Raw genomic sequence first — 144,179 nt, forward strand, 5'->3', positions numbered from 1 at the left:
TTAACACCAGTTGGACGGGTTACACATTATTTTATGGTGTGCAACTTTGTGCATCCAGCTTCTTGAGGAATCTTCATCACCAATAGGAACCAAGCATGCAAATTCACTGGCCAAGGAAAAAGAGCAATTGGTTCCGAGGTTTTAGCTGACAGTATGCAGTGATGTTGAGGACTGGCCAGTGGGGAGCCATGAGAGCTGATGTGAGCATGATTATCCAATTATTAAATTTCTATATCACTTAATATATTAAAAACAGCTGACTGAGAAGAGCATGTGGGGTTCTTCCTCAGAAGAAACCTGGGGGGACAGGCCACTGGTATAGAGATTTATACTTATAATTTATAATTAGGAACAGTCAGTGCTTTTTTTCTAAAAAAAAATGTTTAGGGATACTCTCATTTTGACTCAAGAAAACCACCATTTTATAGTTCAAATTGGGGGGAAATAAATACAGTAAATGGACAAAAGTACAAAAATCCACAAAATGTTTAGGGGTATGCATCCCCCTGCGTCCCCCCAGAAAAAAAGCACTGGGAATAGTACAAGCCGAACCTGCAGCAAAATGTTGCAGCGTGGAGGGCTTCTGTTCAGGATTCCAACTATCCAGACATGTTCTTTAGGATACACCATTAAATCTCCATCCCCTGGTTTCCTGTTAACCCTCCTCCCTAAATAAAGTGAGTTAGTGTTTGGTGACTACTGAGCATGCGGAGTCCTCCTTAGGATCCTCTGTGGGGGTCCCCTCCTTCATAAAAAATAATAAGTTTGTTGCAAACTTTGGGATTCCCCCAAATCTGCCAATAACTTGTGTATGGATGGTGCTGGTTTGGCTATACAAAGATCCACACTTGGAGAATGGGTTCACTCTTAGGATATAGGATAGCAGAAGGTAAAATCATTGTGCTATCTGAAAGTATGATGTCCGTATATGCGTGCGAATGAAGGCTAGGGGTGATTTTGTTTTCACTGTTCATCTAGGAGCACATGGGATAAGCAGGGAGTTGCACAGTAGTTTGGAGTGGTTTAATGTTTCAGAAGTATCCGTGGCCCACTTAGGGAAAATCAATACCCAGTGCCAACATTAGCCTGATATGGGAAGGGAGCAGGGGTCATTTCAGGCTGTGCTTATTTCAGCCTGTGAAATTTCACCTGCCAGTAAGATATAAATAGACACAATGAGGTCTTACTTTAGACAAATATATGCCACCTAGTGGTAAAAGTATCTTCCAGTGCCTCTTTTAAGCCTGAAGAGCAGGGAATGGGGAACCAGATGTTTTTGGCTTCAACTGCCACCATCTCTGACCACTGGCCATGCTGGTTGGAGCTGGAGTGCGAAAAGCGTTTGGGGGTGCACAGTGCCCCCATCTTTGACCTAGAGTATCTGCAACCACTTTACAGCAGAGGCAGGTGCTGATAAGAACGCACCTGTCCACTTTTTTCGGGTGGCATGGGCGAAATACCTGCAGTGGATCCGAATCGCATAGGATGAATTGCTTGATATTATTATGACATTCTCTTTCCCACCCACCCCCTTTTTGTATTGCGTGGCTTATTTGCACCAAGCTTCCCCCTGCCCCAAGGATGAGGTTTATTCTTCCAAGTTAAAACTGAAAACTGTGAAGAATCGTCAAGGATTACGGCGTGTTTACCGTTCCCCAAAGATAAACTTCAGCTAATTAAGATCTTTACACCAGTCCTCACAATAACAGGACACCAATTTAGACATCTATGTACAGCTTATTTATAAAAAGGTTCCACATCTGTGCTGCCTGCCATGCAAGGGAATCTTTTTCTCCATCAGGATTGCTGCTAACGGCCTAAGATTGTGTATTCATGTAGCAACGCAAATACAAGTGGCTTAATGTACAATCTCCAGCACATATATTATTTCCAGAACTCATTATGTAGGAAGCAGCCTTCGGAAGCTGAACAAAAACCAGGGAATAAGCAATGACATGGATTTTATAGCTTGTACTTTTCTTTTTAGCTCTGAACCCAGGTTCATGCTAATTGGATAAAGTACACTTTTGATGTTGAGAACGATGATAAACACTTTCCAAAACATTAATGAACTATACGATTTCCTTTAGAAGTGTGCTCTTATTTAAAGGTAAAGGTAAAGGTACCCCTGCCCGTATGGGCCAGTCTTGCCAGACTCTAGGGTTGTGCGCTCATCTCACTCTATAGGCCAGCGCTGTCCGCAGACACTTCCAGGTCATGTGGCCAGCGTGACAAGCTGCATCTGGCGAGCCAGCGCAGCACACGGAACGCCGTTTACCTTCCCGCCAGTAAGCGGTCCCTATTTATCTACTTGCACCCGGAGGTGCTTTCGAACTGCTAGGTTGGCAGGCGCTGGGACCGAACGACGGGAGCACACCCCACCGCGGGAATTCGAACCGCCGACCATGCGATTGGCAAGTCCTAGGCGCTGAGGTTTTACCCACAGCGCCACCCGCGTCCCTGTGCTCTTATTTAAGACTCAGCAATGTAGTCTGCTGCTTTGGCCAAGCAACGCCACTTGTCATGCAGGATCAACAAGGACTTCAGGCGAGAGCTTCCTATTCTGTGTGCTGAAGGCTCTTATGGCAACTCTCGATTGCAACATGGAGTCTTTAATATTTGCATATTTTCTTTTGAGTAGGCTAGGCAACTGCGGTGTGCAGATCTTGAACAGATATTTTAGCCACGTTTCTAATTTCCAAACAAAGTGACCCTGTCGTTCTGTTAAGCCTACACATACTATCACCGGCAACCCTACAATTCAATTGGGCCAAGTCCTTCCCATCAACTAGGAAAGAGCCTTCTACGTTGAGTGGCGGCTGATCCTTCAGGACAAATGGGGCAGTGACCCGTCAACCTCAACCAGGCCCCATTTGCTTGCTTCTTATAACCAGCCCAGGGCAAGGCATGGCCTGTTAGCTTCCTCCTCAGGGATACCCCTTATAGAACTCAGCAGGAAACAGAATTGTTAGAACCCAATACTAAGAACTTGTCAAGAATGTATAATTTGCTGCTGAAATGGAATACACAAGATGAAACAGTAAAATCAGCTATGATCAAATGGGCACAAGACATAGGTCATGACATTATGTTTGATGATTGGGAACAGTTATGGAACACAGGTGTTAAGTTTACGGCTTGTAATGTTTTGAGAGAAAACATAATGAAAATGATCTATAGGTGGTACATGACCCCAGTCAAACTTGCAAAAATTTATCATTTGCCCAATAATAAATGTTGGAAATGTAATGAGACGGAAGGTACCTTCTATCACCTTTGGTGGACCTGCCCGAGGATTAAGGCCTACTGGGAAATGATCTATAATGAAATTAAAAAGGTCCTCAAATGGACATTTCCTAAAAAACCAGAGGCTTTTCTCCTGGGCATGGTGGGCCAATTGGTGCCAAGGAAGGACAGAACTTTTTTCATGTATGCTACTACAGCGGCAAGAATTCTTCTGGCAAAGTATTGGAAGATGCAGCAGCTACCCACTCTGGAAGAATGGCAAGCGAAGGTGATTGACTATATGGGAATGGCAGAGATGACCAGCAGAATCCGTGACCAGGGGAGTGAGACAGTGGAAGAAGATTGGAAGAAATTTAAAATATATCTTAAAAACTGTTGTAAAATTGATGAGTGCTGAGATGTTATGGTGTTAAGAAACAGAGAATTGCAGCTGTAAATCATAAGTTTAAGGAAATTATAACGAAAATGAGTTAATTAATTAAATAGAGGGTTGCTGAGAAAGGGTAAATATAAGGATGCAGAAAAAGGGAGGTATGGGGAAGTCCGGGAAGTAAGGTGAAAGAAAATAAGTTTAAGAAATTATATATGTTTATTTGTTTGTATGTTTTGTTTTGTTTTATTGTTTGTTTTTATTATATGTTTGGAAAATTAATAAAAATTATTTAAAAAAAAAATATAGAACTCAGCAGGGAGGATAGCCTCTGTGTGTCATCGGCTCTGGTTCCCCATACTGCATACCTTCCAATTGTTCCTATTTGCCAGGGACATTCCCAGAATGACAGAAGCCATTCCGGCCTCTGATATGAACCCAGAATGTCCCAGGGACGAGCATACGCTGGCGTTTGCAGTGGTGCTGCTCTCTCGCACAAGACCAAGGCACCAAAAGACGCGCATCCCAATTTTGGTCAGAGTAATGTTGGAGGGTATGTTACTGTTGGTCTCCCTGACTTCTGTCCTACCAGTTCCAATTTATTATTATAAGCTGTCCCAGACTCTGCGTTCAGCATCTGATGCCCTTCTTTGAATGCCTCCTCCGGAGGGTGACAACAGAAGATTGGGCCTTCTCTGTAGTGGCTCCCCATTTGTGGAATGCTCTCCCCAGGGACGTTCGCCTGGTGCCTTCATTATATATTTTTATGATCCTCTTCAACCAGGCCTTGGGCCGATTAATATTCTGTGGGAAAGGGGTGTTCTTGTTTTGCTGGTTTGTTTTATTCTGTGAACTGCCCTGAGATCTTATGCTGAAGTGCGGTGTATAAATCTAATAAAGAAAGACGTAAAGATGTATTTATTTAATTTGTATAGTGCTGGATTGTTAAAAAACCCTCCAAGTGGAATGGTGCTTTTTCTGTTTTTACTGTGGTAGAAACTACAAGTTTAAGTGCTCAGGGGCAGAGTAACCTGTCTCCTGCCAGGTCAGCCTATTTAGTCCATCAAGCTCTGAACTGTACGTTGACTCGCTGCTGCTTTCCAGGGATCTCAAGCACAGCATCTTCCCCCATCCCTTGCTACCTGATCCCCAAAGCATGTGCTCTACTACCGAGCGAGGGTCCCTCCCCATAATTTCCAGCTCCGCGGCTAAAAATAAACAGGAATGGCATTCCCCAGTGCTGGATTAAACCCTGTAGAGGCCACTAGGCAGTCAAAATCTTGGGGGGGCCTCACACTGAACTAAGAAAGCTTGATTGCAATTTTCTTTCAAGACCAATATTATTTTGATCCATTGCCGCAGGCTCCCTAAAAGGCGTGGAACCTATACGCCTGTGCCTATTCTGCCTATCTGATAATCCAGCACTGCATTCCCCCTCCTGTGGCAGCGACCAGCTATGAAGACGCCCTTTAAAACACAACTTGGAAATAAAAACAAACGCAGAAAAACCAGCAGATGCTCAGCATTGTCGTTGTTGGAAGAAGGTTCGCATGGACAGCAACACGTTTAAAGGGCGATATTAAAAAAAAGAGAGAGAAAAGAACCCAAACACAACCATTCCCCTTAGGATCCACTGAGGTCGCATCCAGATGCTGAACAGCTGCCAGAGCTGATCATCCAGTGTCTACTTCAAAGCAGGCTAAGCAGGCAGGAAGGGACACAGCCTGGGGACTCTATCCTCACGAGACTGCAGGGTCCGATGGTATAAGTGACTTCGTTCTCACACACCCCTGGTGGCAAACAGATCTCCTTGGTGACGGTGGAGTAGTTGTACTCCTTCCCTCTGCAAGTCTTAAATTCTTCCTCATGCTCAGCCGACACTTTGACTTTCCCATCTTGTACCCTCACTGTAATGTCTTCCGGGTCGAAACCCTTAACGTCCATTAAAGCCAGCAGCTTTGGGCGGCTACATGCTGCCATCATCTTAGTGATCCTTCTTCGAATTCTGCAAAATAATAGCAACAGCAGTAGTAATAATGGTTACGATAATAACATAGGAAAGAAGAACGAGCCAAGGTGCTTCAAGCGGCCGGAATCCCGCACACAGGATGATGATGATGATGATAATAATAATAATAATAATAATAATAATAATAATAATAATAATAATAATACCACAGAGCCTAGGATTTGCCGATCAGAAGGTCAGCTGTTTGAATCCCCGCGACGGGGTGAGTTCCCGTTGCTCGGTCCCTGCTCCTGCCAACCTAGCAGTTTGAAAGCACGTCAAAGTGCAAGTAGATAAATAGGTACCGCTCCAGAGCAGTTTCCGTGCGCTGCTCTGGTTCGCCAGAAGTGGCTTAGTCATGCTGGCCACATGACCCGGAAGCTGTACGCCGGCTCCCTCGGCCAATAAAGCGAGATGAGCGCCGCAACCCCAGAGTCGGTTTCCCCAGCCACTCTGGGCAGCTTCCAACAAAGTATTAAAATACAAGTGGTATTAAAAGACAACAAAGTATTAAAATACAGGATGAGGCTAAATCTGTTGATAAATAGGCATGATTCGACGGTACATTGTGTCGGTGGATTGACATTATGTGACAGTGGAAACCAAATGGTTGCAATACAGTACATCAGCTTGTACCAGTTCACAGGAAATGCCACAGGGTTGAACTCATCTATATCCTTGTGTTGGTAGAACTGGACAGTGACAAATCTGTGATGTTTGCTGCAACATTAGACTCTAATCATTTGCCAGTGGCCTTCTCTCTCTCTCTCTCTCTCTCTCTCTCTCTCTCTCTCTGTGTGTGTGTGTGTGTGCAGTGTTAGAAACTAGCCAGGCGCCAGGTGCGTTTTGCAACTGGCATGGGTCCAATTGCGACTATGTGGAGATCTCTGGATGCCAGGTTGGCGGCTGACATCTCCATCTGGCTGGCCCCTCCAGCTTTCTTAAGCAAATAAGCTGAAGAGCTTATTTTTTGCATTTAGATCCCAGCTTTTTCTCCAAGGAGTGCATAGTTAATTCCGTACAACAACAACCCTGTGAGGTAGGTGAAGATGCCGTGACAGGCCCAAGGTCACCCAGTGAGCTTCATGACTGAGTGGGGATTTGAACCCTGATCTCCCAGGTCCTAATCCGACACTCTAACCGCTACACCACACTGGCTTCCTAGAGTACTTCTGCTATGGGACAGCTATATAAATGAAGGAGGTAAATAAATTTGGGGAAAGCAAAATGTCCCTTAGAGAGGGATCGGAAATATTTTCCTTGAAGCTTGCATTTGTTTTATTCTAGATTGTTTTATTGAATGTTTCAATGAAAACTGCTTTGAGACCTTTTTATTTTTTAAAAAAAATAAAGTGATATGGAAATAAAATGAAAAATAGTTACAAAAAAGAGGAGCCTAGACATTCCATTGTAGTGACTGTAACTAAGGCTGAAGGTGCCATTTGGCAATTAGCTTATATATAGGAGATAAATATATAAACACTATCTAATGCAGGACATTTTGTAAGCATACTAAAAAGCTTGCAATCTAGGGATAGTTAAAAGGAAGACACATAAAGAAATGTGGCTATGTAGAAAAGGAATACACAGTTGGAAACAAGTGCTGAAGGAAAGCCATCCTTCACAATTCACACTTCTCCAAATTTTGCAATGCCACTCTCCAGTCATGTGTACAAAAAATTAATATACTAGGGTAAAGTGTGCATTGAAATGCACGTATATGTGAAAATAACACACATAAATGCATAAAAATGTGTTCATTAGGAGAAATTCACACTAAAATGATGATAAATTTTCACGAGAACCTTTTTTTAAAAAAAAAATCACAAAGTGATTCGAATGTAAGATTGGGGGGAAAATAGAAACTTGCAGGTTTGCCATCCCTGCTCTTGAATGACATAGGATCCTGGGTATTTGATTTGATGGAGCAGCACTTATCAATGTCCCCTCCCTCACCCCTCAGATCAGCAGGGAAGGCCCTGCTTGTGGATCCACCAATGGACATCTCTTATTGTGAAGGGACCTGGAGTAGAGCCTTCTCTGCAGAGCTCCCTCTTCGTGGAGTCAAGAGCAGACACAACACAGATGGGGTTTTCCATCACCTGCTGGAAACACTTTCTTTCTCTAGCTGTCACAGGCTATGGTTAGACTGTTTTTGAGCTTGGGGGTTATCTTTTATTATAGAAGGGACTATGAGTGTCATCTAGTCCAACCTTCTGCAATGCAGGAATATTTTGCTTAATGTGGGGCTTGAAACCACGACCTTGATTTAAGAGTCTACTGCTCGACCAAATGAGCTATATTTTATTGCAGTCAGAAGTCTTTGTGCTAATGGAAATATTTTGCTGGATATTGCCCATGGATTTATTTATTATGGAAACTGTTCTGAAGTTACCTGGTGACTAAAAGTGGTATAAAGGTAAAGGGACCCCTGACCATTAGGTCCAGTCGTGACCGACTCTGGGATTGCGGCGCTCATCTCGCTTTATTGGCTGAGGGAGCCGGCGTACAGCTTCCGGGTCATGTGGCGAACCAGAGCAGCACATGGAAACGCCGTTTACCTTCCCGCCGGAGCGGTACCTATTTATCAACTTGCACTTTGATGTGCTTTCGAACTGCTAGGTTGGCAGGAGAAAAGTGGTATACAAGCACACAAAAGGAACCATGAACATGGCTCTTTTATTCCACTTACAATAGAAATCCAAACGCCACTTTCAGATTTGCTGAAACGTGAACATGCTCAATGATAAATGACGCAGTGGCAGGCCAGGTCATTACATATTTGTAGTGCACCCTTCTGCCAAGAATCTCATGACAACATACATGGCATTCCTTACCCTACCCTGTGAGGTAGGGTCATTCCTTGAATTTATTTGAGGAGTATGTATTTTGGCCACGCTCAGTTCTGTTATCTGACTAACTACTGGCTGTAAAACTTTAGTTTCCTGTGTGATGCTTATATGAGTCTCAAATTATATGCAGCCAGAGACCATCTTGGCTGTGAGTCCTGGAAGACCTGCCCCCTGCCTTGCTGGTTTTTCCCACCTGGCTTGGGAGGGTGGGGCCTTGACTGACTCCAACTACAAAAGTGGATGCTGCTGAACAAATTATTGGGCTGGGGGATTATTTAGTTGTTTTTTTGTTGGGGTTTCTTGTTGCTGTTATTGATATTAATTTTCTGCAATTGTTATTTTTAGACCTTGGTAAGATTTATGTGGAAATTGATAAACCTTGTTGTGTGCTTCTTGATATGTTTTATTTATTGTTTGACTGTTGTGATAGTAACAAGGCCTGCTGGATCAGACCAAAGGCCAACTAGTCTAGCATTCTGTTCCCACAGGGGCCAACCAGCTACACACAGGAAAAAATGCTATAAAAAAGTCAGAAATTAAATTGTTATAACAAAAAGGGGGGAGACCCTATGGAAAATGGCAAATAAAATATTTTTGCTCTCTAGCTCCACCTGGTGTTGCATGTTTATAACACATTCAAAGCACTGTTTTTTGACTGATGTAACTGAGTCCTAAAAGTTGCATTGAAGGGGAGATTATCCCATGCTTTGGGAAGAATTATCCCAGGGGCTTTGTACTGCAATTGGTCATTGCCAACATTTTAAAAACAAACAAATGAGAAACTTAAGGGATTTTCTGATAAATGGGTAAATCCAGATTAAGTGGGGGAGGGGGAATACCCCGCTGGCATTTTGATGCCAACTACGTTGTGCAGACACTGCAAAGGAAGTGCATGCGTGAGATCCCCAGATCCTCCAATGAATGCCCACCTAGAAGCACTCTGCAACCTCATGTAGCCATTGCTCACCCCTGGTGCGGATAAGCCAGTCGCAGGGTAGAGTGGACTCTGCTGGAGAAGGAGAGTGCCTGAGGCGAATAAAAAGATTGGGTTGTATTCAGCCAACGTTCACTCAGAGCAGAACCCCATGAATGGGCCCATTAGCGATGGCTACTAATTTTAATGCGTCTCCTCTTGATAAATGTTGATGGAGTACAAACGACTGCAACCTCACGCCTGGGAGAAAATACAACAGGGGGCCCCAAAATATTTTCAAACAGGACCAGACTTGATGAAGTGAACAACCACCAAAGTTGTTGAGCTGTTACCCCAGGAGACAAACTACCACGGGGGCCAGATTAAACCGACATGCCTGAAATAGTGTCTTTGTTGGTGTACGGTACTTCTCTTGAGAGGGCATTCCAAAGCTTTGGTGCCTCCACAGGCTTTAAAAGTACATACAGTGGTACCTCGGGTTAAGAACTTAATTTGTTCTGGAGGTCCATTCTTAACCTGAAACTGTTCTTAACCTGAGGTGCCACTTTAGCTAATGGGGCCTCCCGCTTCCGCCGCTGTGCAATTTCTGTTCTCATCCTGAAGCAAAGTTCTTAACCCGAAGTACACTTTCTGGGTTAGCGGAGTCTGTAACCTGAAGCGTCTGTAACCCGAGGTACCACTGTACCACTTCTAAGAGCACAAGAGGAGCTTGCTTGATCAGGCCAATGACCCATCTGGTCTCACAATGGCCAACCAGCTGCCGATGGGAAACCCACAAGCAGAATTCAAGCGCAGGAGCACCTCTCCCCTCCTGCGTTTTCCAGCAACTGATATTCAGGAGCAGTGTGGCCTTCAAGGGCAGTCAGAGCATAGCCATCATGACTGGTAGCCACAGATATCCTTATCCCCCATGAATTGGTCCAATCCTCTTTTAAAGCCGCCCAAATTGGTGGCAATCGCTGCATCTTGTGGGAGCAAATGCCACAGCTTAACTAAGCCACTCTGTGAAGAAGCAGTTCATCTCTTCTTTTTTTATTCTGAATCTTTAAAAAAAAAGGCGGGGGAGGGAGGGTGGCAGGGCTTGGCTCCATCCAAGTTGGTGACCTCCTAAATAACTTTTATGTTCTGAACCGCCCTGAGATCTATGGGTATAGGGTAGTATACAGATTTAACAAATAAGCAATAAAATAGCAACATGCAGAAGGACCCAGTTTAAAACAGACCTGGAAACTGCAAATGTGCTTCCTTTCCCTCTTTTGTAGGACATCTATTGCTGCAGCAGTCGAATTACATAATTAGATAAAGGTAAAGGGACCCCTGACTGTTAGGTCCAGTTGTGGGCGACTCTGGGGTTGTGGCGCTCATCTCACTTTACTGGCCGAGGGAGCTGGCGTTTGTCCGGAGACAGCTTTCGGGTCATGTGGCCACCATGACTAAGCTGCTTCTGGCGAACCAGAGCAGCGCACGGAAACACCGTTTACCTTCCCGCTGGAGTGGTACCTATTTATCTACTTGCGCTTTGACGTGCTTTTGAACTGCTAGGTTGGCAGGAGCAGGGACCGAGCAACAGGAGCTCACCCTGTTGTGGGGATTCGAACCGCCGACCTTCTCATCAGCAAGCCCTAGGCTCAGTGGTTTAGACCACAGTGCCACCCGCGTCCCTTTACAGAACTAGATACACAGGAACAAATGCACTCCCCATTGCTTCCACCCTGCTCCTTTTAACACCTTAACAATTAACACCTTAAATAATTACTCAAGCGACAAACTGGAGAAACCCGTTTACCTGGCCAGTTCTTGCTCAGCTTCTATCTTAGCCCTGATAGCTTTACGCTCCAAAGGTGTGAGGCAAGGCGGTCTACAGGGACGACAGCATAGTATGTCACACAGGCAGTGTGGGTAGGGGTGGAGAAGACAGCAGCAATGTGGGTGGAGACTTATATCACAAAGGCAGGTTGCCTGGACTTCGCAGGATTTAGGGCAGCAACTCATGTCCATAAGCCTTAAGCGCTTCTTTATTTCTCTGTCGGTTCGCCTTAAATCTCGCCTTACAGCTTCCAGGGCGTTGCAGAGGGTTGCCATGAGTAGGCATTAAACCATATTAACCGACGAGTACAGCCTTCAATAAAGGGCACTCGTCAGGGGAAAAAAAATTGGTCTTGCAAGCCCCGGCCAGAAGTTTGCATTAAGGAGCAAGCAACTGGTGTCCTGGCTGTATTCCAGCATGGCGTTTATGACATCATTGCTCTGCAAATATGTCACAGTCTAGCCATCGCCACGGGAACGGTAAACTGTAGTTGTGTCTCAGCTGCTGAATGTAAAATGCCAGCCCGATGAAGCATCAAGGTCATTCTTTCATGTACAATGAAGTCAGAAAGCTCCGAGTTTGTGGTATTTGTTAAAAGCCATCACAGACTTCTGTTAAAAGCCAACATTACAGACTTTCTCATTTCTCAGGGGGGTATTTTGTACTTTGGCCTCTTGGTAGGAAATGAGTGCGATGTGGGTGTCTTAATGGTGTTGTGATAGGAACTAAAGATTGGTTTGGGCGAAATACTTGGACGTTGTCCAATTGTCCTTATAAACACAGAAACATAAAACATATAGGCAGAAAGCAAATCAGGCCCATATCCTGAAAAGCCAAATCCACTGATGAATAATGTTTCACAACATTACTATTGGGGGCCAACTATTAAATTTAAACTCAAAATTTAGTTCAGGAACCATTTTATGTTCAGAATGTGGCCTCCTAAGAGATATCCCTCAAACTTTCTGAAGATCTAATTCTTGGGTAACAAGACTGTATACGTCTCCACCTCCTTCAGAAATAACACCAAGTTCCCTCAGATGGTTTTAGTTAAAATACACTGGGATTCAGTTTTCTGTGCCCACTGTCTCCTACTGCTTGTATTTACTCTGATATTATGAAATGGCCATTATGTCACAGGTTTCATGCGAGAAATATAAAAGGCTAAATTTTCAGACTTTTGCTTTGATCAGGATGCCCTGAACTATGGTTTCACAAAATTCTATGAATTGCCGAAGTAATTTAACATCCTGCTTTGTATCCAGTGGTAGTCCTACTCACAGTAGACCCAATAAAATGAATGACTACTACTAACTTGGGCCCATTAATTTCAATGGGTCTACTCTTGAGTAAAACTTAGTTGGGTACAACTCCCATCTTTAACAATGCTTTCAAGGGGTCCTTTAGGCAACTGTTGCGCAGGATGGTAAAAAGTACATCCTATCGCAGGGTTTAAAGCCCAAAAACCAATTGCAGAAGTTTTATACTACAATTCTAGGGTATATAAATTTTGTTCTAAGAAGTAAAAACAATGCCTTGACTAAATTTCACATGTACCCTCAGTGCCACCTTGTTCTCTGGATACTGTAGATCCACTTTTTGGTCTCCAAACGGGCCTCTGAGAAGCATATCCTCTTTTGCTGTGTGTGAGAGAGGAAAGGAAATGTAAGAGACCGAATCGGGTGGCACACAGAGAGAAGGAGCTATGTAATGCTGCAAACTCCACCATCTTTTGGTCCTGGCTCTGCCTGCTACCAAGCTGTAGTCCCCGACTTTTCAAATCACCTCTTGTTTAGGGATAGCACAGCTCTGTTTTGGGGGCAACAGCAGATACAACACCCACTTCTTGGTCTGCTAGTTTCTGTGGACTAGCAGCAATTCACACCAAGTACCGTATTTTTTGCTCTGTAAGACTCACTTTTTCCCTCCTAAAAAGTAAGGGGAAATGTGTGTGCGTCTTATGGAGCGGATGCAGGCTGCACAGCTATCCAAGAAGCCAGAACAGCAAGAGGGATTGCTGCTTTCACTACGCAGCGATCCCTCTTGCTGTTCTGGCTTCTGAGATTCAAGATATATTTTTTCTTGTTTTCCTCCTCCAAAAACTAGGTGCGTCTTGTGGTCTGGTGCGTCTTATAGAGTGAAAAATATGGTAGATTGCACACAACTGGAGCTCTGACTCTGAGCAGCAATCACACACCTTAATATTCCGTAGCTATCCTTTTCTTGTTGTTTAGTCGTTTAGTTGTGTCCGACTCTTCGTGACCCCATGGACCAGAGCACGCCAGGCACTCCTGTCTTCCACTGTCTCCTGCAGTTTGGTCAGACTCATGTTTGTAGCTTCAAGAACACTGTCCAACCATCTCGTCCTCTGTCGTCCCCTTCTTCTTGTGCCCTCCATCTTTCCCAACATCAGGGTCTTTTCCAAGGAGTCTTCTCTTCTCATGAGGTGGCCAAAATATTGGAGCCTCAGCTTCACGATCTGTCCTTCCAATGAGCTCTCAGGGCTGATTTCCTTAAGAATGGATACGTTTGATCTTCTTGCAGTCCATGGGACTCTCAAGAGTCTCCTCCAGCACCATAATTCAAAAGCATCAATTCTTCGGCGATCAGCCTTCTTTATGGTCCAGCTCTCACTTCCATACATCACTACTGGGAAAACCATAGCTTTAACTATATGGACCTTTGTTGGCAAAGTGATGTCTCTGCTTTTTAAGATGCTGTCTAGGTTTGCCATTGCCTTTCTCCCAAGGAGCAGGCATCTTTTAATTTTGTGACTGCTGTCACCATCTGCAGTGAACATGGAGCCCAAGAAAGTAAAATCTGTCACTGCTTCCATTTCTTCCCCTTCTAGGGCTGATTTCCTTAAGAATGGATACGTTTGATCTTCTTGCAGTCCATGGGACTCTCAAGAGTCTTCTCCAGCACCAGAATTCAAAAGCACCAATTCTTCGGCGATCAGCCTTCTTTATGGTCCAGCTCTCACTTCCATACATCACTACTGGGAAAACCATGGCTTTAACTATACAGACCTTTGTTGGCAAGGTGACATCTCTACTTCTCAAGATGCTGTCTAGGCCTGTCATTGCCCTTCTCCCAAGAAGCAGGCGTCTTTTAATTTCGTGACTGCTGCCACCATCTGCAGTGATCATGGAGCCCAATAAAGTAAAATCTGTCACTGCTTCCATTTCTTCCCCTTCTATTTGCCAGGAGGTGATGGGAGGTGATCCTTTTCTTACCTCTATCTAATACACAAGTTTCCTGACATTATGACACTTGTATCTGGGAGTACATATTAAGAGAGTAAGCATCCTAGCAAACAACTGAAATTGCTCTAGGGTCAACCCTTGGCCTGCCTTTGCTAGTGGGGCCACTTGTGGAGGTAGGGTAGGGTGGAAACCCTCCTCAGAAGATTTTAATGCATGGAAGGGAATATTGTTGCATTCAGCTGATTGCAGCAACAACAGAAATAACTGTCATTGTTGATTCTCATTACACTAGAACTCATTGACCCACCTTTAAGCAGGCACTAGTTGCGATTGGAACTGGCTCATTATTTCTTAACCAGCCTCCAGGTGGCAGCAGAGGGCAGCAAGAGGCAATATGAGCAAATTATAGAAGCAGGGGCCTCCTCTCTAGTTGCTTTTAATCAGGCTTCCTCAAACTCGGCCCTCCAGATGTTTTTGGCCTACAACTCCCATGATCCCTAGCTAGCAGGCCCAGTGGCCAGGGATGATGGGATGTCTCAAAATATCTGGAGGGCCGAGTTTGAGGAAGCCTGCTTTTAATATATCCCTGAAGGCTTGGTGGGTTGATCTGGATAGTTGCATTGGATCCCTTTCCAACTCTGTAATTCTTCATTCTCAGTATTTCTGCAAGTGAAGCTATGGGTGTGGGTTCCCCCGAGGCGGTACCTCTTAAGGCCTTTACAAAATCTTCCCTGCAGGGTGAGAACATTCTGAGAAACCCTCCTGCAACTGATATTACAGTGGTGCCTCGCAAGATGAAATTAATCCGTTCCGCGAGTCTCTTCGTCTTGCGGTTTTTTCGTCTTGCGAAGCACGGCTATTAGCGGCTTAGCGGCTATTAACGGATTAGCGGCTTTAAGAAAAAGGAAACAAACTCGCAAGAACTCGCAAGACGTTTCATCTTGCGAAGCAAGCCCATAGGGAAATTCATCTTGCGGAATGACTCAAAAAACGGAAAACTCTTTCGTCTAGCGAGTTTTTCGTCTTGCGAGGCATTCGTCTTGCGGGGCACCACTGTATAGGCAGAGTAGAGCCATCAGGGCTGATAGCGTTTGATAGCCCTCTTCCCTGAATTTGTCTAATCCTCTTTTAAAGCTGTCTAAATTGGTGGCCTCAATGCCTCATGTGGAAGCAAGTTCTGCAGTTTAACTATGCACTGTATGAAGGACTTTCTTTTATCCGAATCTTCCAACATTCAGCTTCGTTGATGTCCAAAAGTTATTGCGTTAAGAGAAACCATGGCACTCATTTTAACAGAAACTGAAATGGCCGAAATCTTATAGTTTAAATACCTTGTATTGTGTGTACTGTTTTTTCTTATAAGACTCTTAAATTTCAAACTTCATCTTAAGGCATTACCACGTTTCCTAGTTTCATTTCTTAAAACTCCAAACTTTTTTGAGAAAACAATGATAACAAAAAGCAATTCTTACACTATTTAAATAGTTATCTACTAGGTTTTTTTGCTCTCTAAGCAAAAAAAGCAGCATTAGTATTTGCTAATGGGGACAACAATAGGAGAGTGAAGTGACAGATTTGTCACTTACAAAGCCCTGCTGGCTTGTGCCATGGGCATGTTATCAAGGAGAGAAATGGCCAAAATTGGTGGTGTGCAGAACCTTTTCCACCAAACAAGCAAAATACTCAACTCATCCAAAAGCTGTCCTTATTTGCTTGATGTTCTCTTACAAAGATTAAAAACTGGGTGTACCCAGTGGCCTTGGTAAGCACCAATCAGGGTGTCTTAGGGGAGCATGGTGCCATGGACACCATGTTGGGGACCACAGCCATAGTGTCCCCCCTCGTTAGAGATCTTCATGACTCATCAGTCAGGAGGGCAGCAACACCTACAGACACAAGCTTACTCAGAGGTTTAAAGACTAAACACAGCCAGCACAACTCTACAGCCAGTTTGGCAGGTAAACAGCCAAGGCCAGCCAGAGGAATGCCAACTGTAACAGTCAGCAGCATGGTGTGAAGATACACGATGTGATATTATTGATGAAGCCGACCAGGCCCAGGGTGGGTGAGTGTGTGGATGGAGCACTGTGAGGGAATCCTACATATTCTTCCTTTATTTCCACCATGGGAAGAAAGATGGCATGTAAATGTAGCAAATAAAACCCTACAGCTTACTGGTCATCCTGGATAAGTGATGGGTTACGGGCTTACCAGGAAAAGGACGAAGTCCTAATTTAGTGCCACTGATTCCACACAGACAATAATGTTCAGAACAATGCCTATATCAGGAGTACAGTGGTACCTCGGGTTACAGACGTTTCAGGTTACAGAATCCGCTAACCCAGAAATAGTACCTCGGGTTAAGAACTTTGCTTCAGGGTGAGAACAGAAATCAAGAGGCGGCAGCGGGAGACCCCATTAGCTAAAGTGGTACCTCAGGTTTAGAACAGTTTCAGGTTAAGAACGGACCTCCGGAACGAATTAAGTACTTAACCCGAGGTACCACTGTATATCGGTTTATATGCATAAGAGGAAGCAGCAGCAAAAAGAACTACTGCAAACTTCCTGGTAGCATAGTAGGAAGCAGCAACGAAATAGGAAAAGACTTCCTGCCTGAGAGTCATAGATGTTGCAGTCACAAACTTCATTTTTTTGGAATCCTGATAGGTACATAGATGTTAAAAAGAAGCTGCAGCAAGGTTAAAGCTCAGGCCTTTGACCTCAGAAAGTTACACACAAATCATATAACCATATGTTAATAGTTCACGATGGGGCTTCTATACTCTAGCCCAGGGAAATGGAACCTCAGATCTGGAGACTTTCCAAGCCTCTATTTCTGGCTCTTAGGACTCTTCCCAGGTCACACCCTTCAGTGGCCCTGTTTTGCACCCTACTTGAGTGGTTTGGTGCCTTTGAGCTCTGAATAACGCTACTTGTTGCCTGAAGTGTGCATGTAACTATCCAATTGTAAGGTAAAGGACTATTGACAGTTAAGTCCAGCTGCAGACAACTCTGGGGTTGCGGAGCTCATCTTGCTTTACAGGCCAAGGGAGCTGGCGTTTGTCCACAGACAGCTTCCGGTTTATGTGGCCAGCATGACTAAGTTGCTTCTGGCACAATGGAACACCAAAACCAGAGGAGCGCATGGAAACACTGTTTTACCTTCCTACCATATTTGTCTACTTGCACTTTTTGGTGTGCTTTCAAACTGCTAGGTTGTCAGGGGCTAGCTCTTTTTCTCAGAATGTTCTCATCCTGCAGGAAAGATTTTGTAAGGCCTTAAGAGGTACTGCCTCGGGGGAACCCACACCCATAGCTTCACTTGCAGAAATACTGAGAATCAAGAACTACAGAGTTGGAAAGGGATCCAATGCAACTATCCAGATCAACCCACCAAGCCTTCAAGGATATATTAAAATCAGGCTTCCTCAAACTCGGCCCTCCAGATGGGGTTCAAATCCCCGCGACGGGGTGAGCTCTCGTTGCTCGGTCCTAGCCCCTGCCAACCTAGCAGTTTGAAAGCACGTCAAAATGCAAGTAAATACGTACTGCTCCGGTGGGAAGGTAAATGGTGTTTCCGTGTGCTGCTCTGATTTGCCAGAAGCGGCTTAGTGATGCTGGCCACATGACCCAGAAGCTCCCTCGGCCAAGAAAGCGAGATGAGTGCCGCAACCCCAGAGTCGGCCACGACTGGACCTAATGGTCAGGGGTCCCTTTACCTTTACAATGACCTGCCCGTGGGCCAGTTAAGTCTCACTCAGATAACTGACACTCTTTACCTCATGGAGAAAAAGAAGAGGGGTGGCGATACAACCAAACGAACAGCCAGTGAACATAATTAAAACCACTGTCTTCAAGTGTGGTAAAGTGTTGGCCTAGGATTGTGGAAGCGGGACCTTCAGATCCTCATACAGCCACAAAGCTTGTTGGGTGACTCACTACACAACTACCTCCAGGGTTGTTGTGAGGATAAAATGGGGACAGGGCAGAGGAAGGAAACCTGTTATTGGCATCTGTCTGTCTTGAGAAACAATGGATTGCACTTCCCTATCCGTCACGCACGGAGGGCCCGTTTCACACAAACCGCAGTAAGGGTTTCCCCGGGGCTTTCCCCAGGCAAAGCTGCAAGTGCGACGTTCACACGTTCGCGTGTTCCCTCCCCGCCACCCCAACATAAATTTTAGCAACTCCTACAGGCAGAGTCTGGCTGGCAAGTCAAGGGAAAGCCTATGGCGACCTGCCAGCCTTTCCCACTCGGGGGCTTTTTCCTTCGCCAGGCGGATTCCCCGTCCCCTCGCAGGGTATTATTCCCCGCCCTCCACGCTAGTCGCTCGGTCTGTTCCGGGGAAGGAGAAAGAGGACGCCTCTTTTATCTCCCGCTCTCCGGGAAGGCCCAGAAGCCGGGCGGCCAAGGCGGCAGCTGCGGCGGAACCGTCGGGAGAAGGCGGCGCTGACGCGCATCTCCGACGCGCATCGCCGCCTCCTCCTCCCCTCTCCGCACTGGAAGCGAAAGCGGCGCGCGCAGCCACGCGGCCCCCCTCTCCCCCACTCCGCGCCTGACGCAACGCACGCCGGCCGCCGGCCAACCCTCGCGAGCTTTACATCGCCCCCGCGGCCGCCCGCTGCTGAGCGGCGGCCTGCCATTGGCTGCGGGGCGGCGGCGGCCCCGCCCCGTCCGCTCTCTCCCCGGCGAGGCGCAAGGAGAGGGAGGGAAGAGAGGGGCCGCTGGAAGTTAAGATGGCGGCGCGTGTGAGAGCGGGGCGCTGACCGAACCCTTTCCCGCCGCCGCGAGCTCCCCGCTCCCGCGCACGCCGCTGACCAGCCTCTCGCTCTCCCCTCGCGCCGAGCGGAGGCTCCCGAGTGTGAACGAGACACCCAGCGGCACTCCGGAGGGGGCGCCAAGCCCTCCTGCCCTCCCTCTCCCCCCCCCCGCCCGCCGTCGCCCGTCCTTTCTCCTCCGCCTCCTCCTCCCCCCCCCCCCCGCACCCTCCATTTCCTCCTCGCGCGCCCGGCCCCTGCCCGCCTCCCTCGAGGGAGGGGGAGCGAAACATGACATCGATCCACTTCGTGGTGCACCCGCTCCCGGGCACCGAGGACCAGCTCAATGACCGGTGAGGAGGGCGAGCGCGCGAGGGGAGGCCACTCGGGGCCCCCCGGAGTGGGGGGGGGGAGACAGAGGAAGCAGAAGAGGGGGAGGAGCCCCCGTGCGTGAGGGGAGGAGCCCCGCGTGTTTGGTTGACGGGAGTGAAGGGTTGGAGGTGGAATGTGGCGTGGGGGGGCACTTCTTCACCCCCTCCCCGGGATTTTGTTTATTTCCCCCACTCCTTTTCACTTTACTCGTTGTGAGCGTCAACAAGGTTCTCCGCCTGGGTTGCTAGTGCAGGAGCCGCCTCGTGCATTTGGACGCTTATAATAAAACAAAAAATAACCGATAAATAAATAAGTGAAGCCGCGGGTGTCAGAATGAGAGGCACGGTCCCATGCATCCTTACCCAGGTGCAACGATCCCGTTGGATCCTGGGTTAAACGTGGGTATAGGATCCTGCTTGGAAACGTGTTGGTTTTGCTTTTGTCTCTGGATTTGCAAAAGGTGGGGTTGAGCAGACTCTCGGGTCTTCTCTCCCCGGCATTGAATAAAAACTTCGACTGACAGTGCGATTCCGCGTGGGGTTTCACGCTGTAAGCATCGTGTAACTTGGCCTCTTCTGATGGTGTGTATATTTTAACTCTGGCGCTACGGGAATCTTGACCGCAATGGAAATTTAGCTATTTCGAACGTTGCACACCATCAGATAAAATTCTGAAGGACTCTTCCATCTTATCTCGAAGAAGCTGCTAATCTTGTCTGTCTTAAGCGTAGAAAGCAAAGGAGCAAGACTAGGTTTTGAATTAAATATGCTTTTAAGGGGGAATTTGCAACTACAAATTAGTGATGGGAAAGAGATAGGTAAATCAGTATGTTTATTGTGGCTGGTGTTCATGCAGGGTAGATCTATGAAATAGGCTTGATTGCATTGGGGTTGACAATCTTGAAACTGCTAAATGTATATGATTGGGAGCATAATGGAAAGCCTAAATTGCAAGCAATTTGAGATTTCCAGTAATGTTTAACTTTCTGTATTACAACACAAAAATAATTTTGTTACAGTTAACATGTATATATATCTATTACTTCTTTTTAAAATAGCAACAGAGATAGTAGACATTTTTTTCTGTAATTGTACTCTCTGGGCCTTTATTAAATTTGATTATGGTCCAAGTCTATGCTGTTATTGTGCAGCACAATCTTAAGCATATTTATTCAGAAGTAATACCCCTGTGTTTTGGTGGGGCTTATTCCCAGATGAATGTGCATAGGATTGTATGCTTATCTAAGAAAGATGTCTGAAAAAGGTTTCAGTAGAAAATGAAAAGCTAAATATTTAGCAAGTAACGTACATCAGTGTGAGGATTACATCTTATTCAAACTATTACGGGCCTGCCTGTCTGGGTGTGGTTTCTTTCTCTTGAATGACCTGGTGACACATTTAACACTGCAGTGAGTGTCATGTGCTAAGAGAAATACCACCTCAGAGATTGGCTGCAGCCTCAGTAATGTCTATGAATTTGGCATGTTTCTGTCATAGAAGGGTGAAGATAGGACATTAATAGTGTGAGGCAAGTACACCAGCATCTTCATGTAACTTCTACAGCCATGTTCTAAATATGTTTGCCTAGAAATATATCCCACTGGGTCCCATGGTATTTGGTTTCTTCCCGGTGACACTGATTATGGGTGTAACTTTAGAATTGTAACCAAATTGTTCATGAAGTTGTGATAGTGAGGAATGCCAATTTTAGTGCAGACTTAAATGTACAAAACATGTTATAAAATGGCTGTTGGTAGCTGTAACTTCTTAGCAACAAATGATTATTTCATAAATTCATAAAATTATTTCATAAATATGGGGATTTGTTTTTGAATTGTTAGTTGGAAAAGCATAGATTTGGTTTCATTTATGCAAACACTTTTAAAGGACAACTTTATTACGGTTGTTCATTTTTACTGACGTAATAACAAATGCTCACAAGGATAGAACATGTTTGACTATTGCAGAGCTTTTTGGTCTGGTCTTATTGCAGAGAAGCTTAGGTTGGCATACATGATTCTTCCTCCCCTTTTTATTCTTGAGACAACCCTGTCAATTAGGTTAGGACAGGGGTCAGCAACCTTTTTCAGCTGTGGGCCGGTCCACTGTCCCTCAGACCATGTGGTGGGCCGGACTGTATTTTGAAAAAAAAAGAATGAACAAATTCCTATGCCCCACAAATAACCCAGAGATGCATTTTAAATAAAAGCACACATTCTACTCATGTAAAAACACGCTGATTCCCAGACTGTCCACGGGCCGGATTGAGAAGGCGATTGGGCCGCATCTGGCCCACGGGCCTTAGGTTGTCTACCCCTGGGTTAAGCTGTGCGGAAGTGTCTGGCTGAAGTTCACACTGTGAGCTTCATGACCAAGTGGGGATTTGACCTAGGGATTCCCTGGCCATTGTTAGACACCTGATAACTACTGCACCATGTATCTGCTTGCACTATCAAAATGGCTCCCACTAATTAATGATCACAATTTGACTGTTGCAAATATCAAGTTATTTTTGTGTACCTATTTCAATTCTGTGTGAATTGGTTTTATTTTTTTTTAATGTTGATCACATGAAACCAGAAGCAGATGAGTAATAAATATTAATTTTACCTTTTGGGTATATACTTTCTTCTCTGATGTAGAACGGTATTAATATCAAATACCCTTTTGAGTCGACATGCTTGGTGCCATAGCACTTGTGACTTGTAATCATGGTGACTTAAGAGAGGGGAAGCTCTTCTATATTTAAAAGGTGTTGAAAAGCCTCTCTACTCAGGAATTAGGGATTCAGAATGTCTCCCTTAGTGAGGGTAAGCAGGATTTTAGTTCTGATTCACAGGGCAGGAGATGGAATACAGTACAATTTAGGATTGGTAAACCAACATTTTGCTGCCTGTTACTATCCCGCTTTTGACCATGTAATTTTGTGTACAGCATTATAAAGGGATAAAATAAATTGGAACCACAAGTCCATAGGTTTCCTGTAACAGTGGTGTACTATCATGTTTTGTGACACTGCCTGGAGCAGCTGTTTATTTGTGTATATGCTGCTTCAGCGTTAGGATCTAACTGTTAAATCAGGCCATTCTTTACCGATTAAAAAGCGTGTGCCTTCAGTAGAAGATGGTTGAAATTAGAATCTAGATATGTTTTACTAAGCTTTGTTAATATGTAATGTGTATCAGTACAGTTTACTGTGTCTAGCAGACAGCCATTACACACATAAAAATAATAATAAGAAGAGTGCAACAAGAATACAAATATCTGCCGTTGTAATGTTTTCCTTCCCCTACCAGCCAACAAAAATGTGTGGCAGGGAAATTAAAAATGTCATGTTTATGAAAAATGGGCTAAGTATTATACATTAAGAGGGAGCGATGTCCAGCATGATCTGGGAAGGTGATTTTGGCAACAACTCTGTGTTTCCGCTTGTGTGTAGTGCCTTTGGAACTCTCCCTACCTTTCCAAAATTCCATTACACTATTTAAAATATCTTCAAGCTTAGCTAGAACAGGGTATTCTGCAGTTATCTAGATACTGTAGATTGGATCTGGACCGAGTTAGTTAAACTTAAGTCCCATTGAAATTAGAGAAGCTTAATTACTTGTTCCACTGATTTCAGTGAAATTAGCTATTTTTCTTTGGATTCAACCCTATATATTTTGTTGAAATCTTACATAGTTTGAGGTCTAAAAGTTTGGAGCTCGCATTGGGCTGTGGCTCCTAGAGACAGCACCCTGAGGACAAAACATTCACCAAACATTCTCAAACGGTTTTAAAGGAGCATAGCTGGGAACCTCTACTCTATGCTTTCAAGAAGCTATAACAGATAAGGATGCAGTCCACAGTGTTCATTAATTTCAGTGTTACTCTTGATTTCTGCTCCAGTTCAGTTGAAATGATTGGAGATTTTATGCTACAAATACCTGGCTTATTGATGTATTGTTCTGCTCCCCCAAGAGTTTTGAGATATATACTCTGGACAGTGTTAGCTTTAATTTACTCCCTTATTAACTCCCTGGCTCCAAATTTTGTTTGTTTACAAATTGACTTCATGAATGTGTTTAATAAAGATACACACACACACACACACTTCCTCTCAGTGGTCACCTAAAAAACCCCAAAATACAACTTTGAACCTGCCCAGTTTTCCACTTCATAATAGGACTCTAGATGACATTAATGAGCTTGAAACAATATATGATGTGGCTTTGGAGTATGCATGTGACACGTGGGTAAGTGGGACCAATCCCAGAATTTATGTAGTTTGTGCACATCAACCCTAATTTTTCAGAGTCCCCTGCAGTGAAGAAGCATTTCCTTCTTCCATGGAAAATGTCCATGGAATCATGCTGTGTCGAAGTGCGGTACAAAAATAAGCTTGCCTTTTTTGTAATGGGAACTGTAGAGGAAAACTTGTTTTGGTGATGCCCTTGAGAGGTGTGTGAAGTACCTTGGAAGTACAATCTTTAGCTTTCTTCCAACTGTGTGGGCTGTGAAGGGAGTCTCAGCAAGGATTGCCCCTGCAGTGGTGATCCCTGCCCCCTCTCCAGATTTGGAGAAAGCTTGGGACTTTCCACACTCACCAGCTAGAAAAATGCCAGCTGCTCAGAGTAAGAATATGACTAGGTGGAAAGAGCTTCATACATTAGAAAAGTATTGGTTCCCCCTTCCCTCCCCCCAGGCCATCAGCACATCACAAGTAGAAAGTGTGGGAAAGGAGGATAGTAAATTTGAACTTATTCACTCTGGCATTGTCATGGTCCTCCGTACACCAGTATTGGTTTAGTCATGCTGGCTACATGACCCAGAAAGCTGTCTGTGGTCAAGCGCCGGCTCCCTCGGCCTGAAAAGTGAGATGAGTGCAGCAATCCCATAGTCTCCTTTGACTGGACTTAACCGTCCAGGGGTCCTTTACCTTTTTTGCTTTTTTAAACAAGGCTACTCTTCTTCTTGGTGGTTTTATTTCCTAACCTTTAGTGAATCACAGTCTTCCCCTTCTCATCGTGAGATCACCTTGTTGGAAGCTTAGCAATTGTATTGTTGAAATGAACACAGAGAGAAATGTATTACCAGTGAAATGTATTTTTGATCTAATTGCAATTCATCTTAACCGCTCCACTTCTGATTTCCCTTCACTTCTTATGTAAGGCAGGTGTTTCAGAGTACAAGTACAGGAGCCTGTTTTGTGAGGGGGCTTACCCTATATGTGCACAGAACAGAAAGGGGGGGGGGGAAACAGTGACACAAAAACATGAAGCACAAATGTAATCCACATCGTGGAAAATACTAAAACACTTGCAGTCATTGCCTGTTGCAGCAGTGGCTAACTTTATTAGCCTGGAGTCTGGAATATGTCTAGCCAGACTGCTTGAGGCCCAGCCATGGCATAATAATATCCCTTCCCAAGTAGTTTGCACTGGGAGAGTTTGCCTTCTCAAACTAAATAACCTTGAAAATTGTCTTCACATTGCCTTAGGTGGCACGCTTGGTGTAAATGGCTTTCTTGGACTGGTAGTGTTGCCTCACGAGAGCAGTGCTGATGATGCAGATGCGTGTAGGGCAGCCTCGTAGCCAGCTTTCCTTGTTAGGTGGGGCAGCCACATTTCGAGGTGGGGTGTTTTGGAGGGGCATAGTGCTAGCCGATCCTGCTTCTTCACGGATGGAGAAGAGATGAGGGCCAGTTCAAAGGAAGGAAAAGGCAGTGAGAAAGCAGGTTAACTTACATAATTGGATATGTAAAGGTCATGTTAACAGAGCATTTAGTGTGAACACCAGGAATTAGATGACTGGCATATCTTTGGTTTGACCTGAGGGATAGCTCAGTCAGCATTAGACTCTTAATCTCAGGGTTGTGGGTTATTGGGCGAAAGATTCCTGCATTGCAGGGGGTTGGACTAGATCAGGCTTCCTCAAACTCGGCCCTCCAGATGTTTTTGATCTACAACTCCCATGATCCCTAGCTAGTAGGAGGACCAGTCGCCAGGGATGATGGGAGTTGTAGTCTCAAAACATCTGGAGGGCTGAGGCTGAGGAAGCCTGGACTAGATGGTCCTTGGAGTCTCTTCCCATTCTATGAAGGTCGGTGAAGGTCCTGTGTGAGTGCCTGGAGGCGGTTGGAGGATGGATGGCAGCTAACAGATTGAGGTTGAATCCTGACAAGACAGAAGTACTGTTTTGGGGGGACAGGGAGCGGGTGTGGGGGGGGGATTCCCTGGTCTTGAATGGGGTAACTGTGCCCCTGAAGGACCAGGTGCACAGCCTGGGAGTCATTTTGGACTCACAGCTGTCCATGGAGGCGCAGGTTAACTCTCCAGGGCAGCTGTCTACCAGCTCCACCTGGTACGCAGACTAAGACCCTACCTGCCCGTGAACTGTCTCGCCAGAGTGGTGCATGCTCTAGTTATCTCACGCTTGGACTACTGCAACGCGCTCTACGTGGGGCTACCTTTGAAGGTGACCCGGAAACTGCAATTAATCCAGAATGTGGCAGTTAGACTGGTGACTGGGAGTGGCCGCCGGGACCACATAACACCGGTTCTGAGAGATCTGCATTGGCTCCCAGTACGTTTCCGAGCACGATTCAGTGTTGGTGCTGACCTTTAAAGCCCTAAACAGCCTCGGTCCTGTATACCTGAAGGAGCGTCTCCACCCCCATCGTTCAGCCCGGACACTGAGATCCAGCGCCGAGGGCCTTCTGACGGTTCCCTCATTGCGAGAAGAGAGGCTACAGGGAACCAGACAGAGGGCCTTCTCGGTAGTGGCGCCTGCCCTGTGGAACGCCCTCCCATCAGATGTCAAAGAGATAAACAATTACCTGACATTCAGAAGACATCTTAAGGCAGCCCTGTTTAGGGAAGTTTTTAATATGTAACACTGTACTGTTTTTAACACTTGATTGGGAGCCGCCCAGAGTGGCTGGGGAAACTCAGCCAGATGGGCGGGGTATAAATAATAAATTATTATTATTATTATTATTATTATTATTATTATTAGATTCTAAGGATGTTATGGATACAGTGAACAAGGCTATGAAAAGGTGTAAAACAAAATAGAATAGTTTATGCTATAACTTAGAAAGTACAGTAAAAACTTGTGTGGAGTGGTGCTGACGACAAATGAACCGCCTTGAGATCTTATTAAGAAGAGTAGTATATTCATCTAATGAATAAAAAAATCAAATAAAAATATGCATAACCAGGCTCAAAAGCTTGACTTTGCCAATAGCTACAGTCTTCTTTCAGCTGATTCTTCATGAACTGAGCTACTTTGGGCATGGCAGTGAGCTTAGCTTTAATGCTGGATTAGGTGTCTCAGCTTTAGATTCCATATGAAAAACAAACTTTTCCATAGATCTTCCTTTCTGTTGGACGGTCAAGGATCTTTTGTTTACTGTTTGCTATATAAAGGACTAAAAGGCTAACATTGGAAGCTGATTGGAAACTAATTGTAGAAATCCATTGGATATTTTTTTTACTGGTTGCTGGGTTGATATTTCTTCCCAGAAACCTTGGAAAGGCCTCATACTGAGCTGCACGTACTGGGAAAATCAGAAATTAGGCCTCTTACAGCAAAACCAGCCAGCCAGCCAACTGTAGATTGCACAGCAGTGTTTTTATTCCTCTAGGCTTGTTTTCATCCTTTGCCTTCTAGCATCACAAGAAAAAGAAGAAAAAAATAACCATTATGATTTTGAGTATAGTGAGTTCTTTAAAGGACTGAAGAATTACTTGGGGTAGATGTATTTTAGCTCGCTTTAGGTTGCCTCATTATTTCACCTTTTTGCAATAAGCGCCCAGCCCTCCTCTGCTCATCATAATAACTGCAGAATAAACTAACCCTCACTTCTTACAACAAGCACTCAAACATTCTTCTTGATTGCTGGCTGGGTAGACAACACAACTAAAGCTGAAAAACAGAGCAAAGGAAAATCCAAGCAGTGGAATGTAACTTTAGCCCATAATACAAATTTAAATATTGATCTCTTTGAGTTAAATTACTGTAGGGGCTGTTTTTCTGCAGGATCACTTAATTAAAGGGTTATTGTGATCATGAAGAATCTACCCTCAGTCAGGGAAAGTCTTTGGGGGCTTTTCTAAATGTGGCTTTTGTTGTGTACTCATCCTGCTTTCTTCAGTGCGTTTTTCCAGAAGTCCTGTCTTAAATTGCTCCTGTCGTTAAAATGAGCTTTCATTCTTTAAATAGAGGCTGTCAATTGTTATGTCACAAATTTAAAATTTTTCTCTCTTTCAAAAACATATATCCTTGGAATGGAGTGGGAAAAAAGCGGAACTCTGGGTGATGGTACACTCATTTGCCCCACCCTGGCTAGAAGGCTGTTGTAAGACAACTGCTCATTTCCCAGTGGCAGGGCACTTGCTACTGAACAGGAAGACACGTTAGCAGTATGGTTGGCCCAAGTAGGTAAGGAGGGGCATACATAAAATGAGGCTGAATGCATTTGTGCACAGCTGTTCCAGCTGGGGCCAATGGGAATTGTAATCTAAAACAGTGTTTGCAATTCACCAGGTGCATTTTGCACCTGGCTATTGGCCATTTGCGACCAAGTGACGATGGCACCTGATGTCTCCACCATCTAGAGGCCCATGCCTGGGGATCCTTGGATCTTGGCTGTTTTCACACACTAGCAGCACATCCTATCCATTATATTTTATCTGCAGCATCAGAGTGAATTTCAGGAACCAAAAAGTTGTATTGAAAAATATGACTGTCAAGCTGCCTGGCCCCCAAATGACAACTAGGCACCCCATTTTAGTGACTGTAACCCTGGTTTAAGGTCATGTGGGTGTCCCAGCTCCTGCCAACCTACCAGTTCGAAAGCATACCAGCGCGAGTAGATGAATAGGTGCCACTACGGCAGGAAGATAAACAGTGTTTCCCTGCACTCTGGCACCAGTCACGGTGTCCCATTGTGCCAGAAGCGGTTTAGTCATGCTGGCCACATGACCTGGAAAGCTGTCTGCAGACCAACGCTGGCTCCCTTGAACTGAAAGCAGAGATGAGTGCTTTACCCCATAGTCGAATTCGGCTGGACTGAACTGTCCAGGAGTTCTTTACCTTTACCTTTTTACCTTAAGGAGCCATTTGGTGTTCAGCTTATATATCTGAGTTTCTAACACTCACCTGGAGGCTACCAAGTTGGCAAAGGCTGGTGTATCGTGTGATCAAACCAAAAGAAAGATGGGTACATTATACATGCTTTACCTCCTTGCAAATCGTGTGTTTCAAGGTGTGTTTGAAGTTACTTATGCAAGAAGACCAGTGCATAATGAAGAAAACAGAAAATATCCATGGTTCAGCTCTTATATTGTCTTGTTTATAAAATTCTTTGAATTTATATTGTGCTTTATAAAGTACAATACGACAGGCTCCCTTCTAAAACCACTCTAAGTTTATCACAGAAAGTGAGGGACGACGACGACAAAGTAAAAGTAAATGGGAAGAACATGCACTTGTTTCAGTTGTATGTACTTGAGTTTAGTAGTATGGCAGCTAAGGGATTTTGACAAAGAATTCATGCAAAAGGTGGACTTTGAGGAGGAATTTGAAGGAGGTCAGGTTGGCATCAGACAGATACCCGGCACTGCAAGAGGGCAGAGTTTGAGGCACAGGAGAACTACAGATAATGGAGTGCTAGAGCTAGAAGAGCAAAGAATATGTTGGCTAGGAGAGTGGCGACATAAAGGGGTGCTCGGCAACCCTTGTAGATGAGTCCATTTTTAAAGCTGCTAACCAAATGCTATTTATGCATTTGTGAAGGTCATGGTCTGAAGCCACATGAGGCCTCTACCTTGGTTTGCAACTGTTTTGGATTACAGCTGTTTTGGATTACAACTACATCAAACCTGGAAGTGTGTGTCCCTTTTTTTTGGATTACAACCCGTTTTTTGGGGAGGCCCCATTGGCGAAAGCGCGCCTTGGGTTACAAGCTGTTTTGGTTTACAACTGGACCTCCGGAACAGATTATGGTTGTAAACCAAGGTACCACAGTACCTTGCTGACGCTAAGCATATCTGGCTCTGTTCAGTACCTGGATGAGTGATTGCATTGGAATCGCATGTATTGGGTTGCATGACAGAAAATCAGTGGAATATAAATAGAAGAGAATTAGAACAATATTCATAACTGAACCTGTCTCTTGACGACTGGAAATCTCAGCTACTAATCTGGTTCTGGGGTTTCACTCACCATGAGCATTTGTTGTATCATTATAAATAGATATATTAATAGCCAAAGTAAATTTTGGTCAGAAATGTGTTTCTTTGACTGAAACTTATTAATGCTAAAAGATCCTTTGTTTTCTCTTGCAGGTTAAGGGAAGTTTCAGAGAAACTCAACAAATACAATTTAAACAGGTGAGATAGCGTTAAAGGCTATAACTTCAAAGGAAGAGTAACTTTAGGGCAACCTTCCCCAACTTTGGGTCCTCCAGAATATTGTTGGACTATGGCACCCATCATTCCTGGCCAGTGATAAGGAATGATGGGAACTGTAGTCCAACAAAATTGGAGGACTTGAGGTTGGATAAAGCTACTTAGTTGTTCAGTGTTCATATTCACCATTTCCAGAATTAGTAACTTTGTCTCTACATTAGTTTCGCTACTTGCCTAACTACATAAGTCTTGTTGCCCAAGTCAATGCAGAAAGGAAGAGCTCCTGATGTACTTGTGATGGTCAAAGTGCCATGTGGATGTGGTTTTGTATTTCATTGGTATCCAAATTAATTATTTGATCTTGGGTTTTTTTGTGTCTTGTTTTAAATGTCTGTTTTTCTGTTCTTAACTGTTTTTAATTATGTATAAATCACCTAAGACGGTTGTTTAGAAGGTGATTAGTAAATCAGTATTGGTGATGATGATAATAATAATTGGAGTTTAGCATTAAAAATGAGTTTAGCACTTAAATGAATTGAAGTGCATAGGCGGGTTAAAACTGGCTGCTGCTGTATATTTCACAGCTATTGTCAGAAAATAGAACTTGGGGAACACCGCTTCCTAAATATATGTATTGGAAAATACATTATTGAAATATAGTATAATGTTCCCTGGTGGCTTTTAACATTTTGTTCTTTTTTTGTCTTATGGCTGAAAATACATTGGGTTGCTGCAACTAATGTTCATCTTTAATCAGTTTCAGATGTTACAGCTATATTCATTATACATTCCATATGCCACTTGGTTTATTTCTCAGAGTTAAGGAGTCTTTAAAAATGTTACCCATGCTTGCTTTCTGTTTTCAGCCACCCCCCTTTGAATGTATTGGAGCAGGCCACTATTAAACAGTGTGTGGTGGGACCAAATCATGCTGCATTTCTCCTTGAGGTAATTTGTTCAAAATATGTTTGACAAAAATATTGTGCTGATACTTAATTCATATAGTTAAATATAGTTTTCCCAATCTCAATTAGACCAACTTGACCCACAGCTGAAAACTTTTAGTTTTTTACATAATTAAAGTTTAGTATTGTTTCAATATTGGACACTCTCTCTTTTAAATCTAGGATGGTAGAGTCTGCAGGATTGGCTTTTTAGTTCAGCCAGACAGATTGGAATTGGGTAAACCTGATAATAATGATGGGTAAGGACTACTTTTCTTGTGTATTTAAGAAGTATCTAACAAATTTCTCCTGGTATTTTGATTCTGAACCGCCAACGGAATTGAAAATGGAAACGGGAGGTGGGAGGTGGGAGAACCATATTTCGGGTGTCTTGCTTTAGCAAACTGGTAACGGCTGTACAGACCTTAGCAAAATTAAGGCCAGTCTAATGACTTATTTTATATTAAATGATGAGATCGGAATCTTACAATCCTAAATATAGGTGCCATAACGAGTTACTTCAGATCATTTATTTCAGTAATCGCTCAAGGTTGAGATTACATTTTTACATATTTACCACTTGCTAGGGTATGTTTTCTGGCTCTACATTGTTATTACTTGACTCAAAATTAATTTTTTGGGAACTATTATCAGATATGTTTAATGTTTGGTTTAAACAGGTTTTTGGGCATTACATTAACTCACGATTATATTAATTTATAATCTAATGCATATTCATTCATTTATATAGATACTTCACAATCTTACCATAATTCCTGACACTGAGTTGTTGTTGTTTTTTAGTAGGACATCATTTTGTCAACCACCAAATTCATTAGGCATGCTTCACATGCCTTTTCTTTTTTCATATTAGAGCATCACATACTGCAGCTAAGTATGGAAGATTCCCCAAGGGTGTTGCTTAAGCTGGTGTGTTACCAGACTAAGTCCCTGATAATTTAAACCTGGGATTCCAGGCTTTGTTCGTAACCCATTTGGGATTGTATTGTGACTGATCTACCATCTTTTACTTTCAGTTCAAAGTTGAGCAGTGGCTCAGGGGCAGGAAGGACATCCAGGCCAGGCAGAACTAGTGATTCCCCATGGTTTCTGTCTGGTTCTGAAACTCTGGGCAGACTGGCAGGCAACACCCTTGGGTAAGTTTTGATAGGGTTGAGGCTACCATCTGTTTGCACTTGGTTATGTGTGGCTACACATAACATTGTCTCCCGTATGTATAAGACCACCGAAATGCAGAAGTAGTTAGCTAGCTTTTTGGAAAAATGCTATTAAGCGGTTAAGTTTGGAATGTTAAATCTATAATTGCAAGCAATCTAATTTACTTTAACCGTAATAAAAACATGTCTGCTACTGTGGGTAGTCCTTTTAGATTCTCCCCCCCCCCCCCTGAATAACAATGACTTCATTTTAGGGGAACATAATTGACTCAAAATGTCGCATGAATCTGCTTTGTAGTACGGGACTAAAATTAAAAATACAAATTAAAACATTTGTAGGAAAAATATCTCCATGTGTGTCATGACCTGTATTCGGACATATTTGTTATTTATGTTGTTGAAGAAAGCTAGCATGATTTAGAAGTAAACAGAGGATTTCTAGTTAAACCTGCTGCATTTGTATCACATCAGCAACAATTGTTAGTATCTTCTCAAGAATAGTTCATTACTTCAATTTCAAGATATCTGAACAGCCTCACATTTGGAGTGTGCCAAGTGTATTTAGTTAATAAAACATTATATCAAAAGAAGCCCTATCTTCAGCCTAGAAAAAGAAAAAAAAGCATAAATAATATCCTACATTTCCACTAATACAAATATTTCAAAATAAATTACCTCTTATTATTGGTAAAGATATTTATATTGTGCCCTTTCTTCCAAAGGAGATATTTACTGGAAGGATTACTATTTCTGAAGCAATTTATAATTTTAACCAATATATGGCCATTAAGATGTGGTAGTATTTAAACATTTTACATAGAAAATGTCATATTTAATAGGGGGAGTTCTGTTTTAGTTATTTGTAGTGTAGCAGTCTGATTCTGTAACTCAGAACGTATGGCTCTTGGATATGAAAACATAAGCATATTGATCTTTTGCACATGTATGCAATGACTTCATTGTTAATAATTTCAGAAGTTGCCTGGAATGTAGAATAAAAATAAAAGCTGAAAGTAAAGAAGTTCATCTTAATGCAAACTAGCTTGTGAATTTATGTTCTTTGGAGTCTTTTAAAGAAATTGCATTTGCAAAACTGCTGTACAGAAAAGATGCCATTGTATCAAGCATGTACAGAAAAGATGCCATTGTATCAAGCTTCATTTTAAAAGGCTAGTGAATCACATGGCTAGTGTACTGTAGTCAACAGTTAAATTCAGATACATGATAGCTTGTAAAATAGCTCAAACACATAAATCTATTGCCGTTTTTAAAATTCCTCAGGAGTCGCTGGAGCTCGGGTGTCGGAGGAAGCGGAGGAGGATCCTCTGGTAGATCATCCGCTGGAGCTAGAGATTCCAGGAGGCAAACGCGAGTTATTCGAACAGGACGTGATAGAGGCTCTGGGCTCTTGGGTAGTCAGCCCCAGCCAGTGATTCCAGCGTCTGTTATTCCAGAAGAACTCATTTCACAGGTATGAATCTTTCTTGTGATGAAATATTTCAAATTTGTGGAAAATGAGTAACTGGGAGATGCTTGCTTATTTCTTTATTTCTTTATTTTGCAAGTTTCTTACATATGTGTGTGTATATATTGGAGGAAGATGGAATGCTTCTGTGCCCTTAGACGTTCACAATGTTTGGAAACATGAGAAAAGGCAGAGTATCTGCATCAGATTCATGTAAAGCTAAGGTTGACTGTGAGCACATTTTGGTTTGTGGTCCTGAAATATTTTGAGTCAGCCTTTGAAAAACACCTGGCCCAAATTTCAGTAAATAAAGAAATAAACACCACCCATAATGCAAGTCACTTATTGTTCGAACATTTGAAAAAAACATTTGTGTTGACTATTCTCTAAAGATTAGCAGGCAGACTACAGATTATTGAGAAGGAACAATTTCCGTTGACATGAGGGTTAGCAGTCATTTTAAAAGTAGGTTAGTTGGTTAGTATTTCTTTAGTATTGTGTGAAGATGATGGAGCTTGTTGTTCAGGCCTTTGAGGCTAGTTTAATTGGCCCTGGACTCCCAGGGATAATTGGTAATTGCTCTGAGATTACGTTCTGTTTCCTATAACGCCCATGGGTAAATTTCTTCAGACACTGCACACGTTTGTATTATTTTTACGCTTTCTTTCTATTGGTCTCTTCCTCCACCCCCACCTGGGCACCAGAACACTTTGATTTTATTCACATTAAGTTGTTAACTAATATTCTGTAATGGTAAATTCACATCTTCCTTGTAAATTGATAATCGCTTTTCTAATTTCTTAGTTTTAGAATATTTATAAGAGGCAGACTTTGTGCTATATGACACACGCTGGCTGACATATTCAATATAGCTAAGAAAAAGAGAAGCACAACAGTCCCTGAAAATCATTTTTATCTGGCAGGATATTTATCCTTGCCGTATCTGTACCAAGTTACTGAGATGACATACATCATCAAAAATAAACTACTATATAATCATACTTTAAAAAACCAAACAGCAAATATCCAAAATAAATAATGTGTCAGGTAAAAATATGTCAGATGAAATATCTCCAGCCTCTTAGACCAAAAGCCTCCCTGAACCACAGTTTCCCCCCCAAATGTTGCATAAGTTTTTATTCTGGGCACTGCTATGGTGAACTCACTTCCTTGCGCCCCAGCCAGCCTCACCTCTGAAGCTACATGAGCAGAAGGGCCTCCCTTGGCAATTTGAGCAAATGTTTCATGTGGTAGGAGATGATTCTTCCAAATTCTGGACCATGTTCTCACATTTGTTACCTGTCTAGCATGATATGAAAGTAAATAAACAGCTGCTGTTAGTATGCCCATTCTCCTGGCAAGGGGCTGCAAAGGTTTGGCTTGGCAGGGGTCAGAATCTCACTCCTTTCACCTACTTAGAGAGGAGTCCTGAATCATCCATATATATACACACTGTGTGCCATGAGCTTTGAGGCGAGGATGGCGTGAATCCATGTCTTTGCTGGAGGCTTGTTTCTGGAAGACTGGGTATAAAAAGTTATTATTAAGGATGTCCCCAAAAAGGAACATCGGTAGCCTCTTTAAAAGTAGCCTGTGGAGTGGAGCGAAGGAATGTTTAAGCAGCAAAGAATAGAAATAAACAAAAGGTCTTTATTTTTACAGATTTATAAACTGCTCCACAGCCAGAAGTTACTGAGACTTCACATTACTTACTAGCATTATCCAAAATCAGCCTGTTTACCTTTTCCAGTTAAACATGATATCTGCTTATATGGAGTATATTGTTGACTTCTACTACTCCAGAAATGTTTGTTTCTGTTGATGAAAATTACCTGGGGTGGTGTAACATGTTACATTGATTAAAATGCATTCTATTTTGTATAGGCACAAGTTGTTTTACAAGGAAAATCTAGGAGTGTAATTATCAGAGAGCTCCAGCGGACAAATCTTGATGTAAATCTTGCAGTCAACAACTTGCTGAGCCGTGATGATGAAGATGGGGATGATGGTGACGACACGGCGAGTGAATCTTACCTTCCTGGAGGTTTGTATTGGGCAATGTGTCCTTTTTTTTGCATCATTAAAAGCAATATTAAGTTATTCTGTCAAAGTGCAATAGACTTTCAGTTTGCAGTACTGGTAAAGAGTTAGCCTTATGTTCTTTGCCATGTACCCTATGGAGATACAGAAATATTGATTGCTCTTTGGTTCCAGTAAATAAGAGAGAAAGTAATAGGCAAGACAAAACTAAGGTTAACTTGTATGGAAGTGAATGTCTTGAGTTAATTTATTGGATTTGAAGCAACAGTTCAGAGGTCTGGTATAACGAAAGCTTGTACATACTTTGACCATCATCATTTATCTTGTTAAGAGGGTCTCCCCTCAAGCGTAAAGAGCTCTTACTGCTAAGACCTTCTGTTTTGTAACTATCAGGAGACAGTTATGCTAGAACAGCTGTACACTTAAAATGTACCAGTCTTGAGTAAGTTGGCATTTTATATAATTGATAGGCATTCCTATTTGGGGCATTATTTTCCATACCTCATATGCACTTTCACACAAAGCCTGTATATGTAGATCTCTAGACTGTGTTGCTCCTCAGATACTGGAGAACCAGGGTGCACAACTTGTCTAATACAAAGGGCCACAGTGGGAAGCTTATAAAGTGGGAAGACTGTAAGTGATTTGCATGTTTGTTTTGACAAGCGAAGAATTAGCAATTTTGTTTTAATATTGACAGCAGTTGACATTACTGTTGTGGTGAAAGGCTAGTGATTCATAATGTGTGATATGCCAGGGACAAGAATTAACCTGGGTGCTTGTTAGGCAAAGGGCCTATTTATACAATGTAACTTTCAGCCATGTGAAGCTCTCCTTGATAATGACTGGATACCAACCTGTGTGAACTGTTCCTGGTGGCTGTTTTTAGAAAGGTTTTTAAAAATTGTTGCATTGGTTGGTGTGCAAATTTTTGCCACGTTGGGCCTTTTTGAATGTGTAAAGGGAAGACTATAAATATATTCGGCTGAAATCCTAAAATAGGGAGAAAGTTCTGTTGATCATAATAGGGGCTTGCTTCTGAGTAAGGAGTCAAAAGTATGACTCTGTTAATGCATCCAGCTTTCATGTTTCTCATTCTATAACATGCTCTGCCTCTTGGCTTGTGCCTTGCCTTTGAGATAAGGAACTATGGCAGTCTCTAAACCTAGCTGCTAAACTTCATATCTTCCATAGATGACTATTTAAAATATTAATAAAATGCCCAAGCAAAATCTTCCCTATCTGCTCCTTTCTTTCAGCTAAAGTTTTTTTCATGTCTCCATATCTCATTCTTCTTGTCTTGAGCTTCTGTGACAGACAAAAGGAAGGGGGATGAGAGTAGCTCCTACATCCCCAACCCCTTTCAAAGGCTAGTGTTCTCTTAGACTATCTTTTGCGGGGCTTGGTTTGCTTGTGTGATTTCTTGTCGTTGGGAAGAACTGAGCAAGCTCAGTGGCAGATGAGTCACAGACAGGTAGACAAAGCACCCCTGTTTTTACTCATTGAAATACATATTTGAAAGCATGACTATTAAAAAACCTTTATTCCTACAAAGTGTGCTTACAGTTGTAATGCTCTTGTTGCTTTGAGACATTAAATATGAATTAGGTAAAATTTACTAAAACAAAACAATTTACACAGCGATACTTTTACCTCAGATAGACTTGACGGCACTTTTAGGTCAGGGAGGTTTATCACATTCCTTGTAAGGTTCAATAGATGCTCAGCAAGTCCCAATTTTGAGATAGAAGGTGATGGTGTTCTAGGTGCACATTGGGGCACGTGCATCTCCACCAAAAGGTAACTGCCAAAGTTGTCTCATGTTGATAAAATATGGACGTGAAACAGTCCTGAGGCTGCATGAAAAAGGGTCCTGCTTGGAGAGCAAAGCCTTGCTGTTTAAAGCTGGTCAGTACTTGCCCCCGTTTCCTGGTATTCTATATACATGGAATTTTCCAGAGTTCAACATTCTGGTTTCTTTGGTTATTTATCTTAACTTTGTGTTCTGATGGCCATTGTCACGGGAAAATACTTGGCTTCTGAGCTGCAGCAGTAGTTTTGGTGTGACTATTGGAATCTGTGTTGCAGCACTGAACAAAATTATTCAGCCAAGTTACTCCATTGTTTTTACAGGAGAGTTCAGCTCTACTGTTTATTTTTAATGTGACCTTCAAATTCTCAATCATCACTGTATCAGGAGGATTTCATATGAAATAAGCATCTGTTGAAGGCATTGAACAGTGCATTAGGAAGAGGTCAAGTGGTGGTGTGCCCTATTGGCTTTAGCTTTGTCTGGTAATTTTTTCAGAGGTAATAGTTCACAGACAGATAGTGAAATAGGTGTTGTTGTTTTAGCATGTTTATATTTTGGGCTTGTTTCAGTTACATATGTAGATTTATCCAGTTGGGTATTTGGTGATATCTGTGTAAGGAATGTTTTGTTTGGTACGTAGTACTGGCACCTCTTTTTGTTGTTGTTAAAAAGTGTGGCACTTAACTGTAATAGCTTCATTGTGAGTACCAGCACCTATTTTTCTAGACAAAAAGCACTGATTACTAGTAATTGAAAATTTCAACCCTTTTTTTTAAGAGCAAGGGTGGGGAAGCTGTGGCCCTCCAGATGTTGTTGGAGTGAAATTTCCATTGGCCATGTAGTCCCAACATCATTTGTAGGGGCACAGATTTGTAGAGCAAGGATTCCCAAATCATTGTCTGTGGACCACAAGTGGTCTGCAAGCTTCATTCAGGTACCCTGTGATATGTGAGTAAAAGCACAGTTACAAATCATATAGCATTGGGCACAGCACATTACAGTTGTTACAACAGGCAGAAAAATTATGAAGTGGTCTGCGAAGACCCTCAGCAACTTTCAAGTGGTTTTGGGGATTTTTTTTTGGGGGGGGGGGCAGACTACTGTTCTAGAGGATGCCATGTGCAGAGAAGCTGAAAGTAATTAGTGTTGAGGTTGTGATTCTTAGGATGGACGCTGAAAGGATTGCATAAACCTATGTTTCCTTGACTTAGTGGAGGGATCCCTGGGATGGTGCAAGGTACCAGTGAAGGACATTTTAGGCGAGGGAGGAAAGAAGCTGAAAACAATTTTGCATGTACAATTGGTATCAGATGTATAAAAACATCAGGGTTTCTCAAAGTGAAAGTTGCAGTCTCAATGGGATTACCTTAATAGAGAGATGTCCACGATGGGTGGACGCATTCAGTGCACCTAGATGAGTACCCATAGCAAGGCTTGTGGTTGGGAATGTCTAGGGAAAGCCTAGCTAATGTAAGAAGTGGGGTGTGATTTTATAGAGCTTGAAAAACACTGCCAGAAATATAAAAATATATCTGCTGTCAATGTGGACAGCATTTTCTGCTTTGTGTTGGAAAATAAATTTAATAGAATTTAACAGAAAGTCAGAAGGGCAGGTATTTTTTTTCCAGCACCTAAGGTAGGATCTTCATAATCTCAAGATAGAGTATTAAAAGATGGGGCACTGTCCTACCATTAAAATCAGTTACTTCGTGATATAAAACGTAGAGTTAGTTTGGGGGGGGCATGCTTATGATTTCTTGCAGAAGTTATCAGCAGACTCTATTCAAAATGACATTTTCCAGTTTAGGAAGTTATTGTCTTAGTAATAGGCAAACATGAGCTTTATTCGCTTTGGAGGAAGTCTTTTTATCTGCTTTCTTCTGGAACATAAACTTATTGAGCCTTGTTCTTTTTATATTGTTTAACCGCTTCCAGCTTTGAACCATGTCTGGATTAGTTTAGACCAAGCAGTTGATATAGCTAACATTGGTTTCTTAAATCAGGACATTTTGCTTGATCGCATATGTGAGCAGTAGGCAATACATCCGTACGCTAGGGAATCTGAAGAACAGAACATCAGTTTTTGTTGGTGGTTTTGTCTTGTTTGGTGATGGTCTTTCAAGATGATATTTCAAGTAGCTGATAATTCACCTCAGATCCTTGTCTCCTCTTATAGAGGATCTTATGTCTCTTCTGGATGCTGACATACATTCTGCTCACCCAAGTGTCATTATTGATGCTGATGCTATGTTTTCAGAAGATATTAGTTACTTTGGTTATCCATCCTTTCGGCGCTCATCACTTTCCAGGCTAAGCTCGTCCCGAGGTAATTTTGCACCTTTTTTTTCTTTGTAAATAAGTAGCATTGCTGTGCAGTACACTAGTTATAGCACATGCTGGTGATTTTTGTCTTTAGTTTTGTGTGTACAACCCTTTTCTGTTTTAAATCTAGATAAATAAAATTTCTTGCATTAAGCTGTAAAAACTGTATGATGTAAGTGTGTGAAATTAATTGCTAGCGGTATGTTTGAAAAGTTTGACAGGTGAAATGTGCATGAGGCTTTCAAAAAGCAATCTGCCTAAAGCCAATTTTAAAAAAACCATGCCTTCTTAGGGAGTACTTACTGAAAAACTCAATGTTTTTCTCATGCAACATTCCGAAAGGGAGTTCAATTGCTCAGTATCCATGATACACAGGGTATTTTGTGCCTTCCTGAGTCTGGAGGCATAACTCAATAGTATAGTTAGAAGTCCTACATCTGTTCCAGTAGGTAGCATTGAAAGCTCTTCCGCTGCTCCTTATGCACTGCTCTAAGAGTAAACATTTTCTTTGCAAAGCGTAGTGATAATGACATACTCAACAATAGGTCGGGCAAGCTGGAATTTAACTGCATTCTGAAATGGCTTGCAGTGCTCAAATTCCATGTCTGTTATTCATAACCCATTGCAATGACAGAATACTTTGCATGGCGTCAAGTTCTAAGCATGACTTGAAAAGCGTATGAAATGTAATACCAGATCTGATACTTAGTTATTCCTTCATCGCTTCTTAAAAATAACTATTCTGCGTATCCATAACATTTTGCTAATTGTTAATCCAACCTCTATCATGATCTTCATGGAGTATTGCTCTGCCCATTCCAATTTTTTTCTGTTAGATATTCCAGTGCCTGAATATCTAAGTGTTATCACAAGTTAGGATCAATAAAATGGTTGCTGTACGTATTAGGCATAATTTTAATTTTCTCGACCCGTTAGATTTATCCAATCTAGCGTCATAAAATTATTTATGCAGTTTCTGTAGGTGACGTAGAGGATTAGAACAAAATACCTTGTCATCATTCTTGAGACATGGTTCAGACATAACGTTGAAGCTAGGGTTTAGGTCAGGGGTCAGCAACCTAAGGCCTATGGGCCGGTAGTGGCCCATGGGGCTTGTCTAACTGGCCCATGGCGACCCCTGCCACTGCCCGCTCTTACCAGTGCGGCACGGGGACCAACTTCTGGATTGATAGCGCACAGGCGCTCCTCTGACCCAGAAGAGTGTGCGTGCACACACGCTCCTGCCCATCCACCGACGGATGGAGTGTAGACCGGCCCATCGTCCGGTAACCTTGCCAACCCCTGGTTTAGGTGTTGAGTGCAGGCTGCAGGATCACATGCATCCTCCTCCTACCTCTTCGAGTGCCCACACTTTGTCTTCAGTATCTACATTAAAAGAGAGACGAAACCATTAGGGTTCTTGGAATGAGTTTATTACATGCCTGGTTTCATCTTAACTTGGATTGGCAATGGCCGCATGTAATTCCAAAGCTGGAGGGAGGAAAGAAGAGGAATTTATGCAGAAGGTGGTGGGGAGAAGGTTTACACGATCTTCTTAGTCTACGCTTCATCTCTAAAAGCTGTTTTAAATGTGCTTAAGTTTGACCTATTTGGCCCATTTCCCCCCAGTGATCTTGGGGATGGGGACTGGGTGGACTTAGAACAGCCAGAGTTGCCTTTTGAGGGGGGGTGGCATATTGGATGCATTTTGGGGGGCAAGAGGGCTTACTTATACAATATGAGGTGTCTGAGGGTTCCCTTAATGTTTTTACTTTTTGTTTATTTTTAAAAATAAATAAATAAATAAATAAAATAAATAGGGCCCCCCCCCGTACACCCATCTCCTCCTCCTTTTCCCTAACCCAAAGGCATAGTTCTGGTGTAAACAATGGCAGTAAAATTCATACAAGCACAGAAGTGGAGAGAGACTGAAAATTACTGATATCAGTATGAAGGAAAACGTTATCACAACTACCTTTTTGTTCAAATGGAAGATTTTTTTACTGCTGTTTGAGGCAGTGAACACAGTCGCTCATCATGATTTAGTCATTCCTATTTAGCATTTTATAGGACCTATCAACAGACGGTCAATTGTAGCTCTGTTTCAAGCAGAAGGAAAACTTCTTTGTTTCTTGATTAACTTTTTTCTTTTGAAGCGTAAGGAACCCTCCACCACCTCATATCGTAGAGGGAGGCCTTTCTCAATTTGTTGAATTTGCCTTACTAGCCCCAAAAGTTGCAGAAAATGTCCCCCAAAACCTTTTCATGGGGCATGAACACTACCATTAGGGTGGGAGATGATTTTTGGCCCAGCATTAGTCCGAGTAGATGGGTCATGGGAGATAAAAAGCAAAGTTGTTAGGAATTGGGCTGTAGAGCAAGGGGGGGGGGGGAGAGAAGTAAGCTATGTGGAGATTAGTTTTGAAATAAAGGAAGAGAATTAAATGACAGATATCAGAAGGAAAAAGAGAGCAAGGAGGAAAGACGAGAGATTTGTTCTTAAAAAGTTTATCAGTACAAATGAAGACTCACATGTTAAATGCATAATGTGCATGTACGTATATTCAACCTCTGACTTTTCTTAAATCACTCCCTTTTTCCTTTCTAAGGTTATTTCTATGTTAAGATGAAAAAAATCCTTATTTTCCATGTATATTTGACTCTTGGATATTTAGCTTGATTACCTGACTTAAAATTTTAATTGTATGAGAGAACTGGAGAGTACTGCCTTTAGACAATTTTAGGCCAATTGGAGGGAAAGCATTTTGGTAAGGAACATTCTCCTTCAAAAATCTTTTTTTAGAACGTTGTCTGACTACAAAAATTTTCAGTTAAGCAGCTTTGCCACAAGCTTTTAAAAATCAAAGTGAGTCCTATATGTTTGTTTAAATGAAGGGGTTGGATTAGCAAATTTTACAGAAGTTTAAGATTGTTTTTTAACCTTTTCAAGTGGTGGTGGTGGTTGGGGAAAATTCTGAGACTCTCTAATAAACACTCCTTTTTGGTTAGCTTAAAAAGTCTCTAAAAGAGACATTGCCTTGTTTGGTGGCATCTATTTTTCTTGCTGTTCTTTGATAAGATCACCCACAATATACTCTTTGCATATGGTACTATAAAAATCTTAAATCACCTTTTATCTCATCCTAAGTAAACAGTGAGGTAATTTTTTTTCTTCTGTTAATTCATTTTTTGAGTAGCTTGAAACTTCAGATTTTGAACTTTTTTTCTAGTCTCATTCTTGCATTTCAAATTATTTTGGCAATACCAAAGTACATATGCTTGAAAGGGTTAATATTTTGAGTGTTGCATGTCATTTTTATATTTACACTTAAATGAAATCTATAAGTAGATTTTAACTGCTGTTAGTTGCATCCTGAAGGGTCTTTACTAGAGAGTGGCTTACTTTTATCCCACTGGTGTGACCCAATTGCATACCAGTTCTCCTTCTTCCCTTAGAGAGAGACTCTGAGCTGTTGCGTGAACGTGAGTCCGTTTTACGTTTGCGTGAAAGAAGGTGGCTTGATGGAGCCTCATTTGATAATGAAAGAGGCTCTACAAGCAAAGAAGGGGAGCCAAACCTTGACAAGAAGAACACACCTGTCCAAAGCCCGGTCTCTTTAGGAGAGGACTTGCAGTGGTGGCCGGATAAGGTATTTTGGTTGTATTTTATTTTTATTAAAAATGCAAAATTGGAATATCTTGTATTGTCTGTAAATGTGGATCTATCTCTTTTCTCCCCCTGTCACCTTCCTCATCAACTGCCCCTGCATGTAATTCCTACATTATGGACATGTTTACATTGAATGTGGATCATTCGTGTGCATGTCACTTCAGTTTTGATGTGTTGCTCAATCATAAACTCATTCACTTGGAAAATTAAGTATTATTGAATTTAATAGAAGGGAGTTGCCTTGAATGGAAGTGTGCACAGACCTCCTCCTGCCTTAAGTAGTTTATAGTTAGCATCCCTTTCACTTGGACAGAAAATTAATTGTGTCAACTGATATTTTTTGGGAGCCTGAACAAGTACTCTTCTGTCTTTATCAACGCGTTTGCCATCCTTTGAAGCAATGGGGTGATATTTTTTTAAGCTGATCCTTTGCGTTTCTTCTGTCTATTCTTTCCCTTTTCACCAGTTGGTTCACTTGTTTTCTGTCGCCTTGCGGATGAAAGAACTCATCTTCACACTGTTGCTGTTATTTTCCTCCTTCATTCGAGAAGTGTGATTATTTGTTAGTATCACCTGAAAATGATTCCTTTTGCTCTGAAGATAAAAAAGCAACTATGAACCTATTTCTCTTTTCCTCCCTGCCCTTCTAAGGGACAAATGTTGTGAAGAGTGGGTGGGTCATATGATATATATCTAGCTTAAAGAATTCTACTATTGCTAGTGGTCCTTTTTGAATGGACATGAGCTATTTTGTCTTTGAAACTACTTCCTATATTTGTGCCTTCCTTTCCCAGAAGACTGAAAGCCAGTCTGGACTCTTAATTAGTGTAGGCAAGTATCTGCTCCCCTTCATTATTTGCTTCCAATATTTTGGGGGTACGTACTGTGAAGTAGCCTTTTCTCAAAGCAGGAGATATAATTAAATGGGTATCTGAAGTGCAGTAGAGTCTTGAGAACAGTGAAGTCTACAGGAAGCTGCAGATTTCAGGCAGGGATCTTTTCAGTCCTACCTGGCAGGAGCTGAATTGGGGACCTCTCGCATGCAAGTCATGCACTCAGTTGCTGAGCTACATATGTTGTGAATTAACAGAATCTTATTCGATGCAGTGGACTTATTTTTTAACCTGAGATGCCCAGCACAGGAACATTAAGCTGTGGGCCTGTTTATTCCATTCTCATCTCTCTTGGATTTGTATTCTCCTGGGTTCAGTTTAAGACACGCGTCAAGCTTCCTGGCTTGCTTCTTCTTTGGAGAATCGAAGAATGAGGAGCTTGCTGTGACATGATATATAATGCCCCTCCCTAGAGCAAGGCAAGAGAAGTGGGACGAGAGAACTGACCACAACTTTATGTGATTTAAACATTTTTGGAGTACTTGCAGTTAAATGGCTGGGGAAGATGGAAGGGCAAGATGTAAAACATGTGTCCAAAGTTCAGTTGAGTCTTTTGGATTAACAGAATGCATCACTAATCCCTGATGATCAGGTAGAATTTGGATCAAAATGTCTTATGCTCCATTGAAAGGTCGCAGCATTTCACCACACCAATTCAAGTGGTTATCAGAAAGCTGTTAGGCTGAATGTAAAGGTAATTCAAAAATAGGCACTCAGTTTGTTTCCGTCACTATCAGTTTCCAGAAAGATTATCTGCCTCTTGATGCAAGCATAATATGTGTTCAAAACTGCATATCACCTGGTTTTCTTTTGCTGCTTCCATTGTTTATATTCTCTCCATAATTCAAGGAGAAATTCCAAATCTTGGAATTCCATGGTTTCATTCATCTTAACAAACGACCTCCTCAATTCATGCATAATAGTCCAGCAATTCCTATCATACCTAAGCTTGGTCTGTTTTCTTCTTCCTGAAAATCATGACTTACTCAGCAGCTTTGATTTTAATAATTCAGTGATTTGTTCAAAGCACAACAGCATTTCTTCAGCTTCTCCAGATGAGGTTTCTACAGATGACAACAAAACATTTCGTCATTTCTTTTGAATGAAGACTAATTCATATTCCGGTGGCCACCAAACCCTCCTTTGTGACACCTCTTCTATATTACTCCAAGGATTGGTTTCTGTATAGGACACTTCTCAGTCCTAATACAACTAGAAACTCTTCCACATGTATAGCCAGTGTTAGAGGAATGACCATATAATCCACTACACGTGTTCCTTTGTAAAACCTTTCTCATTTCTTCATCTACAGCCATTGAACCACTGAGTATACAGAAGTTAGCGTTTCCTGATAAATCTTTCAAGAGTCACTTGTGCTGTTTTGGTTTTAGAGCCCCTTAAATTTCATTTCTGAAATTACACAGAACCCACTAATGATACAGCCCGAACCCTAACAATGTCAGAAATAAAATACAATCTAAAATAATTATTTTTACCAAATATAAAACTATGTCTTATAACCTGTCAACTTCTCACAGACACCAAATGGTCTGAACAGTTCTTTTTCTTTGTGATGAACTTATAATATATGTGAGTGTTTAGCACTCATAATATTGAAGTTTTAAGCTTCACTTGTTTGCTTTTATAGGATGGGATGAAATTTATTTCTATTGGTGCTCTGTATTCTGAGCTTGTGGCAGTGAGCAGTAAAGGGGAGCTGTATCAGTGGAAATGGAGTGAATCTGAACCTTACAGAAATGCACAGGTATGTCTAGCTATGTTCTGTAAAATGTGGGAATCTCTTGTATACAAAAATGTAGTTGCTTAAAAAAAAAGTACAGAGCTTCCTGTGCATCTTTAAAAATTCTTATTACAAACTTTATTGAATGTTTAAATAAACAATTACCAAGCATAGTGTTGTCTTGCAGGACAAATACACATTCAGAAGTTAAGTCTTGTGTCCAGTCATCCACATGGTATCAAAGCAGATGTGGAAAATCTTTTACATTACAGTTTTTGCTTTGATTACACTTCAGTGTGAATAGTGAGGTCTCCGCGCCTAGTGCTGGATCTGGAAAGCCACTGCCAGTTCCTCTTCCTTAGCAGCTTCGCCATTTTAATTGAAGATTACAGTGGCTGGGAGAAAGTCAGTCAGGAAAGGTTTGCCTCCGGCTGTGCTTGAAATTGTGCATCTTTCCTCCTTCCCCTCAGCAGCAGCAGCAACCTGAGAGCTGGAGAGGAGCAGCCATAGCAAAGTGGTGGGGCTCTTTGATGTGTTGCTTGGCTTCCTTGTAACGTTCTGTCATATATGAATAGCGCCCATTTGCTTCTATGGCAAAAGGTATACCATTGCTCTTGGTATGGGGTAATGCCTGTTCCCTTGTTATGACTTGGGAGAGAGACAAAGACTAGGTCTCCCTCCCTGCCAAATGTTTGGTAGCCACAAGTGATATTTCAGTGGCGACATTTTAAAATATTGTCTGCTTCATTTTTGTTTCAAAGAATCCTTCTATACATCACCCACGTGCCGTGTCCCTGGGATTAACCAACGAGAAGATCGTCCTCCTTTCTGCAAACAGCATCAGAGCAACTGTTGCCACAGAAAACAATAAGGTACGAAACACTGAGGATAAAATTCAGTGCTTTTAATCTCCCCCTTGCATTGCCATTCTATAGAAAAATATTACAGCTGGCCTTGAGCAAATCATTTGCAGAGATTGGTTTTGTGAATAACCTTGAAGCAAGAACTTTTCATCACAAAAACAAGCCAGGGCATGCTAGAAAGAAGATGAAAGAATGTTTTGACTCTGTTTGCTGTTAAAATTGAGAAGACTTTGGCCTAGTAACAAAATTAAAGAAACTTTCCTTCTTTAGAAGAATAATCCATAAGAAAAAAATGAAGCTGCTGTAAAAGTAGAGAATGTGTAAAGCAGGGGTGGCTATCCTGTGACACTTCAGAAGTTGTTGAACTAGAGCTCCCATCATCCTAGACAGTTGGCCATACTGTCTGAGACCGACAGGAGTTATAGGCTGTCAAAATCTGGAGGGCAACAGGGTAGCCATCCCTGATATAAAGCAGGGTCTTGAGCTATTCTTGTCCATGTGTCTTAGAAAGCTTATTTTCCATAGAAATGTAGCACTTAAGGTTTCAGAAATAGGTTGGTCTCAAGTGACTAACAAGTAGTTAGTCCATTGTATTAAAAGTTGCTAATCCAAATATTCTAGCGTAATATTCTGAGATCAAGATTTCTAAATAAAGTCCAGGCACTCTGTGCTCTCTGCTGGATGCATATCGCGGCTCCACCTATGAAAGCTTCCTGTTCATTTCAAGGAAGTGAGGAGTGACTGTCTACAAAGTCTTGCAGACATGGGTACAGTGGGGGAGTTCTGTGATAATGTGAACTACTTCTGGCTTGATAGAATGGTTGTAGCAGGGCCAAGGCATGCTTAGAACAAAAAGGATTGAAGCAAAACTTCAAAGCACTATACTGGAAGTGGTTGCACCTGAATAATCTCAAGATTATATTCTCATTGTTTTGTATCGTGCCCTGCATGAATACAAAGGCATATTTGTGTTAAGATCCACTCCAGGGCTGTGCTCTATTCCTTTTAGGTAGCTACCTGGGTAGATGAAACCTTGAGTTCTGTAGCTTCTAAACTAGAACATACGGCACAGACGTACTCTGAACTTCAAGGAGAGCGGATAGTTTCCCTGCATTGCTGCGCTCTTTATACCTGTGCTCAGCTGGAGAATAACCTGTACTGGTGGTAAGTGTATATTTCAGTTCAGAGTCCAAATAATGGTTTTTTGCTCTTTGAAAACCAATAGAAGAGAAGTTGACATCGGCCTTGTTCACATGTCATGGTAAACAGCAGTTAATGGTTTACTAAGAATGTGCTGATCTTGCCCCCTGTGCTATTGCCTGACTAATGAATGGGAGAAACATACCATGGACTTGGCTATATTAGTCAAGAAACAGTGTTTTGAATGTGTTATAAACATGCAACACCAGATGGTGCCAGAGAGCAAAAAAAATTCTAAGCTATTTTCAATAGCGTTTTCCCCCTTTTGTTATAACGATTTAATGTCTGACTCATTCATAGCATTTCCCCCTGTGATTTCCCCATGATCTGTGGTTTTGCATTATGTTGAAACCAAAGAATATGGTTTGTTTGCTTCAGACTACAACCTGTGGTCAAGGTTTGTTCTTAGCTCCCTAAGCATTATTTGTTTGACTGAAACTAACCATTATCCCTAGTTTTGACATAAAACTAAGACAGTGATTGTGGCTCATACAGGAGCAAAGTGGGTAAGATTGGCATGTTAACCAAATAAACCAATAACTGGTTTACCATGGTGTGAACTGGGTCACTTAAGGTACATTGAATTTACCCAGCCTTGTTCATATGCATCTTTCTCTTTTTTTAATGGAACTGAATTTTCTCTTCTAGTTAGAATTCTTTAGGAGGTTACATTGCTTTGAAGAAAGGACTGTACTTGGATCAAAGAGAAACAAAGCATGCTCTTGTCCTTAAAGCATTGACGCAGAATTATTTTAATGAATTTTGTATTTAGGATGCTTTCAGAGTTAGAAGAGCTAATGCTTTATTACCGTAACAAACCTTCACAGCTTTACGACAATAGATATTCCACTGCATATGACATAAAATCTATAAACAAATGTTTCTACAAGGCTGATAACCCTATTGGAGTTGTCTAAGACACAACTGTGATTATTATAGTTGAGGCATTTCATCACAGGTGGTTAAGCATCTTCTGTAGGATCAGTCCAGTTTTGTGTTGGCAGTCAGTGGGTGAGTAGGTATTGTGTCCTTTGGGGGTTTCACTTGCGAAAATACGTTTAGAAGCAGGGGTGCAATATAGAAGTTCTAACTGCTTAATTTTACTTCCATTCCTTCATTGGGGCCTTATGTCTAAACTAGCACAAAAGCCAAGTTGCTTATTAATAGTGCTAGTTGATTTTTGTAAATAAGATTTTATGTGTGATAAGTGTGTCGGTTTGATGGTGCAGGGAGGATATTACTCTGAAACTGTCTAAACTCTTTTGTGCTTTTGCCAGGTTGTACAGATTTGTAATGGCTTAAAGCCTTTATCTATATATTGCTTTCCTAATTCTTCCAGACACTGATTAAAAAGATGACTTACAATTGACCATGAATGTATTCCGTATCAAGTTGTATCAAAATTTTAATAATATTATTTTGTTTCATAGTGCATATTGTATACATTGTTTGAAGAGGACTTTGTCTGGAAATGTAGCCTGAAAAATCTTTTAATAATTATTAAATTAAATCAGATTAGTAGTGGGTATAATAAACAATGCAGGAGAACCAATGTGTCCTTAAATGATTCAATCATTTAAGTGGCATTGGTCAGCAACGTAAGTTTCTTTTGGTTGATTATGAACAGTCCCACTGGCTGCACAGATCATAGCAGGAACCTTCTAGAAAGCTCTGAAAGATTAGGAGTGCTTTCCCCCTCCTGCCCCATGGATTGCCACATTCCACACGTTGGAAAAGAGGTGAAACCATTGCCCTCCCTCAGTTTCTTTCTGGCCACAAAATTTGAACCCTGAATATTGCTTGTTTTTTTGCTTTATCCTTTTTATGAAAACTGTTTCCCACCTTTCTCCCCGGTCAGTAAGGCTCTGCTTAACTAGGGTTGTGAATGTGGTAGGAAGATCTCAGTCAGATTTTCACAACTCCTGCTTTGCTTTCTTAGGCAGTAATCACAATTGTTGAAACTTTTAGTTGGCTCTGAATGCTTTATGCGTGATGTTGCTGTATTGTTTTATTGTATTGTATTCTTGGCATGTTAAGTTTTATATGCTGCCCTTGCTTGAGTTAGGATGAAGGGCACTTTAAAAATACTTCAATTAAGAAATCAATTCAAAAGCAAGTCTTTGGTCATGCTGTATACAATGGTTTGTTGGTAGAACTAAGTGGGGAGATGCTGCCTCTGCCTCCTTGGCCGATGTGTGGAACGCCGCTGTGTACGAGTGAGGGTTGGCAGCATCCCTGAGCTTTCAGTTTTTTCAGACTTTCTTGGAGGGACCTGTTCGGTTTACACAGACACATTTCCTATACATATGACTACATGGAACCTGTAAGCAGGAATAATGTTTTCGGGAGCTCAGCTTCTCAGATCTTATTTTATTTTATTAGCTCTGGAAATAAACATTTGAAAATGCACTTCTTTTTTCCTTTTAATCAATACCACATCACCTTGAAAATCACATTTATGGATAATAAAGATAACACAGCTCTCTTTTTTTATAACCTTATATTAGTATTTTTCCTCCTAGGGGTGTAGTTCCTTTTAGCCAAAGGAAGAAGATGCTGGAAAAGGCTAGAGCCAAAAATAAAAAGCCTAAGTCTAGTGCTGGTATCTCCTCAATGCCAAATATCACTGTTGGTACTCAGGTATGTAGAGGCTTACTGTGTGACATTTTAAAGCTTTGAGAAGAAACAAATCCACCATTAAGACCCTTTTTATGATGCAGTGACATGTGCAAATAGTCTGCAGATAGACTCTAACGTAAGTGCTCCCATAACCTGAAGTGACAGAGCTTAAACCACCTGTTCATACGCAGCTCTGTGCTGTGAACTAGCTGCAACCATATTAGGCTCTTGCCTTTCTCCTCTGCGTTGTCACTGTTGCTCCTAAAAAGTTTCCGATATGCTGGTGCGCCTGTAGTTGCCCTTTTGCCTTAACCTTTTCCTTCCCTTCAAACCAAGTGCCCTTATTAGGAAACTATGCGGTAGGAAACAAGGGTAGCCAATGTGGTTCCCTCCGGATACTGTTGGATTACAATTCCTATCAGTCCTAGCCAGCACAGCCAATTGATAGGATGATAGGAGTTGTAGTCCAGAAACACCTGGAAGGTGCACCCTATTGGCTACACCCATTCAGAGACTTTTGCAGCTAAGATAGAGATAATATTCCATATGCCACTACTAAAAAACCTGATAAAACTATATTAAGTACTTAACCTCTTCTAAGTGTTGTTTTGCTTACATAGTTTTGATTCTTCATTTGGCATGAATGGGACTTTAGGGTGAAGGGTGGGTAACAAACAAACAAATAAAAATAGTTGTTTACCTCCCTTGTTGATTGATTGCAGGTGTGTTTGAGAAATAATCCTCTCTATCATGCTGGAGCTGTTGCTTTTTCAATTAGCGCTGGGATTCCTAAAGTTGGCGTCTTAATGGAATCTGTTTGGAATATGAATGACAGCTGTAGGTTTCAGCTCCGGTCACCAGAGAGTTTAAAGAACATGGAGAAAGCTAGTAAAACAACTGAAGCAAAGTAAGTGTTCTAAACTTTTGACAGGGACACAGTAGATGGTGGCTGAAAAAGATCTTGAACTGGCATTAGGTTGTGGGTCTCTGTACTCCAGCTCCACACTGTTTCCATAAATGCAACAGACATGAGTGCAGTAAAGGTAAAGGGACCCTTGACCATTAGGTCCAGTCGTGGCAGACTCTGGGGTTGCGGTGCTCATCTCGCTTTACTGGTCGAAGGAGCCGGCGTACAGCTTCTGGGTCATGTGGCCAGCATGACTAAGCCGCTTCTGGTGAACCAGAGCAGCGCACGGAAACACCGTTTACCTTCCCGCTGGAGTGGTACCTATTTATCTACTTGCATTTTGATGTGCTTTTGAACTGCTAGGTTGGCAGGAGCAGAGACCGAGCAACGGGAGCTCACCCCATCGTGGTGATTTGAAGCGCCGACCTTCTGATCGGCAAGCCCTAGGCTCTGTGGTTTAACCCACATAGGGGGCTGTAAATATTGCTCTGAAGATTGTTTAACAAATACTTGAAAGAAGCAGGTCACACAAAGAATGTGCTTTGCATTGCCTTTTCATACTGGCAAACCACATACTTAAGAGTATGTTGATTTTCCCCCAATACAAATGAATGGTTTGAAAATGGCCATAAACAGTTCTTCTGTATATTGTAGCAGTATATGTTTGCTGTTATATTGCATCAGCAAAAACGTCTGTTGACTTAACAAACAATTCAGAAATTAGTATCTCTGTCCAAAGTGTTGACTAGTTTTCACATTGTATTAATGGAAAATAAATGTAACAAATGCCTTGTGTGTTTGTTTTTTTAAATCCTAGGCCTGAAAGCAAACAGGAACCTGTGAAAACTGAAATGGGTCCACCACCGTCTCCAGCTTCTACCTGTAGTGATGCTTCTTCAATAGCAAGCAGTGCATCAATGCCATATAGTAAGTCATATGGGGAGGTTTTGGGGTTTTTTGCCTTGTCGAAAACCACTGTGGTGCAATGTCTACCAATTATATTAATATATCCATATTTAATTCCTGAACCCCCACAATGAATAATGTAAGAAACAGTGTTCCATAGAGGAATACTTACAGGATAAAATTAGCAAAATACAATTTTAGTAGATGGCGCAAACTTCACAGAAGGCACTTCCTGTGAAAAGTGACATAAGTAGCCATGTGCTACTTTTTTAGACATAGAATTTGTGTGTCACAGACATGCTACAAAGGAGACTTTTAATTTATTCCTTTTTTCCTTAAGAGCGGCGGCGATCTACCCCTGCCCCAAAAGAAGAGGAGAAAGTGAATGAAGAACAGTGGTCTCTTAGGGAAGTTGTGTTTGTGGAAGACGTTAAGAATGTTCCTGTTGGGAAGGTTTGTATAAAATAAGCTTTCTTAGTTTCCTTTAATTTGCTGTGTACCAATCCTTTAAAAATGGGACGCGGGTGGCGCTGTGGGTAAAAGCCTCAGCGCCTAGGGCTTGCCGATCGAAAGGTCGGCGGTTCGAATCCCTGCGGCGGGGTGCGCTCCCGTTGTTCGGTCCCAGCGCCTGCCAACCTAGCAGTTCGAAAGCACTCCCGGGTGCAAGTAGATAAATAGGGACCGCTTACTAGCGGGAAGGTAAATGGCGTTTCCGTGTGCGGCTCTGGCTCGCCAGAGCAGCGATGTCACGCTGGCCACGTGACCCAGAAGTGTCTCCGGACAGCGCTGGCCCCCGGCCTCTTGAGTGAGATGGGCGCACAACCCCAGAGTCTGTCAAGACTGGCCCGTACGGGCAGGGGTACCTTTACCTTTACCTTTTAATCCTTTAAAAATGGATAGAAGAAAGCTGTTTTACAGCAAACCTAGCCATAGTGGTTTGAAATTGTATTGTTGGTGAAAATCTGGTTTTGTGTGGTGGCACTGTTTGCTTTTCTGGATGTTTTAAGTACAGTTTAAGATTCCCGAACCCCCATTTCACTTCAGAGAGTTTTAAATTCTGCTTCAACACTATGCAATATGTTCTCTTTTATAGGTACTGAAAGTGGATGGTGCTTATGTTGCTGTAAAATTTCCGGGGACATCTACTACTGCAAATTGTACAAACAGCTCTGGTTCGGATCCTGATCCATCTTCTCTTCTCCAAGATTGTCGGTTGCTCAGGATAGATGAGCTCCAGGTATGTTTGCAATGCCAGGACTTTGGCCCTTGAAGCTGTTATCTCTGCTGTGGCCACAGTTTCTAGAGTTTATGTTCACTTCCATCACTCCTTCTCAAAAAGGTGTCTGACTTTGAGAATATAAGAACCAGAGATATTAAAAGTAAAGTCTTCAGAAGTTGCATATTTTTTAGTTTAGAAAGACAGACATCTAAGGGGAGACATAAGTTAGATTTTAGAAATTACACACAGAGTAATTTTTCTTTTATAAGAATCTGGAGTCTGTGACATTAGGCAGTAGGTTTGGAACAGGCAAAAGAAAGAACTTCACGCAACACATAAATTACTTTAAATACATGGCTGGGATATAGTGCTGGTCATTTGCTTAGATGGCATTAAAAAGTGTAGACCAATTCATGGGTTGATCATTGTCTGCTAGCTATGACAGCTAGATGGAGCCCTCACATTAATAGATGGCATACTTATGCTTATCACATGCTGGGGAGAAAAAAAGAGGGGACGACTTTCACCATTATGCACGGCTAATGAGCTTGTTAGGCATCTGGTTGGCTGCTGTTGCAGAAGAATCCTAGTCTTTTCAAGCAAATTGTACATTTTTAAAGAGGGGGGAATTAAGTCAATTCTGTAGATTGCATTGGAAGTACAGAAATCTGCTTTTGTTACAGGTGGTAAAAACTGGTGGGACACCAAAAGTTCCAGATTGTTTTCAGAGGACTCCTAAAAAGTTATGTATTCCAGAAAAAACAGAAATCCTAGCTGTGAATGTAGATTCCAAAGGTAAGGATGAAGGGTTTTTTCCTTCTCATTTTATCTATTGCTTGCTTTAGAAAAAAGAAAGGTACTTATCCTATTAGAGAATTGTTAAACTGAGTCATCTTAATTTCATGAATCAATATTTGCTAGTTTAATGGCTTGAAATATTTTTGAAGGAAATAGTCTGTTGGTCAGTGTCCTTTTTTGCACTCTTTCAGGAGTACATGCCGTCCTGAAGACCGGGAACTGGGTTAGATATTGCATATTTGATCTTGCGACTGGAAAAGCAGAACAAGAAAACAATTTCCCCACTAGCAGCATTGCTTTCCTTGGGCAGAATGAGAGGAGTGTTGCTATTTTCACTGCTGGACAGGTTTGTTTCTTCTCAGCTTCATGCATTTTCAGTGTTTCCTACCACCCTAAAAGCACCTCTTTAATGTTGATAAATGATTCCATTAAACAAGAAATGTAGAAAAATAAATCTTCATGGCAGACTTAACTTGACTGTCAGTGCTCCTGATCCCTATCTGGTGAAGGAAGTGGTAAAGAAAAAGAAAAAGGTGGGTAGATCAATGTTATAGTGAGGGATAAGGCTTTGAAAGCTACTGACACAAGTTAATGGATGTTGGGAAGAATCCCTCCTCTTCTCACTTGCCTTGCAACCTAACCAGAATTTGAAGAGACACAACTCGCAAGTGTTTAATCCCCACACAAAGAAGAGAGGGACACAACCATGCATGCTTCTGATACTAGATATTGTAGTAATGTATATGTATTCCCCTATTCAAACTGCACTAAGAAAGCATTTGAACTCGGTCTTCTAGTCCATTCTGGATATTTGCAGGAGTGGTCGGTGAGGATGACAGGTACTACACCTGTTGTCTGACACAACCTGGAGGGACGCGGGTGGCGCTGTGGTCTAAACCACTGAGCGTCTTTGACTTGCCTGTCAGAAGGTCGGCCGTTCGAATCCCCACGACAGGGTGAGCTCCCATTGCTCTGTCCCAGCTTCTGCCAACCTAGCAGTCCGAAAGTATACCCGTGCAAGTAGATAAATAGGTACCACTGTGGTGGGAAGGTAAATGGCGTTTCCGTGCGCTCTGGTTTCCGTCACGGTGTTCTGTTGCGCCAGAAGCGGTTTAGTCATGCTGGCCACATGACCCAGAAAGCTGTCTATGGACAAACGCCGGCTCCCTCGGCCTGAAGCGAGATTAGTGACGCACCCCATAGTCGCCTTTGACTGGACTTAACTGTCCAGGGGTCCTTTACCTTTACCTTACCTTACCTGGAGGGAGAGGTATCAGGTGATGGGGACGTCAGCACTGTGTGGGCATATCAGCAGGAACACCAGACTGGCTTCATCAGTGCAGCTATGTTGATATGTCAGGTGATAGAGCTACAAATCAATAACGAATGAGAAAAATAATGACAATTTGAATTTTATAAAAATCTATTTTTTGTGCAGGAATCTCCAATCATTCTTCGAGATGGAAATGGCACTATATATCCAATGGCAAAAGATTGTATGGGTGGAATAAGAGACCCTGATTGGCTTGATCTTCCACCTATTAGCAGCCTGGGAATGGGAGTTCATTCCTTAACAAACCTTCCTGCCAATTCAACCATCAAAAAGAAAGCTGCTATCATTATAATGGCTGTTGAGGTAATTCATATATATATCTGCAGTACTCTCTCTTAGAGACATTATCCTGCACCACCTGGATTACTCAGTGTTTTCAACTGAACTTTTCCATTTTACAAATATATCTAAACAGAGTAATTTTAGATATGAGAGCTCTGTGACAGAAGTAGCTTACTGCTAGTTACAAAATGCAGCTGCCTAAATTGATACTTCTAGTATAAATTCTACTTTTTGTTCAAATGTTTGCTATTACTGTTCATAGGTGCTCTGGACCTAAATTCTCTTTAATGCAGGGAGAAAATGTGATTTTTTTTAAAAAGATAGCTTCATCCACATTTCTACTTTTAAGTGGGTCAGGAAGGGCAAACCCAAAAGAGCACATAGATTCATAGAATCACGTGCAAATAGTTTTACTCTCTGTTTTACTGTGATAGCAGTTTTGGGACATCATTTTCGGATGTTGTGATTTATTTAAAAAAATTCATGCACCCCAGAAATTAACTTTAAATAACAGTTTTTAATAAGATGGGATATCTAGGTATTCAAAATGCTTTTAAAAACAATGCTAAAATAGGTTATAGTCCTTTTTATTTAAATTCCACTAGCAAATGAAAACTTCTTTTAAAACAAGCTTTTGATTCTGTTGCTTAAATATTGATTTCTAGTGCTAGTGTGTTTACTTTTTAGCTGCTTTTTAAATGTTAATTTGTGTTTTCATAACTGGATTATCGTTGCTTTTATGTTTGCTTTTTATTTGTAAGCCACTTTAGACAACTTCTTTATGAAAGGGATAAATGGGGTATAAAGCTTTTTAAAATGTAAATAAATGCATAACTAAAATTTGTTTGCCACACATGCAATTTTAAAAGCATTGTAGCTGGGGCATAGGATTCCCAACCTGCCTGTCCTCAAATCAGTTTGTTGATCCTGCACTTTTTAAAATGTTACACGGTCAGTTTTAGGTATTTATCTCATTTTTATCCCATACTTTGTTTAGTTCAGGATAAAGCACTATGCTAAAAGAGGCTGCAGAATGTAGCATAGGGCAAGGGAATGTTGCTTGCTCTTGTTTTATTAACGCCTCTCTCAATTTTTCTGAGCACAGAAGCAAACTTTAATGCAGCATATTCTCCGATGTGACTATGAGGCCTGCAGACAGTATTTGATGAACCTCGAGCAAGCTGTTGTCTTGGATCAGAATCCACAAATGCTGCAGACTTTCCTCAGTCACAGATGTGATGGAAATCGAAATATTCTGCACGCTTGTGTATCTGTGTGCTTTCCAACCAGTAATAAAGAAACAAAAGAGGAAGAGGGTGAGTTCAGTGATCTCATGCTGATGAGATTCTTCTGAGAGCTTTTGCATGAAGGCTAGAAAGATGAGTCAGAATTGTTCAAAACCTGTTCTGAAATAGTTACACAAACACAGACACAGGTACACACACGCACAGCAACTTCATTAGTAACGAGACTTGTCATAAACCAGCAAGGCAATCCGGTTGGAAAATACAGGAAGAGAGTATGGTAGAAAGGGAAACAAATGTCCCAATTGGCAACAAGTTTCAGTTCAGCATCACATTTTCCACTTGGTAAATTAAGTCACTTGGAAATAAGGGTGGGATCTGAAATGCTGCGCTCAATGTTCCATGCTTGTATCAGGCTATTTCAAGGCTCCCTTCCCACTGCAGTCTTCCAGTCCTGAAAAGCTGTGCTTGGAGGTTATGGGACCATCTGGTGCAGTATTCAAAGCAGCACGGAGAAGCTAGCGCCAACTCCATTGCCTGCATGTGTGGAAGTGCTTGGAATCCAGCCATAATTCTTGCCTCTAATGTACACTGGGGGAAATTAGCAGATGACGCTTGCAGAAAGACAGGAATTTCAAGACGAAACAGGCCATTGTGAACTTGAAGCATAAGGTTATGACTGTTGAAACAAAACAAGAAAGAAAGAAAGAAAGAAAGAAAGAAAGAAAGAAAGAAAGAAAGGTGGAAAGGAGCAATTTATGTCAAAAAATGGCCTGTATGATGCATTAAAACTGTGTTTTACAGCATGAACTGGAGATCTACAAAACAGAGAATCCTATTAAACTAGAAATATGGAAACATCTATGTATACTGCATGTGTCTGCATTGGGGCAAAATACATGAAGTTTTTGAGGAACTAAGAGCAGAAGAAAGTGTACTTTCTAAATCATTTAAAATACATTTCTACACCATTTACACCCTTCTCCTAACTTGCTCAAGGCCATCTACAATTTTAAAAATAACAGCATATAAATCTACTAAGCATGCTGCAAAGGAAATAGGGGTGAGGAAGTAGAGGGGAAAGCAAGCAAATTCATTTACCAAGTCTCTAAAGTACATACATGTTTCTGAACCTCTGAATGTGATGTCTAGCAAATGAATGATTTATGGGGCTGCTTGGAGACTGGTTTCCTTATTTAGCAAAAAGAACCTAACCTTTCCTGCTTACCACTGAGTGCTAGAATTGCCCAGTTGTGTATTCGTGTGTTATGTGTTTTCCAGTTTAAATTGTCCTGTCTTTCTCTTCTCTGCTGTGGAGTTTTTTTTGCTATTCAGTAATCAAACCCATTGTCATCATTATACATTTGCATATAAATATTGAGAAATTCCATGTTGATTTCATATACAAATTTTATATAAAAGTGACAGAGAAGCTTTCTGTTCTTTAGTGTTTAATGTCTCTGTAAAAAAACAGATGCCAAGTTTCTTCTTTATGCTTCAGAAGCAGAGCGCTCCGAAAGGAACACATTTGCTGAAAGGTTATCTGCCGTCGAGGCGATTGCAAATGCTATTTCAGTGGTGTCAAGTAATGGACCGGGAAATCGTGCAGGATCCTCTAGCAGCAGAAGGTAAGCTAGTGGAAACTTCTCTTTTTGCTATTGCGGTATTAATTACTGACAAGACATTATGAATTAACGCAGGCCAGGATCCAAAGGGCTGCTTGGGAGGTCCTGTGGCTCAGTGATAGAGCACATCGTCTGCATGTAGAATGTCCCAGATTGACTCCCTGGCATCTCCAGTTAAAAGATCAGGTAGCAGGTGATAGAAAGAGAGTTTCTTCCTGAGACCCTGGAAAGGCGCTGCCAGTCAAAAATACTGGGTTAGATGGGCAGACAGCCTGATCATTATAAGGCAGCTTCTCATGTTCCTAAGTGTGTGCGGGTTAGATTTCTGGCTCTTGTTTTTTGAACAAGAAAACCACCATACCGTATCACAAACTACTTTTCAAATCTTTTGATGAGCAACAACAATAAATATCCTTTCCCAGTAAGCATGGGAGCTCGCTTTTTCTTTCCCTGACTTACTGTGGTGCTGCTTTCCCTCTTTCTGCTTGTCTCTGATAGCACCCTCCATCTAACCCAGGGTTTGGTTGGCAGCAGCCCTCCAGAGGAGCATAACTTGTATCAGGTGGACAGGACTATGTGCCCTTTTGTCTGGTTTGAGCCACAGTTCTTTCATATTTGGCTGGGATTGACGACAGTCTTTCCTTAACTCCTTAATAGAGGAGAATTGGAGTTTGTTTCTGGCTCCAGTCTTTCTAAAAGCAAGGCAACATGATGACCAAATACAATGATACGATACCAATAGACACTCTTTCTATAATATGAAATATATGAAATCACATAAACAGAAAACTTATGAATCTCTGAAAGTCGCAAAATATGCACTCTTAATGGATTCTCTTGAAAACATAAAACCAAATGAACATAAGTCTTATAAGTCTGTGAAAGTCTTTGAAGGCTATGCAAGTCTCTGAAAGAAGCAATGTATCAGATTCTTATCTGGTGAAAACAGGCTGAAAAGCTTTGTTTATGGCATCCAACACTGCCGAAGTAGTTTGCAAATAGATGTAGTGAACAGTGATTCCAGATATACCCACTGTTTCGTGGAATTCTTCAGCACAACAGAAGGATACAGAAATGCTTCATAAACCCATCTATATGGTGAATGGAAAAGTATAACAACAATTGCTATACTTTTGCAGTGGTCATAAAGTTGTGTTTTCAGCCTGTTTTCACCAGATAAGAATCTGATACATTGCTGGAGAGTTTGGATTTGATATCCTGCTTTATCATTACCCGAAGGAGTCTCAAAGCGGCTAACATTCTCCTTTCCCTTCCTCCCCCACAACAAACACTCTGTGAGGTGAGTGGGGCTGAGAGACTTCAAAGAAGTGTGCTAGCCCAAGGTCACCCAGCAGCTGCAAGTGGAGGAGCGGAGACGCGAACCCGGTTCACCAGATTATGAGACTACCGCTCTTAACCACTACACCACACTGGCACCCTGTACTCCTACGTTGGAGCCCACTCACTTGCAAACCACCTGCAATGTGTTTTTGGTTGCTAGTTATTCCCTTTTCTCCCCCCATCTTGGGGGGGGGGGGCGCTCACTTATAAATTAAATGCAAGAGCAACTTCAGGCTTACTACAATTACAAGGAGAATGCAAAGTTGAATTGGTACATTGACAGTACTGTGTCTAAAATACGTGCCGTATTTCTTTTTCATATTTAATAATTGGTGTGGCATTTATATTGCTTTCTTTCCCACATATTAGTTATAAATGCGGACAAAAGTTAGTTTGGCATTCTAGAACACTAGGTTGCCTTCAGTATGCTCCCTGCGCAAGAATAGGCAAGCATTAATTTTAGGATTTTCTGTTTGGTCTTAGTTTGCGACTGAGAGAGATGATGAGAAGATCTCTGAGAGCAGCAGGTTTGGGCAGACATGAAGCAGGGGCTTCATCTAGTGATCATCAGGATCCAGTTTCTCCTCCCATCGCTCCTCCAAGCTGGGTGCCTGATCCTCCTGCGATGGACCCTGGTAAGATTTTCACAGGCACTTGTGCATAAGTGTAAAAGTAGATATAAATTGCCTTTCGTGTGAACTTGTGAAAGAGCGTAGGAATAAGAAATGCATTGCATCAATGTTATTGCAACTTCAGTGGTGCAAAGCATTTAGCTAGTTAGCCACTTCTGTGCTTTCAGGTGAAAACTGAGTGTTAAAATTTTCTGATTACAGCTTGTAGGCAGATGTTGCTTATTTCAATAATGTGACTTGCTATCTGCTATAATGTTAGCTGCACTTACCAGTAGTTTCGTTGAATAGCCTTTGGAAGGAAAGAAAATTTAAAGATATAGTGTGGGTAGTTTCTGTGGAGTGCGCATATTGCCAGGGGTGTGTTTTATGTATTGATGTGCATCCTACTGTTCTGTTTACTAAAAGATGGTGACATTGATTTTATCCTGGCCCCTGCTGTGGGATCTCTTACCACAGCAACAACTGGCACTGGCCAAGGACCCAGCACCTCCACGATACCAGGTGAGAACATGCTATTTTGTACACTTGCATACGACTTAATAAAAAGAAATGGCAAATGCTCGCTTCATACATGTATTTTAGTGCAGCTTAAATGTTCCCTCCTATAACTTGAAGGTGCATCTTCCCATCGTTCTGTATAATGAATAAGGGTGCTTAACATATCAGTCTGTTTGTCCTGTTAAAACTATTTGGCACTGCTTCACACATTAAAATAGGTTGGCCAATATTGGTTTCAGGACATGAAGTTTCCAGTCCTTTATATACACTCAAATTCATAATTTAGCATCAGGTTTCTGACATTGTGAAAGTGTTGGCTAATCATAATAGCTTGATACAGGAATCTCTCTTCTTTTCTAGAATGTTTTAAGTAAGTGAGCTACTTTTGTAGGCAGCTATTTTTCACCAATACTTTTCCAATTTGCAGGTCCTTCTACAGAACCCTCTGTAGTGGAATCAAAGGATCGGAAGGCAAATGCTCACTTCATACTGAAATTGCTATGCGACAGTGTGGTTTTACAGCCTTATCTCCGGGAACTGCTATCAGCCAAGTAAGGGGTCTTTTTGTGCATGTCTTGTAGTGTTTTCATCTACTTGGGAAGCCAAGCTTTATGAAGGATGGTTGAGGGAATTGGGTATGTTTTACAAAGCTGCACTGAGCCTTGATATAAACAGCTCTATTTTGTATTTGTTAATAAATTGATTTTTCCATTTTTGTTTATGCATCAGATCTATTACCTTCATTTTAACTTTAAAAGTTGGGGTAGTACTAAATCAGGCTCTTTCTGCTATACCTAGAATACTGCCTTTTTAACTTAACTGAAAATGATACTGACATATTACTGTTTTTTAGGGATGCAAGAGGTATGACACCGTTTATGTCTGCTGTAAGCGGCAGAGCATATCCTGCAGCAATTACCATTTTAGAAACTGCACAAAAAGTTGCCAAAGGTATGTGAATACTATTTGTGATTCTTGCTTTATGTATGCTAATAATCGAGGGCTTTCCCCTTCCTAAATCTCTGGATTAGACAGTGGAATAAAATGTAAAATATTGAATTAATAGAAAATGCCAGTCTTCCTGCTGTCCATGAATAACTTTCTGTTATCATCTTGGTTTTAAAAAGTGTCTGATTCAATAGATACAGTTTCCTGTAATAATTTCCCTGCAGGAGGGTATGCTCTGATATCCATTGGTTTTCTTTTTTGTGAAAATAGGTCAGGGCAATTATTGACAGAAGGTTGTGAATAGTGGCAGCTTTCAATGAAACAAAGATAAAAACCTGTTCTCCATAGAGGAGGAATTTTGTTTAGTATAACTAATACAATTTGAAGTCATTTTGGAGGGAACTATGAGTGCATTCAGTTAGCTGATGTGCAGTGTGGTTTAGCAGTAATGCTAAAGTGCAGTGATGTTTTGTTTTCTTCATAGAGGGCCTTTGAGAATTATTACCTTAAGTTGCTAGCTCTTCAAAGAGTATGTATAACTTCATTTTAAGCACTATCTTTCTCCTTTTTTAAAAAGCGGAGGCAACTTCAGGTGAAAAGGAAGAGGATGTGTTTATGGGAATGGTTTGTCCAACTGGCACAAACCCAGATGACTCTCCTTTATATGTCCTATGTTGCAATGATACATGCAGCTTTACATGGACTGGTGCAGAGCACATAAATCAGGTAAAATAAGGGAACTTAATTGGTTTTTTGTGCTAGGTGTAAAGACAAGCTCATATTCCTGAGCTTTTAAGCATAGATTTTTAAATGCTTGCCTTTCTCTTACTGCTGGGTTTTCTGGGGAAAGGGCTGGGTGGGGCGAAGCTTCTTACTGCTCTCTTTGGTTTAACAAGAAACCATTAACAAGAAGCTTAACATTATTTTAATGTAATCTAACTTGAAAACTCTTGAAGAATAAATAAGGCTGCAATTTTGTGCATATTTACCTGCAAGTAAGTTCCATTGAACTTGACGATTCTTTACTTATAAGTAGACATATATAGAATTGTTAGCTACCACTTAAAAGCAGCATCGTAAAATTATACATAGTACTCCATTTCCCCCCCTAAAATGCTCAATTTTCTCTTTGTAGGATATATTTGAATGTAGAACATGCGGTTTACTGGAGTCTCTGTGCTGTTGCACAGAGTGCGCAAGGGTGTGCCACAAAGGTCATGATTGCAAGTACGTGTGTTTATTCCTAATACCAAAACTTCTGTAGGTTGCTGTGTATTTTCAGGGATGATTCAGTTTCATTTTGCTTGAAAATGCAGTCGAATTTTATTTCTTTTAGTGCTATGCTGTACCTAAAATTTTCGTTAGTGAACGGATTGATAGATGATTGAAGGAAGCTGGAATTGCAACTTGGGCCTGGGTCCACAGTGTAGGGATGGGGAGGGGAGATGTAACCAGCTAGGTAGCCTCCTCTCCAGCAGTGTCACAGAGAGGTGAGATAAATAAGGCTTTTGCTTAGGACTGATAATAGGGGGAGAAGCTGCCACCCCATTTTCAAGGCCACCGTTTCCTCAGACTAATGTAGCCTTTCATAAACAAGAACTGGAAAATGGTATTTAGATGAAAAACACTTCAGTTGAATTAGCAGGTTTTAAAAAAATAATAATGATTATGGACATAGTGAAACTGGTTGTAGTGTATATCAATATGGAAACTGCTGTTTATAAATTTATAAATTGTATTTACACATTTTGTCTCTACTTTCAGGCTCAAACGCACATCCCCGACAGCCTACTGTGACTGCTGGGAGAAATGCAAGTGCAAAACATTAATTGCAGGACAGAAGTCTGCTCGTCTTGATTTGCTTTTCCGGCTGCTCACCACCACGAACCTGGTCACCATGCCAAATAGTAGGCAAGTGTCTCTTGTATAGTGGGATTGATCTGCCCCACAAAAAGCCCCAGTGTAGTTCCTGTGTCAACTCTTGGTTTGTTTCTACGTTTACAGGGGGGAACATCTTTTGCTCTTCTTGGTGCAGACAGTTGCAAGACAAACAGTAGAACATTGCCAGTACAGGCCACCAAGAATTAGGGAAGACCGTAATCGTAAGACTGCAAATCCTGAAGGTGGGACCTTTTTCTCGTTTACAAGATTTTTCTCTTATTGTAGCAACTGCTGCAGTAACTGCTTACATGCTTTTCTTTAATTCCTTGGCTTTAGATTCGGATATGCCAGATCATGATTTAGAACCTCCACGATTTGCACAGCTTGCCTTGGAACGGGTTTTGCAAGATTGGAATGCACTGAAGTCTATGATCATGTTTGGCTCACAGGAGAACAAAGACCCGTGTGTATTAACGAACTAGTTATGACTACACTTTTGAGCACTGACTTTGTATCATAGACTTGGCAACTTACATTATTTTTCCTCTTTCCCTGCTTTCTTTTGCTTTTTTCCAAGTCTTAGTGCAAGCAGTAGGATTGGTCATCTGTTGCCTGAAGAACAAGTGTATCTTAATCAGCAAAGTGGAACTATTCGGCTGGACTGTTTTACACACTGCCTTATTGTAAAGTGTACAGCAGACATACTGGTAAGGCATATTTAATCAACACAGTGCCAAAGAAATTTGTCCATTTGATGCTTATGCGCTTAGAAGGTATGAATGTTAATGTGATTAGCAGATCTAAGTTGTGGCAAGTTTGTCCTAACACTTATGTATTCAGTTCCTTTGCACAAGAATTTGCATGGTTGCGTAGCCGTAGTAGACATTTGCTCCAGTAAACTTTTTCTTTGCAGCTTTTAGATACTTTGCTGGGGACACTTGTAAAGGAACTGCAGAACAAATATACTCCAGGTCGCAGAGAAGAAGCAATTTCTGTTACAATGAGGTTTCTGCGTTCTGTGGCAAGAGTTTTTGTTATCCTCAGTGTGGAAATGGCTTCCTCAAAAAAGAAAAAGTAAGCTTTTTTAATATAAAAAAACTTGAATTACTGCTTGGGGCAGTGAGAGAGAATGCTTAAGATTTTTTATTTATAAAATGCCCCTCAACAGTTCAGTAGCATCAAGAGTAGCCATTTGCTCTCAGACTTCTCCCAAATCCTTGTGTGAATGAAGCTGCTTTCTAAAAACTGTGAGAGGGACAACTTGATCCCCATGGGGAGGGAGTTCTGCAAGTGCGAGGCTACCCAAAAAGACCATGTCACCCCCCGCATAGCGAGCTATGCTCACTGGTGTGTCTACAAAATGAGCTGCCCCCAGCAGATTGCAAGGCCTGGCTTGGCATATAAGGAGAGAACTAGCAGGTAGTGAGGTCCTAAGTTGTTGGCGCTTTAGTATATAAAGACCTTGAGTTGGACCCAGCACCAAAAAATAGGTAGCCAGTGTAGTTCATGCAGGATTGGTCTTGTATGGTCCCATCTTGCTGTACCGCTCCTGCCATGTGGCCATGTTCTGCACCATCTGCAACTTCCAGATCATCTTCAAGGGTAGATGTCATTGTATTTTGTAGGTGGTGTACACATCAACTGGAAACGGTCCTCTGGAGAGTAAATTCAAACCATGTTTCAAAAGTTAGTACAATGAAACATCTGTGTCTACAGATAGCATTATTACACAGAAACCTTGGGGCTTTCTCATGCTGTGTATCCTGAAACATAGGAACAAATGGGGATGCATGTCTCCATACAGCATCCTGCATAGTAGCACTCCCACCATCTGTAAGCCAAAGCCTGCCATGGTCGTATAACTTAGGTACCACACTATGCCTCTGATTCATATTGCTATAAAGACTGCAGAGTAAATAAAATGCTTTGATTTATGAAAAGCTACATGAATGGGTTAGTCACCGTTTTATAATTAAACCTGTTGTGTTTTGAGTCTTTCCCCATAAATGTAGTGCTCCAACTGTATAATATACTTCTAACTTTCTTTCAGTTTTAAGGTAAAGTTCAACATACTGTTTTGTATCCACCGGGCTGCTAGTGGAACAGTAGGCCAACCACTAGACTAGAGGTGGGGACCAGAATTTTTGCCCAAGAGACAGAAAGAAGGGCTGTATTTTAGCAGTGTTAAGGGGGAAGCAGTGCAGCTTGACTATTGACTGAACAGGATGAAAAGATAAATAGTTGTGCGAATACAAAACCATTAAACAACCTGCTCTGGTTTTTGTGTATTCTGAACCTTTTTGAATGTGGCTGTTGATGTCAGTGTTTTCCCTTCCCACGTCTTGTTTCCAGTAACTTCATTCCACAGCCAATTGGGAAATGCAAGCGTGTATTCCAAGCTTTGCTACCTTACGCTGTGGAGGAATTGTGCAATGTAGCGGAATCCCTCATTATCCCAGTCAGAATGGGTATTGCACGTCCTACGGCACCTTTTACATTGGCAAGCACTAGTATAGATGCTATGCAAGGCAGCGAAGAACTGTTCTCAGTAGAACCACTACCTCCCCGGCCGTCATCTGATCAATCCAGCAGGTAATGCTCCTTAATGTTTATCATTATAAATGCATTCTTCTAAATCGTATATGTTTTGGCCATCCATCCTCAGACATTCACTATGGTAGAGAGGCGCAAAGCAGGAGCAGCTGGCAGACAAACCAAGCTTTGGAGAAACAAGCTGAGGCTCCTTTGTTCATCTGTGAGATGGCTTGTGGTTTTGTTAAACAAGCCATAGGTAGAACAAGGTGTACAGCTAACATGGGAAGTGGACTGGGCTGGTAGCTCAAAATAACTTAAATGAAGAAGCTATCAAAAACAAGAAGGGAAATCTATTATATTCAACTGACTATTTTAAACTAATGTTAATATACTTATGGAGGTTCTTTTGTCTGCTGTATTAAAGTTGATACTTTTGTGCGAAGAGAAGAAAATCATGTGCGGTGATGCTGTGTAAATATATATAATTGTATTTTTTTAAAAGGCTTCTTTCTTTCTTGTAGTTCCAGTCAGTCTCAGTCGTCCTATATTATTAGAAATCCACAGCAAAGGCGGATCAGTCAGTCTCAACCAGTTCGTGGCAGAGATGAAGAACAAGATGACATTGTGTCAGCAGATGTTGAAGAGGTTGTTGTCTTAATTGTTTTCAATGGGCAACTTTCTATTTATTTTAAAGTAGATATCAGTGCAAATGTTAAATGAATCTAGTACTAGAATGCAAAATAATAAGTTGGCTTGTGAAGTTTCAGCTATACTGCAATTTGGGATGTAAATGAGTGTACAACCTTGGTGTTACACACTACCAAAAATGAATCCATGTTAGCCTCTAGCAGCAGAAAGTCCTGTGGTACCTTAGAGAATGGCTTTGTCTATTGTCTGAGCTGGGAGTAGCCAATTTGAGCCAGTGTGGTGTGGTTCCTCATAATCTGGGGAACCAGGTTCGGTTCTCCGCTCCTCCACATGCAGCTGCTGGGTGACCTTGGGCCAGTCACACTTCTTTGAAGTCTCTCAGCCCCACTCACCTCACAGAGTGTTTGTTGTGGGAGAGGAAGGGAAAGGAGAATGTTAGCCGCTTTGAGACTCCTTAAAGGGAGTGAAAGGCGGGATATCAAATCCAAACTCAAAATTTGATGCCCTCTTTTCCCAACTTTTATGAGTATGAGCACCACTTTTTAGCCTCAAAGTTCTCTTTAATTTAGAAAATACATAATAACAAAAAGCTGTTATGAACTCAGCATCACTTTTCAATGTGTTCACTTTATATTCATCGCAACAAAAAATGCATATATTTGAAAAATAGTAGAGCATCACTTACTTTTGACATTCTACAGCAGGCAGATGTCCCATCACCAGTCTTAGAATAAGATTCAACTATCAGTACGCCATACTTCTGTAGGTGGAGTTAGGGGTGCGAGATGCCATTTTGTTATTTGCCTAAGGTAGCAAAATGTTACAGCGCTGGCCCAAAACTAGGAATGGCATGCAAAATAAGTGTATTGAACAATATAGAAAATGTCTAAAACAGCCATAGCTTTGAGAGCTGTATTTACAAAACATCCTTGAAGATCGTAAGCATTTACATGGTGTAAAATCTTGTTTCAGGTTGAGGTGGTAGAGGGGGTAGCTGGGGAAGAAGACCACCACGATGAGCAAGAAGAACATGGCGAGGAAAATGCTGAGGCAGAAGGGCAGCATGATGAGCATGATGAAGATGGTATGATACCTGGACATGTTTATTAGTAATTTTAAGACATGCACAGGGTTGGATCCAGAATAAGTCCTCTGTACCTCAGTGAGTCCTATTTCCTCTCACTTTGGTCCCATTGAAGGTAGTGATGGCTGACATTCTACATTTATTTCAATGGAACCTAAGTGTGGCTATCTTAGTTTGGATGCAACCCGTAGGTTTTACCATACACAAGGGACTGTAAAGTGTACCTTCTTTGGGTTGATTAGAAACGAAACAGAAAGCTACTGCAACCCCCTATTTCATTCTAACTTGTATTGCTATACATGTTTGGTAATTGTGCATTAGTAATATTGGTATCAAAAACGGCAAGCTTGTGAGATAAATATATGGCTTTCTGTGGTTGAGTTAAGCAGTAGTTAATGTCCTACTGGAGTGCCTTAATCTTCTCAACAGTTGAGCAGCGGGAGAGCTTAAAATGAAAGATAGCTTTGTGAAGAATCTGAAATATTGTATCATGCAGACCACTGTGTTAACATAATTCTATAAATTTGCTATTAGGAAGTGATATGGAGTTGGATCTTCTAGCAGCAGCAGAAACTGAGAGTGATAGTGAGAGTAACCATAGTAACCAGGACAATGCCAGTGGGCGCAGAAGTGTTGTCACTGCAGCTACAGCAGGATCAGAAGCAGGTAATATTCTTTTTATCAGCCTTCATTTTTATGTATATTTTTTGGGGGGGGGGAGGACAATATATTGCTGTACATTATTAAAAGAATTTAAATATGTCCCCTAGTCTGAGAGAGGTTGATGGGCAAACCTTGAAGTCTACAAGTTGCTTATTTTTTAAGTTACCTTGACTGTTTTGTAGGAGAAAATCAGAAATGTTTAACTATTATTGCTGTTGTTCGTTGTTGTTAATAGAACTCTTCACCATAAGGTCCTAGGGTGGGTTACAGCAACAAAAACAATTTAAAACAAAATAAAATCAAGCAGCAACTGTCAGGTTAATAATGTTGTTATGCTTGCAGCCTGAGGGATGTGTAAAGGTGGGGTTGCATCTGCAGCTCTGTCTTCTAAAAACACGTTGAAAAAACGCGAGGTAGGAAAGTATTTGTGTGCTTTTTAAAAAGTTTTTCTTACTTTGTAGGAGCTGAGTGCCACAGTATACTTTGGATTTCTGGCCTAATAAATAAAGCTTACCCTGCTCTCTTATCAGTGACCCTTATAGTATATCTTTCCCCACAGGTGCCAGCAGTGTTCCAGCATTTTTTTCTGAGGATGACTCTCAGTCCAATGACACCAGTGATTCAGATAGCAGCAGCAGCCAGAGTGACGATATAGAGCAAGAGACCTTTATGCTAGACGAGCCTCTGGAGCGAACAACAAACAGCTCTCATGCCAATGGTGCCGCCCAGGCACCCCGCTCAATGCAGTGGGCTGTACGTAACACCCAGAATCAGAGGACTACCAGCACTGCTCCATCTAGTACCTCTGCTCCAGCAGGTATTATAAAAATTATAATTATTTTTTTTTTTTACTCCACTGGGCCTTACTTTTTTCTGATTTCCTACCCAGTGAACTGATTTTTGATTTTGTTTTTTCTTGATCAGAAGGGGTACAAGTAATTTATGTGAAGTGCTCTGTTATTTTAAGAATCATTTATGGACTGGATAGGATCAAATATTGATAATCTGCTTTGTGCTAACACTGGAGCTCACTTCTGTTTAGCTGTTGACGCCCCCTGAATGTGTTTCTTTCTACTTTTAGCAAGTTCAGCAGGCTTGATTTATATTGATCCATCAAACCTGCGTCGAAGTGGCACCATCAGCACAAGTGCGGCGGCGGCAGCAGCGGCTCTTGAGGCTAGCAATGCTAGCAGCTATTTAACATCGGCAAGCAGTTTGGCGAGAGCATATAGCATTGTGATCCGACAAATATCTGATCTGATGGGCCTCATTCCCAAATACAATCACCTGGTGTACTCTCAGATCCCAGCTGCCGTGAAGCTGACATACCAGGATGCAGTGAATTTGCAGGTAAAGTGCAACAAAGATATGCCAATTTCCGTGTTTAAACTGGAGTGACTTTAATGCAAAATCTGGCTTACACCTTTAAATTCCTTGGTATAGCCACAGTAAATAACTACTGTTTCATGCTTATTATCATTCTTCTGCCCCCTATATTGGCCACTAGGAAGGGAAATTTCTCCCCTCCTCCAGACCCTAAAACTGGTGGATTGGGAACTAAGTAAAGGTAACAGTTCAATCTGAAATTTAGGGGAATCGACTAACAAAGTGGATACATTGTGTAATTGGTTCAATGGGGTATGGTTCAGAACTTGTCTAAATTTTTTTATGTTTGTGCGTATGTATACAAAATGTTGATCACATTTGATTTAGAACTACGTTGAGGAAAAGCTGATACCCACGTGGAATTGGATGGTGAGCATTATGGACTCCACCGAAGCTCAGTTGCGCTATGGTTCTGCCCTTGCCTCTGCTGGAGACCCAGGGCACCCAAACCACCCACTTCATGCATCACAGAACTCAACCAGGAGGGAGAGGATGACAGCACGAGAAGAAGCTAGCTTAAGAACTTTGGAGGGCAGAAGGTATGCAAATGTACCTTAATAGTTGTATTTTAGTTTCCCCCTCTAAGTAACCACAAGCCAAAAATTCAGTGCAGTTGTCCACACTGAATTGTAGCCCTTGGAGGGCTGGCTGACCAAAAGATTAGCCACCCCTGGTCTAAAATGCAAGTATTTCTCTTAGCGTTGCCAGATAAAGCAGCCCAGGGCTGGAGGCTTACCCCAGTTTAAACTATGCACTTCTGTGGCCCAAAACAATTTGTTTTTTTATAATTACAGGCGTGCTACACTGCTTAGTGCTCGTCAGGGGATGATGTCGGCAAGGGGGGACTTCTTAAATTACGCCCTCTCCTTGATGCGTTCTCACAACGATGAGCATTCTGATGTTCTTCCAGTTTTGGATGTCTGCTCATTGAAACATGTAGCATATGTTTTTCAAGCTCTCATTTATTGGATTAAAGCAATGAACCAGCAGACTACCTTGGATACACCTCAGCTGGAACGGAAGAGGTACGGAAGCCAATTACTCAATGGAAATATAGCACGGGCGTTGGTGTCCCCTTTGATTCATAACACTAATGCATGTGTCTTGTGGTTATATATGTAGCATATGCAGTAGATTAGTATATATGTATAGCTGAAGATGACGCAGTTCTGGTAATCAAGTATTGTGTTACCTGGAATTTAGCTATTGCTGAAATATTGGTCAGGTTATGAGAATTCACTAGAAATATGAACATTTTCAGTTTTGGCATCTGCAAAATGAAGGAGGGAACGTTATGGACCCCCAGTACCAAACCAGAAAGGTGGTCTAGAATGATACATTGGTCAGAGCAATAGTATTGATGGTAGAAGAAGAAGAAGAGAAGAGTTTGGATTTGATATCCCGCCTTTCACTCCCCTTCAGGAGTCTCAAAGCGGCTAACATTCTCCTTTCCCTTCCTCCCCCACAACAAACACTCTGTGAGGTGAGTGGGCCTGAGAGACTTCAAAGAAGTGTGACTGGCCCAAGGTCACCCAGCAGCTGCATATGGAGGAGCGGAGACTTGAACCCGGTTTCCCAGATTACGAGACTACCACTCTTAACCACTACACCACACTGGCATGGTCACATGCCTCCATTCCTCTCCCAGGATATATTCATAGCTCTTTGACGAAACCAAAGTTCAGGCACTCAAGCTCTTTCAACAGGAAACAACAATTTAACAATGTACCGAGAAACATAATAATTTCATAGAAGCCAATTTACAAGGACCCACATACCAATCCTATTATTTCTCTTTTGTCTTTCAAAGTATTTTTTGAAAGGCAAGTGAAGCATTCATCATAATCATAAACACACTATTCTCCCAGTTATCCTTTTCTTAGGAAATGAATGTTGTTGCTTTGGGTGCTTCAATTTGTTTTTAAAATAGTGGAAGGTTTTAAATATATTCAGCTTTTTGGATTTAAACTACCCTTTTCAATTTGTTGAAAGGTGTTACACACAATGATACAAATAAATATGTTTGGCACTAAGACTTCATTTGCATTTATAGTTAGAACATTACATTATAAAAATATGAGTACACTATACATGTAGGTCTTAATTTTCCAAATACTTATTATACAAAATTTCATTTATCCAGACATTAAGAATTTGTACCCTAACCTCATTACCTGAACATCTGAATCAGATACCCGAGCAGCGGAACCTCTGTGTATACAAATATCTGAGAATTGCCTCTTTTAAACCTGCCATTTTTACTTAGCTCAAGCTCCTTATTGGACTCCTTTCCTTAGTCACAGCTTCGTGGGGTGGGGTGGGACGGGACGGCTCCTCTGGCTGCAGTTCCGGTCAGCAGCTGGACGTGGACAACCCCTATCAAATGAAGCTGTGACTGAGGAAATAGGAGCACAGTAAAAACACTGCGGGAGGCAGTGGAAGACAGGAGTGCCTGGCGTGCTCTGGTCCATGGGGTCACGAAGAGTCGGACACGACTAAACGACTAAACAACAACAAAGAACTCTGATCTTGGTGAAAATGGCAGCTTTACAGGAAGTAATTCAGGATGGAGGGGCAAGCAGTAGGCCGGCAAGCCATGGGAACGCATTGGGATTTCCTCCATAGGAATCAATGGAAATCATAAGCTTTTTATGCACTCACTCACTTAATGAACCATTTCTAAGGAAAGCGGGACCTGCATGTGTATGGTATAGCTGTATAGCTGATATAATATTTTTAATAATTTTTCTTGTGTAGCACTAGTTGTAAATTTTAGTACCACGTGCCATCTAAAATAACCTGTCATTCACTTTTTTTTTAAGGACCCGGGAACTTTTGGAACTTGGTCTTGACAATGAAGATTCAGAGCACGAAAATGATGATGACACGAATCAAAGTTAGTACTTGTACAGTTTGGGGTTGTGGGGAGCTGGATAGAGACTTGATCATATCTCTGGATCTTGGGTTTAAATGATTCACAGACATTGATAATTGTTCAAGCACAATAAAATTGATAAAAATGAAGTCCTAGCTGGTTTTTTTCAGGGGTCAGCTGTAGGACCTATTTCAGTGCCAGGGTTCAGTGCCTCTGAAAATGTTCATAGTGTCTCTTCTGCCACTGAATAACTTACCTAGTCAGCTTCTGGGGTTTATGGTAGTGATGGGTTCACCTGCACCAATTCATTTTGTATTCCTAGTGTGGTTTTTAAAAGAATCTTCCAAAAAGTCCTAACGTTAGGACACATGGATGAGCTCCCCACTGTCCCTCTCTGCTTGTTCCTATGCTCTCCTTTCCCAGATTTAACTTTGTGAAGCTAGGAAATAAGGGCTTGTGGCAGTAGCAATACCATTTTAAGATGTAGGCATTCACATGGACTGCACTTCCTTTGTAGATGCTGGAAAATGGAATTTCTAGTAGGCTGAATTTAGAAGGCTTTAGAAACTCAATATTTTTCAGTCTAGCCAGAACAGGTTTATGTGGGTACTAGGAACCTGTATTGCCACCCTTCTCTACTTTTTGCTTCTCCCCTGAAAGTAGGGTGGAAAATTCCAGTAGCTTAATGGCAAAAAAGTGATTGTGTTGTGGGCACCTGAGAGAGAGACAGAGAGAGAGTGAGAGACTGAAAGAAGAAGACAAATTGTCTGCAGAACTGCAGTCTGAATAGAAATCCAATGAGTAATCTGACAAGTTCAGCTTTGAAGTATTTGAAAAGAATAAAGGAACTGGCTGCAATCACTGTTATGATGCCAAAGTTTCCTTTGGGAGGAATGGAAGTGAAAGAGGGAAAAGCAACAAGATTGGCGGAAGATAGAAAGATAAATGACAAGGAAGAGAAGTAAATGGTAGAAAAGAGGGGAGATTTAAAAAATAGACAGGGAGTCATAGTAATATTTTAAAAGGGAAGGGTAGTTGAATGCTGTTCCTTGTTTTTATATAGCATTTTAAACCTGCAAAAGTATTATGGGTGTTAATTTGTTGGAAGCTGCCCAGAGTGGCTGGGTCAATCCATTCAGATGGGCAGCATATAAATAATAAATCACAATTACTATTTTTAATAATTTGGAAAAAAATATAAGCTAGTAATCAAGAAGCAGACAAAAGTGGAATAACTACTGATATTTTGTACTTAAAAACTGGAGAAGTGTTATCAGCATAAAGTAACAGAGCAAATCTGTATCAGATAATCACTGTTATATTGTAATGATTTGTTTTAACTGGACACTTTTCAGGTGCTACACTTAATGACAAAGATGACGACTCCCTTCCAGCTGAAACAGGCCAAAATCATCCATTCTTCCGGCGATCAGATTCCATGACATTCCTTGGCTGTATTCCGCCCAATCCTTTTGAAGTTCCTCTAGCAGAGGCCATTCCACTAGCAGACCAGCCACATCTGTTACAGGTAAGCATAAATTGCTTGATTCCTAAGCTTCACACATAATTTAATACTCCAGACACCTTAGCCATTGTTAAACAATTGTGAGCAGATTGTAAATCAGCCACAACTTCTGCTAATACATGCAGTAGGAAGTTCAGTCCCTCATCGTCCAATATGTCAATATTGTTTTTGTTAAGATACAGTACACCATTCCAATTTCCGTCTTTCCAAACAACAGCTTTTTTGGGTTTGCTTAGTTCCCCCGCACCCATTACAAAACAAGCTAACTACCCAAGTGCCTTAATTAGTCTTGTTCTAATGTTAGTGAAGCAAAATGTTCCTTAAAATTAAACCCTGTAATAGTCATTTGGAGTGCCGTTCCTGGGTCTGGGTAGCTAATTTGCTCAGATGCCAGAGAGGAATTGATACAGCCAGTAGTTTTTTGGCATGTTACTCTTCTTCAAAGCATGGTGGCATGAGAGGAAGAAAAAGAAATTCTCCCTGTAGAGAAGAGATGCATGGATCAGCTGCTTACGTTGTGATCAGAAAAGTTGCATCTGCATCAGTGTTGGCTCACATGTAAATTACCTCTGGGTTTTTTTCAGCCAAATGCTAGAAAAGAAGATTTGTTTGGTCGGCCAAGTCAGGGTCTATATTCATCCTCTGCCAATAGTGGAAAGTGTTTAATGGAAGTGACTGTGGATAGAAACTGTCTTGAGGTATGAATTTATTGTGATACATGTTACAAATTCATAACATTGCTTCCTTCCCTCTCCGTTCCTCCACTTTCTCTTTTCACTCTTATTTTGCTATAAAAATGAGAGCAAGTCTATATATTTATATATCCATATTTCTTTATCCACTACTCTCAATTCCCTTCCAGGCCTTCTAAGGACTTTACCTTGCCTTAAAGAACCACAAGAGTACCATAGTATTCATTTCAGACTCTGGAAATGCAATTGCAGTGGCTGGAAGACAGGCCTTACCCAAATGCAATTGCTGCCTGCTCCTCTAGTGAGCAGTCAGATAGCTATTAACGCTTTCTCCAAGTGGAGAATGCATAGAAGTTGTTTCAAAAAAAGGCTTGTTAGATGTTTTTTTTGATGGATGCATCCACAATGGATATTTCCAAATGTTCATGGCTATTTGTGTGTATGCAAAGTTAAATTTGGAATAGAAAAGGCCTGCCCCCATAGAATATTAGATCTGAAAATTCCACATTGCTATTTTAGAGAGCTCCTCATCTCAATCTATAATACTATGTATAATATATTATCAGCTTGGACATTTTTAGGGCTTGCTTTGTTTCAGTGGAGAGATCCATGAATAAAAATGAACTTTGATCCCACTGATTTCTATAGGACCAGTCAGGTTAATTCAGACTCTCTGGCTCAGCTAGTATTAGACTTTAGGTTCTTGCACTATAGTGACCTTGTTTGCATGTCATGATGACAAGAGTTAATGATTCACTATGGATGCGTTAAGCTGGACTGTAGCATTATGTCTGAACCAGTGATGGGGGTTTGTTTTGCTCCAAACAAACTATGATCTGTAGGCAAAGTTTGGTCCTGATTTACAGATTGCATTTGGTTGAGTGAAACAAACCAGAGTCCCTGGTTGGGACATAATGCCAGGTTTGTTTCTCTTTCTTGTTGTTGGGGCAGAGCGAAGAAGCCAAGATCAGCTCTTTGATGATAAAGTTGACGATGGTTAATGATGATATGCAGACTGTACCAAAATAGTGTTGCAGCTGAGTCTAGAGCATGAAAATACCCTGCAGTGTTTTACAAACCTGTTTCATTGCCATTTCGTTTAGGTTCTTCCAACCAAAATGTCTTACGCAGCAAATTTAAAAAATGTCATGAGCATGCAGAATCGGCAGAAGAAGGAGGAAGAACAAAATGTGCCATCTGAAGAATCAGAGAGTTCTAAGCCAGGCCCTTCGGCTCATGATCTTGCAGCACAGCTGAAAAGCAGTTTACTGGCAGAGATTGGACTGACCGAAAGTGAAGGTCCACCTCTGACATCCTTCAGGTACCATTACTTACGAAACAACACCTTTACTTTTACTCCTTTGTGCTCAATACTGCATAGCCAGGAGTGTTGCCACAAATGACTGCTTGGGATAGGCAACAGCAGCAGGAAAAAGAGAGAGGAAATGGTTGTGTTGTGAACACAGGGTTTCCATATTGGTTCGTATTCGATTTTTGCAATTACCATTGCTGTTTGGTATTTGCATTGTTTTCGCAAGTGCCACTTTTCTTTGTACATCACCTTGCTATTTAATTCATGTGCTTGTGATCAAGATAATCCTTGATGGAAACTGTAGAGAGATTGTCACTTGACTCTTCCTGCTAGAAACTTTGTTTGGCAGCAACTGAACACAACATAATCCTAATTTTAACATGCTTAGTATGTACAAGTAATCTCTGTTCTCCTGGTTCTTTTTTAATTTTTGTCTGCCAGGCCACAGTGCAGTTTTATGGGGATGGTTATTTCTCATGATATGCTGCTTGGACGTTGGCGGCTTTCCCTAGAGTTATTTGGAAGAGTGTTCATGGAAGATGTAGGAGCGGAACCAGGATCGGTATGTATCTTCTTGAATGAAGACTGCTAGATTGTTTTGTAGGCCTTTCCTTTTACTAATACATTGTTTCTCTTTGTAGATTTTGACTGAATTAGGTGGGTTTGAAGTAAAAGAATCTAAATTCCGCCGAGAAATGGAAAAACTGAGAAACCAACAATCTAGAGATTTAACACTAGAGGTAAGTTTTAGTGCTATCTCTTTGAGTTTAGCTAGATTTAATAGATGAATGGTTGTGGATATCCTGTTGCTCTTGCAATTACTTACCTCAGTAAATTAGGATGTAAAATGGTGGCCCAGCCATCGCTGTGTATGTTGCAGCTGATGGATGTTTTTAGGTGCTAGTGTGGCTGTAGATCGTATTTTCATTCTTTAGCTTGTCTGTTCTTTATGGTGTTCTCATAATGTGTTTTCTAGGTTGATCGGGATAGAGATCTTCTAATTCAGCAGACGATGAGGCAGCTCAACAATCATTTTGGTCGCCGATGTGCTACAACTCCAATGGCTGTGCACAGGGTAAAGGTCACGTTTAAGGATGAACCAGGAGAAGGCAGTGGTGTAGCAAGAAGCTTTTACACTGCCATTGCACAAGCTTTTTTGTCAAACGAGAAGCTGCCAAATCTGGACTGTATTCAGAATGCCAACAAAGGGACACATACAAGTAAGGATATTGTAATAAATGTGTTACGTATAACACTGAAGACTTGGAACAGTGAAGGAGGATGAGGGGCAAGAAATTATGCAGGGTTCTGCATTATCCTCAGGCTTTCAAATCATTATGAGGGGCACATCTGCTTATTTAACAGTAAAACTGAAGATGCTGAATTTCGCACTCAGCACAAGTCTGTGCACTTAAGATGGTCACAATACACACAATTCTGATGGGGGAAAATCTGTATTCTCCATCAATCCTTCATTTAAACATAGTGCATCTGCAGGCATCTTTATTTCATGCTAAAATGTTCTACACTAAGAACGGTGGGTGGGTGGGTGGGTGGGTGGGTGGGTGGGAAGAGGAATAATTGTCAGACTGCCAGAATTCTTCCTTGGTTCCGTATTATTTCCATAGAATACAAGATAACAGATTCCTGCCTTGAGTCTATATGCTAAACTTCATCAAAGGGGAGTCAACTGAAGAAAGGAAAAGTAACAGGCAGGACTAAACAGGGGAAAGCAAATGGATTTTATTTTAGTTACATGTACTTGGCTTGGTTTTTTGAGGCTTCAGCCAGTGAAGGGTTACATTTTAACCTTGTTTTCTTCAAATATTTTATGGTAAACTTCCAGTATTGTGTGGTGGGTGGTAGAAAAGAACTTGATGAACAAGCCTGATTTATTTATGTCTTTAAATCTTAATTTGGAATTGTGATTCCAAGCTAAATTTTGTGTTCTTCTCCCTCAGCCTTGGTTTCCACAGCTTCATGATCTTTCATAGTATCTGTTAAGTGAGCATTGTTGCAAAAGTGAGCGTTGTTTACAAACCATAAGTATGTCTTGCCCCTTTAAGGTCTCATGCAGAGATTACGAAACCGAGGGGAGAGGGATCGGGAAAGGGAGCGCGAAAGAGAAATGAGAAGGAACAGCAGCGGCTTGCGAACTGGATCTCGGAGGGACAGGGATAGGTAAGTAGCTTTCTTTTGAAGTTAACTTCAAATCAGGAGACGATTCGGAATAATAAACTGCTCGTTCTCACCAGGAATTTTATTGAAAGGCAGAAAATAAATCTCTATATTAAATGCTCCTCAGAAACAGGGATTCAAAAGTGAGCAAAAGAATTAACTAGGAAGCACCTGCCACTTTACTGGGACACAAGACAAAAGGTGGGGAAGGATGGGTTTAGCGCAGCAGGAGCATACCCTGTAGTTCATTTGATGTGGACCTTTCGGAGCGCAAAGACAATTTCTGATGAATTGCTGTTGTTTTTAAGGGACTTTAGAAGGCAGCTCTCCATTGATACCAGACCTTTTCGACCCGCATCAGAAGGGAATCCGAGTGATGACCCTGATCCTCTTCCAGCACATCGGCAGGCCCTGGGTGAAAGACTTTATCCCCGTGTACAAGCAATGCAACCTGTAAGGCTAATGTTCTCTTCTGTTTACTGTGGCAAAAATCATTCTTGTTTCTTAATATGTACTGTATTCCACTTAAAAATTGGGTGTGTCTACATATACTTGACATGTTGGGGAATAGTGAATAAGCCGAAGAATACAAAGAGTTTTGCCTTAGACCTGCAATTCTTTGTAGTTGTAAGGCCCCGTTAAGGATCCTGTACTCCCCTAGCCATAGGGCTTCAAGATGGATTCCAGTGGAGCAGCAGCTATATATGTACCTAGAGCATCTGCCTCCCTTTAGAGAGAGATAGAGGGACCCCTGACCATTGGGTCCAGTCGTGACTGACTCTGGGGTTGTGGCGCACATCTCGCTTTATTGGCCGAGGGACCCGGCGTACAGCTTCCGGGTCATGTGGCCAGCATGACTAAGCTGCTTCTAGCGAACCAGAGCAACGCACGGAAACGCCATTTACCTTCCTGCCGCAGCGGTACCTATTTATCTACTTGCACTTTGACATGCTTTCGAACTGCTAGGTTGGCAGGAGCAGGGACCAAGCAGCGGGAGCTCACCCCGTCGCAGGAATTCGAACAGCCAACCTTCTGATTGGCAAGTCCTAGGCTCTTGTGGTTTAACCCACAGTGCCACCCGCATCCCTTTAGATAAATGCAAAAGCCCACAAGCACAAATTACAGCAGGAGGCTGAATCCAGGGCAGCTGAAGTTTCCCGAATCTGTAATTTCCAAGCAGATGGAGAAGACTAGGGAAAAAATGGAATATAAGATATTAATTTCTCGTTTCCAGGCATTTGCAAGCAAGATCACTGGCATGCTGTTGGAATTGTCTCCTGCTCAGCTGCTTCTGTTGCTGGCCAGTGAAGATTCCCTTCGAGCGAGAGTGGATGAAGCTATGGAACTCATTATTGCGCATGGAAGGTAAACTAATGTTAGGGATAAATCCTTAAGGGAAAACTTTTTTAGATTGCGCCTGGCTTTGAGCTGTCACAGGGGGGGAAATTGAATTAGATCTTTTCTACATTGTAGCTCCTCTACAGAATTCCTGTGGTTTTGTACTTATTTTTCTTTGTTTTCCCACTGGAAAACTATTCGTTGGATATTCAGAATATTGAGAAAGGAAGATAGATCATTTAGCAGCTAGTAAAATCCCTCTGTGCCACAAAAAGAGTGATTTATTTTACTAAATTACAATAACATTTAAATTGAATTTTAAAGCATGACATTGACTCTGGTTAAATATTTTTCTTTCATTCTGTTCAAAAGGGAAAACGGAGCTGACAGTATCCTAGACCTTGGCTTGTTGGATTCTTCAGATAAAGTACAAGTAAGACAAATGTTTTAACAGTGCCTTTATTAGTTTACTGTTATGCACATGGAATATGTTGGACTGTTTGCAAGAGGGAAAGATTCCTTCAGTCTAGTACTGTGGTGATGAAACTAAATTTTATTTAAACTTTTCCCTTTAACTAAGTATGCAATTCCATTAACTTTACCATTTGTTTAATTCCCTTTTTTTACTTGGATGTGGTTTTGACAGACAACTTGTAACAGTGAAGAATATTTCAGTCTTCATTAGTGTGCAGAAAACACACCCCTTTTTTACTTCTCTCTTTTTTAAAAAAAGGAAAACAGAAAACGTCATGGTTCCAGTCGCAGTGTGGTAGACATGGAATTAGATGATACAGATGATGGCGATGACAATGCACCGCTGTTCTATCAACCTGGAAAGCGTGGCTTTTATACACCGAGGCCTGGCAAAAATACAGAAGCCAGACTAAATTGTTTCAGAAATATTGGCAGGTAAAATATTCTCTAGATTTGTGTGCATCACTTTGTGTGAAAAAAAGTATAAAAGTAACGGTCACAAAAAGACGTAAGATTTTGCAATTCAGCACCAGGTTTACAATGATTTCAACTAGACTTTGAAAACATACCGTATTTTTCCGTGTATATTTTGGGGGGGACTCCAAATTAAGAAAACACCCCTCAGCACTACCCGTGTATAAGATGAGCCCCAATTTTAAGCCTAATCTTTTGGTTAAAAAACCTAGTCTTATACACGAAAAAATAGGGGAATTGATCTCATTTGCTTGGGTGCTCTTCTTTTGACTTGGTTTCTTCATCACTTTTTCTTTCTTTAAAAAAACAAAACTTCTTGTTCTGATATGTTTTTTCTTCAGAATTCTAGGTTTATGCTTGCTACAGAATGAACTTTGCCCCATCACGTTAAATCGACATGTAATAAAAGTTCTTCTTGGCAGAAAGGTAAACTTGCATATAAATCGTAAGAATAGTTAATTATAGGACTGCAGTGTTATTTGATTAAAATTGTGGTGCTTGGTTTAAAATGTAGAGCTTGGTTAATTGGATATTGCTGCTATGTCACCCAACCTTCCATTTAAAGCAGTGAATTTTCCTCCCTCTTCTGTGTACTTTTTCCACCAGAAAATGGGAACTCCCTCCAGAGTTCCATGCTCAGGCTTCTTTGAGCATTAGGAAATTGTACTTTGTAGCCACCTCCAGGGCCCCTCAGGAAAAACTGTGATGTGCAAACCTATTTCAAAGGGTATTTCGGATCGTTAACCTTTCTTAACCATGGGCGTAAGTTTGAACAGAGACATAGGCCGAGATCAGACATGGCATAACATGAGAGAAAGCAGTGTGCCCTCCCTCCCTTATAGTGCCCTCTAGGCTTATCCTGATATTGTGGCTTGTATTGTTTCCTGGCATGCACATAAGTAATAACTGTAATTTAGAGCAAGCCAGGAAACCAGTGCCAAGGTTAGGTGTGCAAGCAGGGAGGAATGTTATGTCTGAACTAGGCACATTTGTTTTCTTATGAAAGAACGGGAGATTTGGACATAACACTTCTCCTGACTAACTTGCTTGGTATGGCCACAATATTTGTAAAGCTTTTCAAAGTTCTTAACAGCAAAACTGCTCAGTAGAGTAGCTGTCTTAGTGAGCTGACGATAAAACTAAAAGTGATGTTTTACATGTGCATTTTATTTTCAGGTTAACTGGCATGATTTTGCTTTTTTCGATCCGGTAATGTATGAGAGTTTGCGGCAACTTATCCTCGCTTCCCAAAGTACAGATGCTGATGCAGTTTTTGCAGCAATGGACTTAGCATTTGCAATAGACCTATGCAAAGAGGAAGGCGGAGGACAGGTAAACAGCAGTTACACCGTTACTCAGACCATTCAACCCTTTTTGCTATTAATTGGAAATGGATGGATGCTTCTGTAATATTAGTGGCCAGTTTAACAAAACATATGGCTGAGGAAAATCCCCCTTGGAATATGTTTCCATTATGTGAGGTATTTGTAAGTATTTTAAGAAGTTGGTTTTTTTTTATATTAAATATTCTGTTTCACAATATTTTCCTAGGTTGAACTTATCTCCAATGGTGTAAATATACCAGTCACTCCTCAAAACGTTTATGAATACGTCCGAAAATACGCAGAGCACAGAATGTTAGTAGTTGCAGAACAACCTCTACACGTAAGTAGTACCGTTGAAAGGCATTGGCTTACTTTGATGTTTTCTTACTCACATTTGATAATTTGCATAGAACTGTGTCTTTGAATCGATACACCACAATTTCTGCGCAGTCCCTGAAACTGAGCAAACAATGCTTGCCAAGAGGGTTTCTACTGCTCACCTGCAGGATTATAAGGCTCCTGTGAAATTTACAAATAGCACAGGAAGTGCTGCTCTTCCTTATGATTTGAGTGTGAGCATATTATTCTTCATATTACTCTTCTAGTTTCTCCCCTTCTGGAGGAAGGGGGGCCAGGTGTTTTGTTTTTTCTGGCTGTCACTTCTAATAGCCGGTGCAAGTTGACTTTTTAGTTTGTTTGGCCAATCAATCAGGAAAAAGAGAAGTAGAAATTTTGTATTAATACCTTGAGGTGAAAAAACGTATCTCACTTGATGTTTGTGATTTTAATAACTTTCTGGGTGGTGAAGGTGCTGCCTTATTGGCCCGTGATTCCCATGCAGAAGTAAACACAAGCCATGTCATGAGGAACAAATGGGACCCCTGCTACAACTCAACATGCTAGAAATGGGTGTCCGCAAATGTTGGCTGACCTTAATAGCCAGGCCAAAGCTTGTAAACACCAAGGGTTGGAGCCAATGTTAGTAATGCTTAGAATAGACCCATGGAAATCAAGGGGCATTGCTTACTTATGTCCAGCAGCTTCAATGCTCTTGAGCAGAACTTTGTTTGCTGCAACCCCAAGATTCTGCCTCTCCTCTTGTTCCTGACTTTGCTCTGTCTCTCTACATGAGGCCGTGTAAAGTTCTCAGTTCTCCTCCACAACTCAGAAAGCCCAGTACAACCCTGTCGCCAAGCTCCATCTTCCGAGTGCAGGACTCCCTTCATAATGCTTGCCAGAGGACAATAGCCCCCCTACCATGACAAACAGATTTATCTGCCAGTCGTTGGTTCTTTCCATCTAGTTGTGCAGTAACCAGCCAATATGCAGTTCCTGGCAGTGTTTAAATTAAAATTATTGTGGCTTTTTCAGGCAATGAGGAAAGGTCTGCTGGATGTACTTCCAAAGAATTCATTAGAAGACTTGACAGCAGAAGATTTCAGGCTTCTCGTAAATGGCTGTGGTGAAGTTAATGTGCAAATGCTAATCAGCTTTACGTCCTTCAATGATGAATCAGGTATGAAATTCTTTGTGTAATCTTTTAGTCGTGCAGCAGTAATATTGCTCCAGACTGCTTCCCCCCCGCATATTGGTTAGACAAATGCAATGTGTCCTGAAGCATGCAGACTATGGGGGAAATTCAGTGTGAGCAAGCATTTGTGTTTGCCTGATGGAATGATCTCCCCTCTCCTCCTGCCACATGCTGATCTAGGGGTTCTTCCGGCCCTCCAGAATAGGTTTTGGGGGACTGAAGAGGGAGAGAAAGCCCTGTTGCCCTAGTGGGAATCCTTGCTCAGAGTGCAAGCAAAATGGGTTGGTTGCATCCAGCCTTGTGTCTCTCCATTGTATTTGGAGATTTTTGCAGATCTACAAAAATCACAGTGCAGATGGCCCATCCGTTTCTCCTTCACACCAGTCTCTTCAGACCTTTAAATATAAACTATTACTTGCATACTAAAAGTAGTCTAGTGAAACCATGTCCTTGGATCCCTCTGTCTGCTCTTATTGGCATTTTAATTCACAGTTGGTTGTTGCTATTTGCACAACCAGAGTATTTCCATTAAGTCCACTTTCTGATATCCACAACTAAATGTTATTATCTGCCTGCTCTTCTGTTAATTTATTTCATTTTTGAACAGGAGAAAACGCTGAAAAGCTTTTGCAGTTCAAACGTTGGTTTTGGTCCATAGTTGAGAAGATGAGTATGACTGAAAGGCAAGATCTAGTAAGTATTCTTTCTTTTGGTCAACATACGGGATTTGTTAATCCCTGTTGGTACTAGATGACTCCACATTGGGGAGAAAAACAAGTTTCTTATTTTAACTACCCCAGTACGGTATCATTTCCTCCTGGGCCCAAAGAGCAACTTCAACCACTTCAGGAGTTTGGGATTTGGAGTCTCTTCAAGATTGGTTCTTCCTGGTACATTTCCAACCTCTTTTGAAACTGAGGGGGGAGTATCAAAATCAGGCTACAATATAATACAGAGTCTGCCATAAAAAAAGAAAATCAGTAACATTTCCCCATGGGCATTAGTTCCGATTTCAACATTTGAGTTTTTTAAAAGACTGGACAATGAGAATCTCGAGTAGATTACTTTTAGTTACTCTCATAAAACTAATAATGAGGTGGTCATTTTCTGAAATGCTTCACATTCATTATTTTAGCATTGTAGGTTTCTGTTACTGATTCAATTCAAGCTCTGTGTTAATTATTTTCTCTACCATAGAGCTCCATTATTGGGGAAAAACAAAGAATCAAAGATAGTGGTGACAGATAACATCTTAAATATTGTTTGAATCTACAAGATTTTGGCATAAAGGGATGTAACATTAGTAACAACGATGTGTGGACATGAGGGACTAGGCTAGTGCCTTAAATGTCCCCAGTAAATTAGAGTATTAAAGTATTTAAACCTGGTGCCTGCTTCCCAAAGCCCAGAGCACAATGCTCTGGTGGGGTCCAAGAGCCCTCCACATGCCCAAAGGCCGATTCTCATGTGTGTGATGTCAGGACGTAATGTATGCAACGTCTCCTCCCACCCCCCCACCCCCGGTCGCCCTCGCAAGCTGGCGCCTCTGGCCCTAACTGTCCCTCTACGATAAATTTCACCGCATGCCACTGAAATATAAAATTGGCATGTGAATTCCCCCCTCCCCAAATCATTAACAGGTCACTGTTTATTTGCACCTTAGGTTTATTTCTGGACGTCAAGCCCATCCTTGCCTGCTAGCGAAGAAGGATTTCAGCCCATGCCATCCATCACGATAAGGCCGCCAGATGACCAACACCTTCCTACAGCGAACACTTGTATTTCTCGCCTTTATGTCCCTCTGTATTCTTCTAAACAGATTCTCAAGCAGAAGTTGCTACTCGCCATTAAGACCAAAAATTTTGGTTTTGTGTAGAGTATAAAAAGTGTGTATTGCTGTGTAATATTAATAGCTAGTTTTTTTGTAGATTTTCCATTTGTCTATAAAAGTTTATGAAAGTTAATGCTGTCATACTCTCCCTGCTGGTATTGCAATGACTAAATGCAACATTCCTGTATTAAGTTTGCAACCCAAGGGGCCGAAGGAGCACTAGCAATGTCGGACTGTAACCATTTGCTAGTTGCCGGCTTCCTGGCCAACCCCAGCCAAAGATGACAGCAGAACAATATAAATTACACTGTGATTTAGCTTTTTGCCGGGGGAGGGTGGGGAAGGAATATGTAAAATGTTCTAAGAAAATTCACTGCTGCCTTTGTGGAAAGTGCTTCAGCAAAGGTTCATGTATAGAGGGAGTAGGGAATTTCAAAATAAAAGATGAAGTATGTTCTGTGTTTTATTTTAACTTTTTTTTAAAATGGTGTTTAATTTTGTGGTTGGCTGCAGTTGTGCATCATGTATATTGAACTTGTAAAAAGTTCTTGCCAGTTAGAGCTAAGAGTTGAAATCATTCACGTTTGCTTACAAAAAAACCACTGCCATTGCAAGTTTTGTCTCTTTGCATTGGACTCTGGCACACAAATACCACCACTAATGTTTTGCATGTAATCTGTATACCTTAGTGAGGATCTTTTTGTACATAACAAGGAAGCCAATGCACAGTATTTAATCGTTCACAATCAACATTTTTGTATCCCTCTTTCCTCGAGCAATCAGTCAGAAGGTTGTTCCACTTCCAACTCCAACCTGGACAGTTGTTCTGCTGTGTCTCAGACTGTTTAAAATTTCAGCCTAGGCACTACCTGGTAACTGTAAAATGTTTATAAGATCATGATTATTTGAAGGTACATTTTGAAGAAATTTAATGTTCGTGAGCAGCTTAACTACTTTTGTATCTAGCCTTTTTTAAGTATCTTGTTACAGTTTTTAATAAATTACAGACAAAAGTACAAAGTCATACTGAAGAAACAATAGTTTTTATTTATATAGCCTGTATAATCCTAGTTATCACCACACACCACAGTCATTCACTAAGCCACTCTAAATTGCATAAGTGAATAAAACTCATTCTCATCTTCAGTCGAAATGGAAGGAGTTCAGCCCACATTTTACAGTTAGCAGAACTGCCCTGCCCTGGCAAGCTCTTGTTTTCACCAGGCTGTACAAGATGGAGGCGTAATGTAGTTTTGTTCAATCAGCACAAAGAAAAGTTTGCCAAATGTATTGTGGTGCGCTGAGTGCTTGCTTTTTTTTTTTTAAATTAAACATTTTTACAATGAAGGGGAGAGAGTCCTATTGTATTTCAGTACGCCAGGGTCCCGTTTTGTTTAGTTCTTAAGTGATGTATGAAAGGGGGAGGCTCTGTGTTGTTGCTTGCTCACCATCTCCTACTAGACATAAAACTCTTTCCATTATGATTGTTTGGCTTCAGTTGTTCCCCTGTCCCCGTGGTTCTTGGCTGGGGGGTGGGTGGGGAGAGAACAGCACATCGCTGCAAACTTGCTTAAATTTCTACCAAAGTGGAAAACTGCTCCTCTCCCCCACTCACCCTTAACAACAGCATTCAAGCCCCTTTCTGCCTTAGCTTAAAAATAGAATGGCTGCCTTCTACAGAAAAATCTAACTCTGACAGGCCTTAGGGAAGCTCGCTAGAGCACATCTCTGACCTCCATGCAGTAGACTCTGAAGACTGTTCTCTTAAAGGTGACTGTGCCAGACTTGTATAGTTAGGGAATAACTGCAGGTGCTTTTTAAAAATATTTTTTCCCCCTGCATGTATTGATGAACTAATTAGTTTCCCCTTTGACAGCCCTTTGAGGGATAAGGATGGAGTTTCTGGTGATGTATTCAGTGGATATAAAGTTTTGGATTCTGTTCCTGAATCTGCTACTGGCTTTTATGGCAAGTTACTTAATGTCTCTGGGCCTCTTACTCACATTCTGTAAAATAATGATAGCTACCTACCTCACTGAGGTGTTGAGGCTTAATAAAGTTAATCTCTTCCAGAGCCCTCTTATGAAAGGCTGTGTATATTGTAAAGTATTGTTATATATAACCTGTGTATATATAGCATATCCATATGTTATATGTATAATTATGTATATAACATAGCTGTTTTACAACAATCACAGCAGGATAAAACTACACAGTCAACAAGCCCAATATAGTAGCCTAAAAAGAAAATATATACATGTAGAAAACACTTTGCTGATACTCTAACCGAAGGGGAAAGCTAGAATGATTTATGCTGTAGTCATTGACTCAAGATGTATATGTAGCTATATAAATAGCTTTTCTCTGTATATTTGAACAGTATCAAGCTTTTCATAAGAAATGTTTATTAAAATTGTACACCACATTGCTGTCTGGCTTAAGTTAGTTTCTTTTAAATATGTGGTATAGAGTAAAAGAAAAAGCAAAGCAATAGGAAAACTTTAGTTCTTTGAAGCTAGATGTGGTTTCTTTGATTGTGTATTGCAACACACAGTGCTGGTTTGAAAGCTGATACTAATGCTCCCAGATTTCAAAAATGGAACTGGGTTTCTTCTAAAGCCTGTTTCCCTGGTAGTTATTGAGCCCATTGGCTTGAAGTTAACATGTGTGAGTCACTTTGGCCTGCTGACCATGGGTCCTTGGTCTTCTGCCAGGAGATGGTGTCAGGGGGTAGGGAAGGGGTGGTCTGTCACCATCATCCATAAGGACAATGTGAGAGAGGGTCAAGCACCGCAGCCTGTTTGTGCCATATTTTATTACTGTGTGTTCACAATTATTCACTGTATATTGCTTGTTTTTGTTTTTTTTCCATTAGTTAAGCCTAACCTGAGATGGAGTGAGCAGCAAATGGGGCCTCAGTCTTTCAAGCAGACATACGATGCAAAAATTGTCTCATTTTGCAAGCAACAATTTGAAATTAAATATAAACTTGTTTAGATATCTAACAACTGCTATCTTACATATCCTTTACTGTTTGGCAAGCAGGCCTGTGCTACCCAACTGAAACAGGCAAATGTAAGAGCAAACATATTTATCACAGTACGAAGGATTTGAGATGGGACATTTAATAGTAAAGACACCAGTAAATCATCACATGTAAATCCCTGAAATAAGCATCTTGGTAAACTGAAAAGTACAGTACAAGTACTGAAAAGAAAGACACAAATAAGAATTACGTGGCAGATAAGCCTTCACCAATGCTAAGATGGTTTGGAATACAGCTCTCCATTCACCCCTGCCATTATGTGCCAAGGGGTTTGTGAAAGTTGCAGGAGATGGATATTTTATTTCACTCTACCAGGCACCTGCAAGCAAGAGTGATCTTGAAACGATTGAAATATACACGAAATCCATTTGTTTTAAGGCTCTCTAGCTTCCTAGGTGAACTGATTTTCACGGGTTACTCTGGTCTTGGTGGAGTTGATTCTTTATAGTCTTATGCACCTCCATCTATGACATCATCTTCAGTGCGCTGCATGACCCACAAAAGTGCTGCATGAGTTTTAGGATATATTTTTTAAAAAACAAGTCTGGTATGCATCCCAGATAAATGTTTGAATACCACTGGATGAAATCTTTTGAGACTCCTTACACTGCAAGAATTTCAACACAATCTTCCAAAAGCATTTTTGGCTGGCCAGACACTGAGCAAAGGTCAACTTTGGAACCAAAGAGAGGTCAACAACAGATGGCGATTATTGCCGAATGAGATAATGCCCAACCCTCTTTGCAGGGTCATATACCTAAGTAAATACTTCTAGTGAAGAAGTGTCCATTCAAGTTACCTTGGAGGCTGAGATGGGCATACGGTTTTGCTATGACATCTTTCAGCGGAACATTTTTTGAGTCATCCCTCTGGCTTGGATTGCAGTCATTAAGTTATAAACAGGATGACAAATTAATCCTCTAGGTTTACAGCTTTATGTATAGGCTACAGACATGTATATAGCCTATAGCTTTTCAGAGCTTTGAAGGTGGTAATAGAATCAGAGGGTAGACTTCACTGTTGCGCTATTACCATGGCTCCATCAGCACAAGCATTTCAGCTTGCTAGGTGGAACGATCTTGCTGCCTCCCCCCTGTGAGTTTTGAGGGCTCTCCTGACCCTCTAGAGCTGATTTGGGGGGCCCATGGGGGAGAAGAGGGGAGATTGTTCTCGTAGTAGTGCACTCCTCTCACTAGCGCAACTGTTTAGCTGAATCCATACCACAGAACCAGAGAGTTTGGAAGGGACTTTGTCTAGTCAAACTGCCTCCCAATGTAAGAAATGAACTTCTTCATTTCAACAAAATATTACAATTCTGAGCAATTGATCATACAATTGAACACTACCTTAAAAAGCATACTGGAACAAGAAAGTTTTAGTCAAGTATCTGAATCTCAGCAAGGAGGGGTGTCTGCCTAATTTCAGTTGGCAGGGAGTTCCACAGGTTTGGTACCACCATGCTGAAAGCAGTGTCACTGCAGTTCCTCCTCCTTGGATGTTCTGCTCCTTGGTGCTTGAGTGTTATTTGTGGCCAGGAGTGTCTCTTTTCTAACCAGAGGGTACTTCTGCTACACCCTCTCCTGATAAACAAGTAACAGACCACTGTGATACATGCCCTACTAGCCTCAAGACTGCACCATAGGCCTGCCTTTGAATGTTCAGAAATGACAACTGATCCAAAGTGCAGCAGAATGATTACTAGGCATGCCAAAGAGACCGCAGGATACCAGTCCTCAGAAGAGCTGCTCTGGTTACCAATGTGGTTCCAGGCCGAATACCAAGTGCTACTTTTAACATATAATCTCATGCTTTCTTCCATATGTTCTCTGCTTAAAATTTCTCTTCATGCTGTCAGTTGATTTCCAGTAAGGCAGCTTACTATTGAAAGGATATATATGGAGAGCTACTTGAGTGCTTTGTAGGATTAGGTCCCTACTTTCACTATTGTTATTTTTACTATTTGTAGTCTCTCCGTTATCAAGTCCAGACCGGTTACACCCCTGTACACGATGGTCATGGGGAAGGGCAAAGCTGTGGTCGGCCTCTTTAGAATTGAGGGAGCCATTTCTGGTCACCAGAAGACCAACTCAGTCAAAAGAGACGTTGCCTTTTCTAATTTGCTGTTAATTTCCTCCACTGTTCTTGCAGACAGCAGACAGTGGTCCTTGAGTATTTCCGCATAGAGCGGTGCCCTCTGTGATAGTAGTTCATGGGATAGTTCATGGGCGCTCGTCTCATCATTCTCCCCTGGGTGATCTCCACCCATTAAAGCGTCCTCACCTACCTGGGAATGTGCTCTGTTGGATGTGGTAGGTTCTGAATTCTGTCCTCTTACGAAATCATCCCGTTACCCTGCTTGCACTTCTGCTGTGGGCTCACTTGTGGAGTTGAGACCAGTCGCTTCTTTTTCCTAGTCATTTCCCTGGAGATGCAGCCGCTACTAATTTCTGCTGTAAATCGGAAAGCTCGGCGTCCTCCCAATATAGAGCAATTAATCGCCACTCCTGCTGATAATTAGTTGGTAGACTGAGTCGAGCTGCAGCTAATTAAGGCTTTCCCCGAGACTTTCCAGGACTTTCTCTAAGACTTTTAACTTGAGCTTTTAACTCAAGCTTTGTGAATATATTAGTTAAGGAAAAGCTGCCAAATGTTGTAGATAAAATACTGAGGCTGATAAAAACTGAATAAAAACTGATAAAACTAATAAAAACTGCACAAGTAATGAGGAGCTCAAGTCGATGCTTCCACTAATGACGGTTCTCGGGAATGGTGGAAGGAGAAAGAATTTGCCCATGTGAAGACCATCAGGTGGAAACTCTTACACATATGGTTCTTAAATGTAAACTATATGTTGATCTCTTCCAGCAGTTCCTAGATCAACTCTGCATCCCAAATGGAAACCAGAGTTAGAGGTCATATATTTTCTATTATTGGGGAATAATCAGGAGCTCACCAAATTAGTGGCTAAATATTTTTATCTGGTTTTTTGTTGTCGAAACACATTGCAGATGTCTGATCTCCCTGGAGACCTAGAGATGCAATGTTAGGCTGCTTTGCCTCTCTCATTTGACAAATGTTTTGTGTCACTGGGAAGGCAGGAATTCTGTATTGATTTGCTTATGGATGTTTGTATGTGATGCCAATAAAAGATTTGTTGGTGATGATGATATGTTCTCTGTATGCCTTGTGATCTTCAAATATCCTTTTGTGCATATTATCTTGGCAACTGATGCTTTCCAACAGAGGCTGTCCATTGAAATAATGACCATCTAGCAATGAGAGGAGCCAGCTTCCAGATCCTTATAAGTTTACTGCACTTAAAACAGCTCAAACTCTATTCCTATATATTACTTATATGAAATCACATTTGCCATTCTGTTGTCCATTCACCCCATTTGGAGAGATCCTCGGGAGCTTTTTGCCATTCATTTTTGTTTTGACAACTCTGATCCCTTCAAAGCACTTTGGGCACTGTAGTTTAACCTTCACAGAGTTACAATTCCTTAACAAACTACTGGGCCCGTAATTCTCTGTTGGTTGAAATGTGCTTAAAATGGGTTTTAAAGATATAGGCGTGTACATAGCCCAATCTGGTGTCCTTCAAAAGCTTGGTCAAGTTCAATCTCTGCATCTTCAGGTAGAACTAATAAGTGCTCTTAAAGGAGCAAGATCCACTCGGATGATCAGTTTAGCATAATAACAGATCTCTGGAACTGGAAGGGAGCCCCACTGTCATCTATTCCAAACCCCAAGCAATGCAGAAATCTCAACTGAAGCACCCATGGCTGATGGGTGAATAATGCAAACTCGATTGCATGTTAAAACATTATTTTACATACCTTCCAGTTCACATTTTTTTTAAGCTTAAACTTCTTCCCGGCCACTGAGGCGGAGCGCTGAATTCAGACGGGTTATTTATTAATTTAATTTTTGTTTGTCTCGAGCTGTGTCTGCGCCTTGACTTAAAGGACGACGAGGAGGAGGAGAGACTCAGTTTTGCAGAGGGAGCGCGAGCATTTGCCTTCCCTTTCGGCCGCACACAATCCCGCCTCCGGGAGGAGGAGCCTCCGAGTCGTGGTCTCTTCCGACACCGCTGCCCTTGCAGGTCCGCCGGTTGCTGCTGCGCGCAGGTCCCCATCGTCGGCGCCGCCTTCCCTTCGCCGGCGTTGCTCCCGGGCCGGGCCCGCTGCGGGGCCATGGGCGAGCAACGGGAGCGCCCTGCGTCGTGCGGCGCTGCTAGGCCGCAGGGGGACGAGGTGAGCAGGGCAGATTGGGATCTCCATTTCCCCGGATGGGTGCGCGCGTTTCCTGGGGATCAGGCCCCCGTCGAACCCGGAGGCCCTTACACCCGAGCAGGCGCACGCAGGATCGAGTTCCAGGGCCGCGATCCTATGCTCGCGCTTACTCGGGAGTCAACTCCGCCGCGCTCCGTGGCTCTGACTTCCGAGTAAAACTTAGGTTATATAATACGTCATTGAGTTTTCAGCGAGGCGGCGTAGAAAACCAGCGCACCCTCTACGACTCTTGTGCTCGTTTACTTTTTGAAAAATTATTTATTTGGTTCTTCAGATAAAGTTTTACAATCACATATGCAACGTACATCATAAAAACAAGATTCCTGGACTTCCCTCCTCCCCTTTCTGGGTCCCAGTGTTAGTCATTTACTCCTGCATCTTTTATAATAATCCAGATCTTTTACATCTCCGTTATATTCAAAATTCACCATTAAACTACAAGTGTTATTCCAATCCTACTAACTATTTTAACTGTTTACAATTATTTTTAAGATAAATTATAAATTTCCCCCATTATTAAAATTTTGGTCTTCTTGATTTTTGATTCTTCCGGTCATTTTTGCCATTTTGGCATAATTCATCAACTTAATCTGCCCTTCTTCTCTGGTTGAGACTTTTATCTTCTTTCCATCTCTGGGCCGATGTTATTGACTACTCGTTGTGTTCTTGCTTTAGAGATTGTTGCCGTCTTCAGGTGAGACTGAGGATGGTTTAAAACTGGGCGAAGAGCCTCTTTTAAGGAAAAACCCTCGCCGGTTTGTCATCTTCCCCATCCAGTATCCAGACATTTGGAAAATGTACAAGCAGGCACAAGCTTCCTTCTGGACAGCAGAAGAGGTGAGTGTAGCAACATGTAGAGGGAAGGATGTGTTTGTGCCTGCAGGTGTGTATTCTGTGTCCTGCTGTCTTAGAGGTGTCACAGTTTTTCCACAGTGACAATGGGGTTGCAAACAAAGCAAGCTTAAGTCTATGCTTGACTTGCGTAGTTCAACACCACTTTCAAGACGTTTCTGAAACATTTCAGGACATTTCAGAAGAGGAGGCAGCTGGGTATCCAGTTCCCAGGTGGCTTCCAAATGCCTTAGAATTTGCTATACAGTGGTGCCCCACAAGATGAACGCCTCGCAAGACGGAAAACCCGCTAGATGAAAGGGTTTTCCGTTTTGGAGGCGCTTCGCAAAACGAATTTCCCTATGGAGTTGCTTCGCAAGACGAAAAAATCTTGCGTGTCCCCGCGGGTTTTTTCCGCTCCCCCCCCCTTTCCTAAGCCGCCAAGCCGCCTATCAGCTGTTAGAGAATCGCGGAACGGATTCTTTTCGTCTTGTGAGGCACCACTGTAATTCTTAATGGATAGTTCTAAGAATTTGCCTAATTCCATTTTAAAGCCACCCAAATTGGTGTCCACAGCTACATCTTTTAATGAATTCCATATTTTGACTAGGCACTGTGTGAAGAAATACGCCTTTTTGCCTTGAATATTCCAACATTCATCTTCATTGCATTACCTCCTGTTCTGGTATTATGAGAGAAGAAGAAAAGCTTCTCCACAGAATGCATCTTTTTGTATTCCTCTATCATGACCACCCTTGCTTTTTTTCTAAACTAAAAACACCTCAAACATTGTATAGGCTTTTTTCGTAGGGGAGTTCCTCTAGCCACTTAAGCGTTTTGGTTGGTATAGGAGAATAAAAAGAAAGGAAGGGTCAAGAGACCTAGGAAAGCCAGACTTTAGGGACAGCTAGGAGAGAGGGTGACGAAAGACTGACTCCATTCACTGATGTCACAACCACACCATACATTTAAGGCACTCTTGTACCACTTTAAAAGTCATGGCTTCCCCCAAAGAATTCTGGGAGCTGTAGCTTGTAAAGGGTGCTGAAAGTTGTAGATACATAACTAACACTTGCCCCAAAGAGGCTCACGTGGTGCTGTCATTGTCATCTGTTTGGCACCAGGCAAAGACATTTGTCTTCTCCCAAGCATTTGAACACTGATATGGGCCACTGATAATGTGCTGTTTTAGGTAGTCTTTCTGGAAGCAGCTGGTTCATCTTTTTGTGTCTGACTTGTTGAGTGTGGATGAACTTTAAGCGTATTAATAAAAGAATTATGTGGCACCTTAAACTCTTAATACATTTATTACAGCACAAGCTTTTGTGGACTAGAGAAAGGAGAAAATGGTAAGGCGGTAACTGAATGGCAATAAGATACAAAAATTGCAGTCAGTGACACTGAGAGCTCAATATATGTTAGATAGATACACCTGTAAAATTTTACCATATTGATGATAACTCCTGAAATGATTGTATTTACACCTGCAGTGGGGCAGGGAACAGTTAACAAGAAATGATCATAGATAGCGCAGATATCCTGGCATATTTAGTGTACTGTTTCTTAAATTAATTCATTTTTAATTGTATTGGTTTCGTGTTTATTATTTGTTATTTCTGTTAGCCATTTTGCGACTTTTGGAGGAGTGGTGATAATAACGAAATTAATAACATGTCTTTGAACAAGTTATGGGCATCCTCTTTCCCTGTCCACTTGCAAACTATCCAGTCCTTGCAAATGTCTTTAAATGAAGCACAAGGCATCGTGGAGAGAAGCTTTGTAGGAACTATATGAATGCGGCGGGTTGGTAGATATTGGTTTGTTTTGGTTTTGTTGCTCTTGTTCTTTTGTATTTTGTGTTCTTATCTTGTATCTTTGTGTTGCGAGCTGCCTTGAGATCTACAGATGAAAAAACAGTATAGAAAATTAATTAATAAAGAATTTGCCATTTCATTTCCCTCAAGAGTTTCTTTTGTCTTACAGAGTTATTAATGAACCACTAAAGTATAAATTTGCAATGAATTTTTCTTCTTCCTCACAAAGGTTGACTTATCAAAGGATCTTCCTCACTGGAACAAACTGAAACCTGAAGAAAAATACTTTATTTCACATATCCTGGCTTTTTTTGCAGCCAGCGATGGAATTGTGAACGAAAACCTGGTAAGATACTTTATGGGCTGCTTTTCTAACCCTGTGCTGCCTGCCTTATTTGCTATTTCAGCACCTGCAGTCAAGCTGATGAAACACTTTGGCATTTGACTTCAAGGCTTATTTGCCATTAGTGTTTTGAGCAAGCAGTTCAAATATTTAAGGTCCTTAGATAAGTTGGCACTTGAGGATTGCAGCTCCAAGTGTTGAGAGGAAACACCCATTCCCTTGGCCATAGTTTCCTGTCGTCTGATAACTACATCAAATGTAGTGCTTTCCAGTGATGGTAGAATCATGCACCCTTCTATGAGTTGTTAAGAATGTATATGTGTGAATTACCTCTAACCTTCTTTTCTTGTCAGGTGGAACGTTTTAGTCAGGAAGTGCAGATCCCAGAAGCTCGCTGTTTCTATGGCTTCCAGATACTAATAGAAAATGTTCACTCAGAGATGTACAGTTTATTAATAGACACTTACATCAAGGATCCTGAGAAAAGGTAATCACCGTAAGTATTGCCACAATATAGAGGATTTCTGTATTGTGTTCTTTCCATACTGAATGACTGTCCTGGTTCAGACATAACAGGAGAGATCACTACAGTGGTACCTCAGGTTAAGAACTTAATTCGTTCTGGAGGTCCCTTCTTAACCTGAAACTATTCTTAACCTGAGGTACCACTTTAGCTAATGGGGCCTCCCACTGCTGCTGCACCGCCGCCGCACGATTTCTGTTCTCATCCTGAAGCAAAGTTCTTAACCTGAGGTACTATTTCTGGGTTAGCAGAGTCTGTAATCTGAAGCATCTGTAACCTGAAGCGTCTGTAACCTGAGGTACCACTGTATAGCATTAAGCCACAGTGGGACTTGGTTTCAACTTTCCTCCCTTCCGTCTGTGAGGAGGAGGTAAAAACATCTACTTTTTCCTTTCAACAAACCACAGTTCACTGTGACTTCTCAGCTTGGAAATTGTGGTTTGTTTAAAGCTAAACTGTGGTTAGGAGAGGATGCGGGTGGCGCTGTGGGTTAAACCACAGATCAGAAGGTCGGCGGTTCGAATCCCCGCGATGGGGTGAGCTCCCGTTGCTCGGTCCCTGCTCCTGCCAACCTAGCAGTTTGAAAGCATGTCAAAGTGCAAGTAGATAACTAGGTACTGCTCTGGTGGGAAGGTAGATGTCGTTTCTGTGCGCTGCTCTGGTTCACCAGAAGCAGCTTAGTCATGCTGGCCACATGACCCGGAAGCTGTATGCCGGCTCCCTCGGCCAATAAAGCGAGATGAGCGCCACAACCCCAGTCCACCATGACTGAACCTAATGGTCTGGGTTCCCTTTACCCTTTATGGTTAGGAGAAGTCAGAGCCAAATCATTCTTTCAGATGATTCCGATGTTTCCAATCTCCTCACAGGTATGCTTGCGGCGAAGGTTCATTGCAGCTCATTATCATAGCAGGAGTTTCATTAAACTCAGAGCAGTATGTGTTTTTGTGCTTAAAAATAGGAACCAATATTCATCAGAGTAATCCAAAATTGAACTTTTTTTAAAAAAAAACTTTCCTCTGTATAAATGATACAAGTTAAGAAACTGCATGCATTTCTTTAATTTGAATAATTCAGCTTCAAGTAAGTATGAGAAAGAGCAAGGAACTGCATGGTATTGAGGCCCTCTGATTGACCTCTAGAAATATAACTTCCGAGATTCTACAAAACACCTTCAAGCTCATGGCCAGTCATATGGACTAGAAACATGATTTTAAAATCGTGATTCTTGAAATGCTGGGAATTCTGCAACAATTAAGGCTTCACACAGCACTTTCATGAAATCGCAGAATACATGCAGCCCTGAATAAAATTGTGCAAAATTACAAAGATGGAAAATGTGTGTAGCTAGGATAGAATGGTGAATAACTTTTTCCATGAAGGGGCTGGATGTGAGAAATGAGGTAAAAAGGTAGAAATTAGTTGAATACTGGTTTCGTCTCTCTCCCCTACCCAGTTCATATGGTTTTTTTATTTATTTAAAGACAGAGCAGTCACTAAGTTCACTAGTGGCTTACCTGGACAGGTGTCCAGTCTGTCCTACCACACCAGTCACTGTTGACCAAAGGGTGACTTTTCCTTCAGAATTAATGTGCTGAAATGAAATAGCCTTGTCAATCATGCTGTAAATTACTCAGTGGTGTAATGAGTTAATATTTCCTTCTAGTTTGAAGGCAGGTTCTGAAAAAGGTTTGTGCCATAACGTTCTTCAAGATGCAGAAACTTCTTGTTTTGCCATAACGTGCACACATTCAGAAGATCATTTAATCATGTATCTGTTACGAGAGGATTGAGCCATCTGTGGGTGACCCCCTGCTTCAGATACGACTGTGTGAAACCCTGTTTAAACTTGCGGTCAGGGAGGCGGTGGAAGGAGGCTGCTTGTATCATCTCATTTTCCCCACGCCTCTTGCCACTTAGGGCTGCACAAGGCCCTGATCCTGTTCAGGATCTGAGTTTGGCCCAGATTAGGCTGGGCCCCAGAGTGATCTGGCTGGAATAGGGCCTGATCAGGATTACCAAATTGGGTTCCAGACTGTACTGGGGTGCTTTGCACAGCCCTGGGGTGGCATTCAACTACGTTTTACTCTTGAGTAGACCTGTTGAAATTAATAGCCCTAGCTTAGTTATGTTCATTAATTTCAGTGGTCCGCTTTGGGTAAAACATAGCTGAACCACCCATATTGTCCGATGCACGGACGTGATACTGGCGCCTCAGATTCTTGATACCTTTTGGTTTGTTTTTTTCCAGGGACTTCTTATTTAATGCTATTGAAACAATGCCGTGCGTCAAGAGGAAAGCTGACTGGGCACTGAGGTGGATAAGAGACAGGGAAGCCACTTTTGGTAGGTTGCTTCTGAGTAATGCATTTCCACTATACGTGCCTTAGTTGAAATAATGTTTTTGAGTGTTCTAAAGTTGTTTAATGCCTCTCAGTGTAAGAAACTGAACTGGTATAGAGTAAGACTCTACCTGAGTGGGATACCAGGAAGGAGGGGCTATGGTGTTGAGTTGTGTTATCCTGTGGCTGAAGGTGGTTGAATGAGCTGGTTATAAATTATGCTTAAGACTACCAGGATTGGGGCGTTTATTTGAGAGGAGGGACACTCGAGTTCATACTCCATTTTTGCATTTGATTTTTGTGTTCTCTAAAAAATATTTTGTTTTCTTGTTAATTATGTTGCTTTCAGTGCAGATTGTTACTGTATTTGTACTGGAATTTCCTCTCCTTTTATATGTTGCAACATTCTATTTTACAGTTTGAGGGGTTGGTGTCTGAACTTTGTAACCATAATGTGTGTATGTGTTTTTATCTCCCCTGAAACAGGCGAGAGAGTGGTTGCTTTTGCTGCCGTCGAAGGGATCTTCTTCTCTGGTTCTTTTGCGGCTATATTTTGGCTCAAGAAAAGAGGACTGATGCCAGGCCTCACTTTCTCCAATGAACTCATTAGCCGAGATGAAGTAATGCGTGTGTGTGGGGGGGGTTTGATGTTCAAAATGGGGTCCAGTCTTGTTCTCTGAAAGCAAAACCGTCCAAATAAAAGAGTCACAGATACTAGAAATCCCCCCCCCCGCTTGATTTTTTTTTAAAAAAAACAACAACCAGTAGTATCTGAATTGTTGAAATAGTGTAAATGTATAAATAGTGTAAATGTATCTAAAATAAACTAAATAAATACACTAAATACACTAAAATAGTGTAAATGTCTCACTTTAGATTAAGCACAGCTCATTTTAATAAGAATGATGTGTTTCCCCCAACTAATAATGCATGTTGCTGTCTTGAAATTTTTAAAATCTGAAAAATCAGGGTGGGTGGATTGGAAGCCAACTTGGCCCTGTCTGCACTATACATTTAAAGCAGTATCATACCACTTTAAACAGCCATGGCTTCCCCCAAAGAGTCTTGGGGACCATAGTTTGTCAAGGGGTGCTGAGAGTTGTTAGGAGACTCCTGTTGTCTTCTTTGCTGCTTTATATTGCTGTCTTATCAATATCTTCTGGCTAGTTCTATTCAGTTTTTAAAATTGTGGGTGGGTGTTGCTGTAAAAAGCTTGGCCCTTTTAACGTTTACTTTAGGATGGATGGATATATTTATGTATGTATTTAAGGCGCACGCGCACACACACACACACACACACACACACACACATATATATATATGCACCTTAAATACATAAATAAAAGTGGAAAAAGAGAGTTTTTGCTGCTGGTTTGTAGAAGCAAGGTGAGTGTCCCTTATTTTCCATTTCATTCTCATTTTTCAGGGACTCCATTGCAACTTTGCCTGCCTAATGTTTCAGTACTTAGTGAATAAACCTTCAGAAGAAAGAGTCAGAGAGATTGTTGTCAATGCAGTTGAAATTGAACAGGTGAGCAGACGAGTCTCCGGGTTTCTTCTTCTGCATCCAAAATACTATTCCTCTTAAGAAGTCAGGTGCCTGCTCTACTTCACTTTTGCACCAGTCACTGTTTGTCACTGCAGTTGCTTCAGGATGGAGCACCTTGACATCCATCTCCAGATCTCAATGTGTTGTAGCTGTGGCTCTCTTTAAAGTGGCCTCTGTTAACATGGCAATCAGACTATAATGGGTTATTCCTAAGTAGCTGGAACTGTGCTCCTGCTAAAATATTTTACCTTTTTCTAATTTACAGGAGTTTTTGACAGAGGCCTTGCCAGTTGGCTTAATTGGAATGAATTGCACTCTGATGAAACAATATATTGAGTTTGTAGCAGATCGGTTACTTCTGGAACTGGGCTTCTCCAAGGTAAGGTAGCTCAGGAAGATATAAACATTTAACACTAGTCTCCTTACAATGCAATCCTAACCATGTATTCTAAGAAGTAAGTCCTGTTGAATTCAATGGGGCTTACTCCCAGGTAAGTGGGGTTGGGCCTTAGTAAGTTTTGCCATAGTCATTTGTTTCAGGGTTGGGCCTGAGCTGTGTAAGCACTTGGAAATAAAATATACGATGCATAGAATAAAACCAGGAATGTTTTGACTAGTCTTTTTTTGGTCAGGTTACCTTGCAAAATACTGTACATCTTATTTACTAATTGTGTTATTTATTTATATCGTTTTGTATCATTTATTTATTTGAGAAAATTTGTATTCCACCTTTCTGCAGCAAAATAAATAGTGTGCAGGGTGGCTTGCAACATAATGTTACAAGTAACATCTTGTTAACAAATAATGTACAGTGGTACCTTGGTTCCTGAACGGCTTAGTTGTCCAACAAATTGAGTGCAGGAAGCTCCTGCAGCCAATCGGAAGCCGCGCCTTGGTTTCTGAATGGTTTTGGGAGTCAAATGAACTCGCAGAACAGATTATGTTCGAGAACCAAGGTACCGCTCTATGGTAAAAAAAAAGAACACAAGTAAAATAAAACAACAAAAGAGACAATAGAACACTCACTGAAATGTGAGTATCAGACATTAGGGCCCAATAAGTCAAATTAAAATATTGTCTAAGAAATTATGACTCTGAAGCAGTGGCTGCTTCACCTGCAATATACCACTGGGTGAAGCAGACACCATGCTCTGATTCTCATACCAGCCCTGAGCGATGTATTGATTGATACATCGCCCAGGCTTGGTTCATGTAATGCCAAAGTGGGACTTGTCGTTCTGTCTAAATGGCCTCAGAATATGTGTTGTCAGTTATGAAATTTAGCTCTGGTAAAAGTGCTTGGGAAAGTGGAAGAGGTGATAGATGTGCTGGGAGAGTGACGCTAATTCAGGAGCTGCCATATAGCAGGCAGATAAGTAACTGCAGAAGAATTAAAGCTTTGTTGCCTTTGCTTGTGCCCAGACAAGGCTGTGGGCAGAATTATTCTACTTGTTTTTTTATTAAATTTATATACCTACCTTCATCCCAAGATCACAGGGTGGTTTACAGCATAAAAAAACAAAAGAAAAGCACAAAACAGCTAACATAACAACAACAAACCCTTCTCCACAAGCTTATTTAAAAGGCCATAGTTGTTTAATCAGCCAAAGGCTTTGTTATAGAAGGGTGTTTGGTTTTTTTTGCTATTAAGAGAAAGGAGTACTATCTCAGTAGAAAAGGCCTCCAGCAGTTATCTACCAGAAATTTGTAGGAATGTTGTCTTCCTTAGGCCAGTAACTGCAATTTAATAATAACTTTGCTTTTTCTCAGGTCTTTCAAGCAGAAAACCCTTTTGACTTCATGGAGAACATCTCGCTGGAAGGAAAAACCAATTTCTTTGAAAAGAGGGTTTCGGAGTATCAGCGTTTCGCAGTTATGGCTGACACCAACGATAACGTTTTTACTCTGGATGCTGACTTCTAGGATTGCCTTCTTCAGAAGACGAGTGTTGCAAAAAAATGTTCATGTGCCACTTACCTGCTTGAAAAGCTGCTATTTCTTCTACTGGAAGTAGAGGGTTCTGGGAACATTTTTCCATGTTTCCGCACATGATGAAGTTTTTTATATGACATATTTATTGCAGATGGTGATGTAAATGACTGCGTGTGTGTGTGGGGGGGGGTCCTCTTTACCAAAAGTCCCTTTGATAATTCATGCAACTTTTCTACTTAACAGTTTCTGAGTAATACAATTGTGGCATTTGTGGAAGCCTCAATTTGCTGTTTTATGTAGAGCAGTAAGGCTGCAGTCCTCAAGATGGCCCGAGCCACCTTAGGATGCTGTGTAAGTGCTGCTCAGTGGGTGGAGAGGAGTTCCACTGGCAGAACAGTTCTTACACTCCCAGTGCACCCCTAAAATTCTCCGTTAGTGTACATGTAGCATTGAAGATGTGTTGTGGTAGGGCTTGAAACAGGATGGATTGTAGCAGGCCTTCGGATCTGCAGGATCAAATGGCCCCACAGAAAGGGTCCTGGAATAGACATAGTGATTCTCCCCCCGCTCCCCTTCTGGCTAGAGCAAGCAGCAGGGGTTAGGCAGTGCCACATCCTCCACCATGGTGCCCTCCTTTATCCCATGCCCCCCCCCTTTAGAATTGCTTTGGTCAGCTGTGTGTTGAATCATGGTAATAACTAAAGCTTTCGTTGCACTGAAAATTTGTTCTTTCATTCTCTGGATTCATTGAGCTGAGATGCACACACTCTCTGCATTTGAGCAACCATATAGTCTTGCTAAGCCAAGATATGCACAAGCCTTTTACATATACTGTACAAGCAGTTCCCTCGTTCCTGAGCTATGATTAAAGCAGGCCAGCTCTAATTAACCATGGTTCCCTGTTTGGTTTGAATGGGAAACTAGAACTACCTGTTTCTGAATAAGCCAAGGTATTAAACCATATACTGAAGTTGGTTTGATAACCCGCCTTGTTTCAAGGCCGGTAACTGAAGTTTCACGGTTTCAATGAGACGGGAAGCTATGGTTAATCGGAGCTTTCCTGATTTAATTGTGGCTCAGGCAGAAAGGTATCATGTGCAAGCAGAAGGCTTGTAGCTATGATCATCTGAGCTAGACCAGTCCTTCAGAGGAGCCAGCAGAGATCGCTCCAGGATCATTCCTCCTTGTATCAAATAGGATGGAAAGCAAGCTTGAAGATTGTCTTCCAATCTGTATCCAAGGCCAGCGGGTATTTTGCAAACTCAAAGTCTTATGGCTTTCTTTCTGCAGTTAGGATATGGACTGAAGGCACGTAATGCAGTTAGCTTTTTGAAGCTAAGTAAATAATAATAAATAGGTGTGGGTCTTGTCCAGGGCGTGGATAAACAACCACTTGGCTACTTCATGTATGTCACATTTTGCTCTTGGAAGGAAAAGGGGGATACCTAAATAACACCAAGAGCCAAAGGCAATAGATGTTCTTAGTGCTCAGTTTGAAATCAGGGTGCCTGTATCCTTGGCATGTTGTTTTGCCATTGTGCATGTGCCTTTCAAGGGGTACAGGCATATAAGCAACTCTTATTGTGCTTTGCCACATTTCTGTGACTAAGAACAGCAGCTATACAGAACTGGAAAAGGGTTCAGTGAGAGCCAGTGTGGTGTAGTGGTTAAGAGCGGTAGTCACGTAATCTGGGTAACCGGGTTCGCGTCTCCGCTCCTCCACATGCAGCTGCTGGGTGACCTTGGGCCAGTCACACTTCTTTGAAGTCTCTCAGCCCCACTCACCTCACAGGGTGTTTGTTGTGGGGGAGGAAGGGAAAGGAGATTGTTAGCCGCTTTGAGACTCCTGAAGGGGAGTGAAAGGCGGGATATCAAATCCAAACTCTTCTTCTTCTTCTTCTTCTTCTTCTTCTTCTTCTTCTTCTTCTTCTTCTTCTTCTTCTTCTTCTTCTTCAGTGGTAATGGAAGAGCAGTGGGGGGGAGGGTTGGTTAGGCAGGTTTTTTTTTTTACACTGCCATACCTTCTTCATAAAAGGGACGTGAGTGGCACTGTGGGTTAAACCACGGAGCCTAGTACTTGCCGATCAGAAGGTCGGTGATTCGAATCCCCGTGACGGGGTGAGCTCCCGTTGCTCGGTCCCTGCTCCTGCCAACCTAGCAGTTCGAAAGCACGTCAAAGTGCAAGTAGATAAATAGGTACTGCTCCGGTGGGAAGGTAAATGGCATTTCCATGTGCTGCTCTGGTTCGCCAGAAGCGGCTTAGTCATGCTGGCCACAGGAAGCTGTACGCCGGCTCCCTCGGCCAATAAAGTGAGATGAGTGCCGCAACCCCAGAGTCGGTCAAGGCTGGACCTAATGGTCAGGGGTCCCTTTACCTTTACTTTTACCTTCTTCATGAATGGTCTTAAGCATTGAATTGGATTGTTTCACCCTGAAAGCAATACAGTATGTTGGAAACTCCGCTGGATAGCAAAAATTATTCTCACTCCACAGGGTATAATATATTTTCTCGACTTCTTGTTGGGGGAGGGGGAAACACTATTTCAGTTAACAATGCAAGTGGAGCATACAGTTAACGAGTGCTCAGTTCAGTTGGAGGTGAATTCATGCTGTATGTAAACATCCCTGGGATGGCGTAGTGGGTAGAACATGAGACTCTTAATTCCTGTCTTGTGGGTTCGAGCCCCACGCTGGGCAAAAAAGATTCCTGCATTGCAGGGGGTTGGACTAGATGATCCTTGTGGTCCTTCCAACTACAGTTCTCCTATGACATAAAGATTTGCAGCGCATGGCAGAGCTATAGTTGTAGCGCTGACGACTGCATGAACTGTTGTCACCACATTTCAAAATAGGGGGGCTATACCAGTGTGGACAGTTAGACTGAATTGCCCTTAGAGAGGCAGATGGCCATAGTGGATAGAGTTTTGAATAGAAACTCTGGAGGTCTGGGCTCAAATCGCCTTTCAGCTATGAAACTCACTAGGTGACCTTGGGACAGTCACACAAAACTTTCCGCTGCACCTACCTCTCAGGGTTCTTGTGATAATTTTGGGCAGCAGGTGTCATGATTGTAGCTTTGAGTTCCTTGAAGAGAGGACATGGAAGGAGTAAATAAGAAAAATAAGCAATTACTTCTACAGGACAGGGAAGGGTGGGTTCCTTCCCTGGCTTAAGATTATTTCATTTTAACCTTCTCAATAGAGGTTTCTGTTAATTGAACTATTTTTTGCAACGAAACATGGTTTAAATTCATGTAACTTATAAAGAACGTTTATGTGTACTTCAGAAAAGGAATATGACGACTGGCTGTTTTAACACTTTATTTTCTTTAGAAGCCATAATTCTGGGTACTCGAAACAAGTCCAGCCTCTGCCATAACGTGCTCCAGTAGGACTAATCATAGATCCTGAAGACTTCTGGCTGGAAACTTTGACCATCTGTTCACTGTAGCTCTGACTGCATGAGCGCTGTGTAGTTGACTATGTGTCCTATAATATCTCTTGAGTAGACGTCACAATACAATATCAGAATTTTCTGGTTTTTGTTAAAGCAACTTCCTTATACAGCATGTACTTGTAAGCATCAAAGCCAGAAACTGGCTGGCCACAGTAGTGAATGGGGGAAAGAAAGAAAAGTTGAGGTTGAATATCTGAAAAGGTTTCAATCAAGCCAACCCTGTTTGATGAATAGTCGAGTCCATTTCGGCTTTTAATATTTCTTAGCCCTTTTGCGTTACCAAGGGCATTTCAGTCTTTGTCCCCAATCCAGCTCTAGTGACTGTACATAAGGATGGGTATTCCTATTTGAATAAGGATGTCCGGATGGTTCAATGGATCCCAGATCATAATTGCAGTGCGAATGGCCAAATGGCCAGAGGTCTTCACAAGGATGCAAATCAATTACGTTGCTGGATCCAGGCATCCACAACGCATCTTATAACAGACCTGTGCGAGGGCTGGTTATTCCTTTGCTCTTCCAGGGCCTACAGCAAATGAGTAAAACATAACACAAGATGGATTATATAGAAACTTCATGACAGAGCCCATCATTTTTTAAATGCCTGCAAGCAGCTTTACCTGCTCATTCTTGTGAGCCAGATGTATTCTCGCAACCCGTTTGCAGCTGTAGGAGAGTCTGTCCTGCGACCAAAGAAATTACCGTAATAAGGGCCCTCGGTATGTGAGGAGGACAGGTGTACTAAAGAGGGACAGAAGAAAAAGCTTCCTGGTTTGGTGTTCCTTTTGTTTAGAAAAATATACAGCGGCACAAATAAAATTTGCTGGAACATTCTCTACCACCTGTGGTTTTCATGTTGCAACTTTTCCTCTTATTTCACAAATAATAGTGCATATTACTTTTGTGTCAGCTCTGATGTACTGTTTGAAGGTACCGTCGCCCTGTGGCAGGCCACATTCAGGTCACGCAGGCCCAATCTCTGGCATTTCCAGATAAAAGCGAGTGGTGGAAAAGGTGTGAGATTCTGCCAATCAAAGTACACAGTGCTTGACTGGATGGACAAATGGGGCAGGATTCAACCACCGTGTCCCATCAATGCAAGGATTTCTGCTTGCACAATGGGACTCCCTCCAACATGCTCTGCATCCATAAGAAAAGCATTTTGGCTGCCCCTGTTCAGAGCTTTGGACGCTACTGCCCTGAGGAGTTTTCAGCACCTCTGGCTTTCTCTTCTGTGCTCAAAGGGCTCCTGGCTTTTTAAGATACCTGGCTAAAATCTTCCCACTCTTTAGCCTTTAATGCTTGTTGACGCTGGTGGGAATTTCTAGCCAGTTGTTGTGATGCATCTTAATTGCAAAATGAAACCCCGGTTTGTCCATGTGATGGAGCGCTTGAGCCACTTAATGTTCTTAGTAGCTGGGAGTGTGCTACAAATAACATTCAGAGAACAGAAATTCATTAACACAATATTTTTATGCCTAGTATTGCAAAGGCTTCATGTGCACCCTGAGCTTCTTAACCTGTATACAAAGGGACAAGTGCCATCTACATTATTATCATTAGTAATTAAATTGGTTGGTTGCTTTTTCTTGCCCAGAGCGACCCAAAGCAACTTACAAGCAGACAGACAAAGGACCCCCCCCCCAAAAAAAATACATTAAAAAACCAAAGGCCTGGTTATAGAGGAAAGTTTTTTGCCCAGCACCAAAGATATATAATGATGGCATTTGGTAACTCTCGTGGTAGTTGCATCTATCCTACCCTTAGACTAGAGACAGGTTGAAGAGGAACTTTCAGAAGAATCTTGCTTATTTTTTTTATTCCAAGTATGGGGTACCTGTTGCCCTCCAGATGATGATAGACTCCAAAGCCCATCAGCCTTAGGCAGCTTTAGGGATGATGGAAGTTGTAGTCCATCAATGTCTGGAGGGTCACACATTTCCCATCCCTGCTCTCTGGTAATTCTGATTCAGTTATCTTGAGTTCCAGGGGTGGCCCATTTTGCCACCTGTGGTGAAATTGGAATTATCCTCCCACTGCCCCCTCACTTCTGCCATTGCCAGAATGTGTGTGTCCCCTAAACTTGGGGAGAGTTGGGGTGCTCCTCAAGGCACTGCTGCTGCTCCTTTTCTCTGTTCTAGGGGCAGAGAAGAGGCGTGGCAAGGCCACTTGCTGGTGAGAGGTGGGCATTCCAGCAGTGGTGGAAGAGGTGAGGCGAGCGCTTCATCCCATCTCCTTGGTGGGCTGACTCTGCTGAGTCCTATCGGTTATGTAGACCTGAGGTAATTCCAAAGCTTGGAGAAGTACAAAAAAATCTTCAGAAATAAAATTCCTCTACAGTGGTGGGAAACCTCCAAAGTTGTCCAATGAGGACTGAGCATGCCCAGTGATCCCAGAAAGCTTATTGGCTGTTGGGAGGGTTGGCATTTGTTTTCCTCAGGAGACAATGGAGGAGTGTGTTTGGGGGGCGAAGTCAAACTGCTGGAAGCTTACAGCACCCTCTCCGATACAGGAGAGACATGTTTTGTTGCGGCTGAGGCAGATGAAGGCGTCTGGTTGTGCTGTTGCAGACGCACCATGACATTTCTTCTCTCCATGCTCCTCACAGTGGCCATTCCTTCTCTAGTCACTGCTGTGGCTGCACGACAGGACCGTCTCTAGGCACTGCAGTCGTCTGTAAGGGATTCCCACACGGTGGGGTTGATGTTGCTAACCTTCATGCCATGTTGGCAGACATCTTTGCAACACAGAGTTGGTCTGCCAACGGGGCTGGTGCCTGAAGCCGTCTCCCCCTAGAGCACTTCCTTGGGGATCCTGCCATCTTCCACTCTGTGTACATGACCAAGCCAGCATAGATGTCCCTGAGACAGGAGTGAGAACATGCTGGGAATGTGTACTTGTGAAATGTTGGGAGGGAAACAACTGAAAGCTAGGTGGGGAGGAGAATGGAATGGAAAGACAAAAAGGTAGGAGGAACAGATACCTACATATAATTTGCCCATTCTCTTGTGGTCTTGACAGCTGCTGGTTGCCAACCCAGCCGGTTGGGTGGGGTATAATAATAATAATAATAATAATAATAATAATAATAATAATGGTAGCTCAGTCTTGGCCTGCTCCTTCCCGAGAGAGGTGAGCTTTGAAGGCTCCCTCTCAGACATACACGTATCATTTTGTTGCAGTGACCTGATTCTGTTGAGTAGCCACAGGTAGGCTTTCAGCTACGAAGAACCTAATAACATAGCAGTTAAATTAATAGATAAATTAAGAGGTAAGTAAACACCTGGGCTAACAATTGCTTTGACACCCTTTTCTGAAGGATGGCAAACATTTAAATCCCAATATTAAATCTGTACTTTTTTGCTAAGCCTGTATATGAATTCTTATGTGCTGATACTTATTTGGTTTCTGGGTTGAATTGGTGTTGGTGTTAACATCTACAATTGGAAGCAGAGACAGATATCATGCTGTTTGGCTGACTCATTCCTCACCCTCTGAGCAGTTGTTACACTCTTTCACTTGTTCGGTTTAAAAAAAAAACCCCAAAACACCAAGGTGCCTATAAAATGTTTAGCTGTTTTTGAACAGACTTGTTTTCTAACCAGTCCAAACCATAGCTTGGAGGAACAGGAAAAAACTGTGGTGTACAGGTGTCTGTCTCCTTCTTTCATGTGTTCACCTTAATAGAATATGTCCTCATTTGTCAAACCACGGTTTGCTGTGATGTACAAACTGGCAAACTGTATAGAATCATAGAATCATAGAGTTGGAAGAGACCACAAGGGCCATCGAGTCCAACCCCCTGCCAAGCAGGAAACACCATCAGAGCACTCCTGACATATGGTTGTCAAGCCTCTGCTTAAAGACCTCCAAAGAAGGAGACTCCACCACACTCCTTGGCAGCAAATTCCACTGTCGAACAGCTCTTATACTGTCAGGAAGTTCTTCCTAATGTTTAGGTGGAATCTTCTTTCTTGTAGTTTGGATCCATTGCTCCGTGTCCGCTTCTCTGGAGCAGCAGAAAACAACCTTTCTCCCTCCTCTATGTGACATCCTTTTATATATTTGAACATGGCTATCATATCACCCCTTAACCTCCTCTTCATCAGGCTAAACATGCCCAGCTCCCTTAGCCGTTCCTCATAAGGCATCGTTTCCAGGCCTTTGACCATTTTGGTTGCCCTCCTCTGGACACATTCCAGTTTGTCAGTGTCCTTCTTGAACTGTGGTGCCCAGAACTGGACACAGTACTCCAGGTGAGGTCTGACCAGAGCAGAATACAGTGGCACTATTACTTCCCTTGATCTAGATGCTATACTCCTATTGATGCAGCCCAGAATTGCATTTGCTTTTTTAGCTGCCGCGTCACACTGTTGGCTCATGTCAAGTTTGTGGTCAACCAAGACTCCTAGATCCTTTTCACATGTACTGCTCTCAAGCCAGGTGTCCCCCATCTTGTATTTGTGCCTCTCATTTTTTTTGCCCAAGTGCAATACTTTACATTTCTCCCTGTTAAAATTCATCTTGTTTGTTTTGGCCCAGTTCTCTAATCTGTCAAGGTCGTTTTGAAGTGTGATCCTGTCTTCTGGGGTGTTAGCCACCCCTCCCAGTTTGGTGTCATCTGCAAATTTGATCAGGATGCCCTTGAGTCCATCATCCAAGTCGTTGATAAAGATGTTGAATAAGACCGGGCCCAAGACAGAACCCTGTGGCACCCCACTAGTCACTCTTCTCCAGGATGAAGAGGAACTGCAAAACAGGATCAAGCTTGTTTTTTTCTTCCCCACTGGAATTCTTCGTGACTTTGCTTTTAGTAACCACCTCCAGGAATGCCCACACATCTTGAGCTCCTTTCCCTGTTATTTTATCAAGCCACAGAACCCTACCTAGCAATTCTCTGAGCTTATTAAAATGAGCTTTCATGAAATCCAAGATAGATGTTTGGCTTCTATAGTGGAGCAAGGTATTACTGCTCAATCTGCAGACAGCTTTAAATTCTTAAATGCAGTGGATATACCAGAGCTAGTTATCTCTAGGTGTTATTGGACCAACTCCCATTATCCCTGCACATTGGGCATGCTGACTGAGGCTGATGAGATTTGTAGGCTAACAACATTGGATAGCACCATGTTGGCTACCCCTGGGATACACCAAGGACTTGCCAGTTTCTCCCACACCTGTAATGAACTTTGAAACTTGCACTAATCCTGCTTGTCCCCAGCCTGTTCTTTGGACTAGCCGGATAAGCACAGGAATTATCACAATTCCTGCATGGTTTGTTGGTGATACTGTGCATGACACTCCCAAAGCCTCTGTCTGAAAGCAAACTAAACCAAAACTATGCCAAAACTAGAAGCGTCAAGGACAAAATTCAGAGTGCTATATGCAGTTCCAATATTCCCGCTGCACCCAGTAGGTGGCTCTAAAACATACCATAAACTTGGCTTTGCAAGAGTAAGGTGCCTTATGGCACCTTGTCAAATATCACGCCTTTGCAGTGATTTTTGTTTTGTTTTGCTATTTTGGGCAGTTTTAATCACCAGATCATCTCCAATTATCTTGCCTTTTATCCGGAGATTTAATAAATCAAACCTGAACATTTCTGCCTCCTCCAGTTATAGGGTATGGCTGATCAGTCCCATTCTCTCAAAATGAGCAGCAGGTGCAGGAAGAAATGTCATTAAATGCCACTTTCCTTCCTCCACTTGGGGTTGAGCCGCGAGGTTCAGATCAACTGGCCCCTCTCACTCTGAAAACATGACTTGTGGAGCTGAAATAGCAACCACTTTCTGACAGGTTTTATTTCTCTACCACAAAAAGCCAGTGTGCTTCCTTTAAGGTTGCAGGGTCTTCTTCTTTTATAATTCTCTTGACAATCCTCAGTGTGTGAGAGGAGTTGGAAGCCATTTTTGCAGCTGACCCTTTTCACACTATGCACAGAAGCGGCTGCCATTGTGTGTGTGTGTGTGTGTGTGTGTGTGTGTGTGTGTGTGTGTGTGTGTGTGATGCCCCGCTCCCCGCTCCTCATAGCAGATATTTTTGTGACTGGTGCCTCCAGCGCTCTCCCAAAATCTGAAATGCGGCCATTGGTCCCAAAACGTTGGTGGCCCCTGTCTTATTTGATCAACATTTTTTAATTGATTAAGCTAACCAATTATTTGATTAAACATGTCAACCATTAATATCCGGTAAGGGGTCGCTCCTGAGTGTCTGCACCATCACACAATGTGTGCCAGTCGTATTAGCCAGCCAGCTTCATTACTCTCAGTTATTTTGGCACATATCTGTATCTTACACTAATAAACCAAGAGGGAAACGTTGCCTGAGGAAAAGCAGGCTCATCAGCAAGACTAGTCTAATGAATGCTACGATGTTGGCTGGCATATGAATATTTATCAAGGAGACATCTTATGATGTGTGCAAGCTGCTAGCATTAAAGAACTCGACACACACTATTTTGCACATCTCTGGAGATCCTATATGAGGATGCAAATGGACTGTTAAACTCCAGTTCAGCGATTAGCTCCTGGATATGCTGGACTTGAAGGTTCAGTACTTATCATAAATCTGGCATTCCTTGATTTGTTTGCTTGCCACTTCTGCTAAGTAGACTTGGACCAGTCACAACTCAGACATTGGTTCCAGCGTGTCAGTGCTAGAAGGGATGCATTTCACTGTTAACTACAAGTGAGGTTTATCTGTTAGTGGCTTTCTTCCAGAGGTAAATAGTACAGTGGTACCTCTAGTTATGTACTTAATTCGTTCCGGAGGTCCGTTCTTAACCTGAAACTGTTCTTAACCTGAAGCACCACTTTAGTTAATGGGGCCTCCCGCTGCTGCCACGCCGCCGCCGCACGATTTCTGTTCTCATCCTGAAGCAAAGTTCTTAACCCAAGGTATTATTTCTGGGTTAGCGGAGTCTGTAACCTGAAGTGTATGTAACCTGAAGCGTATGGAACCTGAGGTACCGCTGTAACTGGATAAGTAGAGAAAATTCAAGAAAATGGATCACCTTGAAACCTCTAAGGTGAGTATTAAACTAATGATCTTACAGTTGAATCAATTTTGCTAATTTTCACACAGTTCCATTTCACTATATATTTATTTCCTGCTCCCCTCAGTGCCCACTCAATGCATTTTGCAGACATGGGTGATGTGGAAAAGTCAAACCTATTGGAAGTTATGGAAGGCCGCACTGGCTACATATGGAGGCTACTTAAGGGTTCAATCGCCTGGAATGCAAAGTAGGGGTGTGGCTCAGGAGGGAGAGCCTTGAGGACCAGAAATAGAGAGTGGTTGGAGAACCAGATTTGGCTCCTGGGCTTGAGGTTCCCCATCACTGCTCTAGGCAATTGGTTCCACTGTTCTCAACCATCATTAAATTTCTACTAATGTTCTACTGAACTCTACCTTCCTGTAACTAAAGCTCCTCTACTCTTGTCTTCTCAGGCAGCAGAGAACATGGCGTCTTCCATGAGTACTAGCAACCTTAATCCACCCCAGCTTCTCTTCCTCAGGCTAAACATTCTCAGAAGTCAGGCTCACTAAACACCCTTCTCACCACCCCCAGTTATAAATGTTCCCAAAAATAGGGGACAAAACTATTCTCATCCCTCCTTCTTCATTCAGTGTCATGTCAAGGTTATGTTCCTGTATCATGAAATTATCGTGGAAGTAAGCATGGAATATTCAGTTTGTCGATACCCAATTTTGAGCACTTGTCTGGTATATTTGCATTTAAGTGCAATGCTTTTTGTAATTCATTCCCGTGAAACCTATTGTCAAGCCTTTGCGAAAAATTGAGTCAGATACACTTAATGTACATAATGGATTTGCTTTTGCAAAAAGGTCAGGTGGAAAGAGCTTTCCCACCATTCATAAATTGCTCAAGGGATTAGATAAACAGATAAGAAACATTTCAATAGTTCAACAGATTTTTTTCAAGTGGCTTTGGAGCATTCAGTACAATGGCCTTAATTGTTGGACAGAAAGAAAGGTCAGAGCTACCTGAAGCAGAACTCCATTAACTTCAAGGTCAGGTTATTTCTCAATATCTATGCAAGAATCAGTATTTGTCCTAGGTCTGCTAGGTCCATTGGAAGAGTTCATCACGATGCAAAGCAACTATTTGTGAAATAGTTGTTAAGGTGTGCCTGGCCATTGAGCATCTTACGTTACAGAAGATAATCTACCCAGGTAATTTCAGCCAGTAGATGCCACAGATGTTTCTCGTTCTCCCCACTCTTGCGTTCTTTCCTGTGCTCTGCACAAATAAAATGTGGTGCCACTGTGCAAAGCCTCATCATTGCATTACTTAGGTTGCCACACATTCTTAGCTTGGGGCTACTATTTGGGGACGCGGGTGGCGCTGTGGGTTGCCTAGGACTTGCCGATCAGAAGGTTGGCAGTTCGAATCCCCACGACGGGGTGAGCTCCCATTGCTTCGTCCCTGCTCCTGCCAACCTAGCAGTTCGAAAGCACGTCAAAGTGCAAGTAGATAAATAGGTATCTCCAGTGGGAAGGTAAATGGCGTTTCAGTGCACTGCTCTGGCTCACCAGAAGCGGTTTAGTCATGCTGGCCACATGACCCGGAAGCTGTACACCGGCTCCCTTGGCCAGTAAAGCGAGATGAGCACCGCAACCCCAGAGTCGCCCGTGACTGGACCTAATGGTCAGGGGTCCCTTTACCTTTACTATTTGGGGTAGGAAACAGATGACCCTCCTATGTAGCCAACAATGGAACTTCTCAACCCAATGGATGAAAATGTGCAGTGATCATCTCCCTTTCCATGAATTCTTCCAGATTTTAATCTCCACATCTCCTCTGGGTTGCCCACATCGTTTTACTGAGAAATTATGTGCGCTCCATATTAAGACCAGCTCGTATTTTTTATTGGGGGAGAGGGAGGCGTGAGATTGGCATGGCGCAAAAACACTAATGGGAGCAGTGGGTTGGCTCTGCTGGTGTGTTTGAATCATGCTGAACTCCTCACCTCACTCTTTCCGCTCTGCATCCCAGCAGCGATGTGACTAACTGGAGGTCAGGTGAGAGCCGCTATCCTGTCACACCATCTGCGACTCCTTTTCATAATGGCATGCTTTGGCGTGACTTTTTGAAAATAGGAAATGCTGTTTACTCCACCGAGTTACTATCTAAAGAAAGGTGAAGGGAGTCCAAGTTTGCATTCCATGGCTGCTGTGAAGAAATGGTCTCTTCCGTCTATCACAGCAGAATATGATCTGGAATACAGAGGGCAGTGATAATACGGCACTTTAAATATTCTTTGACTGAGATTAGCACTAGCAGGATTGTATGCCATTTATTCTCTTGCGGAAAACGTATCAATGAAAATGGGAGGAAAGGCTGCGGGGAAGGCACTTATGATCCGTCCTGCTGTAAAAGTTGCATGCGTCACTTTACTGGCAAGAATTGTATCAATGGCTAGTGGTTGAATGGAGATTTGAACCAGCACTCTTAACCACAAGCCCACATCGTCTCTCTCATTCAAAATACTGTGTTGCGCTGCTAAAGAAACCTCAGATCCCAGCAGCCCATTCCTTTGCTTTAAGTCACTGCAACTCAGTTTTAAACACACAGGCCATTAAAAATTGTGAGAGATGGTTGCTTTGGCTGCCTTGTTGCAGACCCTCATTAATATATTGTGAGCAGCCTCTGAAGGCAGAGGGTTAGGCCGGATAACATACATGATAGGGCAATTATTTTTGCCCCCATCAGGAAATATTTGTTGAACTCGGGGGAAGCATTCATTTTTATAGCAGGAACCCTTTAATGTTATCCCTTATGAGTTCGGCTGGTGCAGGAGCTGAGGACGACGAGCGGCGGAGTTCAAGGGCTGTGAATGTTATAAAACACGAATGGACAAAGCGATTGGCTTCATGTTACCAGTTCATTAGCCTGGCGTCATGCAGACATCACAAACCACGTATTTCTAGCTGAATTTCATTTTCTTGTCTCATTAGTGAAGCATGTGATGACTGGAAGCCTCGACAGAGGGCGCCACTGTACACTCATTGATGTCAGCTCTACATCCCATGCAACAGCCAACTTCCTCTGAAACCATTGGATAAACCTTGAGATAAAAGGGACCACCTGGAGGGGTACCAACCTGTGAGTAGATGAGGTGGAGCAATTTCTTAGGCTTCTGAACTATTCAGGTGACTGACAAAGACCGGTAGTTGTCACCCATTTCAAAATTCAACCACATAACCTCCAACATTTCTTAGATGAAAATAGGGACATTCTGTTCCTTGGGAATCCACTGGAATCATGACAGCCTCACCCCCCATATGACTTCAAGAATGCACCAACCATAACTGCTTGCTAGGAAACGAAGATGACAGGACCGCATACATGCTTGTAAGTATGAAACAATGATTCCAAAACAAATATGCCCATGTGTTAACTTACGGATGGGTGTAAACTGTCGTCCTTCGTCCTTTACAAATAAATATCCGTCTGCTTCTGCAATTGAGAACACAAAACTATAGACCTAATGAGATGCAGTACAAGAGACACTGATTAAGGACCAATCTAAATCTTCCTGATATTCTGTACTAGCGCCCAGAGTCTTTTTAGTATCTAACAACACTGCTGCTTGTGGGAACACTACTATCAATAAAAAGGGGAACTTTGTAGCAGAAAGCTAAATATCAAGGCAGAATGAGCCAGATTTTCTTCTGTTGCTTGTTTCTTCAATAAAGAAAAGAAAGTATGGTAACAGTAGCTGTGGAGCATGACAGCACAAATCTGAGTCATGGTGTCTGGGGTGCAATAGCTGTTCTGTCTGATGTTCATGTTTGAAATGCCCCTTATAGTCAATACTGCTGTGAGATGGCATCATCTCCAGAGTGCGCAAGCATTGCATAAACCACTTACAGCCACATCACCACTTTTGGACATACAATACTGAGAAGTCCACTGAGACCAACATTTCATGATGTTCTGCTACAGCAGTTTCAGTTGTCTGACTAGCCCTGCTTTCAGAATTTTAGTCTCTACACAAAATAGCTACCGTACTTGTTTTTATTTACAATTTCAGCTGTCACTGAGATTTCCCCTTAATTCCTACACCTCCTCCCCTCCGCAGAAATTACATAGACATTGCAAACAATACTGACCTTGCTGGTTTTCATAGATGCCAACTTCCAATGTTCTAGTAAAGTGCTGAAAATAGAATGCAAATGACAGGTGTACAATGAAGTAGACTTTCCAGGGACAGGAGAAGAAATGAGAAGTAAACCTTGGAGTTTGTTGTAGCAAATAAATTAGCTCACAGTGTGATACCTAGCTAGCAGTCAGAAGACAGAAAAACACAACAGCTCTAATATTTAACTAACTCATCAGGAATTTTCCTTCTGGTGATACTTTCCCTCTATTTTTTTTCTGAAAAGTGCCATCATCACCTGAGGTGCAGATGCTAAACACACTTCAGTAAGGATTAGCATTCATACAATCACACTGCGAACCAGTGAGATGTGCGCCAACACTGGCGACCTTTGAATCACTAAAGTAGGAATATATAAAACAATCCATCGACAGCAAATATGCTATTGACTTGCAACTGAAGGTGTTCTTTCCCCGGAGATCCGGATGCTTTTGAATTCCTTAAAATCCAACATGATACGACCCAGCCTAAACAGACGGATGAGCTGCTTTGATGGCCTGCTGGCATATTGCATGTGGCTTGGAGTGCAAGAGTGACAAAAAGAGAATAAACATAAACACAAGGAGAAAATAGGTAAAACATATGCTATGGGCCATATGTGCATAGTGGCAGTTCTTAAAGCTGCCTTATACCATGTCAGAGCATTAGTCAATGTACTGTGGCTCTGTATTGTCTAAACTGAGTTTCCAACAGGAGTCTTTTCTAGTCTTAACTGGAGGTGCCAGTTCTGTGTGACATGGTGGGGGGCTTGTTGTGTGTGCATGAAATCACATGTGTGACACATAGGTGTGATGTCACATGCTTCAGGAGAAGGCCACAAGGCCCGGTGAGGCCCCCTGCCACAGTGGGGCCTGGTGAGGCCTGGACCCACACAATTGGGGGAGCTCAGCCCTGTCCCCACACACTAGCTTTGGTACCTATGATGCTAGTAAAGGCCCTTCTGCATGCAAAATATGTACTTTACCACTGAGCCCATGGCCCTTTTATAGAACTTTTTGAGGGGTAATGTAGAATTCTCCACAGAACTTTTTCTGGCAAGCTTTCATAGAGCTGAGTGAGTCCCAATGAGTATCTTATTCTCTTGAGCACTGCAACTGATTGCCTACAGTATATCAACACTGTCACATTATGGTTCCAACTCAGATGATGAGAAACACCAGCTTATCATGCGACTCATATTACATCAGCTAGCAGCCTGCACAGATGTTTCTAATGGAAGCAGTTATCAGTGCTTTGAGCAGCCGTGTGACAGGAAGGAGCCTACTGCTGCCGCTGACTTTGTTTTGCCATTTTTAGGTGCACTATTGGAAATGACATTAATTGTAATGAGCTCACCCTGGCATACATAATTGGAAACACTATGTCTTAATTAAGTGTTTTGTTTTGCAACCCATACATCTCTTTCCTTTTCCTAATAAGAATTTGCTGTGTCATTTCTAAGCTAAGCCAAAGGGTCGTGCTTCTTGAGTAATGATGGGAGATTGAACAAGATGGATTCTGTCATAGGAGAAGACCTCTTTTTTTTTGCTTAACCATTTTCCCTCTGTTCTTTGAACCTGATCCAACAAGATATATGTATGTAGCCCCATCAGGCAACCAGCGGCTGCAGCAATTGGCTGTTCAAGCTTAGGCCAGGTCTTCAGAAACTTTTACTATATTTTTCTAAGTTCTAAAAACTTTTACTTTTCTACCTGAGTTTTTCTTGGTGCTGCATGGAAAAAAATGCATGGATCCGACCTTTGGTACGTTTGTAAGTAAACTTCTTTTAAACTTTTAAACTTACTTACTTATTCACCGTTAAAGGGGGTATTAAGGGGAAGTCACTGTAAGTGACCTACAACGAAATATTTAAAAGGTCTATATTCCAACACTTCACTCTGCTGCATGTTTTGTGATTTAAAATCCCTGCTGGGGCACTCTCTGACCAAACAGTATTGCGCCTCATGTTTGGATGTAGGGATTCATCCACATTCATTTATATTGACACACACCACACTTTTAAAGGGCTTGCTGACCCATCTGCTCCCTGGGATCTCGCTGTGTTGCATGAGAGGTTGTGGCCCCACAAGATCTTGAGGAGGATTGGCGAAACTTACTGGAAGAATAAGAAATCAAGATAACAAGATAACAAACTTTTTATAAAAGAATGGAAATGGTTTATTGAATATTTAGGGGCAGTTGGAGGGCATGTCATGGTGGTGGCAGCGCCAGCCTGCAAGTCACACTGAACCGTGAATAGGACCACCAGTATATCCGACTGCTGCACATGGGGTAGCAATATACTAGGTCATCAGGCAGCCACTGTGCACCCACAAACACCAGCATCTAAAATAAGCAAGGACAGCATGTTTGAGCAATGCCGACAAAGTCTGAGTTTCTAATTAGTACTAATCAAGCAAACATGGTCTTAAAATGCAGCTAATCTCCATAATTTGCCAGGCCAGGAGAAAGCAAAGCGAAGAATAGATGTTCCGTTTGGGGTTTGGCCAAACGCTCTGAATAATTCTAAAAGAAGTTGTTGTAAATGCTCTTCTAAATAACAGTTGCACCTATATAAATCATTTTATTTCATCTTGGGCTGGGCAAACCCTTCAGCTCTTGCATTATACTTCTTGGTAACTTCGTAAGCCTATTTTGTTGAGGGAGATAACTTGGTAAGTGGCTTTTCCCTCAGTCCTCAGTTCCTGGTGGTAACCAAACAGCGATAGCTGTTATTAATGCAGACCCAAGACATTAAGGGGAAAACTGCCATTTTCAAATTCTCTTCATTAATGCGCCATAGGAAATTACAGGCTACTTCATTAGCAATCTCAGAAATGCACAAAGCCTTCTTGCTTTGTTAATGCTCCCATAGATTTGTACCCTCACAGCTGTGTTAGCTGTTCCTTCAAATTCAATACAGGTTCTTTCTATAGCACTTCATCCTACACACTCTTCAGATTTACTCTTTTGACACTGTAAAAATGATTATATGTAGCTCGATGCTAACAGCCCACCAGTATGGCAAGCGTGCTTATATAACTCAAGATGACAAGCAGAAGTCTTGACTGCTAAGCAAAGGCTGTTAAAGAATTGTTGCCTGACTTAGCCAAGCCAAAGTTCTCTTTCCCCAAACTCAACACTTCCCCAAAAAACCAATCCACATAAAACATTAAAAGAATCCTTCTACCTTTCCTCAGTTAAAAAGTCTTTAATTAAAATTTATAACCTTTAATTGAACATGTATACTGAGTCAGACCATTGCTTCATCTAGCTCAGTATTGTTTACACCAGTGTTTCCCAAACTTGGGTCTCCAGCTGTTTGTTGGACTACAACTCCCACCATCCCTGGATAGCAGGTCAGGGATGATGGGAATTGTAGTCTGAAAACAGCAGGAGACCCAAGTTTGGGAAACACTGGTCTACACTAACTAGCAGTGGCTTTCCAAGGTCTTTCCAGCCCTACCTGGAGATGCCAGGGATTGAAACATGGACTTTCTGCATTGAAATTGGGTGCTCCGCCACTGAGCTGTGACCTTTCTGAATTGCACTGCATTCATGTATGTTAATTTTTAGTGCAATATAATGATCAATGATCACCATGATAGCTTATTCTCATTGTCTTCTGTAAGGCTGGGATACAAAGAACTGCAAGGTGGTTTCTTTGCACACCTGAGGAATTTTGCAGTCCCCCCTTCCCAACAATGACCCCCCCACCCAAAGAATGCAATTAGCAGGATGCATATGGGTGAAGAAAGCAAATAATATTTCCCCTCCTTCTCACATAATACTAGAACTTTGATCGGGGTCAGCAAAGTTTTTGTGGCTTGGGCTGGTTCACAGTCCTGCAGATGCTGCAGTGGGCCAGAGTGTGTGTGTGTGTGTGCGCACATGCGCAAACGCTATTTCCGGTGCTCGTTCTGGCACAGAGGAGGCGTGTGCAGCCAATGGGAAGCTGGCCAGTGTCATGGAAGGCGGTCCCTGCTCTGCTCAACCGAGTGGGTGGCGGGGGTCCATGGGCTGGTTAAATGACCCCCATGGGCTGCTGTGGTCCATGGGCCTTAGGTTGCTGACCCCTGACATTGATGGACCTTTGGTTTGACCCAGCAAGACTGTTCTTCTGATGCATGTTCTTAATGTAGGGGACTAGGAAACTCCAACAAAGACTGTAATTCTTACAGACAAGGATGTGCTCACAGTGAAGAAGCAGGCTAAGATCAGACGGTACTATAAGGGCCGATCCTATGACACAATATGCAAGAAGATAATGTAGAGTTCTGGCATGACTAACAATTTGGCATGGATGTTGTGAGCTAAGAAATGCCATGGAATGGGAATCAGGCTGTAACTGGGGTAGTTAATGAAGAACAGTGCTTTCCTCCTTTCCTGACTTATATCAGCTGAGATTACTATTATCACACCTAATATTTGTTGTCAAGAGGGGTTAAAACTATTTGCAAAATGCTATACGAGAAAATATTGCTCTGTGGAAACAAAATGTAAATCTGTGTTATCTACTTACTTCTTTGCCTTGATGTGCCAGGAACTGTGAGAGTTCAGCTTTGGATTTGGATTTTGGCAAAAAACCCCCACCCCAATTTGATGTGTGAGACAGATCTAATAGGAATGCTATGGGATGGCATTTTTCATTGGAAAATGAATTCACAATTTTTCATTTGGAAATGGGAGGAAATAGAAATAGAGTCATTTAATTAAAGTGGCAGAAGTGAGATGGTACAGCTGGACGTTAATGAAACCGCTGATTCACAGGTTAGTTTTATCCCCCCCCCCCCCGTTTTTAAAGTTTGCCAAAGATAGACAGAGGAGGCCAATTAACTTTAGGAAGGTCAGTGGTTCAGAGATTTTCCGAGACAAAGAAAGCATTGCCATTTTTTGCTTTCAGAGAAAGTGAAAGGTAGCCGTGATGATCCACAGGAACAAATCCAAACTCTGTATGAGAACAATACCTGTACAGCGCCAGCCCAAAAGTCACAAAATGGTGTGCAAGCTTTTAAGTTCTCCAGAACTTTTAATTAGGCTAGATCAGAGGTGGGGAACATGTGGTCCCCCAGATGTTGCTGGACTCCAGATCCCATCACCTCTGACCATTGGCTACGCCAGCTTGGGCTGATAAGAACTGTAGACTAACAACAGCTTGAGAGCCACAGGTTCCCCATTCATGGGCTAGATCAGCCTTTCTCAACCTTGGGTCCCCAGATGTTCTTGCAGTACAACTCTCATCATCCCCGACCGCTGGCCATGCTAGCTAGGAATGATGGGAGTTGTAGTCCAGCAACATCTAAAGACCCAAGGTTGAGAAAAGTTGGGCTGGATGGTAAAGCAGAAGAAGAGCTGGGTGAAAGAAGAAATTATTCACATTCCATGGCTTCATCTGGTCACAGTCCTAGGCTGGACCAACTTCATGCAGGTTTCTCCTACCTCCTTCCAAATAAAAAGGACTGGGCATTTAACAAAAAAAAGAAGAAGAAAAATTCAGGAAGGAGCTTAGAATATTGTCAAGGGTGGCAGGACCCTGTCAGCTCCTCCCCTCCACAAGGATGATTGTACTGTTTTTAAGGTGTGGCATGTATTAAAGAAGCCAAGTAGTAAACCTGTGACAAAGAAGAGATTGGGCGTTAGCTAAAACAAGTGGACTTGCAGTAGAATGTTGCAACTGAAGAATATGTACTGGAGTGTTATTCAGAGTCTTGTCAGCCAGGGCTTTTTGAGGATATTCTGTTCCACTCCAACCCCCATCCCTCCACCACTCGATCAGTATTCCATGTCCACTGAGCATGCTCATTCCTGTTTAGACTGTTTTGATGTTCCTCCTGTCAGGAGCTCAGCCTACACTCAAGTAGGACCCTGGTAGAGACACATGCCCGACTGGCATGTTCTCGCCCTCCTGGTTGATCGTTCGGGAGCTTCATAAGCTTTCTTCAGCCCGAAAATCACAGCAACCAATGCCAGCCGACACCGGCACACTTAGGGATCCGCAGAGTTTGCGCAACTTGCGTGACAGACCTCAGCAACTCAGCATTTTGGCTAATCTACTTTATTTACATATAAACACACACAGAGCACTGCAACATGGCTCCCTCTCTCTCTAGCACCAGACAGCAAAGAGAAAAAGAACAAAGGACAACAGTCCCACTTCACGGAACACAGTAACACAAACATCCTATCTCCGTCACTTCCCACTCTGTGGAGTCAAAACATATACCGTCATGTGCTAGACAACAATCCCATGACTGCAACCATGGAGCAGAAATTCTAACACCTCCACGGAATCCCCACCTGACTTTTTTGTACTTTTGCAAACCTTGGGGTTTACTCCAGCCTGCTGAAACAACCCTTTTCTGCACGGTAGATGGTGGTGTTTGGCTTGGAAAATCAGTTCTCTATTACTATATACAACAGGGAGAAATCGTCGTATTTATTATTACAGTAACACTCCACATTCGACCCAATGAACTGAATCCAAACAAGAATCCTGTGAGCTGGATCAAGCTGAGAGACAGTGGCTGGCCCAAAGTCACCCAGTGAGCTTCATGGCTGAATGGAGATTTGAAAATTGGTCTCCCAGGTCCAAGTCCCGTCAGTGCTGCATTTAGGGCAGTACAGATGGTTGCCCCACACAGAGCCAGTGTGGTTTAGTGGTTAAGAGCGGTGGACTCGTAATCTGGTGAACAGGGTTCACTTCCCCGCTCCTCCACATGCAGCTGCTGGGTGACCTTGGGCCGGTTACACTTCTCTGAAGTCTCTCAGCCCCACTCACCTCACAGTGTTTGTTGTGGGGGAGGAAGGGAAAGGAGAATGTTAGCCGCTTTGAGACTCCTTCGGGTAGTGATAAAGCGGGATATCAAATCCAAACTCCTCCTCCTCCTCCTCTTCTTCTTCTTCTTCTTCTTCTTCTTCTTCTTCTTCTTCTGCCAAGCCAAGAGAGCACAAAATTGAGAAGATCCATAATGGAGAAGATCCATTTGGGGGTGCCAAATGTTGGCCTTGCAGAACGCCATATTCTGAAAGATTAGCAAAGTCCCTGGTCCAGCCCTCTAACCAGTGCATCACTCTGGCTGTGACACATTTCGTGGATGATGTACTGTGCGTAAGTAAGGACTACCAGGCTCACCTCTGCAGTGGGAAGAGGAAAGAAGGAAGGAAACAATTCAGCTTGATTCAGCTTCAGAGGATACAAGGCTGGTTCTCAGCTGCTTTCCCAGTGAGCATGCAGAAAGGGGTTAGGTGACAGGGGGGAATTGTTTAGGAAAAGCATTTCAGGTTATTTTTAGATGGCTGCCAAGCAGGATGTGTCATGCTTGTGTCAGTCAAGGAAGTTCAGCAGGTCAATGGCTGCAGGCAATCATCAGGTCTGCCTTGCAGCCGGAAAAGAGGGTCAGTATATTGTTCTCACATATTTGCCTTCAAGAGGTATTTTTAAGCTGAAAGATCTTATTTTTTCACCTCACTGATAAATCCGCTCCACTTCCCAGTGGGGAGGAGTTGCAGTGAACTGCATGGCCTCCACTCCCCACCGGGGGCTGGGGACTTTGTCCCCCATTGCCTGGGGGCTCCTGGCCATGTCAGAGCACGGCCACCCAATCCGCTGGCTGGGGGGGGGGGCGTGGCTGGGACAGTTTAAACCGAGGAGTGAGCCAGTTAAACACTATTAGGGTTGCGGTTAGGCATTGTTTGACCTTGTGTGTGGGGGAGATGTGGCCATCACCTGCTCCTCCATGCTTAAGGGTATTCCGTTGAAGGAATCCGGGGCTGTTGATCTTGTCCGAAGCCCGGCTGGGGGCTAGGGCCTTGACACGACCCCGACGGGAACACCGGGGGAGCTTGAGTTGATTCGCATCGACAGGGCTCCCCCTACCGGTGGCTTACCCTTACTGGACTTCCTGCACAGTGGGCAGGAGTCAGATATAGTCAGGTCCAATCAATGCCTAAGCCAATACCACTCACCTTCTGTAATTCAATAAAGTTGTGGCCAAAAGTTGTCCAATAACATAAACCTAATATCTGTGTCCTGGTGTGAGTTATTTCCCAACGACGGGGTGGCTATGGGGTCTCGACACACAACCTCTATTTTAGGAAGAAGGAAGGAAACCAGCAACCCATAGCTTCCATGAAGGGTTGAATTCAATGGTGTGCTATTATGATCATTCCACCATCACAAGCATTTCTGCTTGGCAGATGGAACCATGTCTCCCCTCCTCCTCCCACATGCTGCTCTGATTACTCTCCCACTGCCACCAGAGCAAAAATAAAATTGGCGGGTGGGTGGAGAGAGGGGTAAGGCCCCCTGGTGCTAGTGGGTCTCATTGCTCCAGCTCCTGCTAGTGCAACTGTTTAGTTGAATCCAGCCCTGTGTTCAGCAATTTGTAAGAATGTGAATATGTCCTGTGGGCAGGGATGTAACAAAAGGAAGGAAGCCGACCTGTGTCCCTCCAGATATTGTTGGATTACAACTCCCATCATCGCTGTTTACTGGCCATGCTGGCTGAGGTTGACAAGAAAGAAACCTAAACAAACAAAAAACCCCAGCTGAGTCAGTGGGAATGAATTATTGCTCATTAAAGGTTCTGTTGAACAAGACAATTGTCTTGCGAAGATTTAGCAGGGAAAGGGTGAGGTGGGCCTCTCAAAGAAAGGAGTTCTAGGGCTTGGGTGCTACAATCCAGAAGACCTTGTCCCACACATATTTAGCAAGTGGTGTTCAGACATGGAAGACAGACGTGCCTGGCATGCTCTGGTTCATGGGGTCACGAAGAGTCGGACACGACTAAACGACTAAACGACAACATTCAGACATGAGGCAGAAGCTCTTGTTTGTAAAAACTGGATATAGAGGCAAGAGGATTTGGTTGGTTATGGAAGTTGGATCAAGAGGTGGAAATCTGGTAAATATCATTTTCCTTATTATCTGTGGCCTTTTATTAGAATCCTGATCCCTCACCTTGGTTTAATTTAAATGGCTAGCCCACATCATTTGGGTAGACATGCCTAAATTCTTCCAGACCCAGTCATTACCATCAGAAGGAAGAGCTGTGGTTTGTACTGGTGACATCAAGGGTTGCAGTAGAAGCAATTTTACCTTTAGACTGTTTTTTTAAAAAACAACAACAAACAAACAGAAAGATCTGAGGATCTCAGCCCTTACATCAAGAAATGTTTCCTCCAATCCATCAGTCTTGTGAGTCAAACCATAACTGTGCTGTTACAAAAAAATGGGATTTCTTCAAAACGGAAGTTTAGGTCTCCATGGAACAGTTGAAGCTGTTAATGAAGAAAGGCATCTGTGAGCCTTCAAATTTATTTAGAAAGTGAAAAGATCTGGAGTCTTTATCTGTAGGAAATTGGTTTCCTGCAGAATGATTGTGCAGTTTTTATTCATCTGTTTTGGGGATTCAGATTCCCTCCTCACCTCAAGGCAGAGTTTTAGCTGTGGAGATTTAGGATGATAGCCAACTAAATCATGCTCAAAGGAGACCCACTGAAATCAATGGACTTGTGTATGACTAAGATTGGACACGAATCATCACTTAAACCACTGTAATGTGTTGCCCAGGGTGAATGATTTCTACCCAGACATCGTATCATTCATGACAAAGAGTGCTGTCTAGCATTGGCAGTCCTGATGCACATTATTGTTCCAGCAGGGAATTTGTTCTTGATGACTTATGAGAGTCTTCCCATCTCTATGGTTTCAGACTTAGTGCTTTAAAACCATTTTTGCCATAATCCTTTTTGAACGCATTGCAGTTGGGACCATTGCAGACCTGATGCTTTCAGAAGTTTCAGTTCGTAACTGTAGTCTCATTAGTGTTGTGGAGCATGTCTGGATGCCTATTTTTGGCCAACATTCCTATAAAAATGTAAAATGCTTTTCCCAGCATGTGTTCTTAAGAGCTGTGGATCTTGCTGAGCTCTAGACAAAATAGACTGGAAAGTTCCTCCTCCTCTAATTGTTTTAGATGATTACATAATGTTGTGGCTGTTTTAACTAGGGATGGGGGTGGGTGCAGAATGAGTTCAGTTCACATTTTAATGTGAACCTCCAAAATCCTTGCTTCCTGGACCAACACACCTGCAAAACACAGCTCTTGGAATTCATACTTCTCTGAATTTTGTGATGCAGTTCTCCAAACAAACAATGCTTACAAAAATGTACATATTGGTGAAAAGTGCAGGCAAATAAGTGTGTGTATCTGTGAAGATACAAATGCATTATGTTAGGGGACTGTTTGCAAACATGTCTATACTTGGCAATATTGCACACACAAATAAATGAATTAGGAGGAATACACATGAAAATGTGTTCAAATTTCCATGCAAGCTCCATACACAAACAAACATAAGTAGAAATAAGGCTACCTGAACAATCTGTATACTGCTTAATTACAGTATACAGCGTACCAAAGAAGCAAGGCAATAAGACTAAAATTGCAGCAAATTTCACTGGGAAAAGTAACAGAAAGAAAACATCTGCAGCTAGAATAATGGTGGCCATAATGGTAGGGGAAAGCCTAAATAATAATAATCAAATTTGACAGTTAACATCTCATTCCAATACCTCTTCCTTGGGAGGTTCTAATATATTTATGAATAAAAACTCCCATGTTTAAAGGAAGCTACGCAAATGTCCTGCCAGTGGTTTATCCTCTGCTATATTTTACTCTGGAGGAATTGCAGTTAATTGACTACTTTTTCATGACACGCGTGCTGCTGGTTGGTTCACAGGCAATCTTTGTTTGTACAGTTTGGACTTGTCACAGGATTGGGACCAAACAAGTCACCCAAGTCAGGAACTAGGCATGGTCATAGGTTAGCAACCAAGAGGTTTGTTCTGAGGACAAACAGAAAACAAAACAAAATAAAATTGGGGCAGGGCGATGGAAAGCCAAGGACCTAGTTCTCAAACACAGCAGGTGATGTTGTAAGTTTGTGTGTCTACAGGTGGGGGAACATATGAATGAATGTTTCTCCATGGGGAATTTCTGTCCCCGCCCCTGCGCATAGAAAATAGTGGCAGAGGGAAAAGTTCTAGCCCAGGAGCAGGCAAAATCCGGGCTTATGAGATCTACTTTCTTTTTACTAGATCCCCCATATCCATTAACTTAGAGTGGATCCCTGTGTGGATGAGCCAAGAGACAAGGAAATCCTGGCATAACAAGCTAATAAATTGAAGCACCATTTGAAAGGTACTGTACTAGAAGATACATCCAGAAGAGGTGGGTGATGCTTATTCTAAAAAACTCTTCGTTGAGGAAGCCCAGAGTCACAGGTATGTTGAGGGTTAGTCTTAGAGATGGGGGGATCTGTCAATTTTGGTTTCTCTTTTTATCCCTTTTCCAATCTTAAAGTTCAGTTCTCCATATTTCCACATCTTCTTAAAGTCCTTACGAAAATCAATTTGTGATTATTAAAACAAATGAAAATCAATGGTAGTGCATTTCAGTGTCCATCTTTCTTAATGTAACACATTTTTGTAAGCAATTTTGTCATACACATTTTTGTAAGCAATTTCCCCTAATACAATCTCTTTTGGCATACTATTTTCACTAATACCTGCAATTTTTATGTGAACTTTCCCCTGCTATATACATTTTTGTATAATTGGCTAGAGAATGGCACTGCAAAATTGGGGGAAAGGTGAATTTTGAAGAATGGGTGCATTTTGGTCTGTCTATTGTTCTGGGACAGGCAAATTATATATGCTTGCCTTTAAATGTGAAGTGAATCCTATTTCTCCTCCATTCCTAGTTAGACCCCATTTAAAATTGTTTTTGTGGCCCATTCATTTACATGGACAGATACGGCTCTTATCTACAACTAGATGCCTTCCAGATGTTTTGCACTACAATGCCCATCAGCCCTAGCCAGCAGGGCCATTGGAAAAGGCTGCTGTCAATTTCACAATTTGTATATTTACTATTTCCCCACCCCTCGCCTATGTGCATCCTGCTCTTTTTTTAAACCGGTCAAAGTCTTCAAAGCCAGTGTGGTGTAGTGGTTAAGAGCGGTAGTCTCGTAATCTGGGGAACCAGGTTCGCTTCCCCGCTCCTCCACATGCAGCTGCTGGGTGACCTTGGGCCAGTCACACTTCTCTGAAGTCTCTCAGCCCCACTCACCTCACAGAGTGTTTGTTGTGGGGGAGGAAGGGAAAGGAGATTGTTAGCCGCTTTGAGACTCCCTAGGGTAGTGATAAAGCGGGATATCAAATCCAAACTCTTCTCTTCTTCTCCTTCTTCACTTGAGGAATAGAACTACATTATATGCATTATATAAGGGACGCGGGTGGCGCTGTGGGTTAAACCGCAGAGCCTAGGACTTGCTGATCATAAGATCTGCGGTTTAAATCCCAGCGACGGGGTGAGCTCCCGTTGCTTGGTCCCTGCTCCTGCCAACCTAGCAGTTCGAAAGCACGTCAAAGTGCAAGTAGATAAATAGGTACCACTCTGGCGGGAAGGTAAATGGTGTTTCCGTGTGCTGCTCCGGTTCGCCAGAAGCGGCTTAGTCATGCTGGCCACATGACCCGGAAGCGGTATGCCGGCTTCCTCGGCCAATAAAGCGAGATGAGCGCCGCAACCCCAGAGTCGGCCACGACTGGACCTAATGGTCAGGGGTCCCTTTACCTTATATGCTTTTCAAGCCATTCTCCGTGTCGTACCACCATTCTTAGGAAAGTGTGAGGCAACACGAGTTAAATGTCAAAATCAGTGACTCTTTTGCTGAGTGCCTTTGAATTCTTTTCTTTTTTTTTTTTTTATAAATTTTTTTTATTGGTTTTACAGTATTTTTTAAAACAAAACAAACATATAAAAAGACATACAAACGTGTATAGTTTCATAACCTTTTTTTCCTAAACCTTATTTCACAGACTCCCCCATACCTCCCCTTTCTGCATCCCAATGTCCAAAGTTTTTTAGCAACTTCAAAATATTTCTGTCAAGTCTCTGTCCTTTTAATCTTTCCTTCAGTCTAATCTTATATCACTGTCACCCTTTCTTTCTCATAACCTCAACATTCTAGCATTCATCAAGTTTATAATAGTCCTTAAGATAAATTTTAAATTTCTTCCACTCTTCTTCCGCTGTCTCCTTCCCCTGATCGCGGATTCTGCCAGTCATCTCAGCCAGTGTCATATAGTCCATCACTTTCATTTGCCACTCTTCCAGGGTGGGTAGATCTTGTGTCTTCCAGTACTTTGCGATGAGTATTCTTGCTGCTGTCGTAGCATACATAAAGAAAATTCTATCTTTCTTTGACACCAATTGGCCGACAATGCCCAAAAGAAAGGCCTCTGGTTTTTTAAGAAAAGTACATTTAAGTACCTTTTTCATTTCATTATATATCATATCCCAGAAAGCCTTAATCTTCGGGCACGTCCACCAAAGGTGGTAGAAGGTACCTTCAGTTTCTTTACATTTCCAACACTTATTGTCAGGCAAATGATAAATTTTTGCTAGCTTGACTGGGGTCATATACCACCTATAGATCATTTTCATAATATTTTCCTTTAAAGCATTACAGGCCGTAAATTTTATACCTGTATTCCACAACCATTCCCAGTCAGCAAACATTATGTTATGACCGATGTCCTGTGCCCACTTAATCATAGCCGATTTAACTGTTTCATCTTGCGTATTCCATTTCAGCAGCAAATTGTACATTCTTGACAAGTTCTTAGTATTGGGTTCTAACAATTCAGTTTCTAATTTTGATTTCTCCACCTGGAAGCCAACTTTCCTATCTTGTTTATAAACCTCCATTATTTGATAATAATGGAGCCAATCACGTACTTTAAGTTTCATTTTCTCATGACTCTGTAATTTCAATTTGTCTCCATCTTGTTCCAAAATTTCCCAATACTTTGGCCATTTGGCCTCCATATTGGGCTTTTTGAGTGCCTTGGCCTCCAAGGGTGACAACCATCTAGGGGTTTTATTTTCTAACAAATCTTTATATCTTAACCAAACATTGTACAGTGCTTTTCTGACAATATGATTCTTAAAGGCCCTATGCAGCTTAATTTTGTCATACCATAGATATGCATGCCAACCAAATGCATTATTGAAACCCTCCAAGTCCAAAATGTCTGTATTCTCGAGGAGCATCCAGTCTTTCAGCCAGCAGAACGCTGCTGCTTCATAATACAGTTTTAGGTCCGGCAGGGCAAATCCCCCTCTTTCTTTAGCATCTGTCAGGATTTTAAATTTAATTCTGGGCTTTTTGCCCTGCCAGACAAATTTCGATATGTCTTTCTGCCACCTCTTAAAACAATCCATCTTGTCAAGGATTTGCAAAGTTTGAAATAAAAATAACATTTTAGGCAATACATTCATCTTGATAACTGCAATTCGGCCTAACATTGATAATTTCAAATTTGACCATATTTCTAAGTCTTTTTTAATTTCTGACCAACATTTTTCATAATTGTCCTTATACAAGTTCAAATTTTTGGATGTCAAGTGAACCCCTAGGTATTTCACCTTCTTAACCACTGTCAAACCTGTCTCTTCTTGAAATTCCTCCTTCTCCTTAACTGTTAAATTTTTTTCTATGACTTTAGTTTTTTGTTTGTTCAGTTTAAATCCGGCTACCTGGCCAAATTGTTGAATTATCTCCAACACCCTTTTCGCACTAGAGTTTGGCTCCTGTAAGGTCAATACTAAGTCATCTGCAAAAGCTCTTAACTTGTACTGTTTATCTCCGACCTGTACACCTTCAACCTGCTGGTCATTTCTAATCATATTTAGCAACACCTCCAGAACCGAAATAAAGAGCAATGGGGAAATTGGGCACCCCTGTCGTGTTCCTTTTTCTATCTTAAGTTCATCAGTTATCACATTATTTACAATCAGCTTCGCTTTTTGTTCAGAGTATATCGCACCCATACCATTCTCAAATCCTTGGCCTACCCCCATCCCATGAAGATTCTTTTTCATAAAGCTCCAAGAAATATTGTCGAATGCTTTCTCCGCGTCCACAAAAATCAACACTGCTTTAGTGTTTATATTCACCTCTAGCAATTCCAAAATGTCTATTATATTTCTTACATTGTCTGATAAATGCCTTTTTGGGAGAAAGCCTGCTTGGTCCTTATGAATCATCTCCATCAACACTCTCTTAAATCTTTTTGCCAAAATGTCTGCAAAGATTTTATAATCCACATTAAGTAGTGATATTGGGCGGTAGTTCTTGAGTTGAGTCTTTTCAGTCTCTGTCTTTGGTATGAGTGAAATATACGCTTCTTTCCACGATTCTGGTGCCTTTTTCCCCTCTAGGATCTCGTTACAGACTTCCTTTAACGGTTGAAGCAACCATTCCTTCAAAGATTTATAATATCTGGAAGTCAGTCCATCTGGCCCTGGAGATTTGCCCAATTGCATGTCCTGAATGGCACCCTCTATCTCTTGTTCTGTTATTCTCTGGTTTAAATCCACCTTACTTTGATGAGAGATTTTTTGTAATCCACATTTATTAAGAAATTTGTCGATATCTTCTTCATTTTGTGGTCCTTGAGAATAAAGTTTTTTAAAGTAGCTCAGGAAACAATTTCTAATCTCATTAGGTTTAGATATGTTCTTTCCATCCACTTCAAGGCTTGTAACTGTATTTAGTTTCTGCCTTTTCTTCAATTGCCATACCAGAAGTTTGCCACTTTTATCTGCCGATTCGAAGGTTTTTTGTTTCATTTGTTTTATCTTCCATTCAATCTCCTGATTCATCAATTCCATATATTGTGTTTGGTATAACTTGATCTCTCTCAGAATCTCCTGGGACTTTGGTTTTGATCTTAATTTCTTCTCTCCTTCTTTTATCTTTTCCAAAATCTTCTCCTTCTTCTCATTCTGCTTTCTCTTTTTTATTGAGTTTTGTTGAATTCTTTTCTTTTAATGAGGCCGTTTTATCTGCATAATTGCACGGACTCTGTGCATTAATGAGCCATCCACCGATCTCCCCTAAGGAAATTGTCCCACTCGCTGTCGGTCACCAACAACATTTTACAGTGAGAAGACAAGATAAGGAGAATATGCTTTGTGATATCACAAAGGAAATGGCCTTCATTAGGTGCTACTAAAAATATTAGCGAATGAGCATGCTCAGATTACTTTCCCAGCTGCTCTTAATGTAGCTAGTTAATAACAAGCCTTGTCATCTCATCCCCTTGATGCTCCGGAGCTCGAAATTTGAATTAATACTCTGTCCATGTCAGGCTTCAAAGTGCAGATATCTTTAGGGCTGTATGTGAGGGAATTTCTCTTGTAGCATTTCCACTTCACCAGCCCTTTGGGTTATAAGGTTCTGAATATTCAGTGTGGATTGATGAAAGGCATTTAAAGTAAACTGAGCATGGCTTCCCCCTGCCTCCATCTTTGAAGCTTCTGCATGTCAACTTTCAGCCTTCGCCCCCCCCCCCCAACTTATGAATAATTTAAGATCAAACTGGAAGTATTAGCAAGTATATGCAGGGTTTCTTCCCTTCTTTTTTTGAAAACCTCAGATCTGACATTAAATGAATCTTCCGTGCGACACTTGACTGATCCAGAAATGCTGATGCTTCATTTTTATGCTCCGGTTTGACTGACTGATATTCCAAGAAATACCGTTAACTGGTAGACTAGTATATGTTTTATTCCATTCAGAGCTTTCATCTTCTGTGTTAGAAAGACACTGATAAAGGCACAAATGCTATAATCTTTTGATAACATCGAAAAATAGGGGGGAAAGGATCATACAGCATATTGTCTGCTTACGGGGACAGAAATGAACCTTTTTTGTCCTCCAGATACAGTGGTGCCTCGCAAGACGAAAAGAATCCGTTCCGCGATTCTCTTCGTCTAGCGGTTTTTTTGTCTTGCGAAGCAACCCTATTAGCGGATTAGCGGATTAGCGCTTTTAGCGGTTTAGTGGCTTAGCGGCTATTAAAGGCTTAGCGGCTGAGCTGCTAAAAGGCTATTAGCGGCTTAGAAAAAGGGGGGGGGAGCGGGGGAAAATCGCAAGACTTGCAAGACATTTTCGTCTTGCAAAGCAAGCCCATAGGGAAAATCGTCTTGCGAAGCAGCTCAAAAACGGAAAACCCTTTCGTCTAGCGGGTTTTCCGTCTTGCGAGGCATTCATCTTGCGGGGCACCACTGTAACTGGAGAAATCTATGAATGCACAAGCTGCAGGGTTATGATGGACGGGTGAAATTCCAGCCAAATTCAAAATACTGGTTTTAACTGTTAAAGCTGTAAATGGTTTGGGATCAAATTACTTAAAGGACTGCTGGACCAGTAAAAAGGTAAAGGACCCCTGGACTGTTAAGTCAATTCAAAGGCGACTATGGGGTGCGGCACTCATTTCACTTTTCAGGCCAAGGGAGCCAGTGTTTGTCCACAGACAATTTTCTGAGTCATGTGGCCAGCATGACTAAACCGCTACTGGCTCACAGAGGATCGTGACGGGTACCAGAGTGCATGGAAATGCTGTTTACCTTCCCGCCACATTGGTACCTATTTATCTACTTGCACTGGTATGCTTTTGAATGGCTAGGTTGGCAGAAGCTGGGACAGAGCAACAGGAGCTCACCCGATAGTGTGGATTTGAACTGCTGACCTTCCTATTGGCAAGCTCAAGAGGCTCAGTGGTTTAGACCACAGCATCAGCCACGTCCCCTCCCAGACCAGGTGTGCAGAAAGTTTGGTCCTCCAGATGTTGCTGAACTACCAATCCCATCAAAATCTTCTCAACATCCAAGTGTGGAGCTATAGGAGAACAACGGTCTGATGGCAACTTAGCAATTTTGTTTTATGTGGGGAAAAATGAGAGCTGTTGTTGCTCCGTATTCTTTTGTTGCCTTAGAATTTATTTACAGTGGTACCTTGGCTTTCAAACGTAATCCGTTCCGGAAGACCGTTCGAGTTCTGAAATGTCCGAAAACCAAAAACTCAACAGCCGGCAGCTAGGCCTCAGGATCTTGCACTCAGTGGAAGCCACGTGGCATGTTTGACTTCTGAGGCGTGTTTGAAAACCAAAGCATTTATTTCCGGGTTTATGGTGTTTGAAAACCGAAATGTTTATCAATGGAGACTTTTGAAAACTGAGGTACCACTGTATTTTAAAAGACAGATAGGAACTGCACACCAGCTTTCTTTTCAGGTGGTAAATGATAGCACACAAATCTTTCCCATAGCACAACTATTCATAACATGCAGGCAAGCTTTTGCACTTCTGTGGCTGTGGATGAGACATTCAGAAGTATCTGCAAAGAGAAGAGTTAAGATGCGCTTTGTGCAGAAAGGTCCTTGGAGCTCAACAAGTAGGAAAGTCTTGCAGGGCTAAGAAACTGTGGTAAGTCTTGATGGGGCTGACAGCTGAAGCTGTAAATTCCTGGGAAGCTGGAACAAATTCATTAACAACTCTTCTGCTAATTTAATTAGGAAATTAATGCTGAAAGCTGTGTTGCTTGACTCATTAGTTCTTCTTTTGTCAGTCACAGCTGTTAACATCTTCCTTAACATATGTTAAAATCCTTTTGGGGTTTTTGCCCTTAGCTTGTAAACCCTACATATTTCTTTTTGTATATGCTTTCTGTGTAATGTGTTCAGTCCTTAAGCAATATTAGTGCAGGGAGTTTGCACAGCGATCTGTCATGACAAATTTTCCCTCTGAGAAGGGAAAGCTTGAGACTCATTTTGAAAACTTTATTTAAACAAACAAACAAACCCAACAACACTTATTCGGTTTAAGCTTTAAAATAGTCATTTGGGCATTGCCAGGACTAAAAGAGGCTTTTCAAGAATACAACGTGCTTTTCTGGAAGTATTCAAGCAGATGTTGGATGGCTGTCTTTCAAGAATTCTGTCAGCTGCAAGATTCCTGCATTGACAGAGGATTGTAGTAGATGACCTTAAACAGGTGTGGGGAACTTTTGGTCCTCCAGATGTTTCTAGAATAAATTCCCATCATCCCTGGTCATCTTCTGTATTATAAACCACTCCCCTCCCCCACCAACCCCAACAAAAGTCCTTGGAAAAACCTCTTGGTTTAAATTCCGACTAGAACTGTTGATAGATTGACAGGTAGAAAACCGAGTTCTTATTAAATGGCAATTCCAAGTCAATAACAGCTCACTTTGCAGGAGCAACTGACAGATTGTTAAAGTCTAATGCTATATGTTGTCAAGGAGATCCATCTACTACAGCAAGCTTTTTTCTGTATGTGCATGGCCATCCAGGAATTATGCTTGAAGTAAGAGGTTTCTTATCCCAAGCGATTTGCAAAAATAGTGGATAGTGTAGCTTCTGCTTTCTTTACTATCTTAATATTGCTTTTCAAAGAGGGACTCCCTGGTTATTTATATAAAGGTAAAGGTAAAGGGACCCCTGACCATTAGGTCCAGTCGTGACCGACTCTGGGGTTGCGGCGCTCATCTCACTTTACTGGCTGAGGGAGCCGGCGTACAGCTTCTGGGCCATGTGGCCAGCATGACTAAGCCGCTTCTGGCGAACCAGAGCAGCGCACTGAAATGCCATTTACCTTCCTGCTGGAGTGGTACCTACTTATCTACTTGCACTTTGAGGTGCTTTCAAACTGCTAGGTTGGCAGGAGCAGGGACCGAGCAATGGGAGCTCACCCCGTCGTGGGGATTTGAACCGCCGACCTTCTGATCAGCAAGTCCTAGTGCTTAAATTAAATTTCAAAAAGCCACATTAGGACAATACCTATATGTGGTGAACTAAAATGTCACAAAAGCTTCCCAATTTAAGTCTCTGGGGGTGTCGGTAAGATATGATTCCTGTCTCACCTCTATGCACAAGGTGAGATCAGGGCTGGGCTTCAGACTTGTGCTACAAAGGTGTTGCCTTTAACACACAGCGAGGGATGAGAGAATATATTAGCTCTACCCTCCCTGCCACAGGCGCTGGCTCCTAGGAGCTGAGGCACCTTTGCGCCCCGCCCCCCCCAGTGGTTTTTTTGAATGAAGTTTGCATCCGGCGTAGCTTCATGTTGGCATACTTTACACCAGCTTGCATTCTTGTGCCTAGGATTGCTCTCTTATTTTTTTTTGTACACGGTGTATAGATTTTGTATTTTTTATTTCACAACCAAGCGGTATGTAAATATTGTTAAACTAAGAAAATTAAACTGGGGAAGCTGACGAGTGAAAGCAAGATAGCTATGTCGCAGCAGAAAGTAGAGAGCCAGTATCTTGGCCTGATGTTCATCACCAGCTGCACTTCAAAACACATTCCCACCTGTCTCCCGAGCATGAAAATTGCTCAGTGGCGATCTGAAACCAATCGGATTGTAGCCGCAGTCTGTTGCGTACAGAGCAATAGCTGTGGGTTGCCTTAATCCCCCAAAGCAAACAAGTGAAAATTGGTAATCTGTTTTGCAGTTTGGATTTATTGCGTTTATCTCCACAGTAACTTGATTTGCGAAAGAACACGATTGTTGCCTGAGCCAGCGGGTGCATTTATTTTAATAAAATGCAATTAAGCAAATGTTGACATTGCCGCCAGCGACTGCCTGAAAAGAAGACAGACCCATTAAGCATTAAAAAAAAAAACACCCAGAATAACTGGAAAGATTTTAAATGTTCCCCAAATTGTGTCAATATAGGATGGGGGTGGGTTTGTCATTATTGGTGCCATAGACACTGTTCAATAGGGTTCTATGCATGTGTACTCCATTAAAATGCTCACAATATAAATATTGGTTCATCATTTGGGCAAAAACATTATATTCCTACCACTGAAATAGTGGGGTATGGATCATGGAAAGAATTGTGATACCGGCATAAAGGGTGGGCAGTCTTAAGGAAAGAAGTATGGGTTCCACACAAGAACAAAAGAATAACTTTTTTTTTAATGCACAGAAGCCCATCTATTTCATTGAGCTGGATCCAAAGTTTCTATTCCCCCCCCCCTCTCTCTGTAAATATCTATTTTTATTTATAGTTATCCAAAGATGTACAAAAGTTCATACCCAATACAAATTATATTTTTATAAAGCACTGGAACAAAAGAAATGCTTTTAAAATCTAATCGAAAAGGAAACAGAAGCAAAAAGAAGAAAAAAGGAAAAGAAAAAGAGACAGCAAGAAAAGAAAACGAAAATAGATTTTTTAAAAGGTAATAAAACTTCTGGTTCTCTGTCCTTCAGCTAAATGCACTCATTAACATCCATTTGTTCTATTTTCTATAAGCCAATATTCTTTCAGTCTTCAAATCTAGATATTAAAAGTTCATTCTTTCTTTCATGCAAAAAGTCCATCGGAAGTTTCCAATCCCTAATAAAGAAGAAAAAAATCAATAACTAAGTTCAATAATCAATGCTATTTTTCTAGAAAAAGAAGTGCTGGAGCTCACCACGAAAGCTTCCCTTATTCTCTTATAATGGCAATGATGCCCACCTGAGAGGTGCCAGAACTGAGTTCCAGTGAGTTTGGGCTGAAAAAAAGCACTGCCTATAATGTGGGGATGATCTAACACAGTGGTTCCCAACCTTCTTTTGGCCATTCCCCATCTAAGCATCTCTAAAACCCGGTCCCCCCCCCCCCCCCCGTGACATATATTTCATATAATTAAAAAAGTGAACTCTTATTCATGTGGAGGAAGCCTAAAAGGCCGTTCACAGTTAATAACTCATTCTCGAATTGCTCCCCTTAAAAATCAAATTGCCCCCCTGTGGGGCGTGTGCCCCACTTTGGGAACCACGGATCTAACGAAACTTGTACAGACAATAATGAGTGAGATGGACCAATGGCCTGACTCAGCATAGGACAGCTTCCTGTGTTCCTGGTGGAATCTACAAACATAAAAAAAATGCTGTGGAAATGCTTAAAAAAAAGTTTTGAAAAATACATTGAATTTTGCATAGCCCGCTGTCACACCTAGTGTCACATTTGTATATTGCACATTATAACACATTTAAAATGTTTTAATTGCAGCTGTGTAGATGAGTCCTCTGTGCAATCATTTGGGGGCTAAATAAAATTTTGTACTTGATCATGCTACCACTGGAGGGGAAACAATGAAATTTGGTAATATCGTGCACTGAGCGAGGACAACATTCAGTGCAAAACACCCCCCCCCCAATAGTTTTTATTTTCACAATGATTCCCTTTGGAATAGAGTTTGTTAAAATGCCTTCCTGCCTATTGCCTTCCATTTGGCGCATGCTCTCGAGGGCACTCTTTTCATCCCTCTTGGCTCAGTGACCTGTGCAGGGAAACCGCCCGCACCACCCTTAATCCAGCGCTGCGGGAAGATGCTTCTGGAATGTTCCCTTGTGTTCATGTCAAGTTCACCTTTGAATGCAAATGGAATTGAATTTCTCCCCAATCCTAAGTAGTCCTCACAAATTTAACTATTGGCTAATTTTCAGGAGTTCAGCCTACACTCAAGTAGGACACTGGCAGAGACTCATGCCCAACTGACATGTTCTCCCCCTCCTGGCTGAGTGTTCAGGAGCTTCATAAACTTTCTTCAGCCCGAACCTCACAGCGACCGATGCCAACCGACACCGGCACACTTAGGGATCCGCAGAGTTTGAGCAACTTGTGTGACAGACCACATCAACTCAGCATTTTGGCTAATCTACTTTATTTACATATAAACACACACGGAGCACTGCAGCATGGCTCCCTCTCTCTCTAGCATCAGAAAGCAAAGAGAAAAAGAACAAAGGACAACAGTCCGACTTCACGGAACACAGTAACACAAACATCCTATCTCCATCACTTCCCACTCTGTGGAGTCAAAACATATACCGTCATGTGAAGGACAAAAATCCCATGACTGCGATCATAGATCAGGAATTCTAACACTAATTAGACAAAACCAACATGGCAGACCTGTCCTGGGAGGGCATTCCACATTTGCAAGTAACAGAATCAACTTCTGCGAATGACAGCTGCCAAAGCAGGATCGTTTGGTAAAACAGTTGTCTGTATCCTCCCTTCATCATGCTGCAATGAGCACTTAGCACCACCCCCAAGGGTCACGGTGGCAGAGCCTTTTGCAAGTAACTGATGAATGCTGTCAATTAGGGCGTCTGATCAAAGCAGCTTGCAGAGCCCAGGCGGGGATAGAGGCTTAGGTCAGAATTGGCCAAGGTATCTCAGAGGAATACTAGAACGATATGCAGTTGGGTCACCGAGGCTGCTGGAAAGGGGGCTGCATTGCAAATGAGCACCAGCGGTAATTATTTACAGTACTTTTGATCCTGTCTGTGAATGCTATTTTTGGCTCTGCTGTGTTTCCAACAAGCCTGGAATTGTTTGTTAATTGAAACCACCTCCACTTCTCTGACAAGAGATTACCATATTTGACAGACTCTTTATAAGCAGTTCCCGTTTAACAGTGGATGCTCTTTGTTGTTGCTAGGCAGCTATGCGCATTCCAGCAGCGAGATGCTGCTCCCTGGGCCATGGCTAATTTTATAGTGGGTGAGTTTTGCAGAGCTACAGCACGCTACATTTTGTTTTGCCTCTCTGGTTTTGTTTTATATCTTCTGTTTGCCTGCTCTGAATAAAGATGTAGTTGGGATGACGGCGAGGATAAAACAAATGTCATTAAAGGGTCTAAATATAATTGACAAGTTGCTATAATGTGAAATCGTTCATGACTGGGGTAGTGATTAATGGTGCATTTCTCTTTATATAACAATTAGCAGCCTTTGCCCAGGGATTATAAGAACCGCCCCCCCCCCCGAAAAATCAGCATAGTTTTGAAATCACTGCAGTTTTGAAAGGTTCAGCCCACCATCTTGATTCAAAATGGCACCCAATGGTATCTAAACATAGATGGAAACCTGCTGTTTGATTTATGAGAACTTAAGAAGTATCCATATGCATAGCTAGCAGACAAACCGCTTTCAAAAATACCGCATTTAGCAGACTAGTGGAAGGTACTCAGCATTGCTCAAGAATTCTGAGGAACAGAAGAACACTGAGAGTTGTAAATGGATAATGTCATTTGTTAGTTTCCTGCCAAATATGGTTAAACTCAGTGGAGTCTGGAACAGTCCAGTCCGCCATCTTGATGTGAAAAGGACATAATATGACCAACACCACCAGTTCTTATAAATGGAGCCTGGTAAAAGGCCTGGAGATGTAAAACAACATGACTGAATGACAACATAATTAAATAACAGCAGCATCTTAGACCGGTGGTGTTTGGTGCCTATATTTAACATTAGCTTATCTTATAACGTTCATGGTGTAGCAAAAAATGACTTCAGTTATGTTTGGAATCCTAATCCAATGGATGGAATTTAGTGCTGGAGAAACACTGAAATGATCTATAAACCATTAGAACAGCAAAATATCCAGCTCTTGGTTTGATGGCTAATTGGTTTTTTTTGGGGGGGGGGGGTAGGAGGTACAGTTTGCATTCTACAAGCATAGATATGCTCCTGGAAATTATCCCTTCTTTAATTTTTAAAATTCTCCCTGTTATCAAATTGATATAAATCTGTTTCTAATTTATAAGTGTTGCTTTTGAATTCTGGTGCTGGAGGAGACTCTTGAGAGTCCCATGGACTGGAAGAAGATCAAACCTATCCATTCTTAAGGACATCAGCCCTGAGTGCTCACTGGAAGGACAGATCCTGAAGCTGAGGCTCCAATACTTTGGCCACCTCATGAGAAGAGAAGACTCCCTGGAAAAGACCCCGATGTTGGGAAAGATGGAGGGCACAAGGAGAAGGGGACGACAGAGGACAAGATGGTTGGACAGTGTTCTCAAAGCTACAAACATGAGTCTGACCAAACTGCGGGAGGCAGTGGAAGACAGAAGTGCCTGGCATGCTCTGGTCCAGGGGGTCACGATGAGGCGGACACGACTAAACGACTAAACAACAACAAAGATGTTGTATAGAAACCAGCTGCCTCATAGCTGAGCTGCCATTTACCAGACCATTAGTCCAGCTACCCACTACATAGATTGGTAGCATGGATTTCGGACTGGAATCTTGCCCAGGGAATGCCAGGGAATGAATCTGGAACCTGAATGTAATGCTTTGCATTGCCACCGTCTTTCCTCACGACCCACATACCGTAATGCATTTTGTTGCGCTGTAGCCCTTCACAGTTAATAATGAAAAAAGAAATACATAATTGACTACGAACTTCACTTGGTCTAAAATGGGATCTCCTTTGCCTGCAGCAACATTTGCCAAGCGACTTCAAAGCCTAAGTCCCCACCTTCCTGGAGAAGTTATCCTGTCAACACCTTCCCCTTCTTTTTCACAGTGCTGTAGACAAGCTGCTTTGTCATTTAGCAAGCACTCAACATCTCTATGGCAACTGCTGTACGGCAACTGAGAAGGAATGCATTAGGAAAGGGTTTGATGTGATTTTAGCTCTTTCTAGTGATGAGCTGCATCAACTGGAAACATAATTAATTTTAATTTAACATTGCAATTTCCCCCTGTCCTCTCTCCTTAAAAACAGCCTATGGCGGGATGCATAATATTTAAAAAACATTGCATTATTACAGAAAATATTTAGCATAACAAAGTAAATGAGCACACTCTTTTTGAAAGGAAGATAAATGGGATTGGTTTTGGCAGGCTGTCAGCAAGATCGCAAACACCACTGGGCACCTGTGCACTGTGATCTGAAACCAATGTCCGCTGAAAGTTTTGTTCCAATCTCAGGTTGCTTCCAGATGACATTGGCTGTTTACTAAGCATTCATCCCGATTTTGTTGCAAGGTAGCTCAAAGGCACCGACTATTTAATGAGCATCTGTTTTGATTTGTTTGTGGGAGGTTAGAGGTTATCCCACATTTTCCAGTGCAGTTGCAGGATGGCAGAGTTGGAATGGACCCCGTCTAGTCCAAAAGTCATCTGGTCCAAAAGTCAGGGGGTTTTGTTTCTGTTTTTACAGGACGGGGAAGAGGTTTGTTGTGCAAAACCTGCAAACCAATCTTAATTGCAACAACCAGAATTTGATGATCTATAGCTGAAAAAGGGAGGTGGGTGGCACTATGGTCTAAACCACTGAGCCTAGGGCTTGCCGATTGGAAGGTCGGTGGTTCGAATCTCCATAATGGGGTGAGCTCCCGTTGCTCGGTCCCAGCTCCTGCCAACCTAGCAGTTCGAAAGCACGTCAAAGTGCAAGTAGATAAATAGGTACCACTTCAGTGGGAAGGTAAACGGCATTTCCGTGCGCTGCTCTAGTGCAAAGGGACTTCATTGAAAGACCTACATTGGCTCCCAGTACGTTTCCGAGCACAATTCAAAGTGTTGGTGCTGACCTTTAAAGCCCTAAACGGCCTTGGTCCAGTATATCTGAAGGAGCGTCTCCACCTCCATCGTTCTACCTGGACACTGAGGTCCAGCACCGAGGGCCTTCTGGCGGTTCCCTCGCTGCGAGAAGCCAAGTTACAGGAAACCAGGCAGAGGGCCTTCTCGGTAGTGGCACCTGCCCTGTGGAATGCCCTCCCAACAGAAGTCAAAGAGAAAAACAACTACCAGACTTTTAGAAGACATCTGAAGGCAGCCCTGTTTAGGGAAGCTTTTGATGTTTGATGCATTACTGTATTTTAATATTTTGTTGGAAGCTGCCCAGAGTGGCTGGGGAAGCCCAGCCAGATGGACGGGGTATAAATAAATTATTATTATTATTATTATTATTATTATTATTATTATTATTATTACTATTACTATTATTATTATTCCTCTCCATATGTGCTCCCTGCA

The 144,179-nt window shown here is 42.0% G+C and overlaps 3 protein-coding genes across 11 annotated transcripts; 2 read left to right on the plus strand and 1 right to left on the minus strand.

Moving 5' to 3' along the window:
• Nucleotides 1–5,134: 5,134 nt before the first annotated feature.
• Nucleotides 5,135–12,762, minus strand: ODF1 (outer dense fiber of sperm tails 1). Its single transcript, XM_028736364.2, has 2 exons — nt 11,197–12,762; nt 5,135–5,621 (listed from the first exon to the last, which is right to left on the minus strand). The coding sequence occupies exons 1-2, from the start codon at nt 11,490–11,492 to the stop codon at nt 5,306–5,308; spliced, it is 612 nt and encodes a 203-aa protein (XP_028592197.1). The 5' UTR covers nt 11,493–12,762; the 3' UTR covers nt 5,135–5,305.
• A 6,361-nt stretch (nt 12,763–19,123) lies between these two features.
• Nucleotides 19,124–88,604, plus strand: UBR5 (ubiquitin protein ligase E3 component n-recognin 5). Of its 9 annotated transcripts, none has more exons than XM_028736355.2 (59): nt 19,124–19,534; nt 29,884–29,928; nt 30,813–30,894; nt 31,074–31,150; nt 31,928–32,047; nt 33,350–33,539; nt 35,418–35,577; nt 39,563–39,712; nt 43,147–43,358; nt 45,920–46,036; nt 46,774–46,884; nt 47,885–48,039; nt 50,598–50,715; nt 51,417–51,601; nt 52,419–52,528; nt 52,848–52,960; nt 53,601–53,744; nt 54,410–54,521; nt 54,716–54,870; nt 55,963–56,160; nt 57,245–57,455; nt 58,885–59,011; nt 60,833–60,984; nt 61,387–61,482; nt 61,907–62,030; nt 62,333–62,430; nt 63,005–63,153; nt 63,563–63,654; nt 64,192–64,338; nt 64,432–64,550; nt 64,645–64,771; nt 64,886–65,015; nt 65,222–65,382; nt 66,661–66,900; nt 67,365–67,488; nt 68,464–68,575; nt 69,110–69,241; nt 69,798–70,055; nt 70,320–70,588; nt 70,952–71,163; nt 71,419–71,649; nt 73,447–73,520; nt 74,855–75,027; nt 75,609–75,722; nt 76,820–77,037; nt 77,470–77,590; nt 77,670–77,768; nt 78,005–78,248; nt 79,095–79,209; nt 79,515–79,659; nt 80,441–80,571; nt 80,917–80,977; nt 81,278–81,453; nt 81,834–81,918; nt 82,669–82,824; nt 83,044–83,157; nt 84,189–84,333; nt 84,956–85,041; nt 86,012–88,604. In XM_028736355.2, the coding sequence occupies exons 1-59, from the start codon at nt 19,473–19,475 to the stop codon at nt 86,222–86,224; spliced, it is 8,397 nt and encodes a 2,798-aa protein (XP_028592188.1). In that variant the 5' UTR covers nt 19,124–19,472; the 3' UTR covers nt 86,225–88,604. The 9 variants fall into 9 exon arrangements, with proteins under 9 accessions (XP_028592188.1, XP_028592192.1, XP_028592191.1 ...); XM_028736359.2 differs by having other exon boundaries at nt 79,524–79,659; XM_028736358.2 differs by having other exon boundaries at nt 64,892–65,015.
• A 4,680-nt stretch (nt 88,605–93,284) lies between these two features.
• Nucleotides 93,285–103,576, plus strand: RRM2B (ribonucleotide reductase regulatory TP53 inducible subunit M2B). Its single transcript, XM_028736365.2, has 9 exons — nt 93,285–93,481; nt 94,196–94,357; nt 96,395–96,511; nt 96,862–96,995; nt 99,283–99,377; nt 99,860–99,993; nt 100,800–100,904; nt 101,188–101,301; nt 102,693–103,576. Exons 1-9 carry the CDS (start codon nt 93,422–93,424, stop codon nt 102,843–102,845), a joined length of 1,074 nt encoding a protein of 357 aa, XP_028592198.2. The 5' UTR covers nt 93,285–93,421; the 3' UTR covers nt 102,846–103,576.
• The last annotated feature ends 40,603 nt before the right edge of the window (nt 103,577–144,179 follow it).

Source organism: Podarcis muralis, chromosome 8 (assembly GCF_964188315.1).
Source record: "Podarcis muralis chromosome 8, rPodMur119.hap1.1, whole genome shotgun sequence".
Taxonomy (NCBI): Eukaryota; Metazoa; Chordata; class Lepidosauria; order Squamata; family Lacertidae; genus Podarcis; species Podarcis muralis.

Bases quoted from the DNA above. Each gene is read 5' to 3' on its own strand.
- ODF1 (XM_028736364.2), bottom strand. From the start codon at position 11,492: ATGGCAACCCTCTGCAACGCCCTGGAAGCTGTAAGGCGAGATTTAAGG. The intron at 5,622-11,196 runs GTAAACGGGTTT...ATTATTTTGCAG, and splicing joins GCTGAGCAAGAACTGGCCAG to AATTCGAAGAAGGATCACTA.
- RRM2B (XM_028736365.2), top strand. From the start codon at position 93,422: ATGGGCGAGCAACGGGAGCGCCCTGCGTCGTGCGGCGCTGCTAGGCCG. The intron at 93,482-94,195 runs GTGAGCAGGGCA...TTCTTGCTTTAG, and splicing joins CTAGGCCGCAGGGGGACGAG to AGATTGTTGCCGTCTTCAGG. The intron at 99,994-100,799 runs GTAATGCGTGTG...CTCATTTTTCAG, and splicing joins AACTCATTAGCCGAGATGAA to GGACTCCATTGCAACTTTGC.
- UBR5 (XM_028736355.2), top strand. From the start codon at position 19,473: ATGACATCGATCCACTTCGTGGTGCACCCGCTCCCGGGCACCGAGGAC. The intron at 73,521-74,854 runs GTTAGTACTTGT...GACACTTTTCAG, and splicing joins TGATGATGACACGAATCAAA to GTGCTACACTTAATGACAAA. The intron at 81,919-82,668 runs GTAAACTTGCAT...TTTTATTTTCAG, and splicing joins AAGTTCTTCTTGGCAGAAAG to GTTAACTGGCATGATTTTGC.